The 144,179-nt window shown below is 41.9% G+C and overlaps 2 protein-coding genes across 3 annotated transcripts; one reads left to right on the top strand and one right to left on the bottom strand.

Moving 5' to 3' along the window:
• Positions 1-46,373: 46,373 nt before the first annotated feature.
• On the bottom strand, positions 46,374-86,689 carry ACX4 (acyl-CoA oxidase 4). 2 transcript variants are annotated; one of them, XM_087396102.1, is made up of 15 exons: positions 86,497-86,689; positions 86,312-86,389; positions 86,132-86,209; positions 85,923-86,021; positions 84,322-84,428; positions 84,113-84,190; positions 83,743-83,866; positions 83,412-83,485; positions 83,267-83,326; positions 70,863-70,972; positions 70,529-70,688; positions 70,272-70,348; positions 61,906-62,077; positions 52,581-52,673; positions 46,374-46,817 (listed from the first exon to the last, which is right to left on the bottom strand). In XM_087396102.1, the coding sequence occupies exons 2-15, from the start codon at positions 86,385-86,387 to the stop codon at positions 46,689-46,691; spliced, it is 1,437 nt and encodes a 478-aa protein (XP_087252228.1). In that variant the 5' UTR covers positions 86,388-86,389; positions 86,497-86,689; the 3' UTR covers positions 46,374-46,688. The 2 variants fall into 2 exon arrangements, with proteins under 2 accessions (XP_087252228.1, XP_087252227.1); XM_087396101.1 differs by having other exon boundaries at positions 46,376-46,817; positions 86,132-86,212.
• A 17,625-nt stretch (positions 86,690-104,314) lies between these two features.
• LOC147885677 (beta-amylase 3, chloroplastic-like) lies at positions 104,315-107,752 on the top strand. Its single transcript, XM_087396103.1, has 4 exons — positions 104,315-105,743; positions 105,860-106,070; positions 106,207-106,317; positions 106,447-107,752. The coding sequence occupies exons 1-4, from the start codon at positions 105,031-105,033 to the stop codon at positions 107,260-107,262; spliced, it is 1,851 nt and encodes a 616-aa protein (XP_087252229.1). The 5' UTR covers positions 104,315-105,030; the 3' UTR covers positions 107,263-107,752.
• Positions 107,753-144,179: the final 36,427 nt, after the last annotated feature.

Below are 144,179 nucleotides of genomic sequence, written 5' to 3'. Positions count from 1 at the left end.
TAATGACTATGAAGACTCGCAGCGCAAAGACCTCTAGCTTCTTCTACAACGAAATCTCTAACATTCCGTCGAATCTCATAAGATTCCGGCAGACCACGAGGCAACACGTGGCAAGGTCTTATACTCAGGGTAAGGTTTGGTCATCAAGGTGCCACATCACCTTATCTGGTTAAGGTAACCCACGTACCGTAACTCAGGTTACCAAGCAAATAGGGTTGGTCTGTGTATTGACACGTGGCAGATAGGCCCTGACCAGGGTTAGGTCAATTGACCCTGTGTTTATTCATTGGTTATATTTCTACCACATGGCACCCTTATCATCTGTGCCACGTCATCAGCCACGTCATTTGCCACATCATCAGTGACACATCATCAGCCACGTCATCAGGGACACGTCATCAGTGCCACATCACCTGTGCCACATCATCAGTGCCACATCACCTGTGCCATGTCATCAGTGCCACGTCAGTAGCGCCATGTCACCCTGCTGACATCATCTGTGCCACCTCAGCAGTCCAGTCAGCACTGACCCTCTGCAGGCACAGTCCCTTGCCAGGCACACTGCATGTGCACACTCCTGCCACCTCAGCACAGAGCTTCACTGGCACACCTCTTGCTAAGCACAGTGCCACATCATCATTGCATGTGACTCACAGTGACACATCATCATTGAGCACCATTTGCACTCCTTTTGCCCCTCCACCTAGATCAAGTCATATCTCTTGATCCAAGAAGAATTTGAGGGTGCTCCAAAAAGGGAAAGTCGCTCGGTTTTTCGTGCTCTACACGCTCGTTACATCACGTGCACATTTTGGCACAAGTTACACTCACATTTGAGCCTCGCCGACAAAACCACTTCCTTCATGCACATTTGCCTCGACATCGACGCATCTGACCCAGCACTTAAAAAGAACAAAAGAAAATGAATTATTTGCTGCTCTTTCATCGATCGACGGTTGGCTTAGATCTAGATTAGAGTAGACTAGATCGCCATAGAGGGGACGCTTTGAATTCCCCAAGTTGCCAATCTAAGCCATGCCCGAAATTCTCGACTAGTACCTACTCGGAGTCAGTCCATACGCTCACATCCGATTTCACATCATTACATTACCTGAAACCTTACATTCATCAGTTCAGTGAGCAGACTTCAGAGTTCAAAGGCATTGCAGATTGGTTCAGTGGGCAGATAGCACTTGATTTCACACACACATGCCACCATTGTAAAGCCTATTTGGCTATCTCACGGCATCGTGCACATCATTTTTCAGCCTTGTAAAGCCTCTTGGCTATTCCCGGCATCATTGCCACAAGCCTTGTAACACAGATCAGATCTTATATACTGCAGTTCTATCTTCACCGACGGTACAGAGATTTCACTTGGCATCTTCAGTGTATTTGCAGTTGATTCATACAGAGTTTTTCAGGACACTTTTGAGTACATTGTTTGCACCATGTTGACTAGCAACCTCAATCTGGAGGCATCTGCTAAGTTAGACAACTCCAATTATGGTACATGGAAATACCGAATGGAGACCATTCTTGTGCTTCAGGACAAATGGGAGTATGTCGATGGATCCATACCTAGACCATTGGCCGATCCAGCCACCAGTAGCTCTACTCCATCTGTTGTCACAGCACCAGCAACAGGATCTACATCGGGATCTACATCTACACAAACAGTTTCCACACCAGTAGCAGATCCTGCCATTGCCCGAGCAGAATGGGATAAGAAAGACAAGTATGCCTATCACCTGATCAAGCAGAATGTGCAAGATGTCATGCTAGGACAGCTCAACACAGTCAAGACATCAAAAGAAGCATGGGATATGTTCGCAGCTCTCTACGAGTCCAAGAACACATCCAGGATTCTCACCTTGAGAAACCAGATCAACCAGAGTTTTCGCAATAGCAATGAAACCGGTCATGCTTATGTACTCCGCATCAAAGACTACAACAATCAACTTGCAGCAGCAGGAGAGACTATGAATCCCTCAGAAATGGTTCAAGTAATCCTGAATGGACTAGGAGAAGGATATGAGAATCTAGTCCAGAGTATTGCCATCCAACGGCAAATTCCAACACTGGAAGAACTTCAGTCAGTTCTACTTGGTGAAGAACTCAGGACTCAAGCCATTCAAGCACGTAAGGGTCATTCTAATGATCAGGCATTCACAGCTTCAGACAGAAGCAGAGGCAAAGGTAGAAACAGAGGTAGATCATATCAGAAAAGTGGTCATCATCAACAAAATCAAAGTCAGCATCAGCATCATCCTCAGCAACATCAGAATCAGCAAAGAGGAAATCATTCCAACCGAGGAAGATTTCAAGGACGAGGGAATGCATCCACCAATGTGTCAAACATTCAATGCAACTATTGTCACAAGTTTGGACACTATGAAAGAGATTGCCGCAAGAAGCAGTACGACCAAGGCGGTCAATCCAGCAGTAATCGAGGGACTTCCCGAGGAAGAGGAAATCATCGTGGTGGACATTCTAGTCACAGTCATTTTGCAAATGAACATGGAAATATGTTTCTTGCAAGTGAGGAATTGCATCAGACTGATACAATGCACATAGACACACTGATTTCAATCCCAAAGAGGATTTCAGCTATCAAGTCGACCAAGTGGAACAGGATCCTTGGTACATCGACAGCGGTGCATCATCTCATATGACAAATCATCAGGAATGGTTCACAGAAATGAAGCCATTAGAAGGTCAAAAGAATGTCATCTACACAGCAGACAATACACCGAATCCAGTTCAAGGGACAGGTGTTATCCCTATGAACAATTTCACTGGTACAAAAGGATTAGTCAAAGATGTGCTCTATGTTCCGAAGCTCAACAAGAACCTTTTGTCAGTAGGTCAAATGACGGAACACAACTACAAAGTCATCTTCGACGGTGATGAATGCACTATCAGAGACAAATCCAAAAGAGGTCAGCTAGTAGCAAAAGGTGTCAAGGAAGGACGCTTATACAGGATGCTAGCTACAGTACCAGATAAGCATGCCTTGTCAGCTCAAATGCAACAGATGCCACTATCTGCAAAATGGCACAAGAGATATGGTCATGTCAACTTCAAGTACTTGTTAGATCTAAGGAATCAGAATATGGCAATTGGGATTCTGAAGCTACAGTTTCTTGGAAAAGTTTGTGAAGCATGCTGCTTCGGCAAACAAAAGCGAACCAACTTTGTCAGAAGTACCTCTCGTGCACGAGGTATTCTTGATTTGATTCATACAGATGTATGGGGTTATGCCCAGACCCGCAGCATAAATGGTTCACTTTATTACTTGACCTTCATCGATGACTACAGCAGATATTGTTGGGTCTACTTTCTGAAAGAGAAATCTGAAGTGTTTGCCAGATTTCAAGAATTCAAAGCCATGGTAGAAAACCAAACAGGCAGAAAGATCAAGGTCATGAGATCAGACAGAGGAGGTGAATACATGTCTTCAGCCTTCATGAACTTTTGCAAAAATCATGGCATTCGAAGACAATTCACATGTGCAGATACTCCTCAGCAAAATGCAAGAGCTGAAAGGAAGAATGGGACTTTAGCAGACAGTGCTAGAGCAATGCTTAGTGAAAAGCATCTTCCGAATCAGTATTGGGTAGAAGCATAGCTACAGCTAACTACTTGCTTAATCGGCTTCCTACCGAACCGATACAAGGTATGACTCCTTATGAAGCATTCACTGGACACAAGCCACGCATTGGGCATCTCCGCATATTTGGTTGCATAGCATATGCTCACATACATGATGATCATCGCAGGAAATTGGATGCGAAGTCACGCAAACGCATCATGGTCGGCTACAGTGAAGAAAGCAAAGCATACAAATTGTATGATCCCATCAACCGCAAAGTCATTATCTCCAGAGATGTAATCTTTGATGAGGAATCAGAATGGAAAACCTCACCTACACAGGAGATAGAAGCATCGACTTCACAGTCATCTACAGAACAGGTTGATGAAGAAGAGCAAGAATTGCCAGCAACACCCCAAGCAGTGCCACAGCAGCTCAGACGGTCTACTAGGGAAAGCAGACCACCAGCCAGATTGACATATGCTCAGAAAGGCAAAGCAATTCAGGTGGAAACCACCAACTATGCTCTTATGACTACCATCATGGCTACAGAAGAGCCAGTGTACTTCGAAGACGTAGTAGATAAGCCAGAATGGCAAACTGCTATGAATGAAGAAATGGATGCTTTGTATAAAAATAACACTTGGGAATTATGCGACCTTCCACCAGGAAAGAAGGCCATAGCCAACAAATGGGTATACAAAGTGAAGTACAATCCAGATGGCAGTATTCAGAGATATAAAGCCAGATTAGTTGCAAAAGGATTTGCACAACAATATGGTCAAGATTATGATGAGACTTATGCTCCAGTAGCAAAGATGGATTCCATACGGTTCTTGATATCACTAGCAACACTCAGTAAATGGAATGTGTATCAGCTCGATGTCAAGAATGCATTTCTCAATGGTTATCTAGACGAGGAAGTCTACATGCAACAACCAGCCGGTTATGTTGAACCAGGAAAAGAGAACAAGGTTTGCCATCTCAAGAAAAGTCTCTATGGCTTAAAGCAAGCACCCAGAAGTTGGTACAGCAGAATTGACAAGTATTTTGCTGATCTGGGATACATGAAGTCCAATGCCGATCATACTCTCTACTACAAAGTTCAAGGGGAAGATATTACTATTGCACTTTTGTACGTAGATGATCTAATTGTGACAGGAACCAAGGATAGCTTCATCAGAAAACTAAAACAAGACTTATCTGCAGAGTTCGACATGAAAGATCTTGGACTTATGCACTATTGTCTTGGAATTGAGTTCTGGAGAGATTCAGATAGCACATTCATGAGTCAGCTCAAGTATGTTGACAGTCTCCTGAAGAAGTTTCATATGGCAGATTGCAAGATTGCAGCCACTCCCATGGAACAGAGTTTGAAACTTACTAAAGATTCAGAAAAGCCTACAGTTAATGAAAGATACTACAGGCAACTCATTGGATCTCTTATATATCTGACAATCACACGGCCAGATATTTGTTATGCAGTAAGCTCACTACCACAGTTTATGGCAAATCCAAAACAGTCTCACTGGAATGCAACCAAAAGAGTCTTGAGATACATCAGAGGTACAAGACAATTTGGGATAGAATACAGAGGAAGTCATCCACGGTTGCATGGATACTATGACAGTGACTATGCTGGAGATCATGAGACCAGGAGATCGACACAGGGATATGCATTTTTCCTTGGTCAAGGTGCTATATCATGGTTGTCAAACAAACAGCCAACTGTTTCTTTGTCTTCGACTGAAGCAGAATATAGAGCACTCACTACAGGTGCATGTGAGGCTATATGGCTCAGAAGACTATTGTCAGAAACAAATTACTTTGATGAGTCAAAGCCAACAACAATATACTGTGATAATCAATCGGCTCAAGCATTGGCCAAAAATCCAGTATATCACTCCAGAACAAAGCACATTGATGTCAGAGAGCACTTCATCAGAGAAAGAGTGTTACTTGGTGACATCACACTGCAGCATTGTGATAGCAAAGAAAATGTTGCAGACATCTTTACCAAATCACTCGGTAAAGAGCTATTCGAGAAACACCGACTAGCTCTTGGTTTGATGCAGAGGAAGGACATTCCCATTAAAGGGGTGTGATGGAATGAATGTAATGCTCAGTCCTTCGATGATTCCCCAGGAATCATCATCTTGAGGGAAGGCCTACTTCATGATGTTGATCTTGAGGGAAGGTGTTGAGAGTTCACGCTCAACATCATGTGATCATGTGTGCATAGCACCATCACGTGATCATATGTGCATAGCACTAACCTTATAGAGTGCTATAAAGGAAAGGGTTAGATCCCCTAACCCTAATCCTAAAAGGGTTTGTATATATTCTATTTTTTCAACTAATTCTAGTGTACAGTTAGTCATTTATGGTGTGCTCTCTAGCTGTGCCCTCTCTCCTCATCTCCACTCTTCTCCTCTCCCCTCTTCATATTTTGTCAAAGAATGCGTGTGTATGTGTTGCGTTAATCACTTAACTCACTTTGGCAAGTCAGATTCATCTCATGCCAAGTGATGTGTTTTAGGTAATAATATGATCATAGCTAAGTGATGCCTTACTTCAATCAGACCGGATTCACCTTGCTTTGGTGGTCGAGTATCATATACTTATATATATAATATATAGGTGTTAGTAGAGTTGATTGTTATCCGGGTGATGGCTTGCTTTCGCCGACTAGACTCATCTCGATGATGACATTCCCAAAGAAATTTGATTGCAAATGTTCATTTAGATCATCTTGGCTCTTGATGCTGTTATATGTTTTCTATTTGATGTTTTATGACTATCTCCCTAAGATAGGGTACATTTTGACAAGTTACAACTTTAAATGTATGTACGTTTTGTATGCTTGATTCAGTGTCATTTGTCTATAGAGTCTACACTATTGTTTTAGAGTTTAGATTATAAGTAGCTATTAGGAATTTCATGTCTACTGGTGTGTGCATTCATTTTAAATATTTTTCTTTACAATAACGTTGTGTTGTTTTGTACATATAGTGTAATTCGTGTCATCATTCATAGCATGGTAGCTTGAGTGCTTATGTAATGATTGCCATGTGGATTAGATCATGTGGATGAGTGGATTATGTAATGAATACTTATGTGAAAATAAAATAATCAATTCGAATGCCTATGCACCTGGTTCATGTCTCAATCTTGTTGGCTTGATCTTGTCAAAATTTCTTCAGGTAGGAAACCTTTTTTCTTGAGAGTTTCACTAGCTAGACCATGTTATTTAAATATATGTTGATGATTCTCATAGTTCTCTTCCATAAGCATTGGAAATTCCCTAACTCATGTCTAGATTCAAAAAACAGGAACTAATTCAGCTTCTTTGAATTCAAAATCTAGGGCCTATTTGTCATGGCAACATTTTTGTTGTTTTTCCCTTGATATACCATTTCAATAGGCCCTTCCTTTGTGCTCATCTAATGAGGAGATTTGGAAAATCCTTTTTCCATTTTCCTTTGGTTCTCCCAAATTATGTTCTAGTGTTGTTCAAAGCATTGGGATATAATTTTCAATGGATAATACGCATTTCATGCCATACACCTAGTCCAAATATGGAGTATAACTTGTGCCTTTTTTATACATCAAATTGTATGCCCGCACTACTTGCAAGATTTTTTGGTCCCAATCTCAGTGCCTAGTGTTAACTTCTTTCTGGAAATGACACCGAAGACCTTATTGGTACTCTTGATCTAGCCATTGTCCTTTGGATTGTATGGTATGACTAGCCGAAGCACAATTGTTCGGATGCTCAACAATTCCCTCAATCGATTCCTTCATAAAATGTGCTCCATGATCAATGACTATTTCTTTGGGTGCACCAAACAAGCTACTATTCGATTGATAAGAACTTGTCCACTATTAGCTACATTGTTCTTAGTATTGCCATTCCACTTCTTCTACCCATTTTGTGAGATAGTCAATCACTACTAGGACATACCACTATCCTAATGAAAAGGCAAGCATAATCTCAGGTAATGGGCTCCATAGAATCTATTTCTCAATTCTCAAGAAGTTCAATATAGGGGTAAAGTGGTTGACTTTGATTACCAGTGGCCCTCATAGCTCTTTGAGATGTATTGCATGCCTTCACATGCTCATGAAAGGATTTTACCAATCTGGGCCACCAATCTCAAGCTAGAAGGATAATTTAAATTGTCATTTACCTAGCAAAGTGTCCTCCACAAGATGCCCCATGAGTTTGTGTATGTTTTGTTTTCTTGTTGCACAATGTCGTTACACACCCTCAAAGATCCTCCCATAAACTCTGATCCCTACATGATATTGAACCACTATTTGTATCCCCTTGGGATCTCTCCATTTCAAGGATACTGAGTTTTGGTTGAATATGAATTATAATATGTATTGATCCTAACTAGATCTTCACTACTAGGACAACCCTTTTCTTCACTACTTGTTTGGGTTGAGCCCTCTAGGCCCTCATATCCATCGAGTACTAGATAATCACCAATTATCCAACATTCTAATATTGATTGTAAGATTGGTCATTGCTTAGGGTGGTTTTACCCACAGTACTTATACATCTCACTTCAAATGAATGTTTCTCACCAAACAAATATACACAGAATCAAAAATGTATCTGACAGAAGTCGGATCATAATGTTAATCAATTGCATCAAGGATACATAGGATATGAATCAAAAAGCATCTTCTTCTATTCATGATTTATCAGATCAGAACATAACATCAGTATGGATAGAGTAACATTGCAAATCTAATTGGCTTTTGAGTCTCATCTGACGAGATATCCATACACATTTATATAGAAGTTACATGCATATACTGGCGTTAGAAAGGTGATCTATGTGAGTCTAGCCTATGGGCTAGGCAGGGTAGGTAAATTGGTAGCACAATGCGGCACATTGTCTTGATTGTGTAGGAGCCCCTTGGTCTGGGGTCTAGCTAGCCCCCCTGGTGGGGGTTTGGGGGCGAGAGCCCCTGAGGCGACAGTATAGGGAATATTCCTTTAATATTGCATGGATGACTGGCCAGTTCCACTGACTAGGTTGACTGGTCAGCTCCACTGACTATGTTGACTGGTCGGTGGAGCTGACCAGTTGTCCATGGAATATTCAGGGATTCACATCCAAAGTAGATTTCCCAGCAATAAGCATGTCATCAACATATAAAATCAAAATAATAAGGCCTCCATCTTGTCTTCTTCATGTAGAGGCAATGATCTGTCTCACTCCGTGTGTACCCTTAGGATCGCATAAATGCATCAAACTTATGGTACCACTCCTTAGGAACCTACTTCAGCCCATAAATACTTTTTTAAAGCTTGCATACCATCTGTTCTTTGCCTTGCACAATAAACCCCTTTGGCTACTGTTGTCACAAACCATTCTTTCACAATCACAATCAAAATTGTAGCAAGATAATAATCATGAATGAATAAGAAGAGAGATTCTAGTATGAATCAAACTGATGAGTCTTTACAATAATTTTGGCAAAGAATCACTCTGTGAAGGAGCTCAATACCACCCGTCCACCCCCGAGCTATCTCACTCTCACTCTCACTCGCACTCGCATGAAGATGTTCAAATCAGGTGATCAAATGATCAAATCTCAATCACACTCTCACTCTCACTCTCACTCTCACTCTCAAAATATCATGATCTTATCTTCTTCTTGTGCTGCCTCGATTCGCGTGTGCTATTTTCACCTTCGCAGCACCTCGATATGCATGCCTTCTCTTCGCTCGCGCAACCTTGAGATGCATGCCTTCTCTTCTCTTTCGCACAGCCTCGATATGTGTGCATTGGATTGTGTGTTCTCCTTCTCATGATCTCCTCTTCTTTTATACCCTTTCACGACTCCCAAAAAGCAGCCAAAAGCCCCCAAAATCGGCCAAAAATAGCTTTTCTTGAAAAGCGTGCGTGTGCTTTTCATCATCTTTTAGCGTGCGCTTTTGATAGCAAATGTGTACGGAATCTCGACATCTCTCTTTTTTTTTTTCTTTTTTTTTTTTCAAGGCATGAAAACGACCCTATTTGGAGCATCACCACGCCTGCCTCATAGATCTAATGGACAAGCTCAATAGCTCATCTCGAAGATCGGACCCTCTTCTTTCCCTTTGCATGTGACCTTTCATGGCTAACTCTCCCATCTCGACCTCCGTCTAATGCCTGCAACTCTTGACACGGAAATCTAGATGCACTTTTAGCTCAAAACCACTTTGTTAGCAACTTCTGACCTCCATACAGGCATGCAAATGATTGAATCACAAATTTTTCTCTAGGACAAAGTTTTTCTACTCAACAAGATCTAAAACTCTCTCATATAGAGTTTCTTCAAATTATTTCTCTAACCAACTCAAAATCAAGCTGCAAAATCCAGCCGACACCATAATGGACAAAAAACATAAATTTTTCGACCAACACCAAACTTTCCCAAAACCTTCAAAACATCAAAACCATCCTTTTTGAACACTATCTGTGATATATATTCCAAAATATTTCATATACAAAATTTGAGTGTCACAAATACATATAGATGTTCTCCTGAAGATCTCCATGTAGAAAAGTTGTTTTTACATCCATTTGGACAAGCTCCATGTCCTCTCTTGAAACCAATGCAAGCACTGTACTAAGGGTAGTCATCTCCACCATTGGGGAAAAGATCTCATCAAAATTAATACCCTTCTCCTGCTTAAAACCCTTGGCTACCAACCTTGCCTTATACTTAGGTAATGCATCTGCTAGAGACATCTTCAGTTTGTAAACCCATTTGCATGGCAATGCATGCTTTCCTTTGGGCAAATATACCAAATCCCAAGTAGCATTCTTCATCAAAGAATCCATCTCTGACTGCATAGCCTTCTCCCACTTATCCTTGTCATCCCTAGACATAGCATCCTCAAAATATGAAGGCTCACCACAATCTGTCAACATGACATAATCAAGAGATGGAGCATATCTCTGTGGAGGTCGAGAGACTCTACTGGAACATCTCAACAGTTAGTCACCATGAGCATCTTGCTGTGCCAACTGATTTTCCTACAAAAACTGAGGTTGTCCACCTAAAGGTGGCTCTCCCACCTCACGATCGATGGGTTGTCCATGCCATGCATCATGTGGAATAGGCTGTGCATGCCTCTCAAATGGTGGTTGTCCATCCTCCTAAACACCACTCTTTGTATCTCAGTAGTCTTCTCTGGCTTCTTGTGCATCTTGTCCTCATTAAAGATCATATCATGGCTGTGTACTATCTTCCTGGCCTCTAGATCCGACAATTGGTATCCCATCTCGCTTGAATCACCATATCCAAGAAAAATGCACTTCCTTGACTTTGGATCAAGCTTGCTATGTTTTTCCTTAGGGATATGAACATAAGCTTCATAGCCAAATACACAGAGATGCCCATAAGATGATGGTTTGCCTGACCAAACCTCCTCTGACACTTTCCCATCTAATGCCTTGTTAAGTGATCTATTGATAAGTTGCACTGCTGTCTTGATACACTCAGCCCAAAATCCATGAGGTAGACCGGCATTAGAAAGCATACTTATATTCCTTTCTTGAATAGTTCTATTCATCTTCTCAGCAACCCCATTCTGAGGAGGATTATCAGGAGGACTCAACTCCCACATAGCTTACAAAAATTCTTAAATGCATGAGAGGTATACTCTTCTCCATTATCAAAGCTTACAAAAATTCTTGATGCCACATAGCTTACAAAAATTCTTAAATGCATGAGAGGTATACTCTTCTCCATTATCAAAGCGAAAGCATTTGAGCTTCTTGCCGGAGTACTTTTTAGCAAATGCTAAGAACTTTTGAAATGCATCAAAGAAATCACTCTTTTTCCAAAGAGAATGTTAAATTACATGGCATAGCAGAATAGAAACTGAACAAAGAATAGAGAATACACAACAAACTGGAGAGGAACAAAATTTTCCTTCAATACTGATATAGTATAGATGATGGCTCCATCCATCCATGTGCTCCCATAGTGGAGCTTAGATGGTGATCTAGACAGATACTAGGTGAAGAGCTCCTAACTGGAAGATCTTTGCTGGAAGATCTGATCTGGTTTGATACGATACAATGGACTGGGAAGGTTGCCTTTTTATAGCTATGAGGGTAGTAGTTAGATCAATGTAGTTGGTGGACCCGACTAGTCAACATAGTCGATGGAGCTGACCAATCAACCTAGTTGGTGGAACCGACCAGTCATCCATGGAATATTTAAGGAATATTCCCTATACCGTAGCCTCAGGGGCTCTCGCCTTCGAACCCCCTGCAGGGGGGCCAACTGGCCTCGAGACCCCGAGACCCCAACGAGAGCAAGGGGCTCCCACACAATCAATACAATGTGCCTCTTGTGCTACTAGCTTGCCTACCCTACCTAGCCCATAGGCTAGACTCACATAGATCACCTTTCTACCATCAACGGTCTCATTATTGATAGACCTCATCTAACATACAAGTCTAGAATCCATCCAGTGTCCCGAGTTCACACATGGCTTCTCCTCATATGGGGGCCTTACAACTTGAGCACCATGGACCACTGGTGGTTACCAGGAGGGTGGGGCATTGAGAAATCTCACCTTGGCACCATAGGAAAGAGCCTGTGTAGGTTCTTGAACTTTTTCCTTTCGACAATTAGCTTCGGCTAGACAATCCTTGATGAAATGGGCTTCCAGTCCACATAAGAAACAAGAGTTTGGTATTCTTGTAAATTTTTTTTTGGATACGTTTGAGCCGTCACCATCCAAAACGTGGATGGTGTTTGGAGATTCAAGTGCTAAGTCGATTAGGACACAAGCTTGTGTGTTACCTCTTGGATTGATGAACCTTTCTACTTTGAGTTTGAAAAATCGACCTAGAGTTGCACAAAGGGACTTTATTTGAGGAAACAAGGAAAGCAAAAGATCAAGAAACTCCACCCAAATTTGGACTTTGGAGGGAGGAGGTGAGTTAGGATTAAAGGAGAGCTCCCACAGCTGAACAAAAAGCAGTTGGATCCTAATCATCCAAGTTCTTTTTTCAACTACCTCTGTCACCATTTCCAGTTTCTCAAATAGAAAAACATGTATCAGTTCCTAAGGAAGTGAATACTAGTGACACTGCAACCTTTATGGAACCAAAAGTTTCAAACCCATCCTTCTAGAAACATGGCAGGGGGACAAGGTCCATGGATGTAACCGACTACCATGCAAGAACAGAGCCGTTTTGTGATTTTGTTGAGAATACCATTGTGCACTTTAACTATTAGGAGCTTCAGACCACCATTGAATCTAGTGTCTTTCTTAGCAGCTCTAGAACCTCCTGCTTCTTATGAGCTACCATGGGAGGGTTTGTTGAAGATCTTTCTTGCCCATGGGGTGAGTTGCTCCCAAGTCGTCTATTTCGCAACAGGGGGGGCTTTAAATAGGCTTTTGCTACCTCCTTGGAGAGATCCAACATAGGATCCTTGAGGCCTTTCATGCGCATTTTTTCCATTCGCGGTCTAGTGCAGTGTAGTTTGCTTGGGGGCTCCCTTGGTCAGACGATTCATATTTGGAGCTACGAAAGAGATAGCTTTTGTGTTTCGTATTCTACTTGCCTCTTGGTGGTTGAAGACATGAAATGTATCTGGGGAAGCTCTGAACTCTGCCAGAGCTTTCTAAGCACTTCGTATTTTGTTGTACCTTTCTACAAGCTTTTCATGTCCCTTTCCTTCAGGTGGAGGGTGAAGCTACATAAGGGTGCTGCTAGATCCAGTACATCCATCATAGCTCATACAAAATCTTGCATGTTGATATCCCGAATGCCGTTAGTGTTTGTTTCATGATTGGGTCTAAGCCCCAGGGTATCTAATGCTTGAATATTGAGATTGCTACCTTTGGCATAGGTAGAAGCAACCCTATCTCCTAAGTAATTAATTGTCTATCCACTTCTTACCCACTCTTGTTTTTTGTTTTTTGTTTTTGACTTCATGTTTGTGTCTACGTTTATCCAGTCCCCCCAAATTAGACATGGGATCACGTCACACGTCTGACAAGTACAAAAACCCTCATAGGAGGAGACATCATGATCTCTACTCTCTAGATGACTTTGATTCTACTCACGGATGCACGAGGAAAGGACATCATGGCCTTCATGCAGTTTGTAGTTGCCAACAACTTTAGAGATTGTTTTATTCCATATAAAGAGCATCCAAATAGGTTGGCTGATGAGACCATCAATGCTATACGCTCTAGGTATCCCAATCCCCCCAATGTTCAGTTCACAGATAAATGGGCAAAGTCAAAGATTGTTGTTATACTTGCCAATAAAAGATCTTTACTTAAGAGGCATGCACTAGCTGAGATTGCCAGGAGAGAGGGAGGTCAACCACCAAAGGGCCAACCCCACACCGCTCATAAGCATGAGGGCAAGAAATCTGTGACTCTCTTTGAATCGATCTGTTCCATGCAAAAATGGCATCCATATGACCATAATGCATTGTACTTTTTGTACTGCAAAAGAGCATCATTAAAACAATGAAGATGCATCTATTTTATAGCGTATATTGCCACAAATAATTACTTACATGCATCATACATCTAGATGATAACTCTCACTCATGCTTGTTTATTGTCTCTCCATCATGTTTGGCTTTATGTAGAGCTAGTTGTAGCCAATCAAGTGACATGTGAGTGGGGAGAAGGGCGAGATCCTGTGGATATCGTTCTGATCGTCTGTACATTACTCTCAATCTCATCCTTACATTTATTCTTTCTGCTTTGGTGGCTTCATATCTCTCAATCCACTTCTGCATCTCCTTGCTCTATTGAGGATACAAAACTTATTGAATTTCTCCATTTGCTCGTCACTCATCTTTCTTTCAATCCCTTTTCCTTTGGAACCTCACCAATGATGCGATCATCATCCTTGTTATGCCAAGCTTGCGGCATATTGGGATCCCTGGATGCAAGAAACTCCGTGATATATACTAATGACTCTTGCATAAGCCATCCCTCTGCCATGCTTGCTTTTGGTCTTACTCTTTGTCTTACAAATCCCTTCAAAGATTTCATAAACCGCTCGAGAAAAAATATCCACTGACTATGAATGGTACCTGCAATGGCCACCTCATCAACTATGCACACAAGCAAGTGCACTTCAGTTTTCATAATGCTCAAGGGAGAGTGCTTCTCAAGCAAGCATACGGCTTCCATGGATTCCACCCTAGCCTTCTCGATACTCGATATGGAGATCTCTTTTTGAGATATCCACCTATTTCATAGGCCCATGTAAGAAATATTCATAATCAATCTACAGATTATTTAGTTTAAATTGAAGAAAATGCAATCAATGCGATTGATAGTAAGCATACCTCACAATATCACTGATCTTGAATATAGCATTTTTAACATCTTCTTGTAAGCACCCTTTTATTGTAATTGGGAGGGAGTTGGGAGGATGAACTATCAAAGCAACAAAGAAGTCATGTCAATAATATAACATAATCATAATCATAATTACACTAACGCATCACGATTATCCTTACACTAATCTTGCAGCTTAGAATACCTGTAAGACCTTGTGCCAATCATGGGACTTGAGCCCACTAAGCTTATTGTCCTTTGAAAATGCTCCTTTCAAGCAATGCATGTACCTTATGGGTGTTTGATTAGAGGCAATGTCCGCCTTGACCATTGCCTCCTCTCTCGTGAAGAGGATCCATGTTGCTTTCGAGAGGATAACATTTCCTGAAGCATGCACTTGGAGCCACAAATGAGACATCCTATTCACAGCACGCAAGTCTTCTCAAACTCCCCTCAAGTCTTTGGAACCAACCAAGTGTGCCCAAATAGTAGCCCCCACATTCTTGAAGATATGCATGGGATCCAAGAGATGATTGATTTGTAACTGACCGCAATAAGGAAGCTCGTGAAAGATCGATAGCATCTTCATACCACAAGGATGTTCCTCTCCATTGGCCCTCCAAGCATGAATCCAGTCACTTGCCTTCAAATATCATGGTGGTGGATCAAGCTGACCTACACATGCGAGATGGTCTAGCGGAAGGTATCGAGCATGACCTTCATAAACATTTTTCCTCATATGTTTGGAGTATCGTGCAAGCAATTTCGAACCCAGTCCACAAACAAGACAAGTATAGTACCCACTTGTAACAAGTCCTACACGCGTGAATGAATGTGTTAGTATAAGACATGCATGCAAAAGAGAGACATTAAAGCATAATCCTATATTATACATGTAAAGACACAACCACGTACTTGTGCACTCTCCATATCCTGGGGGTAGTCATGCATGGTCCACATCAAGATACCCCTGACCAAAACATCATTGGTATGTCTAGGAGCTCTGGGAATATCAAAGACCCGCTCCCCTCTCCATAAGATCTCTAACTCCTCTATCAAAGGTGCCATGTCACATGCAATGATGATGTGGCACTGTGCCTAGCAAGAGATGTGCCTGTGGAGCCCTATGCTAAGGTGGCAGGAGAGGTGACTATGGAGCATTGTGTGTGCCTGCAGAGAGTCAATGTGCCACCTGATACTGATGATGTGGTAGATGATGTCAGCAAAGGTGAACGTCCATATTTTTGGCCTTGTACTTCCCTCGCACAAGTAGTGCAAGCCTTGACCGTTGCCTCCTCTCTCACAGAGAGGATCCATGTTGCTTTCGAGAGGACAACTTTTCCCAAAGCACGCACTTGGGGCCACGAACGAGACATCCTATTCATAGCATGCAAGTCTTTTCGCACTCCTCTCGAGTCTTTGCAACCAACCAAGTGTGCCCAAATAGTAGCCCCGACATTCTTGAAGATATGCGTGGGATCCAAGACATGATTGATTTGTAACTGACCCCAATAAGGAAGCTCGTGAAAGATCGATAGCCTCTTCATACCACAAGGAGGTTCCTCTCCATTGGCCCTCCAAGCCTGAATGTAGTCACTTGCCTCCAAATATGGTGGTGGTCAATCAAGCTGACCTCCATGCACGAGATGGTCTAGCAGAAGGTATCGAGCATGACCTTCATAAACATTTTTCCTCATGTTTATGGAGTATCGTGCAAGTGATTTCAAACCCAGTCCACAAACAAGACAAGCATGGTACCCACTTGTAACAAGTCTTGCACGCGTGCATGAATGTGTTAGTATAAGAAATGCATGTGAAAGAGAGTCATTAAAGCATAATCCTAGATTATACATGTAAAGACACAACCACATACTTGTGCACTCTCCATATCTTGGGGTAGTCATGCATGGTCCACATCAAGATACCCCTGACCAAAATATCATTGGTATGTCTAGGAGCTCTGGAAATATCAAAGACCCGCACTCCTCTCCATAAGATCTGTAACTCCTCTATCAAAGGTGCCATGTCACATGCAGTGATGATGTGGCACTGTGCCTAGCAAGAGGTGTGCCTGTGGAGCCCTATGCTGAGGTGGCAGGAGTAGTGAATGTGGAGCACTGTGTGTGCGTGCAGAGGGTCAATGTGTCATGTAGCACTGATGATGTGACAGATGATGTCAGCAAATGTGAATGTCCATATTTTTGGCCTTGTACTTCCCTGGCACAAGTAGTGCAAGCCTTGATTTTTGCCTCCTCTCTCATGGAGAGGATCCATGTTGCTTTCGGGAGGACAACTTTTCTCGAAGCACGCACTTGGGGCCACAAACAAGACATGCTATTCATAACACGCAAGTCTTCTCGCACTCCTCTCAAGTCTTTAGAACCAACCAAGTGTGTCCAAATAGTAGCCCCCACATTCTTGAAGATATGCATGGGATCCAAGACATGATTGATTTGTAACTGACCCCAAGAAGGAAGCTCGTGAAAGATCGATAGCCTGTTCATACCATCAGGAGGTTCCTCTCCATTGGCCCTCCAAGCCTGAATCCAGTCACTTGCCTTCAAATATGGTGGTGGTGGATCAAGCTGACCTCCAAGCGTGAGATGGTCTAGCGGAAGGTATCGAGCATGACCTTCATAAACATTTTTCCTCATATGTTTGGAGTATCATGCAAGCGATTTTAGACCCAGTCCACAAATAGGACAAGCATGGTACCCACTTGTAACAATTCCTGCACGCATGCATGAATGTGTTTGTAAGAAAATAATACAACGTTTGTGCTCAATAGATAACAGGATCTCGTACGCAAGAGAGAAAACAAGATAGTATGGAGAATCAAAAATTTGATTACTGTAGAATTGATACAATAGATGGCGCTGCCTCCCAGCTGTGCGCTCTTGTGAAAGAAGCTTCAATGGCATGCTGGAAACAATAGAAGATAGAGGCTGAATTCTAAGGAATCAAGGTTGCTATAGCCAGTGATGAAATGGGCTTCACGGGCTTGCTCTTATATAGTTACCAGGTGTAGTCGGTTAGGCTCAATTGGGTGGCCAACCCAGTCCACCCAAAACGGTCGACTGGGGGTCAGATAGGCCACCGACCATACGATAGAACCGGTGTGCAAAACAGAGCAACTGACCTTCGGCAACCGCTTGGCCCACAGCCATTCGGGATCATCTGAGGCTCCAAACAGGCCTCGCAACCCGAGAGTGGGCTGTCCCAAGAAATGCTCCGTCTACCCTCAGTGCGGTCAGTCAAGGGATGCCTTCTCGCACTTGCATGTAGCCCAGTTGGCAGTGTGCCAACTCTATCTGAAGCCGTCCAGCCATCAGGCCACACATGGCCCCCATCTAGTGTCCAAACAAGGACCTATCTGATAACTGAGCTACTCAAATGCCTTCTCCTCATATGGGGGGCTTACAAGTAGAGTTAGCTGGCTCCCGCGTAGTTACATGAGAGTGGAGCATTGATATTCAACACCCCCCCTCAATGTCCACCCGCAAGTGAACTTACTTTTTTGGCCCAATGCCAAGTCGATATAGATGCCTCTCCAACAGGGCTCTTCCAAGAGCCTTCATGAAGATGTCCACAGCATTCTCAGTAGTCGAATAGTACACCAAGTCGACCTCTCCATCCATGATCAGCTCACATACAAAGTGATATTGAATCTCAATGTGTTTTGTGCAAGCGTGGAACACCGGGTTCTTTGCAATCGCCATGCAACTCTGATTGTCACATGATAACTGCGTAGGCTTGTTCTGAACAGGGGGGGCCTCTTTAGCTGGAGGGGCTGAGGGAGTAGAAAGGAGGGGGGCTCATGGGTGAGGTTGGGGAATCTTTGAGGTGGAGGTTTCTCTCCATTGGCCCTCCAAGCCTGAATCTAGTCACTTGCCTTCAAATATGGACGTGGTGGATCAAGATAACCTCCACGCGTGAGATGGTCCAGTGGAAGGTATCGAGCATGACCTTCATAAACATTTTTTCTCATATGTTTGGAGTATCGTGCAAGCGATTTCAAACCCGATCCACAAACAGGACAAGCATGGTACCCACTTGTAACAAGTCTTGCACACGTGCATGAATGTATTAGTATAAGACATGCATGCAAAAGAGAGTCTTTAAAGCATAATCCTATATTATACATGTAAAGACACAACCATGTACTTGCGCACTCTCCATATCCTGGGGGTACTCATGCATGGTCCACATCAAGATACCGCTTACGAAAATATCATTGGTATGTCTAGGAGCTCTGGAAATATCAAAGACCCGCACTCCTCTCCATAAGATCTCTAACTCATCTATCAAAGGTGCCATGTCACATGCAATGATGATGTGGCACTGTGCCTAGCAAGAGATGTGCCCGTGGAGCCCTATGTTGAGGTGGCAGAAGTGGTGATTGTGGAGGATTGTGTGTGCCTGCAGAGGGTCAATGTGCCGCGTGGCATTGATGATGTGGCAGATGCTGTCAGCAAAGTGAACGTCCATGTATTTGGCCTTATACATCCTTAGCACAAGTAGTGCAAGCCTTGACCGTTGCCTCCTCTCTCATCGAGAGGATCCATGTTGCTTTTAGGAGGACAACTTTTCCCGAAGCATGCACTTGGGGCCACATATGAGACATCCTATTCTTAATACGCAAGTCTTCTCGCACTCCTCTCGAGTCTTTGGAACCAACCAAGTGTGCCCAAATAGTAGCCCCCACATTCTTGAAGATATGCATGGGATCCAAGAGATGATTGATTTGTAAATGACCCCAATAAGGAAGCTCATGAAAGATCGATAGCCTCCTCATACCACGAGGAGGTTCCTCTCCATTGGCCCTCCAAGCCTGAATCCAGTCACTTGCCTTCAAATATGGTGGTGGTGGATCAAGCTGACCTCCATGTGTGAGATGGTCCAGCGGAAGGTATCGAGCATGACCTTCATAAAAATTTTTTCTCATAATTTGGAGTATCATGCAAGCGATTTCAAACCCGGTCCACAAACAGGACAAGCATGGTACCCACTTGTAACAAGTCATGCATGCGTGCATGAATGTGTTAGTATAAGACATGCTGTGAAAGAGAGTCATTAAAGCATAATCCTATATTATACATGTAAAGACACAACCACGTACTTGCGCACTCTCCATATCCTAGGGGTAGTCATGCATGGTCCACATCAAGATACCCCTGACCAAAATATCATTGGTATGTCTAGGAGCTCTGGAAATATCAAAGACCCGCAGTACGCTCCATAAGATCTCTAACTCGTCTATCAAAGGTGCCATGTCACATGCAATGATGATGTGGCACTGTGCCTAGCAAGAGGTGTGCCCATGGAGCCCTCTGTTGAGGTGGCAGGAGTGGTGACTGTGGAGGATTGTGTGTGCCTGCAGAGGGTCAATGTGCCATGTGGCATTGATGATGTGGCAGATGATGTCAGTAAACTGAATGTCCATGTATTTGGCCTTATACATCCCTAGCACAAGTAGTGCAAGCCTTGACCGTTGCCTCCTCTCTCAAAAATGAGGATCCATGTTGCATTCCGGAGGACAACTTTTCCCGAAGCACACACTTGGGGCCACAAACAAGACATCCTATTCAAAGCACACGTGTCTTTTTGCACTCCTCTCGAGTCTTTGGAACCAACCAAGTGTTCCCAAATAGTAGCCCCCACATTCTTGAAGATATGCATGGGATCCTATTCATAGCACACGTGTCTTTTTGCACTCCTCTCGAGTCTTTGGAACCAACCAAGTGTTCCCAAATAGTAGCCCCCACATTCTTGAAGATATGCATGGGATCCAAGAGATGATTAATTTGTAACTGACCCCAATAAGGAAGCTCGTGAAAGATCGATAGCCTCTTCATACCACAAGGAGGTTCCTCTCCATTGGCCCTCCAGTCACTTGCCTTCAAATATGGTGGTGGTGGATCAAGCTAACCTCCACACGTGAGATGGAATGGAAGGTATTGAGCATGACCTTCATAAACATTTCCCTCATATGTTTGGAGTATCGTGCAAGCGATTTCAAACTCGGTCCAAACTCGGTCCACAAAAAGGACAAGCATGATACCCACTTGTAACAAGTCGTGCATGCGTGCATGAATGTATTAGTATAAGACATGTGTGGAAAAGAGAGTCATTAAAGCATAATCCTATATTATACATGTAAAGACACAACCACGTACTTGCGCACTCTCCATATCCTAGGGGTAGTCATGCATGGTCCACATCAAGATAACCCTGACCAAAATATCATTGGTATGTCTAGGAGCCCTGGAAATATCAAAGACCTGCACTCCTCTCCATAAGATCTCTAACTCCTCTATCAAAGGTGCCATGTCACATGCAATGATGATGTGGCACTTTGCCTAGCAAGAGGTGTGCCTGTGGAGCCCTATGCTAAGGTGGCAGGAGTGGTGACTGTGGAGCACTGTGTGTGCCTGTAGAGGGTCAATGTGCCATGTGGCACTGATGATGTGGTAGATGATGTCAGCAAATGTGAACGTCCATATTTTGTTCCTTGTACTTCCCTGGCACAAGTAGTGCAAGCATGAGGTGTCCCTTCTTTATTGTTAGCCATGGTGGGATATTGTAATTCACCAAGACTATGGGCCATGTCGACCAAGATGTTCAACGAAAGAATTCATGCCATCCATGGCGAGCCCAAGATGTAAGTTGCGTGGCTCCCTCGCAAAGTCGGGTAACTGATTGTCTATGTGCTTCCAAGCTACACAATCTGTGGAAATCCTCAATGTGTCATCAGTGGACCAATGAGATGCATGCCAAGTTATCAACTCTACTATCAATTTGCAGTGGAACATGTGCTATATTCTTGATATTGAGCAAGCATTTACAAACTCCTGCATTCTTGGAATTAGAGTGACAAAAGTCTGTATATGGTTGCTGAATGGTAGGCTATTGAAGCTTCACGTGGGGAAAAAGAGAGAAGAAAAGAGAGAAAAGAGAGGAAAAGAGAGGAGAAAAAAGAGATAAAAAGAGAGGAGAAAAATAACAAAAGACAGGAGAAAAAAGACAGAAAAAGAGAGGGGATAAGACAAAAAATGAGAGAAATTGAAAAGAGAAAAAGTGGGGATAAAAGAGAGAAAAAGAGAGGAGATAATGCGGGAGCTAACCTCATTAAGGTCGAGACACTTATATCCGACCACCCATATTTTGCTTGCAGATTCAAGATTGAGAGACAAGCTCATAGTTTAGACATCTTAGCACCCTCATACAACTGTGTTGATTGCAACTCTTGCATATTGACCAGACTCTAACATCACATGTACATGTGATGTAGTGCCCCTAAAAATAGAATCCATCATGTCCACCATTCCCTCGTCATCATCTGGCACATCCGGGAGACTATAGTCTTGCTCAAAGTGTGAAGGTATATGCGCACCCTCGCTACCCTCCTCATCTTGTCTCAAGATTTCAAGTCAATATAAGATCTTGTCTCAAGGTTTCGTGTCATAATGGTATCCAATATTAATCACAAACTCAAATAGCATTGACTTATCGATGATCCATCACCACGTGCAACACCAACGGTGGGTACTGGTTCGGGCTCCTCCCCATACATCCACAAGTGGTGCATGACAATACGACGTTGATGTCGTACTTCTCACTTGCAATGAGTGCAATGACAATACAACCTCTCTGTAAGCCACTCTGTGCTCCTGGGCATTGGTGCATCATCTGATGAACTTCCACTCGTCCCTTCCATCTGCACACTTCCAAAATCACAACATAAGCTGCAAGGAAATCTATTAAGATCCAAAAAATAGCCACCCATGAGCTCCTTTTCTCTCTTTTAACAATAAGCGCCCTGAATCATCTCTATATAGCGACGCTTTGCCTTGTTTCGTTGCTATATAGCGACGCTTTTTGAATATAAACATCATTGTATAGTGACTGACTAGCGTCACTTTATAGCGACACTTGGGGGTTAAACCCGAAACCTTGCACAATGCTATCTTTCACATCTCTATTGCGGGAAAAGTAAAAATCTCTCCTCCCACCTTATATTCGAGGACCTCACTTTCTTCCTGTATATTCCCCACTCCTCACCCCTACCTAGCCCCTCTCCCAACACTTGTGCTCCCTCTCCACCCTTCTCCCTCTCTGCTTGTGTGAAAGGAAGTTTTTCAAGAAGGTGGGTCTCTTTAAGCAATGTAGGTTCATTTTTTGTGAGATTTCATTTTGTGAGTGTTGAAGCATGTTTCTCCTTGTATTGCTAACACCATGTGCTAATTTTCATGCTTGATTTTCAGAGGTTGACAAAAAATGAGATTTGGTGAAATAAAGAAGACTCACCTCTTCTCTTTTTGGTATTTCTCTTCCTCCTCTTTCTATGTGTTAATAGGCTTATGCTTTCTCCTTGTTTGAAGGCTTCTCCAAACTCATCCAATCCCTTTGAAAATTTGCTTCTCTAAACTCCTCCTTCCGCTAACTAGTTATCTGAAAAAATGGTATGTTTTCTCTTTTTTGTAGGGCCAGTCCATGAAACACAGTTCGGGACTTTTCTAGGTAAGAAAGTGCTTCCTCTTTTTCCCTTTTGTTATTTTCGTTATTTGCAAATGCCTGCACCTAATGCCTTAAGCGCTAGCTGCAGTGATGGGCATAGAAAACCTCTCTTTCCCTCTCTTCTCTTAGTCCCTCTTCTTCCCCATTTTTCCTCTTTTTCTCGCTCTTCCCCCCCTCTTTCCCTCATATGCTCATGCATAAGCATAAGCATATGCTTTCTCTCTTTTTCTCTTATGCATATGCTGTTCCTTCTTTCAATAACTTTTTCCCTCTCCCTTCTCTTATTTCCCCTCTTTCAATCTCTTTTTCCCTCTTCCTTCTCTTCTTTCCCCTCTTCTTTTTCCCCTCTTTCAATCTCTTTTTCCCTCTTCCTTCTCTTATTTTCCACTCTCTTTTTTCCTCTCTTTTTCTCCTCTTTTCATAAGCATATGTATTTGCCTATGCTTATGACTATGAATGGTACTTGCAATGGCCACCTCATCAACTACATGCACAAGCAAGTGCACTCGAGTTTTCATAATGCTTGAGGGAAAGTGCTTCTCAAGCAAGCATACGGCTTCGATGGATTCCACCTTAGCCTTCTCAATGCTCGATATGGAGATCTCTTTTTGAGATATCCACCTATTTCACATGCCCATGTAAGATATATTCATAAGCAGTCTAAAGATTATTCAGCTTAAATTGAAGAAAATGCAATCAATGCGATTTGATAATAAGCATACCTCACAATATCACTAATATTGAATATAGCATTTCTAACATCTTCTTGTAAGCACCCTTTTATTGTAATAGGGAGGATGAACTATCAAAGCAACAAAAAAATCATGTCAATAATATAACATAGTCATAATTACACTAACGCATCACGATTATCCTTACACTAATCCTACAGCTTAGAATACTTATAACACCTTGTGCCAATCATGGGACTTGAGCACACTAAGCTTATTGTCCTTTGAAAATCCTCCTTTCAAGCAATGCATGTACCCTATGGGTGTTTGAAAAGAGGCAATGTCCACTTTGACCATTGCCTCCTCTCTCATGGAGAGGATCCATGTGCTTTCGGGAGGACAATTTTTCCCAAAGCACACACTTGGGCCCACAAACGAGACATCCTATTCATAGCACACAAGTCTTCTCGTGCTCCTCTCGAGTCTTTGGAACCAAACAAGTGTGCCCAAATAGTAGCCCCCACATTCTTGAAAATATGCATGGGATCCAAGAGATGATTGATTTTTAATTGACCCCAATAAGGAAGCTCGTGAAAGATCGATAGCCTCTTCATACCATGAGGAGGTTCCTCTCCATTGGCCCTCCAAGCCTGAATCCTGTCACTTGCCTTCAAATATGGTGGTGGTGGATCAAGCTAACCTCCACGTGCGAGATGGTCTAGTGGAAGGTATCGAGCATGACCTTCATAAACATTTTCCTCATATGTTTGGAGTATAATGGAAGTGATTTCAAACCCGGTCCACAAACAGGACAAGCATGGTACCCACTTGTAACAATTCTTGCACGCATGCATGAATGTGTTAGTATAAGACATGCGTGCGAAAGAGAGTCATTAAAGCATAATCCTATATTATATATGTAAAGACACAACCACGTACTTGCGCACTCTCCATATCATGGGGGTAGTCATGCATGGTCCACATCAAGATACCCCTAACCAAAATATCATTGGTATGTCTAGGAGCTCTGGAAATATCAAAGACCTGCACTCCACTCCATAAGATCTCCAACTCCTCTATCAAAGGTGCCATGTCACCTGTAATGATGATGTGGCACTGTGCCCAGCAAGAGGTGTGCCTGTGGAGCCCTATGCTTAGGTGGCAAGAGTGGTGATTGTGGAGCAATGTGTGTGCCTGCAGAGGGTCAATGTGCCATGTGGCACTGATGATGTGTCAGATGATGTCAGCAAATGTTATTCCAACAAGTACTTATCAGATTGGTGCGCCACATTGTATGCAACTCAATGCAACCTAGGTTCATGTGTGTGCAAAGTATCATGCCCATCGGATATTCTTGGCACTCAAAGATTAACATGTCACGAGATGCTTCATATGTTTATTTATTCCTTTACAAGGACTATAGCAAAATTATTTCACATCACTAGATTTTTGTAACCCTATGTGAGGGTTTATCTCGAAACAACCCCCCTTGGAATCTTATTAATAATCTAGTAACAACATACTATACTCATACTATAGGTATTAGAAACCCAAACTAGTGGCTTGGGATACCAAGAGCATGGCTTACTCTCTCTTTAAGGCCCTATATAGGCACAACACATGGGCATTAAATGGATTAGCCATGCTCACAGTGGCTGAACTAAAATTTACCGATATGAAGGCCCCATCCTTTTGATAGTAAGTGATGTTTCAAAAAGCTGACAAGACACACAATACATGAATGTCAAAGAGAAATAACCATAAATCTAGAACAAATTCTTCGAGTAAACTCATCTCTCGCTTCTTTAACCCAAAGTTTACCTCAAGATGTGCTATTGTTGTTGCAAATGTCTTGGTGTGAAATATGGACTAAATTCTTGAGATTTGGCTACACATCAACTCTTAAAAACAAGGTTCTAATTGACTTTTGATTCAGATACTACACTAGAAGGACCCCCTCAATATAGGTAGCAAGTCTTTGGCACCTAATGTTAAAAAGGGTTGCATCAACAAGAATATGACATGCACACACTTATTTTACCCACACAATAAACCCTATGCTAACAACATACTCAACAAAATCTCTCTCTCTCTCTCTCTCTCTCTCTCTCTCTCTCTCTCTCTCTCTCTCCCCCCCTATCTCTCCCCCTCTCTGCCCCCTGTCTCTCCCGCTCTCTCCCTCCCCCCCCCTTGTCTCTCCCCCTATCTCTTCCCCCCTCTCTCCCCCCCCCCCCCCCCCTCTCTCTCTCTCTCTCTCTCTCTCTCTCTCTCTCTCTCTCCCCCTCCTTTTCCCCCCCCCTAAAACTCAACTAAAGATAATAATCAATCCAATTGGTTTTCTTCTCATTGACATACATTCTAAGAATATCTTCTAGAAAATGATTCACTATTTTAGTTTCCCCATCTGTTTGCACGTGAAATGCTATGCTTATTTTAAGTTCAATTCCTATGGATTTAAATGTAGCTTCCCAAAAATTAGATGTGAACTTTGAATCCCTATCAGAAACAATACTCTTAGGCATACCATGCAAGTAAAAGATTTCCCTTGCAAATAATTTGGCTACCTCAATAGCACCATCAGTCTTTTTCATGGGAAAGAAATGGGTCATTTTGGTCAAACAATCACAACAAAAAGAATTGTGTCATACCCCCCCTAGTAGTAGGAAACTTAGTGCTAAAGTCCATTGAAATAGATTCCCACTTTCTAAGAGGAATATCTAGGGGTTCCATTAGACCTGGCATTCTATGTTGTTCAACTTTGACTCGTTGACAATGTAAGCATTCCCTAACATAAAAGTGGACATGATTCTTCAAATTAGGCCACAAGAAAGACCTTCTAACCTTGCTATGTGTTTTGTTATATCCTGCATGTCTAGAGAATGGCGCATCATGACATTCATGCAAAATTTTAGCCTTAAAAGAAGATCGTTTAAGCACACAAAATCTATCATTACAATACAAATTCCCATCTACTAAGTGAAATCTTCCCTCAGCTCTCACAGAAGGATTCTTCGCAAGTTTGTCAAGGATAGTGGCATAAAAAGATTTGCGTTCAACTTTAGCCTTAATGTTTTCCATTAAATTAGAATGAACAATGGTTAGGACATTCATAAGAGGATGTCTACTCAAAGCATAACCCACCTTATTTTCTTTTCCCACAGTGTATTTAATGTCAAAATCAAATTTGAAAAGAAGATCCATCCATGATCTCTGTCTAATATTCAACAAGGGTTGAGTAAGGATATATTTCAAACTTTGATGATCCATTTGAATTTAAAACTTCACACCAAGTAGAAAATGTCTCCAATGTTTCATTGCATGAATAATAGCAAGCAATTCATGCTAATGAGTGTGGTATTTCTCATGTTTTCTAAATTTTCTAGACTCGTACTCTGTGAATACTCTGCCATCTTAAAAAAGAACACACCCAATTTGTGTCCCACTCGCATCACAAGTCACAATAAAGGGTTTTCCCAGCTCAAGTATCTTCAAGATGCAATTTTCTTTCACTTTTGCTTTTAATGTATCAAAAGCTTCTTCACATTTCTCATTGCAAACAACTTTGTTATGTTGATTCGTCAGGTCTATCAAAGGGGATGTTATTTCATAGAAATCCTAGATATGTTTTCTCTCATACTATGCCAAACCAATAAAACTGTAGAGGAGTGTGGGGTAGAAGAGATGCATCATGGCACAAAGAGTGAGAGCACAAGTGAGGCAAAATCCATTGTATTAGAATGAAGGAATGACCTCCATTTTATAGGAAGAGAGGATGGTGTAGGCACCTCCCCTAAATCAGTGGCAATCAACCCCTACCTCAATGGGACTGGCCTAAATCAAAGGAACCTCCCATGTGGGGGCCTTTGGCTTACATCATCACTTAGGTCATGCACTAGACACATCATAGCACTAGATGTGCCTCTACAACACACACACACACACACATGTGACTCCCCTAGATGTACACATACCCCTTAGAGCAAGCCCTTGACCATAGTTATCCCAACATACCCCCGCTCAAGGGTTTGCCTCTTGCAATGTCAAGGATACATCTAGTCTCATAGTTTCTCATGCCATCTCATGGTGGTCACACATGGCCATCTCATGGTGGTCAAGGATAAATCTATGTCTAGGATCTCATGCTAGCAAATCTACCCAAGTGTCAAGGTTTACAAAAATGGGATAAGCCAAACACATATCACATGGCCTACATCATATGGTGACGAGAGGTGATTTACAAAAGAAAAAACATATGATGTTCTTTTTGGAGTACTACTCTAGGCAGAGAACCTCAAAATTTGACCAAGTGATGATAAACAAAAATTCAAAGACAAGTTGCCCAAAAGACAAAGTCCTTGTCTTCTACTACAAAGTTAGATGCTTCTTTTGCTGATGGAGTTCTCTCTTCAACCAGATTTGACATAGTCCTCTTCTTCTCATTGCAAAACTTTTCAGAGTGATTATTCTTTCCACAATATGAGCAAGGGTTGATTCTATAACAATCCTTCTCAAGGTCATTATTTTTCCCACAGTGTTTACAAGCCTTGTACTTGCTCTTTGAAAACCTCACTGCAAGTGCCTCTGTATGCATTTTTCCCATTCTTGAAGTGTTCTTTCTTTCCTCTTCTTGTAAGGCACTAATGATGCCTTCTAATGAGGGTTGAGGAATATTCTTCAAAGTAATAACCACATAGTCAAAATCCTAAGGCATGCTCTTTAAAAGCACTGCCAGAGCATCATCCTCAGTGGCATGGGAATTAATTGAAGCTAGTTGTGTCATAATACTTCTCATAGTGTTGAAATGGGCAACAACATTATCTCCCTCCATTTCAAGTCCAAAGAACTTAGTTTTCAGATATAATTTGGAAGTATGAGAGCTAGCACCAAACAATATGTCTAACTTGTGCCATGCTTCAAATGGGGATTCCAAATCTGAAATGTGGTGTACATAGTCATCCCCCAAAACTAATGCAATGATGGCATAGGCTTTCTCAATTCTCTTTGCATCTACAGGTGTAGAAGTAGAGTCAGTGGCTTTTCCTTTACCTTCTCTTGTAGTTGATTCACCTTCCTGAGAGGTTTGAGTTCCTTCCTTGACTAAGTCCCATAGATTTTCCTTCATAAGCATAAACTTTATCTTCATCTGCCAAGTATGGAATCCTTGCCATTGAACTTGTCAATTTTATAAGTAGCCATGAGAGGGTCTTACCTTGTCAGGCAGTGTCTACTCTCTTACAAAATGACTAATCTTGTGAAATAAAGAAATCTCCCTCACCATACAAATGTAGATTGCTAGAGATAAATTCAAAGAATCCTAATTGTTTAGCATACTCATACCCTATTGGCTTCTCCCAAAGTTTCTTGGCTGGGGTCTTCTTCACTTTGAATTTTGTCCTTCTTGTAGTCTTCTTCAAGTGATTAGCATTTGAAGATCCCTCAGAGCTTGGAATTTTGACAAAATATCAATCTTAACTGAATTTCAAACTAAAAATGCATTCTTTAAACTGTACTTTAGCATTACTTTAACCCTCAAGCATCACTCTAGCATCAAATGTCCAAAAACTATCAAAAACGCATTGCAGTAGACTAGCTCAACATGGAGGGCACAATTCACATAACTAAAGAAGAGTTTGAGAGGGCTTTCTATGCAAAACTAAAGTTTGAATACCGAAGTAACTTCACCACATAGCAAGGCTAAAATAGTGCGCCTTTTTGTATGGGAGAGTTGCGCCTTCTTTGATTGTCTTTTCTCTGATTTCTCCTTGCTCTAGCAAGCATTGGCCTTCAAAATTCATGAAAAGTAGGCTCTAGGCATGGACCACCTTTTGCTAGAAGGGCTCAAGCAATGGTTGAGTTGAAAGGAAAAATTGCACGTTTTGACTTTTCAGATTACTTGGATCAGCTTAAGTGGAATACACCATCTTTGGGAGAATGCTTTGGGCCAGGAGAGTGCCCCATAGTGTAGAAACTCCAACTAGAAGGGCTTGGCAAAAGTCACAAGGAATGGGGAGAACAAAGCTAATTTTGAGAAGGAAGGAGGAAGAAAGCTCAAAAAGAGGTGTTGGAGAAGATGATGAGGTGGCACTACCAAAATGAGTTCTACAAAGCCTACCAGCTCTGATACCAAATGTAGAGGAGTGTGGGGTAGAAGAGGTGCATCATGGCACAAAGAGTGAGAGCACAAGTGAGGTAAAATCCATTGTATTAGAATGAAGGAACGACCTCCATTTTATAGAAAGAGAGGATGGTGTAGGCACCTCCCCTAAATCAGTGGCAATCAACCCCTACATCAGTGGGACTGGCCTAAATCAAAGGAACCTCCCATGTGGTGGCATTTGGCTTACATCATCACGTAGGTCACACACTAGACACACCATAGAGCTAGATGTGCCTCTACAACACACACACACACATGTGACTCCCCTAGATGCACACATGCACCTTAGAGCAAGCCCTTGACCATAGTTATCCCAACAAAAACTCCTAGCATCTCTCACTGTTTTAAGTCTTGCTATCAGAATCTATATGGATGCCTTCTTTGGAAATAACTCACCCCAAATAGATAATTTTATCTTTAGCAAAGAAGCATTTACTCCTTTTTCCATATAATTTATGATCCCTTAATTTTTCAAGTGTTTTCCTAAGATGCATCTCATGTTCTTTCGCATTCTTTGAATAAATCACAATATCCTTTAGGAAGACCAAAATAAAACCATCTAGAAATTCACAAAACACGTCATTCCTCAAACATATAAAAATGGCATGTGCATTGGTGAGTCCAAAGGCAAGATCTATGAATTCATAATGTCGATATCGAGTTCTAAAAGAAGCCTTTGGGATGTCCTCTTTCTTGATACATATCTGGTGATATCCAAATCTTAAATCAATGTTAGAGAAGATAGTACTTCCACTCAATTGAGACAACAACCATCTATGTGAAGTAGAGGATATTTCTTCTTGATGGTATTTAAACCTCTGTAGTCAATGCATAACCGGTATGTTCCATCCTTTTTCTTTTGGAATAAAAACACCCCAAGGAGAAATGCTAGGCTGAGTAAGGAGCCCTATAATAAGGTAGAGTTCCTATTTCTAGTTCTATAGCATGGTCAAGATGTGAGGTGGTGGCACCTAAGGTAGATCATCACGAAAAATGTCAAAAAACTCATCAAGGAGTTTTTGAACATATTAGGCTATTCTTCATTCTATCTGTCCCCCTCAATCTTATGGGTTTTCTTGTCAATCTTTTTAGCAAATACCAAGAATATCTCACAACTTTGTCTCATTCCTCTAATTAGCAATTTCATGGCTAAGATAAGAAAATCTTGACTATCTCTTTCCTCGTGAATAATTTGATTTCTATCATACTCTCCAGAAAAACAAAATGGTTCCCTCTCCACATTCAATTAAGGCTTTGTTCTTAGAAAACCAAGTCCATTCCAATTATGGCATCACACTTCCCTGTGTATATGGCATAAAAATTTTCCTTACACTTCCTATGTGCTAAGGTAAATTCTAAAATGTCAAAAAAACCTTGGGTATCATGTATTTTCCCATTAGCTAATTGGATAGATTTTTGTATCTCATTCATAACTTCTAAGTGTGGTGCCCGTATGGGTTTGGGAGAGATAAAATAATGTGTGCTACGTGAATCAATTAAAAATTTATGTCATGAACTCCAATCCTTTCTTTTAATCTAATCACAGTAGCATGTGCATGAGATGCAAAAGAAACCATGCATTTCATTGTAGGTTCAGATGACTTACCTCCTTTCTTTGCTTTGTCGATGGTCGGATTCATCTCGCCCACCTTCCATCATTGATCCTTTGACGAAATTGAATTTCACTTTCTTTGGAAATTTGAATGTTTGATGCCCTTGTTCTCCACATTTGAAACACAATCCAAGCCTTCGTGCTCGTTCAATAAAAGTAGGGTCATTATTCCAAGAAGCTACTTGTTGACCTCTCTCGTTTCTAGCACCTTTATTAGCTTGATCTTTGTTCTGGCCATGTTTGTTCTAGCCACCTTGCAGACTATAAGGAACAAACCTTCTTTGCTTTCAAAACTTTTTACCATCATGCTTTTCATTATGCCCATGGAATTTATTAGTACTACAAAACTCTTGCCTATGTTGAGCTCCTATAATAGGATGACCTACTGGAATTATATTTGTCTTTGCAACCTTTCTTTTGTTGTATGCATCCAATTGTTTGAAATTTTCTGCCTTGGCCATGGCATCCAAGAAATCCTTGGACCCTGTCCCTTTCATCATGTATAAAATATCCTCCTTAAGGCCTTCTACAAACTTGTGTGTGAGAGTCACCTGTCACTTTGAGTGCATATTTATGCAGGTGGAGGAATTTTTTATTTGTACTCATCCACAAAGAGATAATGCTTACCTGCTTGAACCTATTTGAAATTATAAATTTCCATCTTCTTTTCTATTTAGTAATGAGAGGAACAATACTTATTTTCAAGTGCAACTCGACATTCCGCCCAAGTGATAGGTTCATTTGGTTTTCCTCTAATCTATAGATGAGATTTCCACCATGACTTTATGACTCCATGGAGTTGTAGAGATGCGATCTTTTCTTTTCCTACCGCATCAAATTCTTGCAAGGCAAAGAAATCTTCAAGCTCCTCAAGCCAAGCTTCAAGGTCTTCTCTAGTCTTCTTCTCAACATCAAACTCTAAAAGTTTGGCCTTCTTGAAAAATTGATGAAGAGCTAATTCAGCAACATTCTCTTCAACTCTTGTTCTCTTCCAAGGCCGTGGTTCTACAACATCATTATCATCATCATCATCTTCTTCCTTAGACCTTGTCCTCTTCTACAGCATTGGTCCTGGACCATCATCATCTTGAGGTATTCCCGCATAAATATCATTGTTGAGATCTCCATTCATTTGGTTTCTTTCAGAAGTACCAACCACGTTCAATCGCTTCATCTCTTTAGTAAGTGTTTGAATTAAAAGCTCTTGTTCAGCCGTCCCCCATTGAATCTCATCGCTGCTGTTAGCCATCTCTCTCACACAGTCAAGGATTCAACCTGCTCTAATACAAATTATTATGCTCCATATTTTGAAATCAAGATTGAATTTATATAAAGAAATATAAAATGGAAATACAGTATAAAGAGACTTTGTATTGACTCAAAATCATTTAAAATCAATTCTAGATCTACTCAATATTCCATGTACAAAGCTCCAACTGCCTGACTACCCCCAGCATCAAATTTCCCATTCTCACTCACATCAAGGTGTTGTAAAGAATCTCACTCTCATTCAGGATGATACCTGATAGATGGAAGATGAATCTCTCTCACTTGCACTTTCACTCTCACTCTCACTCTCAATCTGAGAGCTTCTTGGATATGATGCCTTACTCCCTCTGCATATTCTATGTTTTCAAGTTAATAGATCACCAAATTTGATTGTAACCTCTTATGTAAAGTTTTTGATTGCAATCGCATCTCTCTAACAAAAAAAATATCGCCTCAATCTGAGTTCTGGATCAAAAATTATGATAAAAATAGTGACTGTAGTTTTCTATCCTAAGAAGGTGTGACCTGGTTTTCCCCACTTTTAGCTGCTTTTCCCACTTTAACCTGCTTTTCTTGCCCTTCATGCCTATCCTTCCCCATTATTGTATTATTCTAATAATATTAATTCACTTTATCTCCTTTTAAACGAATCACTTCTGCCCAAGGATAATTCCTTCATCTGAGCCCTCCTTTAGAACTTGCAAAGATGGACCTTCCTTTAAAGTTGCAAAGCCTCCACACAACTCACATGCATATATGTATATATTTTCTAAATTCATTAAATATATGAAGCGTCATAGTTGGAGGAGGGTGCGTGGAGCAAAGTAGTAGAAGATGATAGAAAAGTAGACCAATGTCATAAACCTTATATTACTCAAATGTCAAGCCTCCGCGGTGACTAGAGACTCGGAGGGAAAGAGATGAGCATGTTGCCCGGTGTGCCACCAAGTAATCATGATACATTTTAAACCAATGCCTTAATTAATGAAAATTTGAGGAGGGTGCTACCCTGTGGTGCCATCCAAATAATCATGAGCCATTTTTATTGTAGGCCACTACAGTGGTTGGTAATTAACTATCAGCCCAATGGAATCTTAGGTGTCATCCTAGATGCCACCTCGATGGAATCTGAGCTACTACCGATGGCAATGGTAACTCGCCCGGTGGTGGTAACTAGAAAGTGAGTTACTGATAATGCAATCCCAGTGACTGGTAATTAAGTGCACTACAAGATCGATGACTAGTAATTAGGTGCACTACAAGTCCAATGACTGGTAATTAATTACACTCTATTGATCATGCAAGCCCGGTGGTGGTAATCACGTAGCTGAGTTACTCAGCATGCAAGCTCAGTGAGTGGTACTTAACTGTACTTACTTAACTGTACTCTACCGACCATGCAAGCCCAGTGGAGGTAACTAGCCAGGTGGTAGTAACTAGCAGGTGAGTAATTGCATGCCACTGTAGTGGTTGGTAAGTAACTGCCAACCCAATGGAATCTTAGCCGTCGCCACCACATGTGGCTGGTAATTATAAAGGCTGATGCCACCTCAGTGGAATCTTAGTTGCCACCACTGACGAAATGTGGAAGTAATTAGCACAGATGTAAATCATGAAGACTAATCACCTTTAATCACTAATTACCATGCAAGGTAGTACTATCACCTTGAATTCATTGAAATTCGAGCCAACCAATGCGGTAGCTCTCATCTTGACAGTTCTATTCCCTTCACTGTTTCTTCTTATATCCATCTCATTCGTTTCTTTCTCCCTTGTAGCCGGGCTACAAACTTAAGCCTCCACTATTCCATTCCCTTCGGTGTTTTGTCTTCTATCCCTCTCGACTGTTTCTTTATCCCTTGCACTCAGACAACAAATTCAAGCCTCTACTATTACATTTCCTTCATTGTTTTATCTTCTATCCCTCTTGACCTTTCTCCCTTGCACGCTTCCTGCAACTTCTATCCCCTCTCATAAAGGATCCCCCTAGACAAAATGATCTCCAAAACGTGTTTACATAGTTTGAAATCTCCTCACATAGTTTTTCCTCCCCCTTTGCATAGTTTGGGAGCTCCTCATACAATCTTTTCTCCCCTTGGGCAGCATAGTGTAAGAGCCTCTCCTCCCCTGATCTTGAAATCATGACATATGGGATCTCTTCACTTGCTCTTCAAAAGTGTAATTTGGATACTCTCACCAACTTCACAAGGTTGGTACAAGAGGTGAACGTGAAGGAGGGAGACATAGTTTGTCAAGGTCAGAAATTTAACATCACTAAAAGCATGATTGAAAAGGTGCTAGGCCTTCCTAGAGGTGATTTGCAAGCACACTTCTTGGAGAATAAGTGGAAGAGATGATATTCTAGATGTATATCCCAATGCTCAAATTGGTGCAAATGGTATAGTCTAGTTTTCTACCTTGACAATAGACCTCCAGGATGTACTTTCCTAGTACAAAAGGAACCGTGAAGTTCTAGCATGTTCAAGTAGCAGTAGAATAACTCAAAGGACTTGATGTCTCTTTCTCAAGGGTGATCTCCCAAAGTGTGATAACCAACTTGAAGAATTGCGTGGATGGCAAATCCAAATTGTCATCTTAGTCCGCTAGAGTTGCAATGCACCTGATGACATCTACATTCAAAGGGATTTTTTAGCAATACGACAAGAAGATGTCTTAGAGGATGACTTTTCTACAAGAGAAAGACACCGATGTAGCAAAGGCAATGCTACATGAGAAAATACTCAAGGAGGATACAAAAGCCAAGGTAGAGGAGGAAGAATTGAGGGACTTGCATGCATGGAAGCAAGCTAATCAGGCTGCTGAAAAAATTGTTGACATGGAGAGGCATAGAAGAGAAGAAGTAGAGAAGCACATCAAAGAGCTCTGAGATAGGATTGAAGACATTAGAATAGATGGGGATATTGTTGGGCAGGAGCTAGCAATGATGCAAAATCATCTTGAAGATTAGAGAGCTAAAAATGAGGCTCTTGACAAACGGCTCTACAACATGCAGAACACATTAAACATTGAAAAACACAAGATGATGGAGGATTTGAAAAGGGAGAATGGGTGATGTAGGAGCTGTGAGAGGTTTTCAAGGCCACAAAGGATGGGGCAGAGAGAAGCCATAGTGGATAAGACAATGAGGAAGCCCTCTAGGCTAGGAATGATGTAGAGAGCAGCCACATTGGAGCAAGTTGCAATAGCCACAGTGGAACTTGTTATCTAGAATCACTTTTGTAGTTTTGGAAAGATAGGCACAAGACCCTGCAACAAGATTATGATAAGGTTGTGCACGAGCTTGTAGTGGAAAAAAGTAGTTTGTTTGCAACTTTCTTGCATCGGGATTTACATGAGGAAATCTACATGGTACAGCCGGAAGGCATTGAAGAAAAGGGCAAAGAACATTTGGTTTGGAAGCTAAAAAAGAGTCTCTATGGTGTTAAGCAAGCTCCTAGAGAATGGTATCAAAAGTTTGATGATTTCAGATGACTTGTAGGGTGAGTAGATCACGGGTCTTGAGACACTTTCCCATCATTGCTAGAATACAGCACATGTTTCGATTCAAATCCATAGCATAGTTGATGACTTGGCATACTAAACATCAGTCCATTGATGACGCATTGAGGATTCCCACAGATTGTGCAGCTTGGAAGCAAATAGACAATCAGCCACGCAACTTATATCTTGGGATCGCCATAGATGGCATGAACCCTTTCAGGTTACACTCGACATCTTGGTTGACATGGCCCATAGTCTTGGTGAATTACAATATCCCACCATGGCTAACACAATAAAGAAGGGACACCTCATGCTTGCAATTATGTGGATGATATGCTATTGGCTAGCCGCGAACACTTATGAGCTAGATTCATTGAAGGACAAACTGCATGAGGCCTTTGATATGAAGGATTTGGGACCTACAAGTCATATTCTGGGTATGTGTATCACGCAAGACCGAAGTAGGAAACTCCTTTGGCTTTCACAAAAGGAGTATGTTATAAAAGTGTTGCAGTCATCTCAAGTAGTAAGTACTCCATTGCCTCCATATGTGAAATTGAGTTAGGAAAATAGTACCAACTCAAATGAGGAGAGGGATATGATGGCCAAGGTTTCTTATGCATCACTAGTTGGGGGTCTTATGTATGCTATGATAGCTACTAGACCAGACATTACATTTGCAGTGGAAGTTGTTGGCCGATATATGGCTAATCTAGGAAAGAGTCATTGGGAGGCAGTTAAGTGCATCATGAGAGGGTACCAAGTAGATGTGCATCTGCTTCATCGGAGGAGAGGTGCATGTACTTGGGTACATAGATTGAGACTATGCAGGCCATGTGGATAGTAGGAGATCCACTTCTGGTTATGTGTGTGGACGTCTTGCGCACAAAAGTGTGTTGCTTTGTCTACCACAAAGTCCGAGTATGTTGCACCCATAGAGGGTTGCAAGGAGGCTATATGGCTTGATCCACTAATGGGAGATTTTGGGATTCATACAGGTGTACCAATATTGCAAAGTGAGTGCTATTGAGCTAGCACGAAATCTGGTCTTTCATGCAAAGAGAAAGCACAATTAGGTTAGGTACCATTTCATCAATGAGGACAAGCGCATAGAGCTTGTCAAGGTTCATATAGATGATAACCCTGCAGATATGCTAATGAAGAGTCTACCTAGTCAGCAGCTTGAGTATTGTTGTGCATTGATGGGCATTGGATAGTATGCTTGCTGGCTCTTCTTCCTTAAAGGCACATTGGCCTTTAAGTAGGATGCTATGGGAGTTAAAGGCCACTGTGCCTTAACCTCGATTATGTATAATACTCACACACATATACAAAGGAATGAAAAAGAAGATGAGGGTGGTCTACACCCACCAAAACTTATGTGGCTCTCTTCTGGCTCACCCTCTCTCTCACCCTCTTCTGTTCTGCTTCCGTTGAGAGCAATATCAATTCCCTCATATCTTCTTCTTATTATTTTTCAAGTCCGGCCTTTGCAACAAGTATGGATTTGTATCTTTTATAATTACCTTGTACACCCATTTGTTCGAACTAGATTTTTTGTTTGTTGATAAATCACACAAATCCCATGTGTCATTTCTATACAATGCTTCAATTTCTTCATCCATAGCATTTTGTCGCCACTATTTTCTGTTGTACTACATCCTCAATGTAAATTGTCCCTTTGTGTTGCACAATAGTTATTGTCATTAATTGAAAATTGGTAAATTGAATTGTCTTTTGCATACCTAACTAAGGTTGCAAGGCCGAATTAGGAAAAATGGAAAAATCCCACGAAATTGGAACTCTCCAATAAGATGAAAATGTGCTCTTTTTTGTTCAAGTTTTGTAATTTTGAAGAAGCTGCATGAGCATGCATTATTGGGATTGAGACATCGGAGGTAGAGCTAGAGGGTGGCACACCGGTACATCTCTCTTCGTACGGAAAGTGTTTCCTTTGTAAAGGATTGATTTTGGGATACAGAAACTCTACTCTTTTCCAATTTCAAATTGTTATTTTGTAACTGGGAACCTCACGTACAGAAAGAATTGGCAATCGCGCAATGAGGAAAATTCATACTAGCAATAAATGGAACAACAACAAGAACTACTTTTGCTTAGTTAACCATACTTCTCTCCTATGGCATAGTTCACAATAGGAAAGCAAAGCAACCATCAGCAAATCATCCTTGCAGCATCACTTTACATAGACCCGGTTCATCAGCCAATTAATTCTACAATAGCAACTAGATTTCATGCCAACCTATTGTAACAAAACTAAGATTTTAGTGCAGCTTCAAACCCCTCTTCTCTATATACATGTTCTACTTGGAAAGCATCTACATAAAATCCCATACATAGATTGAGGAAAGTGCCTCTTGCCTAGCTAGTATCCACATGGATTTTTTTTCCTCTTTGGTTAAACAAACATAATAATTTAGATAGAGGCGAGACTATTTGAGATAACAATATTGCAAAAAAAAGACCACCAAAAAGTAGCCAAGATTAACTTGGTGTGCTGAACCAATCCATATGAATCCTCAACAAGTCAACATTGATTGTAACAGTGCACAATAAGTTGCTAGAAAGCCAACATTGAATTAAAGTTTCTAAAATGACTATACTCCCGATACTAGCTCTGCATACTACCCCTAGTTTCTTCTAAATTTTGTAGCTTACAATGTCCACTTCATATAACCATACTACCAACGCTTACATCTTTTATTTTTTGCACATAGAAAAATTACATACTAAAAAACCAAATTAATCTACAACTTCAAGATTTAGATTAATTCACATCAAATCACATTGTTGTTACCTTAAGGTACTAATAGTAATACTTCATTAACCTACCCCAGCCTAACTTAAACTAACCCACCATGGTTCATGCACTCTAATACAACTCTAACGTAACGTAATCTAACTCCTAACCTAACCACAAGTAGACCCGTTTAGCACCCATCCCCATAGATCCTCCTCATGCTCCTCCTCTTCCTCTTCCCTCTACCATAGCCTAATCCTCCCTCTCCCATGATGCTAACCTAAACTAAGCCAATCTAAACCTACCCTAAACATAGCATAGGGCTAGCAATAAGCAAGGAAGGCAATCGACCTCGGAGGCACAAGCTGGGCGAGCAAGCATTAGGAGTGTGGGCGAGGAAAACTGAAAGGAGGCAGAAGGGGAGGCAAGAAGTGGAGGGAGGCAAGGCAAGAAGAGGTGGGACGGAGATGAGGGAGAAAAGGAAGGGGAGGGAGGGAGGGAGGGGTGAGGGACAAAGATGAGGGAGGGAAGGGACGGAGAGGGCCAAGACAGGAGGGAGAGGGGCAAAGCAAGCTGGAGGCAAGGAAGGGAGACAGCATGGTAGATGGGAGGGAAGGCGTAAGACTAGTGAGGCAAAGAGGAGGTGGGGACATAAACGTTTAGAGGGGCCATTTAGCTGGTTGGCTTTGGTCCATGCAATCATCATCATCATCAACATCATCCTCATCCTCGAGTCAATCCTCATCCTCGACGCAAAGAGGAGGTGGGGGCATAAACGTTTAGAGGGGCCATTTAGCTGGTTGGCTTTGGTCCATGCAATCATCGTCATCATCAACATCATCACCATCCTCATCCTCATCCTCGAGTCAATCCTCAATAAAGGCATCATCATCAACATCATCGTCATCATCATCATCCTCATCCTCATCCTCGAGTCAATCACCATCAAGGCTGGTTGGCTTTGGTCCATGCAATGCGACCCCCCAAGGGTATATGTGTGTCACGGAGTACTGATGTGTAGCCAGTGATGGAGCGTTGGCGACTATCTATGGGTGATGCCCGTCTCAGTCTCCTGGCAGTGACTACTCTCCCAACCAAGGCTATCGTAACCCCTGTGGGTCGTGTCCCAAGCCTAAACAAGGATGGGAGGTCACTTCATGTGATCTGTAGGCCCACGAGTGTAGCATGCCTCAGGCTCTAGGTCTCTATTGCGCTTGCTATCAGTGGCTGCGAGGCTGTGTGATCTAACTGGAAGAACTCTGTGATCTTTTTCTAAGAAGGGTCAGCCCCTGTGCCTAAGGACTGTCTCTATGTCTTGAGTAAGTGCTCCCTGTGGCGGACTACCTCATGGATGAAGGCAGCGAGGCATCCCTAATCTAGGTATGAGAGAAGTATGGATAATGGCCCAAAACCATCCCTAAAAAGGCAATGGTATCGATCGCGGATCTCGTAGTGCATAGGGTATCTGAATGCGAGGTGCTCCTTTGAGTCCAACTCATGTTGATCACATAACGTACATATGGGTCTCTCCCTGGGTATCCCCTCAGCTCGTCCGCTCTCAATATGAAGTCGTCGTGATGAAACTCGAAATCACCCAATGGAGATCCTCAGTGAGTGCGGCAAATGGATCCGAGTATACTTTGGTGGGACAATGAAGCCCTCCTCAGAGATGTGCAGGCAGTGGTCTCTGTAGAAACTTAGCTTCACTAGAAGCTCCCTCAGCTCCAACCAAGTCCTAAATATGTGTGACTGCAGTAGATTATCTCGAATGATCTGGTTGACCTCATGGTATCCTAGTGGGACAAATGGAGCGTCTAGGCTATATTGGAAGGGCGGCAGTCTGTCTATGTGAAGCCCCAATCTCTTGAACCACCTACGTGTCTGGGCATACCAACCTCTCTCATCCCCACCGTCTGCGAGGTCCATGGATGAAGACAAAGCCATCCATGGCAACCTACATCGCTTCGTTATACTGGACCCGTATTGTCTGACGTGGTGTAGATAGGTAATGGTCTGGAATGCTGCATCTAGCTAGAACGGGGACACGCCGAACTCAGCTTGAATGATGTGATGTGGCACTGGTGGCTTGTCTCGGATCATTTGTGAGAGCAAGAGGATCTACAGTCGCTCTACCCGAGCCCACTCTATGTCTGAGAGATCCGACCCCCAACAAGGGCTACCGTACATGGCTGCTGGTCGAATCAAGGAGTCAAAGACAGGAGCCTTGGTCTAAGGGTTCTACAATTATGAGCGGAAGCACTCTCTCTCCAAGCGATCAAGTGAGGTATACCCCCTGCTCAAATGGACTTGCATCGCTAGTCTCATCATGAAAATCGGGCCAAAGAAGACGACACCCAGGTAGGTATATGAGGAGATGATCTCGACCGACGGTGATCCGTCAAATGTGAACTGCTCTCTACGCATGACGACTCGAGATGTGTTGAAGATCATAACCTTGGCCTTGCCAAGGTTGACCTTTAAATCATGTGACTCACCAAAAACTTGTAGTGCATCCAAATGTCATTGGAGGTCCTCAATAGATGAGGACATCAGAATCACGTCATCTGTGTATAAGAGAACCTGAATCAGTGTGCCAACAAGAGAGCAACCAGCCCACCATAGTGATCCCATCGTCTATGTAGAGGCTAAACAAGGTTGATGACAATGGGCAACCTTGTTTGACCCCAATGACGCTCATAATCTCCTCTATCCATTCGACACCTGTCCGAACTCTACCTGAGACTCTCTCATAGAGTACCATAACAACCCATATCATCTCCTGGTCATACCCCAACATCTGTAGGCATCTGATGAGGCAAGCTCTTGGGACCATGTTAAAGACTTTGTGGGAATCCACAAAGCAACACAAAGCAACAGTACACTCTCTGCTTCCGCGACCTGGACTCCTCTACGAGACCCCTGAGTGCAAGTACGTGATCCATGGTTCAACGATCACGCCGAAATCCTACCTTGCCCTTGGCCCTAAGCAAGTGCATCTCTGTAAACTTGCTGACCTCCATGTCGAGTACTAATGCATAGATCTTGGACATGACATGCCCAATCATAATGTTTCAGTAGTTTTTCGGGCCCATGGGATCTCCTGCCTTGTGAATGGGTGCTTGTGAATGGGTGTGACGGTGCTAAGGGTCCACGTCTGTGGGAAGCCAAGGCAAACTACATCATTGAAGAGCTTTGCGAGAATCGGGGCTAGGATGTCAATCCCATATGCAATAAACTCAGTGCATAGCCCCTCATGATCTTTCGCTCGGCCGTTATGGAGCTTCAATGCCGCATCCTTGACACCGGCACTAGTAAATAGAGTGCAAGTGGTAGGACGAGGTGAGTGTGACGGTTGGCTGGTTAGGAACATCATACAAGCTACGTGCGTAGGTGTGCCAGAATTGAGTGTCAGTGAGGGGTAAGGGTGATTTTCGCTCAAGGTACTTGCGCCAAAAGTCTACAGAGTTGCTTTTGAATAGAGTGTTCAATAGCTCCTCATTTCGGCAGACAAATGCATGTTTCTTCCGGTGTAGTAGACGGCGATACTCTTGTATCGTGTCAGGATCACTTAAAAGGCTATATTTGGCCTCGAGTCAAAGCTGTCGATGAAGAGCCTTACACTCTTCATCGTACCAATTATTGTAGGGCACGGAACTAAGAGGTGGGGGTCTAGTGAAACATGTAGTGTACAAGAAGGCATACAAGGCAGCCTCATGGAGTGAGCGGCTAACCAAGGCAGCACGGGTCTCTAGTAGGGGTATGTGATCGATGTATGTGAGTTGTGTGTATAGCCGTGCAGAGTAGGCAGGTGATAAGTCATGATCAAAGTGTATGTCATGATGTATGTGGTCGACGGCGCGTGGTGCTGTGAGACAAGGGGTGGAGATGAAGAAGACGTTAAGTATGGTCTGCCCTAGGTGGGAGTGATGAAACAGAGAAGTCATTGATGTGTGATGTGAAGGCGGGAGATCCTAATGAGAGAAGATCTGTATAGGACCGCCACTTCTCCAGATCCTGATACTCTGCCTATCTCCCTCGTCTCATCTCTAAATGCTGACTCCCACGTGTATCCGCTGACGATCAGCAGTGGGCACTCTGAGCTCTGATGTGTCTGTGTAAAAGACTATGTCTCGTCCTGCAAAGGATTCCGCAAAGTTACCTAGATGAGACCATAAGGTACCATTACAGTTCCAGATGGTGCATGAAAGGGACTCAGGACCCCGCCTCCCTATGTGGAAGAGCGGGTGGGTGCCTGATGAGGGCCTATTAGAAGTCAGCCGTCTCGAACCATAGCCCACTTCCCCTCCTTGCGGGACACATCCCGCTACTATAAGAGAACATGCCTCTTCTCGACCTGCAAGGGTGTCAGATCCACATCCATGGATATCGCAATGTGGTCACACAGGGCCTGTCTACGTCGAAGCACTGTCAATCGTGCCTGGGTGTCCCGGAAGCGTATGACAAGGGGCTGATCTTAGTTGGGATCTCTCCCTACTTGCTAGGCCCCTCGATCCCATGCTCTGATACCCTCAAGGTGGTGGTCACAAAGGTGATCGTGTCATCCACGGGAATGGTATCTGTACGTGGAATACCACGAACTCTGATGTTGAGGGCCTTACTAGCCCTCTACTGCTGCTCCAAGAGAGTGGCTGAAACAGTTGCCTTGGCAGATTCCCGCCTTGCCACATCTACCCACTCGGTCGTCTCTGCGATGGTAGACTGCATAGTGGCGATCTGAGCTTCTACAGTCGTCGATGCGGTACCTCCAGGAGCTGTCCTCAGGGTGGTCACCTCCTCCCTGATCTGTGTGATGTCTCGCTTGAGCTCTTGGATGAGTGTGGCCTGTTCCTGTATGACCCGGGCTATGCAAGCGCTCATATGCTATATACCTCTATGAGTAGAGATTCCCATGCAACAGGCGGCTCGACCTAGGGTACTCAGGTCCATGTGGGAGCTGGAACTGGAATGTCTGGGGATGTGGCTGAAAAGCAGATGGTCACTGAGTGAGCTGGGTGAGGTGGAGAGAGGTGTGGGGGGATGTCTATGGCAATGGCAAAGACACCCTAGGGAGCTGGAACAAGAAGGGTGGCTGATTGAGAGGGAGAGGCGAGAGCGAAGGGGAAGGTGAGGGGTATTGTGTCCCTCGGTGGGTGGCTGCTGATGGTGGCGGGGCAGGTGTACCAGTGGGGATCAAATCTGCAATGGACAGAGTCGAGCTCGCTGATGTAGGAGTAGATGCGGTAGTTGCTAGAGGTGAGGCAGGTCCCTTGTGTGTCACTGTGCTGTCCACTTGGAGCCCACTGCGATGTGAGCGTTTGTTCACATCATCAATCCTCGTTTGCTTCATGACTCTAGTCTTTCTGGATTTTATCTTTGCCCTTTCCAGTTCCTCCTTTCACCATTGTTTCTCTTCCTGTTTCGGCTTTATTTCTGAAGTGGTTACAATTTATGGAAGGGGGGGAGGCACACAGCCCTTTCTACCTTCCATTAACCAAAAGAGGATGCTTTTCCTTGATAATGGTCTTCATCTTCATCTTCATCTTCTTGCAGGTCGTGATCATCCCGGATAGCAGGAGAAGGTTTTGGAGCAGTCCCGTGGGCTGCTCCCGTGGGCTGCTAGCAGAGGTGGAGAGGTCCAGGGGCCTGCAGGGGGGCCTGGTACACCTGTGCAGGGGCCTGGACAGCAGGTCGGCGCTGCGGGGTGTCTGGAGCTCTAGCAGGAGGGCCTGGAACAGCAACGCAGCCAGGAAGGGGCTGCATAGCGCAGCAAAGGATATCGCCTTAGATCAACGAGAAGTGGCTGAGGGGAGGGGCAAGGAAAGGGGAGAGAGCGCATGAAGGAAGAGGCAAGGAGAGGGGGGCAGGGAAGCTGGCAAGCAAGGGCAATAGAAGTGGAGGGCAGTGACGCAGAGGGCAGATTGATTTAGGGACAGATTAATTGAGCGACCACTTTGCCTAATTTGATTAATCTCTCTAATTCGTGAACACGGGAAGGGAGTAATTAATTGATTTTCAACATCATGGCCAATGAGAGAGCACAATATGGCCAACTACCTAAAAAAACTCAAGTTAACAATCTGTAACACAATACTAGGAGTCCTAGGCAAAAAGGCCAAAACCAGACATATGATATTGTAGTCATATTATATATCTAGATGAATCCAGGAACATGCCCAAACTCATCCTCTAAAAACACAACACATATTGCAATTTCAATCCACGACAGTCACTCATAAGGTTGAAAACCATAAACCGACATCCCCACTAACGTCATCAGTGCCCAACAGTGGGTGTAGACCATAGTATAAACATATGCTCTCACACATAATCTACACACCCACACATACTTGAGCATCCAATTATACAAAGGTCTTGGTAGAGTTTCTGTCGACACTCCCGAGGTGAAGGGCGGACTCAGCCATGACAAAGGCGAGTACTAAAGGAGATGGCTAATCAAATCCACATCCTCTTTCAAGCTACAATTGCTTGTGAAGACTACACGATTTCACTTTAGTCTCTCCCAAACGAGCAACCAAGCAAAAAATGCTTAGACCACCTACCTAATAGGGCAACACACCACTTAAGATAGATAGAATTTATCACAATATCAGCAGGCCGCAACATGGATGAAAACTCCACAAGGGGAAATTTGCATGTCCACCAACACAGCAGAAGCATAGATCTAGATGATTTCAGAAACATGCCTAAACTCATCCTCTAGCAACACAACATATATTGCAGTCTCTATCTCATGATAGACACTCATAAGTTGAAAACTATAAACTCTATCCCGATAGCAGGGACTAGCTACTATGACATCCCCACTGACGTCATCAACACCCAACAGTGGGTGTAGACCATAGTATAAACATATGCTTTCACATATTGTAGTCATATTAGACCCTTATTAAACTCTCCATTTCCCTACCATGATTCTAAAATCACACTAATACTGAATGAATCATGTAGCAGGTCATACAAACATATTGAATCTATAAAGAAATTGTCCTGCAGAGATTTTTGGGCTGGGCCACATTGTAGAGATGCTCACAAGCTTTCAAAAGCCATTTCTAACAGGGAACTATTATCTCTTATATTGCTTTTGTTTCACCGAGAATCCCACATCTGAAAATAAGCATCATTCATTTACATACTTTCCAATGAGTTCCCAAGGGCAGCTATCTGTCTTTGGGCAACAACCTTTCCATCCACACTCCGGATGTTGCCAACTCGACAAGAACCCAACGACGAGTTTAAAGGGATACAATTACATAGAACCCTTTACTTTGACAGGAGCTTTGAAGCTCGCAATGCCAGTAACCTCCCTCCCGGTAACCAGAGAATTCACTTCATAGGTACCCTCATATGTATAAATTGGTTCCAGATCACAAAATGCCTGCAAACAAAGAGCATTTGCACTTGTAAGATGAAGCACTACGTTATATAAGCCTGTCCAACTACCACATCTGCAAAGGTAAAACACATTGCTAAATAAAGAAAGGCCAGTTTTGAAGCAGGATAAAAGAAATCACAATAACAGCACTCCACACTAACCAAACACCATATCCTACATCAATGATTCAGATAGTATCCAACATAAAGCTCCAATTAATACCCCCAGACAACGAGGCAATAGCCAGAAAAGCAAACAGACCTTTTTTAAGCAACAGGCCAACCACTCATGCAGATGCATGAAAATCTGATCACTTGCTTATTGAATGTCGAAAAGAAATACATAAGTTTAGGATGGCGTATTTTGAAGGCATGAGATGATCTAACATCAAATTCCATGTTTGGAGCTAAATTTGGTTTCCTGACATAGGGGTTTCATTTCAACAAGCTCGTGATGGAAAACCCAGAGCATCTAGTACTGAAAAAGATACTACTTTTGTAGTGCTTTAGTAATTAAATAGATTTAATGACCCTCACAGTACAAGCATGATGTCCAAAACAGGTCCTTAAAACTTATATAAGCATATCTGTGGAGGATCAGTCTCTGTGGTTACTACCTTGAATGATCATGAAAACCGTGCATGTTCCAACTCTCAAAGACTTAACTTCATAAGGGCGTCAGGGCCTGCTCCTAGGGAGTAGGATGTTATTCATGAGCTGGTTGAGCATCCTTGTGTCGAAGAGGGAGGGTGTCCACTCAGCTGTTCCAGAGGCCTCAAAGCAGAAGGAATGAAGGGAATGCTGCTGATCCACTCCATGCCCATGTCCACCCAAAGAATTAGTACTAGTGAGTGAGGGTAATTGACCTTCATCCCAAGGTGCTCAAACTCCTACAGTTGCAGTTGTCCTTATGGAGGTGGAGCAACGCCCATAATGGTAATGATTCTGAAATGGCGTTGAAGAGAGATTGACAGGGGTACCTCCCAAGAATGCAATGGAAATGTCACATGGGATGAAGGGAGGGGGAGGAGAGCAAAAGGAGCAGGCGACAAGAGCATAGGGGCGAAGAAAAAGGGATAATGGGAAAGAGAGATCATAATCATCCTAGAAGTAACTAAAAGGCATTTCCACCTACACTTGTGCGAACCCTCATTAAAGAATGGGGCATCTGGCCAATGGGATATCCTGAGTTTTCTGCCTCCTAGGTAGAGGCGGAGACTCTGCAGCGGCAAACAAAGGAGTGATTACACGGCCAGGGGACTGGCCTGGTGGTAACATCCTTCTACGGATGAGATGACAGGTGGCCGATGGGATATCCTGAGTTTTCTGCCTCCTAGGTAGAGGCTGAGACTCTGCAGCGGCAAACAAAGGAGTGGTTACACGGCCAGGGGACTGGCCTGGTGGTAACATCCTTTTACGGCATCCTTTTACGGATGAGATGGCAGGAGGGTAATGACCTTTTATCACGGAGACTTAATCTCTAAAAATAAGCTAGTACTAAAGCGAGAGAAAAATGTAGGTACAATACAAAGAAAGGAAAATTTGCCTCAATCTAACTGTTGTTCTTGAAATATTGGAGTGTGCACCTATGTCTAAGTGAGCAGCTCCATTTATTTAAAGATATGTATCATCCTATGCAAGCTCCGTATAAAGCGTAGACATTGAAGGTTATGATCCTTGCATCATTTGGTGGATGAGAGGGAGAAAGAGGAAGCAAGTTCATGACCGACCCATTCCTACCATTGACATCATTTGGGAATGGTACCCAGCCTTGGAAGGCATTGCCATGTCATTTGCATATTGGTTCGATGTAAATCCAAGGTGTGCGTGTGTGTGTGAGTGCAGTGTGGGTGTGTGTTTGACCACCAGCCAAGGCTCTTTGTGCCTACTGGTCCGGGCAGTCTTCCCTAGTTAGGGGCTAGGTAAGGTTAGAGTGATGGTGAGTTTTTTTTCTTTTTAATAAAGGAGTGGTTGGGGGCAAAGACATGAGGCTAAGGCTGATGCTGAGGCTAGGCACAAAGGGGTGAGGAGAGGGTCGTACAGGCTTAAGCCAAGGGACCCTCTATAGGCTTGGCCTTGCCTAATGGCTTCACAAGCCTCAATATGACCTTGCTCTATGCAAATTGTTGGCAAACTTCTCCTTCTTTTGGTCATTGATCAACATAGATGCTATAACCTGTGCTTGTCCCTAAGATCCTACTATGCTAGGATACATGTGGAGACCTATGTGGGTTGACCTCCATATCCCTTTCCTTCCAGGAAGTGGGCGAACTATAAATAGATATGGCCAAACCTATAGCAAACTAGTTTGTAAGCCCAGCTATGTCATTCTTCTCAAAAATCTTCCCCAATCTAGATCTCCAAATGATTTAATAAGTGAAACACCCCTTACACATTAGCAACAGCTAACCTGAGGAACAGCGCAATCCTCTATCCACAAGCTTCCTGCAAACAACAACAGGAGCTAAAACACAAACCTAGGGACACACATGGTATAGGCTAGTGCATCACCACCTAACCTAGATCCTCGCAAGGATCACCCCTGAGCTAGAGGTTAGGCAAGCCTGGACAGATGATCTACTATGTAAGACTAAGAGTATCATACCACACAGCCCCCTCTGCACACAAATGTCGTTAGGGAACCCTAGGCCTTGACAAGCTCCATCCTAGGTGTTCTCAGAAGGGCCCACCCCCAAGAATAATCTAAATGAGCTGATGCTCACCCTTGTACAAATATAGGGTGTCCTAGGTGTCTCACCCACCCTAAGATCACCCTAACAATACCAAGGATACGTCATGTCCTTATTGTTAGATTACATGACCTAGGTTAACAAGACCTCCATAACACTACCACGTTATGACTAAACATGGACGACTTCTCACTAGGATTGTCTAGCACCCATCCACGATTGCCAAGCGATCAACACCACTTGGGAGGAGCATCTGATCATGGCCCTATGCGCTTCCCTTGCAAGAATGGCCAACCTTTGTTTTCCGCTCAACCAACTCCACTTTTTCCCAATTGTATAGTGCTCTTTGCTAAGGACCTTGAGGACAAGATGTGGATTGAAGCTTGTGTGTGGGGTAGCTCCCGATTCCCCTCCCCACACGCAAGGCACCTCCCTTGTCCCCTTGCCCAACCCTCACTAGTACTGCTCATGGGAATGTGGCCTTTGTACAGTAGACTGTACCATTCACAAGAACCTCATCAAACCATACTCCTGGGAGCTTAATCTTGTTCACGGTTATCTCCCGCCTATTCTAGTTGCAAGCCGACATGCCAACTGTCGTGGGGCGCATCCCTCCCTCTCCGCAACGCCTCCATTCTGCTCTCCCTCTCCACCCTTTGTGCCATTCCCACCAATCTTCCTCGCAAGACCTCTTCTCCTCTACCGAGCCATCGCAAGGCCTAGCCCATCCCTCAAATCAGTGGAGCACACTCGGTGCTTGAGAAGTCCCCAACGACCTTTGGTGTAGTAGACCGTGGAGGGGACCTCCATTTCAAGGCAATAGGAAGGGGCTGACCCCTTGCTCCATAGAGATCCAACCATGGGTGAGCAGCCTTGCCCTTGCCAAAGGCCATAGACTGGAGACAAGGCTTGGTTCGAGGCAAGGGTTGTGAGCATTGATGATCAAACCGGGTAGTGAAGCAGTTCATGAACGAAAGATTCAAGCTGTATTCAAGATGCCATGATGCTACTATCACTGAATTGCTAGGGTGGATTCAAGGGGCAGCTTATGTTTCAACATCAGGGATCACGATCTTGTTGGTGACCTTTTTTTGGTCTAAACAGAGGGGCTCTCATGGTAGCTCCCTCAATCTGCAAGTCATTCAGATCTTCCTTTCCAAAGGACAAGCAATAGGTCCAAATCGCCATTTGTCCCTTCAGAACAGAGCTGTTGTGGGCAGCATGATGGGTCTCATGCCCACTCTAGGTTCAAGATTCATTTCAGGCGAGCTTGCACTGAAGGGTGACCACATCCAAAAAGAGAGGATTCTTCCTCCTCCATCCAAGTTCCCTGTCACTACCCAAGCGTTTGTGGAGTAGAGCCTCATCTTCCTTCGCCCACACTTGGTCTTCTTCATACCTTGGTACGTACCACAATTTTACTATAGACGACATGGAGGCAACACATCATGTGCAATGTTTTCCAATGATATTACACTTCTCGGGCCTTCTCAAAGAATATAGACCCATTTCATCTTCCATCCAATCTTGATTCGTAACCGTGCTGAAGTCCCTGCCCATAGCAGCCTTGGTCCTTGCAAATGATGGGAAATGATGGTGTGCAGCTAGGGTGATTGCAGAGTTCCCAAGTCCTTGCTCAAGGAGGCTTTTCTAGAGATCCTAGATGTTTGCAAGTTCAAACAGAGGGTCAAGGTCTCACACCTCCCAAGAAGTGCCTCAAGTGCAGAAAGATAAGCACCTAGCAAGCAGTGCATGTCGCGCCTCCCCCACCCCCAGTCTTGACCAGAATAGCATCAAGAGAGGTGAGAGGATAGGCCTCCTTGCACAGATAGACAACAGGGGAATCTCAGATCACTTGGGTTGAGCCATCTAAGGGGGGTTGGACTAATATGGACCACAAGAAGGATGACGAGAGAGCCGCAAAGACCGAAAGACAACATGCACATCGATGACAATAGGCGATCTTGAGGCCCCTATCACCCCCCCCCCCCCAAAAAAAGGAGCAGGCAGAGAGATCCCCCTCAAGTTGCCCTACGACACCTGAGGGAGACGTCTTTCATGCTTTCAAGAAATCCTTTCCCCTCAGCAAAGGGTTCTCAGCCAGGTCTATGAACCTTCGAACTTTGACTAAGATTATAAAGAATGATCAGACAAGTCTCAAAAGAGATCCATCGTTACATAAACTCAAATTCATAAGTAAAAAGGTAGAAATGGGAACTAGATGCTACTCCCACTCGAGCTCCCTCCCCACTAGCTGCCATCTCCCCCATAGCCTCCGTTGCACCTCTCTCCTTGCCTCTCCCCTCGCATTTCTTCCCCTTCCCCATGTGCAGCTGCTCCACCCTTTCTCGACCTGGTGTTCCACTTGGCCCACCAGTTTTGCCCTTTTGAAGCTGTTTTTGCCATCACCAGCCTTTGGAGGCTGTTTTCCAGCTCCCGCCTTGGTTTCAGCCTGAGGGTGGGGGTTTTCTATCCCCTTTCCTTGTGGCAGTTCTCAGCTGGGGGCTGTTCCCAAGGTCTCGGACCCTAGCAGTGTTTTTGGGCAGTTTTCTCCTCCATCCTATATTGGTTTCTTTTTTTGGGGGGCTGATATTGTTTATTGCAGCTCCAAGAATGTATGATCCGCTCTCTACTTATGGTGGGAACTTTTACTTTTTATAAATCTTTTTGTAAATATCCTTAGCTTACAAAAAACATTGAGACAAATTTAAGAACTGTAACAAAACACTTCATCTGAAAGGAAAGAGTAATGTGAAGAGACATTTATGTTCTTAAATCGCTATTTTGTACTTCTCACGTAAAGGGGTATTTTTAAGTTTAATTTCCAATGAGACTAAAATTGTCGAACTTCAGCCCTACAATCCACAAGATTACAAACTGAGAATAGCACAAAGTAGCATATCTTCCTCTCTTAAATGTTTAAAACTGTGAGGATTCCTTTTCAAAACACACATATCGACCTTGGACCCTGCCATAAATCAACCAAATTTCCGAATCAAACAAAAATTCCAAGAGCAATCCTGCCAAGAAGGAAAATACAACTGGTGAGGAAAACCAGCAAGCTGGAATATACCAACCTTGGCAACAAGATAATCAGACAAAATACCATTTCCACCTAGCAATTCTCGTGCCAAAGCCACAGTTTCCCTTGCACGTAAAGTGTTCCAAGCCTATGCAACCATATTCACAATTAGAATCTCTCTCTCTCTCTCTCTCTCTCTCTCTCTCTCTCTCAGTTCGCCATTCGTCGCACACGGCTCAGGCAAACAAACCATTCACATTTTCAATCCATTTCCATTTTCATCCTCAGCAAAGGTTATGTCGCAGCAGTTCGTAGCAGCCCCAACAGCATCAGCTCCAGCACAAGGTCTGCTTAGTCCAGGTCATTTTTTCAGCCCTTAACCCTGAGCTGGACTGAACCCCTAACCTAGCATGGGGGTTACTATCAGCCTGGGGTACTTCAGATATGGCCAGCCTTGGGTGAGAGAGTTAAAGATCCAATTCACAGCTGTGACAGCTAAACCCCAGGTTCTTGAAGGACCTGGCAAGCAGGCAATAATAGATGAGGTAGTGAAGACTTGCAAGGCCTCTCCCCCTACCCCTCAGCTAGTCTTTACAGTTAAAGATCCTGTGCACACTCAAGTACAAACAATTTAAAAAGGAAATGACTATGGAGGTTGATACAAAGGCAAGCAAAACTGATATCCAGGACGAGATCAACGTGGCAACACACTAAAGATTAGTGTCGGATATTAGTTGCTCCACCACCACCACCATCATCATCATGATCAACCTTCCATTCAATGTTGGGAATGGCTGCTTTGACATGTGCTAAAGTCTCACTAAAAGAGTCCTCCTATTTGTACCACCCTTCAAGGAGCCTAGAGGACATGCTATCATTCCAATCAAATCATGAGATTTTCTGGTCAAGCTCCTTCACCAATCCTACAAGTTGAAAGGGACTAAGGTATGGATAGCGGAGGAACTCACACGAGCTCAATTGAAGAATAAGCAATGGAATTATCCAAGGTCAAGGCTGCTAGTAAGGAAGGAAAATGGGCACTATATCGTGAAGGCAGAGTAATCATGAAAGAGTTTAAATCCAAACCAAAAGACTCTCAATCTTAAACTGATGTATGGCTGATTATGTAGGTACTCTAAATAACTCGAGCTGCTTTTCTTGCACTCCTTGGAAATTGCCATGTGCCCTCCCTAGGCAGATGTACTATATCATTTTTTGCTGTCCCATAGACTTTGTTGGTCTCCCGTGGGCATTAATAGACTCTTTCTCTCTCTCTCTCTCTCTCTCTCTCTCTCTCTCGTTGAAGAGGCACCCAGAAGGGACCAAAAATATCACGATCAGTAGATTCATCAGAAGCACCAAGATTGATCAGAGGCACCAAGAAGCACCAAGAACATCACGATTAGTAGTTAGATCAGCAAGCGGAGACCCACAAAAGACGGAGGTCATGGAGGAGAGGTTTATGGAGTACCTAGTGGGCTATACCCAAACCTCCTTGAATATCTTCAATCACTACCAGGAGACTCTACTAAGCACCTCCACCAATCTCACCCTCACCATCAAAACATGCTTTAATAGATGAGGTGGTGACGTAGGGATGCATCAAAAGAAGCAAAAAGTCTCTTTATTGCAGTCTTCAAATTTGCAAAAATGCCTTCAACAAGCACCACAAACAGAACCATTGACGTGAGATGGAGATATTATAAAAGCTGGTACAATCTGGTCATATAAACTGCTCTGAGCTGAGTTGGATATCCCATTCTTGAATAAATCAACGGTGAATTTAAAGACAATCTTTAAGAGTGATAGAGAAGGCAAAGCAAGTGCAGTCACTTCTGTCCTACTTTGTTCAATTTATTCATTTGGTGACGTAAGAAACACTGCTTAGAAATAATGGAGGATTGTGACAAGTAATTATGCATTGTTTGTACTTATTTATGCAAGGTGTAGTTTTATTAGCTGAGGATAAAATCAAATTATAAGACATGTTAACTACATTGCATCAATCTAGGCAAAACTTGGGAATGCATATTGACACATCCCAGCACTCCTGAAACCCCTGATCTGCAAAATAACCACACACAACATCAGAACTGAGCAGGCTGCTCACCACCCAACCGTGACATCTACGGGATGTGATCCCGAATCAGAAGATGTCCCCCCGAGCCACGAGCTGAGCTACTGGCACGAACTCCCAATCAGATCCCAACCAGCCTGGTGTCCCATACCACCAGGTGGCGCTGTGAAGCCCTGGATCTGCCACTGGGCCTTGGGCTACGCTAAGATGCAGGCGCGCGTCCGCGACACAATCCAGGATCAGACCTAGCACCTGGGAACGAGACTTGCTCCCAACTGCACACTGAGAACTGAACCCCCTGGGCCTCTTTTATAGACTCGGGCCCCGGCGCCAAAAATAGCGAAGACCTATAAATAGTTCGTACCCTTGCCACTCAACCCGAGAATCAAGCCTGCCTAGCTCTAAGCCTCCCCAGGCTAACCTGAGCTAGTTCTGTGTACCTAGTACACGTCAGATACCGATCCGTGCACATGACATACTCCCCCTCCTCTAAGAACTCACTCCTGAGTTCGCTAAGAAATCGGGAAATGTTCTTTGGAGGTTTTGTAATGTCTCCCATGTTGCATCCTCCTCAACACGATCCTTCCACTTAATCTTGTATTCTGTGATAGTACGATTTCGAATCTGTCTTTCACGGAATTCAAGAATAGATTCAGGTTCGTGAGGAATAAAAGTTAAATCTGTAACTTCTATAATCTCATGAGGAGAAACAATTTGATCATCTGCACCCAATACTTCTTTCAGTCTACTGACATGAAAGACTGGATGTACTTTAACATCAGGAGGCAATTCTAGTCGATATGCAACTGGTCCAATTCTTTTAATGACCTTGAATGGGCCACAGTATCTGGGGGATAATTTCGGAACCAAACCAGTACTTAGGCTCTTGGATTCCTTAGGAATTCTCAAATATACCATCGTTCCTTCAGAGAACTCTCTAGGTGAACGATGTCTATTAGCATAAAATCTGTCCCGATCTTGGGCACTTCTAATAGACTCCTTGGCAAACTGCAACATTTCCTGCATGTCTTGCAAGAAGTTCTTAGCAGCATCATTTTGAATCCCTTGTAATCCTACCATAACTGGTGACTTAGGTTGAAACCCGTACATAAGCATAAAAGGACTATAACCTGTACTAGAATGCTTTGCACTGTTGTAAGCAAATTCAATCATGGGTAGATAATCTTCCCATGAAGACTGTCTCTTAGATACATATGCCCGAAGCATGTCTTCAACCAACTGGTTGACCTTCTCTGTACTGCCATCAGATTGTGCATGATCCGAGGAACTCATACTTAGAGTAGTTTCCAACTTCTCAAATACAAGTGTCCAAAAGTTACTTGTAAACTTTGAGTCCCTGTCACTGACTATGTCAGATGGCAAACCATACAGCTTGAACAAGTGGTCCACAAACTCGTGAGCCAACTGAACAGCTGAAATAGTTGTTCTTGTAGGTAAGAATCTAGCCATTTTTGTCAAACGGTCCACTATGACCCAAATAGAGTCATGACCCTTGCGCGTTCGAGGCAAACCAGTAATAAAATCCATGGAAATACTCTCCCATTTATTACCTGGAATCTGTAATGGCTGTAATAAGCCCGCGCTCCTAAGGCGTTCAGCCTTAGTAACCTGACAAACTCGGCAACCTACTACATAGTTCTCTATAAATGAACGCATCTTAGGCCAATAAAAGGTATGCTTCACAAGAGACAGAGTCCTATGTATACCTGGATGTCCCGCACTAGGAGCATCATGACACTCCCAGAGAATCTTGGATTTAAGGTCCAGAACATCAGGCACACAAATCTTTTCATTCCGGAACAGCAAGCCGTTCCTAATCATCCACTGACCTCCCGCCGCCTGTATCCTAGGTGGCACAATCCCTGAGTCCTGGTCAACCATGGAGCTCCCATCCTGGACTCTCTGCCAATAAGAACTGAAATGACTATCAGTTGCATATAGCCCTCTCAAGGATTGAAATAGGTCTGAGGATATTTCCGTAAATGACAAAGCATTTACAAACTTAACCCGACTTAAGGCATCCACCACACTATTCAACGAACCCTTACGATAACGGATTTCGAAATCAAAATCCTGCATTAACTCTGCCCATCTAGCTTTCCTTCCTCTCAATTCTGATCCATCACACACATACTTAATTGACTGGTGATCAGTCAATACAAGGAACTTTGAACCATACAAGTAATGTCTCCAAACCTTGAGAGCATACACTACTGCATAAAGTTCCTTCTCAAGTGTGGGCCAACGATACTGAGTGTCGTCTAGCTTCTTACTCTCAAAAGCTACAGGTCTACCTTCTTGGAATAGAGCTGCCCCAATCGCATAATCACTCGCATCGGCCTCTAAAACATAAGGCCGGGTAGGATCGGATAATGCAAGAACGGGTGCTTCCTTGATAGATAACTTCAAGGTTTCAAAAGCCTTGTTCATTGCATCATTCCAAGGGATCGGTTGAGTAGACCTGCGTCCACGACCTTTCAATATGTTGGTCAAGGGTACCGTGATTTGTGAATAATCACGGACTGACTTCCGAAGAAATACCGTAAATCCTAGGAAAGAACGAAGTTGTTTCACAGTCTGAGGGATAGGCCATTCTAAAACCTTCTGGATACGATCCAGATCAATGCTAATACCTTCAGAAGAAATCTTGTGTCCTAAGTAAATGATCTCCTTCATAAAGAAGTCACATTTACTCATCTTGGCATAAAGCTTATGCTGTCTTAGAACAAGTAAGACAACTCGAAGGTGTCCTATATGATCCTCAAGCGTTTTACTATATACCAAGATATCATCTAAGAACACTACAACAAATTTGCCCAGATAATCTCTGAACAAATCGTTCATCATCTGCTGAAAAGTAGCAGGAGCATTGGTCAAACCAAAAGGTAATACGAGGAACTCGTAATGACCATACCTAGTCCGGAATGCGGTCCTATCTATGTGTTTAGTATAGATACGGATTTGATGATAACCCGTGCGCAAATCAATCTTAGTGAAATACTTCGCTCCGGCCAAACGGTCTATCAAATCATCAGAACGAGGTAAAGGATAACGATTCTTAATTGTAACTTTATTAAGTCGTTTATAATCTATACACATCCTCCAGGAAGAATCCTTCTTCTTTCTCAAGAGGACAGGTGCACCCCAAGGAGATTTACTTGGGCGGATATAGCCCATATTCAGGTAATCCTGAAGCTGGATAGCTAACTCATCCTCCTCTACCTGGCTCATCCTATAAGGTGGTACACTGATAGGTTGAGCCCCTAGGACTAAATCTATGCGATGATCTACTGCCCTTTCTGGAGGTAACCCTACCGGCAGTTGAGCTGGGAATACGTCCTTAAAATTATCTAACAACTTTCTCAATTCTCGGTGTTCAAACACACTTAATTCATTTTTGTTAATTACCGAAACAATAAATGAAGAAAGTGGAATCAAAACACACTGATAGACATCATAATGAGAAGTGTTCAATATATTCCGAAGCTGCATCGCAGATACAATAGGCCCCTGAGAAGGGATAATCTTATCACACTGAATACAAAATTGGGTGCCTTTGTCTTCAAAAGAAAGGGTATGCTCCGTCCATCCGATCTGGATATTGTGGGTTTTAAACCACTCTATCCCGATCAGCAAGTCTACATGCTCTAAATGCATAACATAACATGTGAGAGCTCCCGTGTAGGCTTGAATCCGGATGGGAAGCGCTTCAACCTTGCGATCCCAAAACTGCTTCCCGGCTGGAAGCTGCACCTCATAGGTGTGGTCGCTAGGTACTGTGGACAGCCCCATCTTCTGCACAAATTTGTAATTAACAAAATTGTGAGAGCTGCCCGGATCAAAGAGAATGTGAACCCGTTGGTCCCTAACTTCTCCATAAACTCGGAAAAGATCATGGGAACCAAACAACGAAGTATTAAAGGTACAATTGCAAGAAAGGAGGCAGGTAATGACATTCACTGAAATACCTGTCATCGTAACCTGGTTGGCTCCCTTGGCTGCGGTACGCGGACCTGCCTGGAGCTTCGGTCCTAGCACCAATCTCTGGTTCTTCCGCTTAGACACTCATTCTTCGTGTGGCCCCGCTCCTCGCAATAAAAACACCGGCCCTCTTTCTTGAGCCTAAGAGTACGAAGGAAACGGGCCTTACCATTCTTCGCAGGAGTTAAGCTTTTCCTGGAGGCGTTGTCCGTAGACTTCGTCTCCCCAATACCAGTTGCATGCTGAAAGAACTTGCGTTTGTTCTTTCCGCTGGTCTCGGTAACTGTGGTTGCCTTGGTTCCGGCCATGGTATCATCATATATGCGTGCATATGTCATGGCCTCCTGCAATGTTGTGCACTTGTTATTCTTAATCTGTAACTTATAGGAGTCTGGCAAACCATCCACGAAAAAACCTAACAAGGTTACAGGATCCATTTTGGTGGCCCTGGTTTGCAGATCCCTAAATCTCTGAAGATAGACTTCAAAAGTTAAGTTCAATTTTGACATATCGAGGGCTTTGAGCTTGCCGACGATATCATAGTCATCTTCCTTCTTCAGGAACTCCTTCCTGAAGATACCCTCAAATTCTGTCCAAGTGTCAGGCTTAGGCTGGAGTTCTTTCCACCAAAGCATGGCTTTACCTGACATAAACCCTGCTGCTAGCTGAATCTTTTTCTCGTCTGGATAGGGGTGAAATTGGAAGTGAACTTGCCACTTGTGCAGCCAAGTGTCAACCACCTCCTTTGTTCTTGATTTCTGGTCACCTGGAAAGGGATCCGGAGTGATATTCGGGCCTAGCACGGAGGCCATGGCATCCACATGCGTGAGTGCCTGAACCGTGCTAGCCAGAAGAGTCAAGGTAGCTTGTATCCCTTGGAGTTGCTGTGTCAACCCCGATTGATTAGCGTTGACCTGCTCAAATTTACCATCCAGAGCAGTCGTGAACTCACTGAAGGCTTTCTTAGTGATCAGGTCGTCATAAAGACCCTGATCATCCTCTCCCACTGGAGTGTAATCTAATTCCTGCTCTCCCATAGTGAACTCGGGGTTCGGAGCATCAGACATGGCTGAATACTAACTCGATTACAGGCTGAGAGAAATAAATAACTGAAACGGAGCACTGAGGGAGATGGAGTAGAAGAAAACCGTCCCAGATAAATCTGACAGAAAGGATGCTGAAATCTGGAAGACCAAGAGCCCGGGTGCCTCCCCGAATCTGCAACCGGATGCGCAGTCAACGATAGAGGCTGTACGGACTGCTGACGTGGCCTGTACGGCTGCTGACGCAGTCCGTACGGTGGCTGCAGGTGCAGGCGCAGCTGCGGTACGGAGCAGCTGCAGGTACAGAAGCAAGCGAATCAGTCCGTACAGGCTGTACGGCTGGCGCTGTGACTGTACGGACTGGTACAGAACCTTGGGAGCTGTGCAGGGCTGACGCAGCCAAGGGCTGCAGCAGAGAAGCTGTCGAAACTGGGCGCAGGCTGAAGGGCGAGGCGGGCTGGCTCAGATCTCAAGGTAAGATCTCGAAACTGGGGCTGCTTGTGGGTTGCCTAGCACCCAGCCCCCACCTATATAGGGTGCAGGGCGGCCTAATTTGGAAGCTAGGCTTCCAAAGAAGGCTGAGCCCCTCCAGCTTTGGAGGGGTGCTTTTACGAAAAAAGCACCTGAGCCCCTCCAACTTTGGAGGGGTGCTTTTTTCGCAAAAAGCACCTTCCTCCTGCCCTTCTTCCTGCGCAGGCTGCACGCAGCCCTAGGCGCAGGCTGTTCGCAGCCTGTTGCGCAGGCTGTCCTGCCCCTACAGCCTCGCCTAACTGCGTCCTTTCTACTCCCCGCATACTCTACTCCCAGGCTGTCGATTTCCTACCCTACTCTCCTTCCTTTCTGCTCTCCTTCTCCTCCCTCAGACTTCTCTCTGTAGCCTTCAGAATTTTCGATTCAATTTCACTCCTCTTCTTCCTCCTTTTCCAGATATTTCCTCACCCCTTCTACCCCAGGTAGACAGCAAAAACGCAGCAGGAAATCTCGAATTTTAGGGCATACCTGGAAGAGAAATCCGTCAAATTTCACGTATCAGAAGTTCCTACCTCAGGAGTTGGCTCTGATACCAACTGACACATCCCAGCACTCCTGAAACCCCTGATCTGCAAAATAACCACACACAACATCAGAACTGAGCAGGCTGCTCACCACCCAACCGTGACATCTACGGGATGTGATCCCGAATCAGAAGATGTCCCCCCGAGCCACGAGCTGAGCTACTGGCACGAACTCCCAATCAGATCCCAACCAGCCTGGTGTCCCATACCACCAGGTGGCGCTGTGAAGCCCTGGATCTGCCACTGGGCCTTGGGCTACGCTAAGATGCAGGCGCGCGTCCGCGACACAATCCAGGATCAGACCTAGCACCTGGGAACGAGACTTGCTCCCAACTGCACACTGAGAACTGAACCCCCTGGGCCTCTTTTATAGACTCGGGCCCCGGCGCCAAAAATAGCGAAGACCTATAAATAGTTTGTACCCTTGCCACTCAACCCGAGAATCAAGCCTGCCTAGCTCTAAGCCTCCCCAGGCTAACCTGAGCTAGTTCTGTGTACCTAGTACACGTCAGATACCGATCCGTGCACATGACACATATACAGATAAGACCAAGGTGAAGCTTTTCGAAAAAGCTTGATAGCATTAAGGTGGCCAGTTGTTCTCTTTGAGAATGTTGAATCAAAATTGCAGCACTTATCTCAAAGATTCTTCGTGATAGAACAGAGGGAGAGAAGAAGGAGACGCAGCACGCGCAACACTGGTGCCCAGAAATAAGGGCTGGCCCCACGAAGATTATATCCCATAATGACTATTGCTTTTCTGTTATCCACATATGTTAGCCGACAGTGTCCAAGAATTTTCTGTCTTGGTTCTTCAATATGAGACTTTTCAGATGTATCAGCAGAAAAGCCTGAACTGTTATTTACATCTCCTAATTGCTAGCTTACAAGCTATGCTTGAAACATATACATGTTGACAATATCAAAGAAACTTCACAGTTCTTCCACAATGAATTCACTACAAGAGGATAACAATCTAATTTCTCTTTCCTTCCCACAAGAACTTAATCATTCTCCAAAATCTGCCTTTCATTTGGAAGCTATTCAGCTAAAGACAAAGGACTTTCCTACACTGGATACCTATGCCATTATTGCAGCATTAAAAATTATCACAATTTCATTCATTTCCTTATACTTCCACTCTCTCAAATGCGTGTACAGCTTGGTAATTCTCAACATTCTGAAGAAAAAAGTTTGCCTGACCTTCGCTAGGCTGGCTTGGCCCGGTGTCATTGTCCCAGCTTCATACAACTTGCAAAGTCGCCAGCCCATAAGTGCCATAGCTTGTATGTTACCCAACATTCGTACAAGCTTTTCTTGAACTATCTGATAAGATGCCAATGGTACTCCGAATTGCTTCCTCTCCTGCAAATATCTGAAGCACTGCAAGTCAATGCAAATTTTAAAAAAACATTTCCTGCTCCCCTCCCATAAGAGATTTCATTCGCTAAAAATTGATTAACCATACAATGGAATGGTATAAATTTATTTCTAATGATGAAGGCTAGCAGTCCCTAGGCGTCCACCATATAGTCTTCATTTCCATTTGAAAAATCTCTCTCTCTCTCTTTCTACAGGAAAATTCGAAATGTATTGTTTGATGCATATGTAGTACAAACAGTATTATATGGAGTGGGAGTATGGGGAGGCAGTATTTCAGCCTCTACATGGAATGATATTGAGAAAATGCAAAAGGCTTTCTTACGGCGACACCTTGGTGTCAAACCCACTACTCCATACTCAGTACTTCTGTTGGAAACGGGAAGGAGGCCGATTGAATTTCATGCACTGATCAAAGTTATGCAATGCCTAATAGAGGTGCAGCAAATGCAACCTGATAGGTTGCCTCATAAAGCATGGAATGCCAGCACAAAGCTTCAAAAGAAGCACAAAAGTAAGATCATCTGTACAAGATGGGCAACCGACATAAGAAAATGGTTCAGCAGATGGAAAGTGGAAGCATATTTGACCATGCCGCCTGAAAAGGTCACCATGCAAGAGTTTCAATTGTCTTTACTAAGCACTTTGCAAACTCACTGGCTGACAAGTGAAAAGAGGGTAAAGCTGGAATATTACCAAGACAACATAAATCCCACATGTTGGCCTATATACATGTCCATAGAGACTCATGCTCAGCCTTATATTAGCACACCTATACCCCTTCTATATCGCAAAAACATAGCCAGGTTTCGTACCAGATCTCATACATTTGCAATTGAGAAGGGAGCTTGAATGCATCAGCCCAGACATACTAGAGTCTGTACCCTTTGTGACATGCAGACAGTTGAGATGGAGGCACATGTGGCTCTACAGTGCCCCCAATATGCACATATCAGCATTGGGATCTTTTATCACTCGTCTTTTTACCTGGCGTCAGAAACTCATAGACTCCTTACTCCTTGAGGAGACTCTATTATACATTGTATTGAGACGGGTCCCATAGGTCATTTTTGGCCCTCCGAGGACATTAATAGACTCTACTTCTACTTCTTCTACTTCTCTCTCTCTCTCTCTCTCTCTCTCTCATTTAAACTTTTATAAATGAAATTTCAACTGCCAATAGGCCGTATGACCCCTAGAAAACCTCCTGATATTGTCAGTATCCATATGCGTGTGTGTGTGTAAAGAGAGAGAGAGAGAGAGAGAGAGAGAGAGAGAGAGAGAGAGAGAGATGTATATGTATAAGAGAGAGAGAGAGTGCGTATACGTATACATATGTATGTATGTATGTGTCTATGTGTGCGCGCGCACGTGTGTACACACACATATATACAAACATATATTTACATGTGTGTGTGTGTGTGTGTGTGTGTGTGTGTGTGTAAAATCACTAGTACAATAAGAGCACTAAATCCAAACAGCTGAGCTGTGCTGTAATGAGGAAGTATTATATAACTGCAAGATAGAGCCATTCGACCATTCAACCTGGCAGCTGAAACTGTGTTTGGAGTACCATGCATATGTCAGGCTGATACTGAAAAATAATAAAATTTATTACATTACTCCCAGCCTGCCTCTTCCCTCGAGCAAAAAAAGATTTCGTATTGCGAGTGATAAAGGGAAAAAGCTACATATGGCATATCCCTCCCTAAAAATGAAAGCATACTTATGTGCATACTTATGGAAAAAATTACTAACCGAGATGTCTAAAATATGATGAAACCAGACATATATACTCCATTGTTACATCAGGCATTTGAGGACTAACTATGCAATTAGGTGAGGATGAGAGCATGCATCCTCACACATGGAAAACTTTTCAAAGAAAAAGTGTTATGAAATTGCTCCTGACAGGAGTAGAGCCTTGGTTGAAAATGTCATTCAGAATTTTGGCATATTAACCACTTCAGTATAACTTGCTATCTACTGCAAATGATACCCCACCTTGAGAGACACTTTTGATTGATAAATTTCAGTTCAAGAAACCATGAAAAAGAGGTTGACTCGTGGGGTATGTCAGCTATGTAGTGTATTTAGCTACTGCAGGCTTGCCAGTAATTTACTTTCGCATCAATGCATAAGGAAAATTTTGGTGATTCCAGTATGCAAACAACTTGTAGAATAACCCTGATAAATTTGATCACTCTCTGTATGTTTGCAGAAAAGAAAGTCCAATGATTCCAGAGTAAATATGGCCAATGCATCATACCTAGGACTTGCTTAGACAATCATAGCATGGAAGGTAAGGTAGGAGCTTCCACAATAAAGAGGCACTCTACCTGGATCTTTGCTAACTCAGGTTTCGTTGAGGACAAGGAAAGTTCAGAGACCACCTTTGAGGGGACCACTGCAGGGTATTCCCTGGCTATTCCAAACAGCATCAGATCAGGCTGGCTGTTTCACCACACAGAGGAAAAAAGGGGGGCATATTGTATACGGAGAGAAGAGAAAGGAGGCTGCCTCCACCGGAAAGGTCCATATGATGAAAAGCAAGATAGGGATAAAAGTAGAAAGAAAGAAAGGAAGAAAGTTTATTAAAGTCTTCGGAAGACCGATGGGTCTACAAGACTATGAGAAACCTGATACAAACAAGCTGAAAGGGTGGAGCTACTAAACGAGCATCAAACTCATACTACATGCTACATGTTACATAGCCAAAAGAATATCAACATAGAGTCATAGCATAGCATCAGTATGACCCTCCCCATCACCACTATCATCATATGTCATCAAACTACAAAGCAGATTCCAGCCCAATGTCATGGCGGACCAAGCGACAGGTGAGGCAGTGGAAGTATAAAGTCATAAATAGAGTGCTGCTGTGGGCACTGCTCAGTGTGATCTCCTAGCAGAGGCTCTACGTTGGACTAGGGATACAGTAACCCCTGTCAGGCATGTCCCAACCCTGAACATGGAGGGGATGTCTCCAAGTATAATCTGCATGTCCGTCCTCTATTGGGTGTGTCAAAATGAGAACACTATGCATACATATGTTTGTATGTATATCTGTATAGATACAAACTTATTTATACCTACATACATATACATATACAAGTTGTTGGTAAACTGAAAGGAAAGAGTAGAGTGGACACAAATTCAGAATACTTGCATTATGGAATGAAGAAGAGTGAGGTCCTTATGTAGGCACCTCTTACATGCTCACTGACATCACTGATGACTTCAGAGCTCCACAATCATCTCCTCAGTCTGCTCCTATATTCTCTCAATCATCCTATGTGGCTTTCCACCACCTAACTGTGCTTATGGGCACCTAACTGTGCCTCTAGCACTCACACATAGAAACCAAGGTGTGCCTGAGGCATACACCTTGATATATCCCAACAAACCCCCCCTCAAGGGAATGCCTCAGGCTATGTCAAGGATACAGCTAGCACAAGGTGTCTCATGCCATCTCATGGTGGTCATGGATCTATCAATGGCTAGGATCTCAAGCTAGCAAGGGTTCCCATGGGTGTAAGGTAAACAAAAGAGATACAAAAAGACCTTTCAATGGTTATCTCCCCTGCATGTACATGCACACAATGTCTGCACGAGGTACCATGGAGCAAAACACATACACATGGCCTACATCATAAGGTGACCAGAGGTGTTTACAAAACACACAAAACACAATAGTTTATTTCATTCATTTTGGAGGACTATCCAGGCGTAAACTTGCCCTTCTGGATTTTTATAGCATAAGCTGTGTCAACAGCTTATGTCATTGCCTTTCCTAAGCTACATGTGCCTTTCTTCTTCTTGGAGAGCAGAGATAATACCTTCAAGATTAGGATTAGGAAGATTTTTTAAAGTGGTAACAATATGATCATAATCTTCAGGCATGCTCTTAAGCAACACTGCCATAGCATCATCTGTAGTGATAGGAGAGTTGATAGAAGCAAGTTGAGTCATAAGACTCCACATGTAATTGACATGGGCTGCCAAAGGAGCGCCACTAACCATCTTCAATTCAAAGAAAGAGATCTTAAGTGATAATTTTGAGATGTGAGAGCTAGCACCAAAAATCATGTCAAGCTTCTGCCAAGCTTCTGAAGGAGACTCTAAGTCAGAGATGTAATGAATATAATCATCTCCTAAAGCAAGAGCAATGATACCATATGCTTTCTCCTCTCTAGCGGGATCCCTTGCCGGGCGTGTCGGAGATGAGGATTCTCCAGCATTGGAGGCTGTAGAAGAAGAAGTTGAAGTCGGTTTGACAAGTCCCCAGAGGTTTTCCCTCATCAATGCAAATTTCACCGCCCTTTCCATTGAACTTATCTATATTCAATATAGTAGCCATGAGAGGGTCTAACCCAGGTATTGGGCAGTGTCTTCTCTCTTACAAGACTAGAATAACAACTGAAAGGCTTCCAAATATAAGCATTTAATGTAGCAAATACTAGTGACCAAAATTCAATCAATGATGCTTTTTCTTACATGCTTCATAGAGGTGGCTAAAAAATGAAAGCTTTCCAATCAAAACCAGGTATAGCAACTCAAAGTAAAGCTGAAGCCACACTTGTACTGATGTTATTGAAAACTTCAAAAACTCAGAAATGCTAGAATAGCATCTTATGTAGCATCACTCTCAAAAAACTTGTCAAAACTGTCAAAATCAAAAGACTAAACTTGGAGGGCTTGAATCTCACTCTCCAAAGCAAAGAAAAAGGGGGTTTCTGACGCAAAAGAAAGCTTGTATACCACAGAAGGTTCACTGAGGAGAAAGGGCGCAAGATCACGTCAGGGCGCCATAGCTTGTCGACTGGTTTTTCTCTGTTTTCAGCTTGAATATGCAGCCATTGCTACTCAGATTTCAGCACAAGATAGCTCTAGGTATGGACAAGCTCCCTCTGAAAGGAATTAGAGAAGCATGGAGCATTCTGAGAGAAAACGCAGGAAGAAGGATCGACGATCTGCGTGAAATGGCGACAAGCAGAGGCAACAATTCGTTGATTCCTTGCAGCCAGGGGTTCACCCCTTCGAGGTGTATCTCCAGCAGGAAGGGCGTGGAGAATGGCAGAGAAACGGAGGAGAACAGGCTTAAGCAAATTTTGGGAAGAAGAGGAAGAGATGGTGAAGAAGAAGATGGAGAAGAAGATGATGATGTGGCAGAAATGGGATCAAGGGGGATCGAATAGCTCTGATACCATGTTGGTAAACTGAAAGGAAAGAGTAGAGTGGACACAAATTAAGAATACTTACATTATGGAATGAAGAAGAGTGAGGTCCTTATGTAGGCACCTCTTACATGCTCACTGACATCACTAATGACTTCAGAGCTCCACAATCATCTCCTCAATCTACTCCTAGATTCTCTCAATCATCCTATGTGGCTTCCCACCACCTAACTGTGCTTATGGGCACCTAACTGTGCCTCTAGCACTCACACATAGAAACCAAGGTGTGCCTGAGGCATACACCTTGATATATCCCAACACAAGTATCTATATAGACTATGTACATACATACAGTCATAATATATAGAAATACATATATACATATGCGTGCATGTGTACTTGCACGTGTGTGTGTGTGTGTGTGTGTGTGTGTTGCTAAATACCAGTTCTTCTTGGCATCTCTACGACAATCATTCTATGATTAATGATTAACTACATGCATGGGATCTAAATTATCCTGCCTTCTTGTCATATAATGACATTTTCTGATCCGTGTAACTGGCTGTCCCTGTCTTTAGGACTGTTTCTTGTAATATAATCATGAATGGATTTCAACAAAAAAAGAGATGTGTGTGTGTGTGTGTGTGTGTGTGTGTGTGTGTGTGTGTGTGTGCATGTGTGTGTGTGTGTGTAAACTCTACATTTTTCATAATGGAACGTTTCTTTTACCCCCAAAAGAATGTGTGTGTGTGTGTGTTTGTGTGTGTGTAAACACAAGGTCCATACATGCATACATATATGTAACCCCTTTTCACACATGCACATGGTTTCACTCGCTTGTGTGTCAGTAGAGAGATGAATGCATGCGCATACATACATATATACATATGTATGTATGAAGGTATGTATGTGTGTAGGTATGAGTCTGCATGAATGTGCATACATAAAAACATAGGATGTGTATGCATCATGTGTGCGCCTGCATGTGCATATGCAAAAGGCCCTAGGTTTGCCTCAGCATTCAAGTTCAAATATCACATACATTCAGACAGTAGTACAAGAGCCGTCTTGCTATCGTGATATGGTAGTGAAAAGGGGACAGTTTAGGAGGTGAACAGGAGTTGCACATAAACATAGCCCCAATTTTAAGAGAGGAGATCTTCTCTAGCTAGGTCTGCCTGATAACAAGGGTCAAGGGCTTGCTTATCTTAAATAAACTAATTAAAAGCCTCAGCCAATAACTGAATCCCCCCAACCAAAAAACCCAAACAAAACATGCACCCATGCTCATGCACACGCACACACACATGGACACGAGCTCTCTCCTGACTTCACCACACTATGTAAGTACTTTGGCAAACAAGGAGAAACATATGCCTTTGTAAGACTAGACTATATCCAATCGTACAAATTTAGATTTTTTGTTGTTCTAAAGTCCAAATTTCTACAAAGAAAATAAAAGAGAAAGCGAAAGAGAAGAAAAATGAGGTAACAAAATTTTTTTTTAAACAAACGGAAGACATACTTAGCAAGCAAAGCAATACCTATGTCGTCATCAGTGCCCAAGCATAAGCAGCTGTACTAGGTGTGTGTCATGTAGGAATGAAAGAAAGAATTTACAGAATGAATAAATTATTTGAAACATTAAAAACTAAATGAGCCTCTTACGCTTATGTGCCGTTTCTTCCAAAGATGCAAAATTACATTCCTAACTTAGAAAGCGCATGCATACTCAATCAAACTCTCTTTTGAAACTAAAAGAAAAACGGGCTGTTCAACTCCCCACTTTTTGTTTTCGACTTATGTTCAATCAACTTTTTGCAAATAAAAACAAAGTTATTGGAGCATTTGTCCATATAAGATATGACAAATTTCCTATGGAATTTTCAAAGAAGAGTTTCATCTTCTTTAGAAAGATGGTTACTTTGCTTTGAGCAATTAACTTAAGGGACTTCTTGTAGTTTCAAAGCAACTTTCTTCAAAATCGAATCCATTACTTCAGAAGACTTCAAACTTGAAGGAGAAGTAAAAATAGAAATCAAGAGTTCCTTATTTAGATAGAGTTCTTTGCTTTGAAAGGAAGCTTTTAGTTTTAAGAAGCGACCAAGCGAAGTTTTAAGTTGTATATAATGGAGCTCATTTAGATTCAAATCCTCAAAAGAGAGTTTTTCCAAGGTTATTAAAGTTTGAAAAGAGCTTTAACATTATAATTTTCAAAAACTTTTTTTGAAAAAAGACCCAGAGACATAAGTCTATCCAGGTAAAGAAGTCTTATTTTATAGTCTCGAGAAGCAAAAACTCTTGGAACTAAGGAAGTTAAATTTAAGAGAAGGAAGATGAATGAGGAAAGCTAATCACGATCAACATGTGAGGTTGTAGGAGACTAGGTTAATCCATAACATAACTTTAGGTTTCCATACAAGGGTAGGTATATAACTATGTTGATTTCTCCACATCAAAGGGTTCTTTTTAGAGGTTCTTTTATTCTTACGATGAGTTGATTTTCCTTCCAAATTAAAACCCCTTGGGAAGAAAGTGTGTAAAGTTCTCATCCAAAACAATTCAGGAGGTCGAGCAACCTTGTAAAAATCCATGGCATTATTAAAATGACTCTCTATAAGCTCAATAGGAAAGCAACGAAAAGATTTGAAACCAGATTTTGCCATTGCCACATATAAGGGTTTCAAGTTCTCCCAAAGAGACAAGACCATCACTTGTTGGTTGGTGGGGTTAGGCGATCCAACATTGGAGAACTTGCTTGCAATCTCCCTGCCCATCCCAAGGCAGTTTCTCCCTTACTATATCCCCCAACTCTAACAGAAGCGAGACTAGTATTTAGGGGGGGCTTGCTTGCACAGTCGTTACTATCATCAGCAATCTGCTTCAAATATTTAGAATGTAAAACAAGACAAATAATGCTGGAATGAACTGTAAAGCCCGCAGCTTTATAGTTATTCATATCATTTGAACAAAAGAGAGAGTATGACCAGTTACAAGTTCTGAAAACTATACCTATGACACATATCATAAACTCCCATTGTTATGCCTATGGGCTGCCAAGCAACTACAACCCTGGACACTGCAAGCACCTACAACATCAATTAAAAATTTGTTAGCATCAGAGTGCAGCTCACATAAGCCCTTACAATCAAAGACCCTTGCATGAAAACAATGTGGGCAATACCATGAACACATCAAACTCAATGGAAAATGATGACTGAAGCTTGAAAATGTTGAATAGCGAGACGGCAAAATTATTATCTAGAAACCTTGCTTGTATCTTTGAAAGAATTTATCCCAACCAAACGATCTTCATCTGGAACAAATACTCCTTTAAGGAGAATATCTCCGTTTTGAACAATTCTCAGTCCAATTTTGTTTTCAATTTTTGTTGCTGAATATCCCGCTGCTCCTTTTTGCACAATAAACCTAAGCAAGTTTATAAGAACAGTCCATTTGACATAACAAAAGGGTAAAATGAGAGACGCCACATACAATCAACACCTGCAAATGAAGTTAAGCTTGCTCACTTGGAACAATACAAATTCACTTATATAGGATTAAAGAAGCAAAGAGAAGTATACTCCAGAATAAAGCACTGACCCATTAATTTGGTTGGTGTCTGTATTGCGAGCAAATACCACAGAAACATCAGCAAACGTACTATTTCCAATCCACCTTTTCTGACCATTTAGAAGCCATCCTCCTTTTACCTGGTTCACATCATTGTAGGTTACACATTAGAAAAAAGGTTTGACATACAGGAAGGGTCACACCGTGCTTGGAAAAGAAGAGCTAAGCAATCAAAACACCTGGACCCTCACCAATTATTAACCCTTCCAGAATCCTCCTGCTACAATTTCTAAGCCCATACGTAGTAGTACCTGTGTAAGTCACCAGCTTATATCTTCTCAAATTTCAATGGAGTTTCAACCTACTTGCTAATGCTCTGCCCAATCCCAACGGAGCAATGTTGTGACACGTCAATGCCAAAAAGCCAACAACTCCAAGTGGCTGAATGGTGTAAGAAACAAAACAAACTCAGAATCTGACCTCCCCCCCCCCCCCCAAGTCACATGTAAGTTATGACACGTAGCTGCGCCAATTGGCCACAATCTCATGCATAACTTTCATCACCAATCTAAATTGGATACCAAAAGAGCTCTTCTATCTATCTCCAGACATAAATTAGGCCCATTTTTCAGGCACATCCGCCATTCTGTGAGGGCTTTTCCTTCCCACCCCTTTGACTTGCCATCATACAATTTGGCCCTCATCATGACTTCAGATTCCTGGCATATCAAGCCTTACCCATGATAGATACATTTTATTCACAATCAACCTTTATAAGCATAAATTGACCATATTGAGGAGTAAATTCTTGGTCCATTAAAAAATTTTAATCATCCTCATTAAGGTCCATTTTTTCCTCACACAAATATAAAAACCCTCAAGGAGAGTTGGGTCTTTATGACTACATACAAAGGGACCAACCTCTATGTTAGAATTATAGATATAATTCAGCAGTGACCAATGGGATTTTGTGATTACACTACAATTTTGCAGTAAAATTTGGGGCTTTTGCAGACAGAGCGCAATTTTTGCAACATTTGGGGCTTTTGTTCAATGTGCCCCTTTCTGGTTGCAATTTCAGGCCTATTTTGGGGCTTTTGTGTTGGGAGAGCAATTTTTGGAGTATTCAGTTCATACTACCTTTCTTGGAGTATTTGAAGCACTTTTGGCAGATTTTGGAGAGTTTTTTATGCTTGGACAAATTTCTGACAGTGCAAGTACAAAAATCTAAGTTGCATTTACAGCCCGTGCTTGGCTGTGTTTTTTGGAAGTTGTGCATTTCATTCCCAGTAAGGAAATTCAGCTTAGTATTTGCTTCAATCTCTTTCTCAGATATGGCCCATCAAAATCAGAATGACTTCCAATTCGGTGGTCTTTCACAGGAAGACAAGTTGGATGGTACCAACTACTCCCTCTCGAGTTTCATGGTACGCAATATTCTGATTTCTCGCAATTTATGGGATTATGTCAATGGGGATGAGATCCGACCAGCAGATATTGCACCTGCTACCCCTCCTCAGCAAGGAGGTGGAAGAGGTCGTGCATAGGGTGCAGCTACAGGACAAGTTGTTGGTGCAGCTACAGTCACTACTCCAGAGCAGAAGAGATGGGATTCACGGGATGCCTTAGCTTTATCATGCATCTCTCTTTCAGTGAAAAGATTTATCATTCCGCATATCCGGTCGTGTAAGACCTCCAGGGCAGCGTGGAATATTTTGGAAAGCATGTATGCAGCTCGGAATGATGCAAGGGTATCTTTCTTGAAAAGAAAGTTGAGTAATACACATATGGAAGAGGGTGACTCCATGTCAGTCCACCTCACAAAGCTACAGGATCTCAGAGAGCAATTGTTAAACATAGATGAAATTATTCCTGATTCAGAGATGATTACAACCACTCTGAATTCTCTTCCTGAGTCTTATCTCAGCTTTCATACCTCGCTGAACTTATCATTGAGGGGGGGTGCAAATCCTCTCACTTTTCATGAGTTGATAGGACTTCTGCTTCAGGAAGAGTAGACCAGGAAAAATTTGGCCTCACGTGCAGGTGAACAAGCCATGCTCTCAAAATTTAAATCAAAAACAAAGGGACAGGCAAAGACATCAGTAAATCAGCCTTCCAGTGGGCCAGGACAGCCTTCACAAAAGGCTAAAAATGATGCAAGTAAACCCAAGAAGAAGGGTTTTTGTCACTACTGCAAAAAGCCAGGTCATCACATAGCAGAATGCAAGAAAAGGCTTGCAAAAGAAAAGGGAAACAGCTCAGGTATGGCTGTTTCAGATTCAGCTCCTCATGCATCTGACAGTGCGGATGCTGCAGCCAACTTCGTTGGACAGGATTATGCCTTTTTATCTTGCATTTCAGATTCTAGGTTGGCTATTCCAGATGCTCGGGATAGTACAGCCACTTGCAGTGATGATACATATGCATTTTTGACTTGCAGTTATGACTCTTCTACAGATGCATCCGCTTTCAGTGTTAATGAAACACTGAACACTTGGTATTTTGACAGCGGTGCATCCAAGCACATCACTTCTAGGAAGTGTCTTTTTACTTCCTTGCATCCACCTCCCGTTGGTAAGAAAGTCACTTGTGCCAACAACTCATCATATTCAGTACGTGGCACAGGAGATGTTGAGCTCACTGCCATTGATGGCTCAATTTTCAGACTTTCAGATGTCTTATATGTGCCTGGCATAACCAAAAATCTCCTTTCAGTGTCCACTCTTAACAGAGGGGGATTTCAGGTCATCTTTGAGGATGACAAATGTGCTGTCCGAGACAGGGAAGATGACTATGCCTTAAGGTTATCTGGTACTCTGCTGCGTGGGCTTTTTCAGCTTGATATTTTTGAGAAAAGAGCAGCCCATGCTCTTGCAGTTTCTACCCCTACAGCTGCCATGCAAAATGCAGAATTATGGCATGCCAGATATGGCCACATGCATTACAACAACTTGATGACACTTCAGAAGTTTTCCATGGTTGATGCATTGCCACCTCTTGAGATACCTCCTCCACATGCCTGTGAAGGGTGCATTTTAGGCAAGATGCATAGATTCCCCTTCAAGAAGGATGGTTCAGTTAAAGCTGTCCGCAAATTACAGCTTATACACAGTGATGTCTGTGGTCCCATGAGGACTGAAACAGAAATCTGAAGTATTCACGGTGTTTAAACACTTTTCAGCCATGGTTGAAAATGAAACCGGACTCAAGATACAAACATTGCGCACAGATAGAGGTGGGGAATACCTATCTGCAGAATTTGATGCTTTTCTGAAAGGCAAGGGTATTGTGCATCAGCTCACAGTCAGGCTGACCCCTCAACAAAATGGCAAAGCTCAGAGGAAAAATAGAACCCTCATGGAGATGGACAGATGTATGCTGAAAAGCAAACACATGCCTCACAAATTCTGGCTAGAGGGTTTAATGTGTGCCAATTACATTCTGAATCGGGCTCCCACTAAGGCTTTAAAAACAAAAACTCCTTATGAGGTCTGGAATGACAGGAAGCCTTCAGTGGATCACTTCCGAGTCTTTGGATGCCTTGCTTATGCTCATGTGCCAGTTGAATTTAGGCACAAGTTGTCAGATAAAGCCATCAAATGCATATTTGTTGGTTACAGTGCAGAAAGCAAGGGGTATCGTCTCTACAATCCTGCTACATGCAAGATCATAGTAAGTAAAGATGTGATATTTTCTGAAAATTCAGCTCACACTCAGGCTGAATTTCAAATGCCTTCGTCTTCAGAGGATGTCTTTGAGGGGTTGCTACCCATTGCCTTGGGTTCCCCTGCTGATTTTTCTGATGCAAATCAGAATTTACAGCAACCTCCAGATGCTTCAGTTCCGCCACAGGATGTCTTGCCCCCTCCACAGGCAGTGGAACAGGTGGTGCAGCAAGAACTTGCAGACATACATGTAGCAAAAACAGTCCCAAACTGGCTGTTACAGACTCTCAGGGAGAGTAAAATTGATGCTCCGTTATTTGGCAGGACTCGCAGTGCAGCAAGGCACATGGAAGGTGCTAATTCACTGGAATCAGCATATGCAGGTACTCTCCTTGATGAGGAGGAGCCTGCCACATTCGAAGAGGCAAAGGATAATGTGCATTGGATGAATGCCATGCACGATGAGTTGCAGTCCATTGCAAAAAATCAGACTTGGGATGTTGTGGACTTACCACAAGGTAAACATGCCATTGGCACACGATGGGTTTTCAAGGTCAAACGGAAGCCAAATGGCTCCATTGACAGATATAAGGCAAGGTTGGTTGCTAAGGCTATGCTCAGAAAAAGGGCATAGATTATGAGGAGACATTCGCTCCTACATCCCGGATGACCACCATCCGATCAGTTATTGCAATGGCTGCACATTTTGAGTGGAATGTTCATCAGTTGGACATAAAAACAGCCTTCTTAAATGGGGACTCGCTGGAAGAGGTGTATGTCAAACAACCTCCGGGCTTTGAAATTACAGCAAATGCACTTCAAGTATGCAAGCTCAACAAAGCTTTATATGGGCTGAAACAGGCCCCTCGTGCATGGTATGCCAAGATCCATGCCTTTTTGGACCAGCAAGAGGCTGCACAATAGTCCTACTGAGAGCACCCTCTACATCAAGATGGATGGGGGGGAAAGTTTAGTCATCCTTCTTTATGTCGATGACTTACTGCTCACAGGGTCCAATGAAGACAAAATTGCAGATTTCAAAGCTGATTTGCAGACCAACTTTGACATGTCGGATTTGGGACTGCTTCACTTTTATTTGGGGATCCAGTTCTCTCATGAGAGACGTGGCACTGTTATGTCTCAGTCCAAGTATGTTCAGAAACTCTTGGACAGATTTAACATGCATGAGTGTAAGCCCATAGCCACTCCCATGGAGCCGGGGCTGAAACTCACAATGCATGATGCAGGAGAATCAGTTGATGCCACACTTTACAGTCAGGCTGTTGGATGCCTCATATATCTCTGCAACACTAGACCTGATATTCAGTTTGCAGTATCTCAGGTGAGCAGGTACATGCACAGCCCAAAAACTATGCATTGGCAGGCAGTTAAGCGCATCTTCCGTTATTTGCACGGCACAAAGTCTTTTGGCTTGCTATTTCCCAGGGGGGGTGACTTGCAGATGCATGCCTACAATGATTCAGATTGGGCTGGTGATTATGACACTAGGCAGTCCACTACTGGCAATTGTTTCTTTTTGGGTAAATCTTGCATTTCCTGGCTGAGCAAGAAACAATCTACAGTGGCTACCTCATCATGTGAAGCTGAGTACAGGGCAGCTTTCACAGCAACACTTGAATGTGTCTGGCTGCGACGTCTATTTGCTGATCTTCATCTGTCTTTGGAGAGTCCTTCTCCAATTCTCACTGATAGTCAGAGTGCCATTGCAGTGGCAAAGAATCCAGTGTTTCATGCTCTCACGAAGCACATTGAGGTTCACTATCATTACGTCAGAGAGAAGTTGCATGCAGGAGAGATCAGTATGATCTTTGTGTCCACACATGACAACGTTGCAGATATTTTCACCAAAGCACTACCACATGAAAAGTTTGAGGCATTTCGCAGTGCCCTGAACTTATATCCGTTTGGTGATTGATCAGCCTTGTACATGACATTGGCACTGCAGGGGGGTGTTAGAATTATAGATATAATTCAGCAGTGACCAATGTAATATAATAAGCTAGTTAGGGGCACTTTTCCCTCTTTAAGAGGTTTTTTCCCCTAACCGCAATTAGTTCACTAACTATGGTTAGTGACTATTAAGGTTTTGTCACTAGGACAAAACCTTATCTTTCTCTCATTGAGTTGTACTCTCACACTCTTCTATTGCAACTCAGCTTTCAGCTTCCAAGCTTCCAGCTCTCACTCTCTCTTGCTCTCTCACTCACCATCTCCTCACACTCTATACAATGGCTTGACTGACTTGTTTCACACACACACTTTTTTTTTTGGCAAAATCCAGTGCAGTGTATTTATATTGTCATAACTTTACAAGAGGGAAAGTCTCCAAAAAATGGAGAGTATCCCACAGATCAGAAGCATAAAAAGAAAAGCTCAATGCAAGATGCATGCAGATCACCCTCATGGCAGGCATCATATAAAGATTGCCGCAATGAGGCTCTAAAATATTCATATGACTTTTGAAACTGGCAGCCCAAGTATGCCAAATTGTGCTCTTCCCAGATTGTCCAAAGCGCCCAATATCTCACCCATGAGAGAAAGAGGGAGTATTGAGATAAAGGCCTTCTAAATCTGCCAAATAGCCAAAAATGTTTCCGAAATATGTGACTCGGAAAACGGAGGCGAAGAAGATCTGAAATTTTCCCAAGGAGATTGCGAGTAGACGAGCAATGCCAAAGCAAATGAGGCACAGTCTCTGAAGGAGCGTGACACCGTAAACAGGTGGGTGGTGCAATGTGACGTTTGGCAAGTGTGATTCCCACTGACAATGTGCCGGTCATGCATCTCCAAAGAAAGAGTCTTTGTTTCAAAGGCATTTTACACCTCCATAATAGTCTGAGATTCTTCCGCCACCATGAAAGGGGCTGCCTGATATGCCATAGAGTATTAGCATATTGATGAATCCAAGGGGCAGGTTGAAGAAGCTTGTAGACTTTGATGGAGGTCAAAACAGGCAGAGGTATAGGACGAGAGCATGTAGCAAAGGGGAACAATTGCCAATCCATTAGCCTGTCTGTGTCAGCCACAGGGGGAATAGGTAGAAATGGATGCAAGAGATCAGCAATTTTCTTCCATATCAATCTATGATGCATTCCCAAAGCATAAAGGGCAGTGGCCTGAGGAAAAGATAAGACATGGCCGTGATCATCTACCACATCATTGATGTATCTAATTCCCAATTTCATGAGATTATATGCCCGAACCGGTTCCTGTAAAGCAAGTGGAATGTCAAAAATGGCACTCCACCAATGAATACTTTCTTTCCTCATTGAGTTTGTCCCCAAATGATTATCAGGAGCCCATTTGACTTTAGAAAGCACTTGTTTCCAATCCAATATCAGAGCAGTAGAAAAAGGGCATCCAGGAATCTTCCCGACAAATCTCCCAATGACAACCTCCCAATGATCAGTAGTCCAATGGCCATAAGCAGTTGTCCTCATGTTGACACACATGGATGCTATCATACAAGTCCATGGCTGCTTTTGACAGAAAAAGGTATGGAGCATAGTCGCCTTCCTTGCAAGTACATGATATCTGATATTTAATACATTAAGTCCTCCATGCATCCTAGGGGAACATACCATTTCCATCTTCAGCAGTCTCAATGCTTTCACTGCAGTTTTTGTCTTCCATAACAACTCCAAAACTTGAGACATAAAAGTTGAGATATCTCTGGAGGACCAATGTAGCAAAGGTAAAAAGAACTGAACATAAGACATAACAATAGACTGGACTATTCTGAGCCTGACATGAAGTGGCCAAGTAGAAATTTTCCAATATTGCAATTTGTGTTGAAGTCTTTGGAATATCCATTTTAGCTGCTGTTTTCTGGTGATATGCCATCCTATAGGATATCCCAAATGCCTGACTACATCTTTGGAATGCACTATCTGACCAGGCCAAAGAATAGAATGCCAGTCACATTGTTTCAGGGGAAGCAATTTGGATTTGTCAAAGTTGACATGCAATCCCGCTGCTAATCCATACAAAGATAATGTGGTCATAAGCATGCTGACTTCCCGAGGAGAATTCTGTGGCATAAAGAAGGAATCATCAGCGTATGCCTGTGCCAAAAAAGATGCAGCCCCAGGGATTTTAAGACCAGTCATCTGTCCTGTGTTTGTAAGATGATCAAGATACATCAATAGGGGATGAGTCGCAATGGCATAGAAAAGAGCACTAAGGGGGCAGCCCTGTCGGACTGATCTACCCAATATCCATGACCGAGATAGATGACTTCCGAGAATGCACTGGGAAGTAGATCCAGAATAAAGCCAATAGATTGCATTTGCTATATCTTGGGACCAAACCCCAGCTTTGTCATGGTTTGAGAGATAAAATCCCATTGTACAGTGTCAAATGCCTTAGTAATATCTACCTGCAATATGAGCGCATCTTGATTCGAGTACTTGGCATATTCAATTGCAGTCAATGCATTGGAGATATTGTCATAGATTTGTCTTCGCGGCACAAACCCACACTGATGAGGATGAAGGCCCGCATTCAGTATCCCATGAAGCCTATACACAATCATTTTGGCAATGAGTTTGTAAACTACAGGCATCAAAGTAATAGGCCTCCAATCTGACATACGATCACAGAGATTTTTTTTGGGCACAGTTTAATTATTCCATGCTTCCAAAGGTGTGGCAATTGATTTTCTTGCCAGGAAACATTGATCATTTGTAAAAGAACATCTTTCAAATCATCCCAAAAAGAAATATAAAATTCCACTGTAAGACCATCCCAGCCCGGGGACTTGTATTTGCCAAGATGGGACAATGCATTATCAAGTTCCGTGTCAGTAAAAGGTCTCTCAAATAAAAGAGCATCATCCATTTCCACTATCCCAGAAACATATTGAAGAAATTCAATCCGCGCATCAGTCATTTGATTTGATGGGGGGCCAGGGGCAGAGAACAGTGTGTGGAAGTAATTTTGGCATTCATCTTGGAGATCAGAGAAGGAGTGCGTCCAAGAGCCATCTAGCTTCCTTACCCTTAGACATGAGTTTTTCTTTCGAGAGGCATGCAGTCCCTTGAAAAAGGCTTTGGATGAACAGCCCTTATCCATAAGACGCTTCATTCTTGCTCTAATCTGCCATTTGTGCAATTTCCGCTGATCATTATCAGTCAGTTTGATCCGGGCTTGTGAGAGGGAATCATTTTCTGATTCAGAAAGAAGCCTTAACTGTGAAAATTCAGTCAACTGTTGTGCTGTCCTTTTTGCCCATTTGACCTCGTTCCTCCATGTAGCCATGTGCCAGTTTCCATACTCCCTAATGACATTCTGTATACGAGAGACAAAGCTGTCCCAAGCATAATTCATGTCCTCCTGAGCATGCAAAAGCAAGGGATGGATTGCAAATCTAATCATTTGCTGGAAATGTTGATGTCGAAGGTAAGCCTGATTAACATGCAATAATCTACTGGAGAAAGTCGGCAAATCATCCAGTGGCATACCAAATTGCAGATTTAACCATAATGGGGCATGATTTGACAAGCCCAAAGAGAAATCAATGTGGAGATGAAGGCTAAAATCTGCATATTGTTGTGGATAGAACAAATACCATCTGTCAAGCCTAGCCCAGTATGTAGTATATGCATTATGATGAAAAGTATATCCGGGCGCTGACCCTTGTAGAAGCAGCCATAGATCTTCAGCCTGCACAGAAAAAAGCATGCTATCCCATTTCTATCTTTCCGATGAAAGCATATGAGATCTTGAAGTGGTGTTATCTCTCAGCAGAGGAGAATTATTAAAATCTCCACAGATAAATGCATTGGATCTCCATGGATATTTGCTTAAAGAATCCCATAGAGAAGCCCTCATGGCAGAGGTCTGGGGGGCATAAACTGATGCAAGCTCAAAAATGTCACCATTGACATTACATTGTATGACTATCCATCGGCCACTGCTGTCATGGAATGCTAGCTGGGGCTCCAGCTCATGTCTGACCATCATGCATACCCCTGAGTAGGTAGTGGTACCAGCATAATATATATCATAGCCGCCAAAGTGATCATTATGACCAGCCTTAGAGTGTTGATTATGCTCTTGCGACATTGCAGAGGCTCTGTACATTGTATGTAAAGCACTTAAGTGTTTGATGCATGAAAGAGATATATACAGGAGAGTATAAGTATAAAACAAGATATCACACACACACACACACACACACACACACACACACACACACACATATATACCTTTGTAAGACTATGTGGAGAAGGGGGTAGGGACAGATTTGGAGAAAGGGGATAGTGGAGCAGAAGGGAGAGAGAGAGAGAGAGAGAGAGAGAGAGAGAGAGAGGGGAAGAGGGAGAGGAAGAGTAGGAGAGAGAGAATGAGGTAGGAAAGAGAGGGAGAGATTGAGAGTGAGCAGGGAAGAGAGAGAGAGAGTGAGTGAGCGTAGGTAGGAAGGAGAAAGGTAGAGTAGATAAGATTAGATGTCACATCAAAAGGTACATAGTAGGGGGTGGATGGAGACTTATATAGTCCCTCCACATTTTCCCCCTAAAGGGCCTCTAACTTGGCCTCTTTTTCCCCTTCATTACAGCCATTCCTTCCCATAGAATTTTGCCCTCAAAATTTCATATGTGGGCTGTTAAATAGGTGCAGCAAACAGCAAATAACGGTGCCATGGTGACTGGCCCTGGAGAGAGGAGCTCGAATGTAGGCAAGGAGAAACGGATAACAAAATGATGTAATGAGCCCTGAGATAGTGTGTGGAAAACACGAAAATGTCGATGGAGAGGCTCAAAAGAAAGGTCGTCGAAGAGGCTTCGAAACAGAGCCAAAATGGCTCCAAATGGGCTCTGAAAGGCCCCTAAAAAGAGGCTGAAAGTGAACTGTCCTTTTTTTTTTTTTGGGGGGGGGGGGGGGGGGGGGGGGGGGGGCCTAAGTCACCTAAGACAATTAGGACTTATAACCTATGACTGGTAAGAGAGTTAGGACTATTAGTTAGTCTAACCTAACAAACCCATGAGGTACTCAACCCTAGTTAGTTTGACCAACCTAACTAAACCTAAACAAGGTAACTCAACCCACTAACTAGCTAGACCTAACCAAACCTAAACTAACCTAACCAACCAACTAACCTAGCCTAACCCAACTAACCCTAGCTAACTGAACCTTAGGAAGCTTAGGGTTTTTTTTTTTTGGCAGGCGTTGCTTGGCAACGGCAAAGCGACGGTGACAAGGCAGGGCAGGGCGGGGCTAGTTGAGAAACAGAGACGACGGAGTAGCAGGGACGTTGGCTAGCTAAGGCAAGCAGGGACGACAAGGGAGTAGGGACGCACGAGCGTAGACGGGCGGCAAGAGGCCGGAAGAATCTGTGTCTTGATGATGACGGCAGTCGATGGGAGATGGCAAGGATGGGCTACTCGTGTTATTCTATTGGCTGCTCAAGGCGAGGGGTGGCAACAAACGGACGGCAGTAGGCGACGACCTTGCTGCTCCATCTCCTAGTCATGTGCAGCAGACATTTCATTGGTTGTTCTGCCATATTGGGTAGCCCTCGTAAGGCGACCTGCTAGTCATCTGTGCCTCAGCCGAAATAGAGCTCCCTAGTAGGCTCGTGTTGCTCGCTGGTCTTCTGGTTGCTCGTATGGCCTGCTCGAGTCAGCTTATAGAGAGCTGATGGCGACACATGTAGGCTTTTTGCATTGTCGCACTGGTCAGCTGGTCGTTGTACGTTATTATGCCCTCATAGTAGTCTGTCGTAGGGATGCTGATGTAGCTCAGAATGAAGGTGAAATAGGGAGCAAAAGTGCCATAATCAGGCTCTGATACCAATCTAGAGAAGGGGGTAGGGACAGATTTGGTGAAAGGGGATAGCAGAGCAGAAGAGGGAGAGAGAGAGAGAGAGAGAGAGGGGGGGGGGGGGGGGAAAGAGGGAGAGGAAGGGTAGGAGAGAGAGAATGAGGTAGGAAAGAGGGAGAGATTGAGAGTGAGTAGGGAAGAGAGAGAGAGAGAGAGAGTGAGTGAGTGTAGGCAGGAAGGAGGAAGGGAGAGTAGATAAGATTAGATGTCACATCAAAAGGTACATAGTAGGGGGTGGATGGAGACTTATATAGTCCCTCCACATTTTCCCCCTAAAGGGCCTCTAACTTGGCGCCTTTTGACCCTTCATTACAGACTAGAATATATCCAATCATACAAATTTAGAATTTTGTTGCCCAAACTCATTATCATTAAAAGTCTCACAACTGCATAACAGGCACACAGAAATGTAGTTCAACGAGTTTATGCCAAAATAAATCAAATGAGTCAAATAAAGGATATGTCCACATAAATTCATAATATCCTTAAGTTTTTTATTAGATTCAACTAAGATTTCAAGCTTCCTTTTGACAATAAAATTCCACCTCAACAAAATCCCAGTGCTTGGATGGATGCCTAAGAATGAACCAAGATATTACATTGTCTAGTGCAAAGGAAAATATACCAGACCAAAGGAGTTAAATCCATTTTAATAATAATTAGCTACAATGTAATAATCATGATCTATTGCTAAAATTCTGCATTGCTTTGCTTCCAACTTAAATGTTAGGCATCTTCCCAACTATAGCGTTATGCATCTCTGAGGTATTAAAAGGTATGCAAGGCCTTGAAGACTTAAAATTCAAAGATGTCACATATCTCCATGGCAAAATTAAAATTTTGGTATTGTGTAAAGTCCAATCCCAACTATAACGAGTCTTCATTTGACTAAACTAAACATGAAATTCAAATGAAAGATACCTTCGTTGCTGTCGTACTTAAAGAGCTCGCATCACTTCCATAATCAGGTTCTGTCAGAGCCTGAAACATATGTAAAAGTGAGCTAAATAAAAGCAGCACATTAACATTAGTAATACAAAGTATGACACATGAACAACCAGCATACCCAGCAAGCGATCTTCTCAAGGCGTGCAAGTGAGGGCAAATATCTCTGTTTCTGCTCTTCACTCCCACACATTGCTGTAAGACAGCAAAACAAGACAACAAATCAAATTCGTGCATGCATAACATGCCTAACTCATTAAAAAAAAGCTATAAAACAAAATATCTGAGACCTAACCGCATCCATTCTCGTGTGCGGAGAACTAGGAAGTGTAGTTAAGGTTATGTTCTCACTGGTGACTCGCAAAACAAAATAAGTTTCCAGGATTGAAAGAATTTAACTATCATAGTGTTGCTCAGCAAGTTTGTATCAACATAAAAGTAAACCTGATTACCAATTGTAAGCATTGCTAAGCATGTGTGCACCATCATGAAGGTTGAGCAGCTTGCATCAACCCGCGCGATTTCTGCCATGGCTATAGCACTACCAACAACCGACAAACCTGGACAACCGTAACCCTGCACGAAAACTTGCATCAGTCCACCTGCTGGTTACATTCTGCAACTTCAACTGTATACTAAGAGGACTCCATTAAATGATGATCCTGTCTAAAACACAATCTTCTAACTTCAAAACCACCACAAAATGAAGACTAATGGTAGCAAGTTTGTTTCGTACCTATAGATTTTCACTCTTCTCTATTTCTGTGCTCCTACCTTCTTATAAGCATTGAAGAGGAACAAAACACATTAATAGAGACAAACCTTCACAGTACCTCCAGACACGTTCAGTTGTGCTAATTTTGGCACAATTTCAAAAGGGAACTCAGCACGCTCCCAATACTGAAGTCAACCAAACAAATAGCTAAAACAAATGTGAAAAACAAAATCAAAACTTTTTTTTTTTTAACAGAGAAAAAATCAAAACATTTACATGCTTGCATGGTATAGATTAAGATGTGACTTAAGCTTGCCTTCGCCATCACAGGTGCGATTTCTCTCTCTGCAACCTCCCTAACTTGTGCTCGAATTGCCTTCTCCTCAGATGTCAAAAGGTCATCCAATTGGTAATAATCAGAAACTGTGACATAATCAAGAAAGACCACCACTAAGTGTCCAGGGTGACACTAAGCAACATGGGAACATCCCCAAAAAAGGACCAGACAGGAACCCCAAAGGGCAGTCAAACAACAGAAGTTGTGATGGAATGTGTGCAACAGCAATAAGTGTATGCTTGCCTCTTTCTCTACATGCATTGTATGCCCGCTTACATTGGATTATGTGCCTGATAAAATAATACCTTGACCTGCTCTAGCTAAACGCAGTTGTACTACTGCCACCTAAACTTGCATTAATGTGAATGGGTGCTACCTAAATTTGTGTGCTAAGTGTATGACTACTACTCAAACTTGCATGCAATAAGGGAATCACGAAAACAAGCAATCAGAAACCCCAAAAACAAAGCTATACAACAGAGAAGAAAAATAATACAGAGAAAAGAGGAATTTCTCACTTCAGAACCACCAGAAAATTCCCTGATAGAGTGGAGAACTGTTTTGGGCCAGGAACTGTAAATGACTGCAAGCTTATGGCCTGCATTGGAATATATGCCTACTAAAAACGGTGTCTCGACCTGCATGCAAGTGTACATCTGCTACCTAAACTTATGTGGAAGTGGATGGCTGTTGCTCAAACTCCATGCAAGTGTATAGCTACTACTTGCCTTTTGTCTTGTGCATCCATGTAATGGGTTCAAATTTGTTTAATATCGCTTTTAGGGAATACATGGTTCTTGTGCTGCTCTTCACAACTGGAGGCCCTTTTATGTGCAATGTATGACAACTTCTTGAAGACACACACACACCCATGGATAACACTACGCGAACTTGCCTTTTGTCTCGTGCATCCATGTAATGGGTTCAAATTTGTTTAATGTCGCTTTTAGGGAATACATGGCTCTTGTGCTGCTCTTCACAACTGGAGGCCCTTTTATGTGCAATGTATGACAACTTCTTGAAGACACACACACCCATGGATAACGCTACGCAAGCTGTTTTACACTTTTCAGGGTTGCGTGATTCACAAATTTTCTGTTATATGACTGGAACACAATCAGTAGCTGCAGATAGCTTTAATCCTCGATATCACCTTAATGATCTTAGTTCCAAGCATCGAATAAATGTACAAGGTGTAGGGTATGAGAAAATTCAACACAGAACTGAGGGGTCAGTTAGAAGCTTTCTAAACTTATCATGTGAAGAAACAAAGCATAGCAAAAGTTAGTATAGTGGCACTGAGGACCTCATTTGTATGCCGTGGACATTGTAAGAAATGGCACATCCTAGCCTCAAAACAGTGTAAGAAAAGGTACATTCTAGCCTTTAAAGCGCCATCAAGGAATGACTGCACGATAGGGCTGCAGAGGATTACGAGTAAGGCCTTCCTTTCTGTCTGAACATCAAGAAGTCATGCGGTAGACACAATTCCAAGCAAAGCTACGTACATCTTGAACAACATCCAATCGTACAGCATTTTCAGAAATAACAAAAAACGCACTGCTGACTTATGGACTCACCACATGGAGGAAACTTTGATGCCGCAGTGGCTTGTGGAAATGCTTGTGATACATCTAGAGCTGGCGGTCCTAGGGCATAAGCAGCTTCAGCATCCCATCCTAAAATCAAGGTCGAGCCAAATTTAAGACATAAAACGGGTCTGAACGGGCAAAAAACCGATATTATCATTGCTCTTTTACGATCAATGTATCTGCTAGACCGAACATACCAGAGGCAGTTGATGTAGTATTGAAGTCCAAAAATGAACCATTAGGATTCAGTGCCTGCTCTGGCTCCACAGCATGCCCTGCTGAAAAATTAAAGCAATACAGATCAAAGGCTGACACAGACTTCGGAGGTCTGGCTGATACCAAGCGCACAGCAAGCAGGTTGTAATCAGAATTCATACATGGGTTCTCCGACGGTTGTGGCTTCAAGTGCTGTCCAATAGTGGCGATCCGCTGCCAGCTTCTTCCCTCAGCCATTCCTTCATCAGCGTTACAAAATCAGATATTAGCACGCAAGCAAATCTGTTCTCATTTCCCGCATCAAAACATACCGTTCTAACAGAATTATGGGACCTGGCAAACAGACCTGCCAGGCAAAAAGCAAAAACAATGGAATTCGCTGAGTTTTAGAGAATTGAGACACCTGAAGCCGGGAAGCTACAATTCCGACGAAGAGAACGATTTGCGGGACGGTATAAATCGATAGAGAGAGGAATTGAGAAACTGGAATCAAGCGTGGTTAGCACAAACGATTCGACAGAATCCGAAACTCCGTGATCCCAAAAAAAAATCGACCAAAATGACTTCGCTAAAGCTGAATTTGTAGCCAGGCGTGATATTGTCCACGTCAGCACACTCTATGACATCACAAGTGACGTAAGCACATCCACCGCTGGTACAAGACAACAAGGTGTACGGCTCTCTTGGCACACCTCTCGCAGGAACGCCCACCCAGACCCCAGTAACAAGGTCTTGCCGCACAAAGGGATGTGAACACCCTCGGCGTCCTCTCGCAGGAACGCCCACCCGGACCCCCAATAACAAGCTCTTGTCGCACAGAACACCCTCGGCGTTGGACAAGGATAGCTCGCTCGTGAGAACCAGTGTTGGAACGAATTGGATTGGCCATCTCTACAAATTTTGCCACCACACCCCTCTGCGCGGAAACAACTCCTAAGAAATGATGGACGGCTTTCAACAAACAATGGACAAATGAATAGTTTAAGCCATTTTCGAGCAATTAGATGCAATGCTAATGTAAATGGCAGTTTTTTGACTTGTCCATAGGTGGGCGGACCTTTGAGTCCAATCGTGATCTTCGCGCAGCGATGGACACGTGGAAAACCAAACAAATCAGCAATCACCCCCTTCACAAACATCGAGGCGGACGTTTGTAAAACTTGCCTAAGAGGGCGGTCACATGCACCACGATTCGGCAAGAAATACCCACCCTATCTATGAACCATAGCTAGGGAGGGCACAACCAGTCTCACAACATTTCCATGAATAGCCCCAACATATCACAAGGAACGAGGAGCGAGGGAGGGCAAGAAGACGACATTTTACCACGGGGCAGTTTCTAGGGACAAAATGACCAACTTCGTCAAAGGGCATTTCACAAAAAGTGGCATTTCCCAAGAAAATGGCTAACCATCAAGGGCCCTGTTTTACATCAAGAGTTATTTCCCTTACTTTTGGCGAAGGAGGCACTGTATCTAGAGACTAGGAGCATGACTGGTTCAAACCACCTGAGAGAAGCCCTTCAAAGTTCACACATGGCCGCCGGGTGCTATGGTTCACACCAATTGGTGTCCATGACTTATGTTGTAAGCTACCATTAAATGTCACAAGTGCTTGATTGGCTCCATGGTTGAGGCAAAATGTGCATAAAAGCTAGTGAGAGTTCGACCATCACTCATTGCACTTCGTGGGAAATTTTTCAAGCACCCACTCCATGGGCGGCCTTCATATGCCGTACACAAATCTTTTGTGTCAATGTCCAAGCCCGTCTCTCCTATTGGGCTAGTTACAATAGTAGCCCTTCACACCACCTTTTGGAGGGTCGGTAAGTGGTGTGAACCCTACCTTAGAATCCGCAACTATTGTGGTACATGTTTTAACTCAGATTCATTGTCTAGGTCATGAGGAGTTGGGGGGGGTGACGAATAGAGATGCAATTCTAAGGGAAGTGCACACTACCCCCACAAATTCTAACTCCTTTTTAGTTACATATGCTAATGCAAGAACTTAAAGTGAAGGTTTGCAACGAATAGGAAGATGAACGGGATTGTTATGAAAATTGAAATCAAGCATGCTCACAATTCAAGATTTACCAAAACCATAGAAACCAAGATTTACCAAAACCATAGAAACCAAAAACAAGGAAACAAGTGGAGGAGAGAAGAGAATGTGAGAGAGCGACATTGCATGGGGTCCAATTTGCCCCCCCTAGATGGTGGCTCTTTCTTCCCATCTAGAGTATTTATAATTGTAATTTCAAAAAGCAAAGAGCCAATAATAGTACATCCAAAAGCATCCCTTGTCCATAATTAGAGGGATTGCTCAACATAGCTCCACGAGCTTAAAATACCACAAGACTTAATATGCACTCATCCACAATTAATAAAATAAATTAGCCCACGGCTTAATATTCATTCCTTTACAATATGGCCGTGGCCATTGGAGCATTCGATACTTCGATCAATCCAAATCACCTTCACCATCTCCGTTTCTCATTATTTAACTCATCGTCTGTACTCAAGCTACCAATTGTGTTAGTTGTTAAAATCAATTGATGTATCATCACACCAACTAATCCCAACACAATTGTGCGCTTGATATACAGACATCAAAATACGCACGTTGCGACCAATTGCAATTAACATTAGTATTAACATGGAATCACCCACAATACTAACTATTTAGCCTGGCAAAACAAAGGTAGTTAGGTGTCCCCAACTAGATCCCACAAAGCATCCACTAGGACCCCCGCTACGTCTGATGTGCTCCTATGGAATACTTTGCCATAGTCACACTTGACTAAAATAAAATAATTTCCATACCAAGAGAATATCGAAAATACAATTAAGTAACAAGAACTCAACCGTGTTTATATTGTCAAAGTGTAAGGGCTAGTGTCTAAGGGCAAATTTGGGCCTATGCATTAATTAAGCTCAAGGGATTCACTACTAAGAAGCACTAGAGAGCACGGGTATTAAGAGGATCACTGTCAACACCCTTGGTTTACATAGAAATTTATTATTATCCATCATAAATAAGGGAATTTACCAGGATCAAACCATTTAAATAGATTAGTTGTTGCCAATTATAGAAAAGCTATACTCAAACAAAAAGGTTTGAGATGACTTTCATAAGATTAAAGGTTTTGTCTGAAGTTTAAAGAACGAAGAGAAAAATGTAAAAATGCATTAATGGGTAGGAGAAAGGGAAGAATTAAGCATAGGGATGGGGGAGAAGAGGAGAGAGGTGAAGAGTAATGGTGAATTAAATCTATGAAGATAAGGGGAGTGTGTAAGAGAGGGAGGGACAATATATGAGGGCACAATTACATCAAGAACGAGGAGATCCCTTCTTCCCTCTTAATATGAACTATACTTGGCCTAAGTGGGAAGCTTGAAAAGGTCAATGGATACACTTCCCCTTTCACATGCTCAGGTGAGTTGATATAAAGCCATGCTGTTTAACTCTACAAGAATAGTGGTATGAAAAGGTCACCCAAAAGGGTGGTTTTTTCGTATGTCACCCTTTTAGACATATAAAGGGCAATGATTTTCAATCTAGGAGATAGGGTAGCTTATGGTCGCCCTTTTGCCCACATGATAAGATAAGGTGAAGAATCGTTCAAAAGGCCTACCCAAATGTAGAGATGGCAAATCCAGGGGAACACCAAGCAGAATCCACACAAGACAATAAAAGTATAGAATCAAATGGATGGCAACCTAGCTCACCGTAGAAGGAAAAGCAAGGGAAACAGCTCCCTACCAGCTTTGACGATACACTGCAAACACGAAAACATTGATGTTGATTCCATGGCTTGCAAGAAGGAAGATGACACAAACATCGGCCTAAACACTCTCAACATTTTCTCACCTCTAATGATCACAATGTCCTAGATGATCAAGCAAACTGGAAGGCTATATTGTCTTTCCTTCTAGCACGGCATGTCATCCATGCTTCACTAAGGCTGCTGACTCTGGCCTATGCCTTGCGTTGGCTATTTTGCTGTATCTACCAATCCTAGGAGTTTGTTGAAAGGGTCTCTTATCTATCACACTCATGGTTATCGAGGTCACTGAAACAAGAGAGCCCTTTAAGCATTTGTGACTATGGGGGTTAAAGGCCACTGTGCCTTAACCCGGGTTATGTACAATACTCAAACACACATATATATGGATGACATAGAAGATTAGGGTGTTTTGCACCCACCAAAACTAGTGTGGCTTTCTTCTAGCTCTCCCTCTCTCTCACCCTCTTCTGTTCCGCTTCTGTTGAGAGCACTCTCAAATGGTATCAGAGCCTGGGTGGTCTATCTGATGCTTGTGGGTGGTCTAACTAAGCCCGTGTGTGTGCTTGGAGCTTGGGGTCTACTACTTCAGCTTTGTGGGAGGACAGAGCTAGCTTGTGGGTGCTTGTTTGAGATGCCCATGTGGTATTAGAACCTTGTAGAAGCCTGCAAGTGGTTTCTAGAAGTATCGGAGTGGTTTTTTGCAACCCTACAAGTGGTTTTGGAGCAAAAAAATGTTTTTTGACGATTCCCCTATTCCTTTTGACGAACTGAGAGTCCAAAATGACTTGCAAAGGCAACCATTGCTTGCTTTTGGTGTCCATTGCACTTCGAGAGTTCAAAACCCCCTTCATTCTTGAATTTGGGATTATTTCATTGGATTTATGATTCACTGTCTCTACTTCAACTTTTTTCTGCCCAATGTGTTGGAACTCAAGTTTGAAGCAATCATTCATAGAGTTGTCAATTTCAGTCGATTTAGGAGGTCCTAAAACTTTTGTGTTGCTAATCATTCACACTCCGGTGGTGTTTCAAACAGATCGGTTTGCTAAAATGTTTTTTGGTCCATGTGTTGGACTCGGTGATTGGGACCATGGTTTCGAAAACCGTCTGTTCCATTGCGTTCTGGAGGCTTGAAAACCCCTACTTGTTACTTCTTGTGCGATCCCGTCGAGATTTGGAGAAGCTTTGTCTCTCTGAGATGTCGAATCATCTCCTTTTTTTTCTCTTTGTCAAAAAATCATTCAAAGGTTCCATTTCAAGTCAAGTGCAAGGGTTGACTAGCTTTTACTCCCTCACCGGATAAGATTTTAGAGTTGCGGCTGAAAGGAGAAATGTGCAGATTGCATCATTAAGTCCGAATATGCACTAGCATTCATATTTTGAGGCATCTCATGATTTATTTTGCAGTGTCAATCATCTCCTTAAGGTCGTGATTTTGGGCATACCTTATGTAGTTTAGCCTGGTTGTAGTCTAAGCCATGTGCACTTATTCATGGTGTGCATTGGGTTGTAGTGGATGCTTTACATGCCATTTGGATGCATTGCATTCCTTGTTGGATGCACTGATAGGCCCAGATTGCCTTGTGGGATGCTCTATTGATGGATGTTTAGCACACAAATGCTATTTTATCTTGAGGGATAGCTTTGACACATTGCAGTTGATGCATTGATAGTGCTATGCTCTCTTGGATGAGATATTATTGATGCTTATGCCCATGGATGGCGTTTATGCTTAAGGCATTTGGCTCTTATTGGCATTGGGTTTGCCATTGTTTTGTCATTGCAGGTTGGCATTTTTTTTTCGGCCAGATTTGCTCATATGGATACATAGTGTATGGACATGAGTCAGATGCATTTTGATGCTTTGATCTTTGAGTTTTATGTGATATTACCCTCCATTGTGACAGACATATTTGGATGCATCTAGTATTTGGTGTGATTCTTTATTGCAAGCACTAGCATTTGGGATTTTGCTTTATTTGCATCATGGCATTCTCTTGCATATTTGAAAATGAGCTTTTTAGCATTAAAAAGTTTGATGGGATAAACTTTTCTCTATGGAAAGAACAAATAAGGGATGTGCTTATTAAAAGAAGCAGATTAAACCCTTGGAAGGGATTACAGCTAAGCCTACAGCTATGTCTGAGGATGGAATGAGTTGGATGCATTAGCAAAGTCTACTGTTGGACTTCATCTTGCAAAGTTAGTTTATTTCACAGTAGTAAATGAGCAGACTATGGAAGATTTGTGGAAGAAATTATGTGCCACTTATGAGAAGGAAACTACCTCTAATAAAGTTTACCTCATGACGAGGTTGTTTGAGCTACAGATGAAGGAAGGGGTCTCCATTGCTTCTCACTTGAGTGAATTCAATATTATTTTCAGCCAGCTTCAGGCTCAAAAGCTGAATTTTGATGCAGAGACTAAGGCAATATTCCTCTTGTGTTCATTGCCATTCTCATGGGATACCTTCCATACAATTGTTATTATTAGTAACTCTTGGTGGAGTACTAAAGTTTGATGTTGTAGGTAGCTTGTTGGCTGAGGAGATTAGATGAAATTCTATGAATGGCAACAAGCAAGATGCAGCCTTAAATGCACAAAGGGCAGATCATAGTTCAAGGGGAAGTCCCAAGAAAGAGGGAAGTCTCGTAGCAAATTTAGGGCACAAAACATTGAGTGTTACCATTGTGGCAAGAAGGGCCACATGAAAAAGGATTGTTACAAGCTGAAAAGAGACCAAAAGGATAAGAAAAAGAATGCAAATTGGGGTCTAAATAAGAAGGAAGAGAGTCCAAGGGAGGAAAAAGGAAAAGTGAAGATTGAGGAGATCAATGTAGTTACTAATGATAGTGACGACATTCTCCTCATGTCTAGGCTACCTGCAGAGTTGCTTACCACTTCAGATGATGCATATTCCTAGGATTGATTTTGGATTTTGGTGCTTCATTCCATGTTACTCCCCATAAGGAATGGTTCTCCACATATGATAGTGTAAAGAAAGTTTGTGTGCATCTTGGAAATAACTATGCATGTGACATAGTGGGAGCAGATAACATAAAGTTTTCTTTTGTAAATGGGTCCACTTTTGTTTTGAAAGATGTGAGACATGTTCCTAAGCTGACCAAGAGTCTCATTTCAACGGGTTAGCTAGATGATTCTAGTTTTCAAACCACCTTTGGCTTTCAGAGTTGGAAAATTTAGAAGGGCTCTATGGTTTTGGCAAGGGGTGCCAAGTGTGGGACATTGTATCCCTTACATGTATCAAGGGTGTCTGATCACGTTGTTGCAATAACCAAACAACCAAGTACTTCTTTGTGTCATTACCAGTTGGGGCACATGAGCCAAAATGGAATGAAACTCTTATGCTGTTTGGGTTATGTACCGCATTTGAGTTTTTTTTATTTTGAATTTTGTGAGCACTGTCCCTATGGAAAGTAGACTAAATCAGCCCATAAAAGAAGGAGAAAGAAAGAGCTTGAAAATATTGATTTGGTTCATTCAGATGTATGTGGTCCCATGCCTACACGGTCATTAAGTGGGGCTAAATACTTTGTGGCATTCATTGATGATGCAACTAGGAAAGTGTGGGCTTATGCTATGGCTCGAAGCTATGGCTTAGAAGAGCGATGTGTTCTAAGTGTTTCAGAAATGGCTGGCTTTGGTTAAAAATCAGTCAGGTAGAATGCTTAAATGCCTATGGACTGACAATGGTGGAGAGTATCTCTCTCATGACTTTCAGCATTTCTGTGATACACATGGGATCAAGAGGGAGTTCACGTCCCCTCATACTCTAGAGCAAAATCCAATTGTTGCAAAAAAGATGAACTGCACCATTCAGGAAAGGTTGCACTGTATGCTTTCCAATTCAAGTCTTTCTGGTGGTTTTTGGGCTGAGGCAATGAAGACTACAGTGCATATGATCAATAGATCACCTAGTAAGAGTTTGGATGGTGATTTCTGAAGAGGCATGGAGTGGCAAGAAGCCCTCTTACTCTCATTTGCATATATTTGGGTGTGAGGCATATGCACATGTGCCAAAAGAGCTTCATAAGAAGCTAGATCCTAAGTCTACGAAATGCATCTTGCTGAGCTATGCTGAAAGTGGAGAGATGGGCTATCGTCTCTGGGATCCAAAAGCAAAGAAGATCATATGAAGCCATGATGTGGTCTTTAATGAGAAGAAGATGCATAAGACACCCATGAGGGATGTGGAAATGAGGAGAATCACTTTCCAAGATGTGAATCCACCTGCATATGTTGACAAACATCACGCTATCCATGTGCCGAATGTGCAAAAAATGGTGCCACTAGGTACTCCCATAGGTACATAATCAAGGGCAGATGATGGATCATCTATTGGTGGAAATAGTGAGCTCGATGAGACTGATATGTAGGCGGGACAGCAAGCTAAAATGCCCTTGAGAAGATCAGCTAGAGTGTCTAGACCACCTAAGAGATTTGTTCTAGAGGCAGACTATGTGATGCTTACTTATTGCAGGGAGCCTTCTTGCTACAAGGAGGCTATGATGTGCGAGGATCAAGGCAAGTGGGAGTATGCTATGCAATTAGAGATGAGTTCACCGATGAAGAATAAGACTTGGGACTTGGTTTCTTTGCCACATGGAAAGAAAACATTGCCATGTAAATGGGTCTATAAGATAAAGGTCATGGGTGATGATGTGTCTAAGTACAAGGCTTGTTTGGTTGCTAAAGGGTTCAAGAGAAGGGTGTGAAATTTGATGAGATCTTCTCTCCAGTTGAGAAGATGACCACACTTAGATGTGTACTTGGACTTGTGGTAGCAAAGGATATGGAGTTTATGCAAATGGATGTTAAGACAATTTTCTTGCATGGGAATCTGCATGAAAACATTTACATGGTACAAGTAGAAGACTTTGAAGAAAAGGGCAAAGAGCATTTGATAGAAAAAGGGTCTCTATGGCCTTAAGCAAGCGCCTAGAGAATGGTATCAAAAGTTTGATGCTTTCATTCGGTCCCAGGGTTTCAGAAGAAGTGAGATTGATCACTGCTTCTACGCTAAAAAAGCTAAGGATAATAGCCAGATACTCCTGGCACTTTATGTGGATGATATGCTATTGGCTAGCAAGAACACTTATGAGCTGGATGCATTGAAGGACAAGTTGCATAAGGCCTTTGACATGAAGGATTTGGGACCTGCAGGTCATATTCTTGGTATATGCATTATGCGTGATCGGAGTAGGAAACTCCTTTGGCTTTCACAGACAGAGTATGCTATCATTTTGACCATATAGCAATTTTGGTGATTTGGTGGTTGCCATATCCTCTGGATAGCCTCCCTAGGTTTAGATTTATGCCACAAATTTATGAAGAATTAACAAGTACATAGAAACCATTAACAAAGAAATAAAAGGAAACTAGGAAGAGAGAAGAAGAGAATGAAGCTAAGTAGCATAGTGTCGAATTTGCCCCCTCTAGATGGTGGCTCTTTCTTCCTCAAGAGTAGTCATACAATTCCATTGATAATAAAAAGAGCCATTAAAAGTACATAAAAAAGCATCCTTTTTCCATAATTAGAGGAATTGCTCAACATAGCTCTACAAGCTCAAAATATTTTCACCTGTAATATGGCCATCCAAAATTAATAGAGCAAATTAGCCCACAACTTAATTTATGGATTATTTTATAATATTGGCCCATGGACGTTATCAACCATTATTTCTTGTGTAATATGCCGATCTAAAATTAATAGAGCAAATTAGCCTATATCTTAGTTTCTATATTATTTTACAATATTGGCGCATGGCCTTTATCAAACCATTCCATCTTTTGCTCAATCCAAATTAACTTCACCATCTCCATTCCTCAATATCCAACTCATTATCTCTACTTAAGTCACCAATTGTATTCGACATCTGGAAAACTACCAGACAAAATGCATATTAGTTTTGATGAATCATCACACCAACTAATCCCAACACAATTACGCTTGATATACAAACATCATCCAATTGCAATAACACTTGTCACACTAGCGACATTAGTATTAGCATGGAATCACCCACAATACCAACCCATCTAGCTTGGCAAAACACGTCTAGTTAGGCAACCCCAAAAAAACCATGAAAAGCATACACTAGAGCCCCCACTACATCTAGTGCAATCCTATGGAATACTTTTCCATTGTCAATGTCACTATAATATAATATCCCTAGCAAGTGATGTAAGAAACATAATTCCTGTGACATCCATCTTGTGTGGATTGCAACTGACCCAAGTTATGTATTTCACTTTATGAGTTAATGAGTATGAGGAGAGATGTGGATATCATTGAGTTGAAAAATACTTTTAAGAGATATTCAAATGGCATACGACATGATGAATTAGAATTTGGGAAAAGATCTCTAAATTATTATGTACTAGTAGGAATTACTATTCAAGATCAATTCATTGATCAGACTAATTTGGAGCAATTCAAAATCACATACAGATTAACTCACTAGAACCAATTAAGCATATCATATGTACAATGATAGAGCTTATTCTCATTAATAATTAACTAATCAAATTGGCTTTTACTCAGATAAACTATGAGCATTTTACAAACTTGTTGTAGGTAGACATTGATGCATCTATAATTGCTTTTTGAATGGCTATTTAAACATTCAAGTTGTCGACTTTAGTTCAACTTGTCATTGCATTATGAGCCCCATGAATCGTGGCTTCCAAGGTGTGTGGATTGATTTGGCTAGCGTGTTTATTGTATGCGAGGTCAGCCGAGTCCCTCTCAAAGCATACCAAGGATCTAATACCATTGTCGCAAAGATGAAAAATCAACCATGCCAAAATTTTTTAAATTAACATACATAGAAACCTTGAACAAAGAAATAAAAGGAAACTAGGAAGAGAGAAGAAGAGAATAAAATGAAGTAGAATGGGGTTCAACCTGCCCCCTCTAGATTGTGGCTCTTTCTTCCCGTCTAGGGTATCTATAATCCCCCATTAGAAACAAAGATCCATTAATAGTATATCCAAAAGCATCCCTTTTCCTACGAGAACAAAATATTTTAAGGCCTAATATGATCTCATCCAAAATTGATAAAACAAACTAGCTCACAACTTAAATTATATATTATTTTACGATATTGGACCATGGCCTTTATCAACCATTCAATATTTTTCTCAATCCAAATGATTAATGAATCATCACACCAACTAATCTCGACACAATTATGCTTAATGTATAAACATCAACATACAAAATTAATCCAATTGCAATAACACCAATCATGGTAGCGGCATTAGTATTTACATGGAATCACCCACAACCATGCAACCTAGCAGATCAAGCTCTAGTTAGGAATCCCCAACCATACCATGCAAAGCATCCATTAGAGCCCTCTCCAAGTCTGGTGCTGTCCTATGAAATACTTTGATGTATATGATATCCCTAGCAATTGTCATAGCAAATATACATTGTGTAACATGTATTATGTTCTCTTTTGTTAATAGCAAAGTTATACTTATTTTTTAGCTCCTTTGGGGTCTCCTTCTTACCACATGAGTGTGTTCTACCTAATCGAACATGGTATCAAAGTCCATGGTGTTTCCAAGGCTTTAAGGATGGAATGATGAGCTTATATAGCCTCCCATTCCACCAATTACAAAAGAAAACTCAAGTTTTGGGGTTGACAATTTTGGCACTTCAAAGGACAAATGCATTATGTCACTTCTCCTTGAGTCTAGCATCAAGCGGAGCCCCCTCCCTCCCCACCTTTCCCCTCTCCCTCCCATACCCACTTTCTTAATCTCCCATACCCACTTTCTTAATCTTATGTTGCTTGTGTCAATCTTGATGTGTAGGAAATAAGCTTTAATCATTTGTAAATGGCAAAATGCGACCACTAGCATACAAGGGTTCCTATGATGATGAGTTGAATGCCACAATAAACATATTGACAACGTACCTAATAAAAACTATTTTTTCCTAATTCATGCACTTAACAAAACCATTCAAGGTAGGGACAACATTGAGTTCCATGTATGAGGGCAAAACACTGGTGACCTATTGTAATGTTGAGACAATTGGCAAACTTGAAGAGAATGGTGCTAGCATCATGAAAGACTCGTTTGTGTAGATGTTTGGCCCCTTCCTTTGAAGGCATCTGCATTATAGTAGTGATTACTAGAGGCATGTAAACAATTTTGATGAATGTGTGGTACGCAATTCAACAACAAGAAGCCCCATAGAAATTCACAACAAATTGGCTACACCTCTAAACTTGGGTTTGAAAAAAGTAAAAAAAAACAATATTGCCGATAGTCAAATGCTAAGAGCAAGATGAAGTGTTATAGTTGTGGCAAGCTAGGCCAAACAAAGGTAATCAAACAATAATTGCCAATAGTCGAATGCAAAGTAGAAGGCACTAGATAAGAGCAAAGTGAATTGCTATAGGTGTGCCAAGATAGGCCAAGTCATAAATCACCTTAGCCCCAAGTTACACATAGAATTGCCTATAGCAAGAGGATTTGACAAAGAAATTTGGAAAGTGGATTTAGGACCATCACAACAATATGCTACATTAAAAACTTGTTCAAGAAAACATTGCCTTGTGTAGTTCTTATTGGGAAAGAAGGACACCAGACTAGTGTGCAAATAACCAGTGCAAATAACCAAGGACCTCATTGATCTTGCCTTGCAGGTCCCAAACAAGGAGAGAAATGGAAAATCTACTGAGAGCTTTGAGAGAAAGTGACTAATGGGCGACTAGTCATGTAGAATGGAATTTGTTTTCATTCTATCCTTGATGATGAAACCCTAAATCACTTTCAATTGACCATCACTTTGCCACCATTAAGGACACTAATGGTGTGTTACACTAGTGAACCTTGCCTAAATTGCAAGGGTAGAAGAAACATGGGTGAATTGGAATTCTGGTAGTACTGATTCATGAAAAGCTTGTGAAGTTCCTTAAAATTCATAAGGATCCAATCGACAATGGAGATCTACTCAAAAGGTTTCTCTATACAAAGTAGGGTGATCTACAAATGATCAAGTAAAATCTAGACTCAACCCAATCTCATGAAAAAGGTCTTTAATCACACTTTCTACAAAATGGAGCCATCATGTATGTATACATACATGCATCGATTAGCCAAGCCACATGGTCAAGGGACCTTGAGTCAACCCATGAGTATGAAAGAACCTTAAACTTTCTATTATTGATATTTTTTAAGGCCACATAAGCATTTAAATTCTACTTGACTCCCTAATTCAACTATTGATGGCCTTTTTTAATAATTTGTGTAGCAAACGAGCCATCTTGCACTCATTTGGCCAAACTAGGTGGGTAAAGTCCCAGGCCGTAAGTCCCTTATGTCTGATGAAATTGAGCTTATGGAAAGGCCACATATGCACTAGATTCCATTATCCCCTCTAGTTCAGCCATGGATGGACTTTTTTCACACTTTCTATAGCAAAGAAGACATGTTTCACTCACTTGGGAAAATCATGGGTACATGTCCTCAAGTTAACCAAAAAATATACAATGCCCTTTAACTTGTAGGATTCAAATTTGTTATGCCCACATTATTATTATTGGATTTCCCTTGCCCCTTTAATTCAACTATGCAAGGTTTTTGCCATAATTTCTATAATGATAGAGCTAAGTTTCACTTGATTCGGACTATCGTAATCATTTTGGTGTTGCCCCTACTTTTCCTGATCCTCTTGTTCATTCGGCTGTCTTTCCCTCTTCACCCGTTCCAACTGTTCCCAGTTAAGTATTTCCGTTTTTTGATGATCAGAGGATTTTTGTATGGAAGTAGACTTCCCTCTCTGAGAAAGTTCTCTAGCTAATAGCTCTCTCCAGATGTATATAATCATTTGATATATTAATGCAAAACCCTCATTTTTTAAGGGGAAAAAAAGTTTCACTTGATGGGCTAAGCTAGGCCCTCAAATTGAGCAATGAGTTTGAAGAGCCCTTACACTTCAAGACCAACTAATCATTGGATTCAAGGTTTGCCTCCACTTCAACGATGAATGTTTTGTTTTCACATGTTCTATACCAAAGATTTGATTTTTCACTTGATTGGCCAAACAGGCTGTGTAAAGCTCCTTCCAATTCAATCCCTAGGGAATTCTGTCTCCATAAAAGGGAGACATCACCTGCGTCCATGAACTTCAAGAAAACCCCCTATATACGGTCCATGTAGGAGGATAAAGCACCCCTATCTAAGCTTATAAGGATACTACCAAAAGTCTACAATGTCCCCCCCTTCTCTTAAATCTACATTACTTCTCAATCATTTAGATTATTCCATAAGAACATCGAAATAACATCCCTTGATATAGATTAGAAGAACTTCAAATATTTGCCAATGGGCTAACATCCACTCTTATTTTCACCCCCTATTATGGCCTAAAACTAGCCATAGTTTAGGCTTGGTTTATTCATACACTTGGTACTTGACAATTACAACTACTCTAATGTGTATGTGTGTGTTCTGTTCATGTGTAGTGTATAAATTTGTAGTGTCCTACCCTCCCCCCCCAAGATGGCATGTCCCCCCTAACTTAGATTTAATATTGGGCAAAAGAAAAAATGCCCCCCACCCGTAATGTATAAGCTTATACCCCATCTCAAAAAACCCCCCTTTTGTACACTCACATAATATCATAAGTTGCCCCTTGTGAATCCCCAAGATTGAATCATGGAAGGTATTTTCTCATAGTTTCTATGATTTTGGTTCATTTACTGAATTTGCCAAAATAATTGGGGGAAAGATCTCCAATTGGGAGTGTGCTTATGGCAAGGCCATTGAGCTTTGGAATCTTTCTACCCCTTCCTAGAGTGAGAGGTGACAAATAGAAGGCAAAACCAAGCAAGGATGTGCAAGGTCAGGGCATCCCTCGTCAATTTTAATGGGGCAAATAGATTTTTTTCTTATTTGGAAAGTTCTCTCCTTTTCTACCTCTTCAAGTGGTGTTATGCCTTCAATGCATTTACTTATTAAAATGATTTTGTTTGTTGATAGATTATTTGGAAAGCTGTCCCCTTTTCTACCTCTTCAAGTGGTGTTATGTCTTTAATGCATTTACTTTTAAGTCTGATTTTGTTTGCTAAAGTGAGGTGTGGCCAGGGCTAAGGAAAGGGGAACCTCCTAATTGATGTAAATACTTGTAGCCATGAATCTCAAGATTTACCTTTCATCACAAGTGCTTAATTCAAATGCATTACTTTGAATTAGTTTTAAGCATGAGATTCAAGGGAATGAGCATCTAGAGAGCCTTAATAGATAAGTGGGGCAAAGGGTGGAAATGATAGTGAGGATGAGGAGGAGAAAGAAGTGAACCAAGAGGATGATGAGGATGACAAGGGTGAAAGCAATGAGTCCTCTTTAGAATAGGCTTCATGTATGTAATATATACTTTCCGTCCTCATGTATATTGCATATATGTGCTTACCCCTGTTATTAACCTATAATAATGGTTTCAAAGTGTATTTAAATATATGATGTGTACACAAGTTAACTTGAAACCATTTGGTAGCTGCCACATTTGGTTGTTTTGCATAATGATGCTAACAGATTGTCCATGTAATTTATTCTCGATGCCACTACATTTTTGAGAGTGGATTATAAATGAGATCCAAGCTCAACTTTATTACACATTGTATTTGTCCTAGCAATCATTCTCATTCAAGTGAAGTTGGGCATTGTTACTCCATGTTTATTGGCCTTTCTTCTCTTTGAAGGTTCATAGACAAGGAAAGTTGTGGGTATACAAGACACCCTAGAGTGAAGTTTCCATACCATTTAGCTCCATTCATTTGCTATTCAAGCATGTGCATATTCTAAGCTTTCCATGCATGCATGGGCTACGATTTCATCTTGATACTTAAGAGGCAATGGATACTCTTAAAAAAAGGTTACTATCATCCTAGTCAATATTCTTTAACATGGTTGCTCAATCTTGTATCATCTAAAAGCTTCTCAAATTGAACTAAAAGCGTACAACACTCTTAGCCAATACTTGTTCTTGATTTATAATTTTTACTTTTAGGAACCCCTATTTAGACCATGCTTGCTCTATGAACCCAATTGCTACAAATACCTTCGTGCATGCACCCATACACATGTTGAGCTATAGAGTGTATAAATCCCCATGGTTGCTCACCAATGTTTGCTTTGTGCAAGTAACCTATCATACAAAAATAGACAATGTGTTATTAGGTTGTTCCCTCTTCCCATTTTTGGTTATGGCTTCTACCATTCTAATACTAACAATTAGTATAGCAATCTTAATGAGTAAGTGCATCTACCTACAAATACGTTGCTTGTAAACATGGGTTAGAGATGATTGTGTCTATAATAATAGTCAAATGCACACAATATGACAACCTTAGCTAGTTATCTGTACAACAAAGGTGCTTGTACACATGGATTTGAGATGACTATTCCTACTACCAAAACTATTGCTTTTACTTGGTGAATGCCCAACATATGGGCATTGAATTTCTTCATATACATAGAAGCATGAAGTACTTTTTTTAGGGGGCAATTTGCGAGGGGGAGGGGGGTCCAGGTAGGTGTTACAAAATTGTGGTCAAATGAAGGGCTCTCTACCCATGTTAGTGCATTAATGTCTAACTCATCCCTCAAAGGGTGCTTATTCATTTTTAGCACATTCTTGTAATTACAACTTGTATTTAGAAAAGGGAAACCACCACAGAGATGTCTGCTAGATTGCAAATATAATGCAAGTAAGCATTTTCCACTTATGCAATAACCATGGACTCTTGTAGGTAGGTGTTACAAAATTGTGGTCAAACAAAGGGCACTCTACCCATGTTAGGGCATTAATGGCTAACTCATCACTCAAAGGCCGCTTATTCATTTTTAGCACATCCTTGTGATTATAAATTGTACGTACAAAAGGAAAACCACCACATAGATGCCTACCAGATTGCAAATATTATGCAAGTAAGCATTTTCCACTCATGTAATAACCATGGAGGGTTTGTCTTTCTTTACGCGTGATAATTGCTTGTGAGGGCACTCTAGTTTATAGGTGGATTGCCGCAAATAAATGGATTCAATAGATGACAATAAGCTTGTGTAGGTGTTATGTTAGCAAACAAGCACACATAATAGTACATTCTAAGAAAGAGCCTCGATGGGAGGAACATGCATGTGCGTGCACGCGTGTGTGTGGGTGGGTGGGGAGAGAGAGAAAAAGAGAGAGATGCGAGTGGGCACATTTGTAAGGCATAAGAGATTCGAATGTAATAAAAGGAAATGCAGATAGCATAAGTGCACACGTATACCTATATGAGCACACGAGAGAGTGGAATGACAATCAAAGGAGATGCGTGCCATTCCTCTGAATTAGTATTTTTCATTGCAACTAAAAGGTGCCTCAATTTAGTATGTAAGAGGTGAAAGGTCTCTAAAATTTAGTAAGTGAAAATAAAGGCTACGAAGTGGTTCCCAACTATGACTAGTAGTGTTACTTTACATCTCATTTGGTTCGCTTAGCAATTATGTATTTAATTTGTTGTCACCATCAAACATGGTTGACTAAATAAGCCTGTGTTTCAAACATGTGTAGGTCCATTTGCATGTAATATATAACCAGAGTGAAACAATGAGACGGTGAGCGTTTGTGGGGTACTCCCTTGATTTGTTGGCGATGATTGAATGCCACCATGTGTGTCCATCAATTCTTGGTGTTTTGACAATGATGGTACATTTTTAGGCGGGTGTTGTGTGTACATGGTCATCAGTTCTTGGTGTACTTGACCAACGAAGATGATGGGAGTGTCAATTCGAGCTTTTGTTGGAGGTTGTGATCCACATTACAAACGTTCCAAAAGTGTCTTTTGGTGGACTTTGGGGGGAGAGGGAAGAGATTTATCATTGGGATTTCATTGGGATGTGAAATCGATTGGGAAATGCATTGGAAACTATAGGGATGTGAAATTATGCCGTGGGCAACCACTTCTCCCAATCACTTTGGGCTCTTTTCAATTACTTTAGCAATGATATCACACAATAAACCAGCAGTCTTCTCCGCAAGGACGTGGCATCGAGGGGTAGAGCTTGGTTTCTGCGCAATGAAGCTACAACAAGTGGCAAGTTGGACTGGGGATCCCCTTTCTTAGGAAAGGGAAGAGGATGAGATGGAAGGTGATTGGAGGAGGGGAAGATTCAAGGGTCAACGATAGATTTTTGTGGGTGAGAGGGAACCAAAAAGATCTGGGGGAAAATGATGAGGCTGAAGATTGGCAACGTCAGTAGTGAGGTAACTTTTGACTCCATCCAATCTAAGCGTGGTATTCCCATTTTAAGATCACAATCCCTTCTTCTGTTCCTTCTTCTCTTTCTTCTGAAAAAGTTCTGATTGCCTTCCCTATATATATTCTGCATTGTTATCGTTCAAAATTCTTAAGCTCCTTCCTCCCATTGCCTTCCACTTTCTTCCTTTTCTTTTCCTCTGTTGTTTTACATCCCTTTCACTTCTTCTAGCTTTAGCCCCTTCCCTTATAGCATGCTCCCTAGTTGCTTGGTCCCTTGAGCTGCTTGCTTCATCTTTTCAATTGCCAAGCAGATCCCCTGTTGACTCTCATCTTGCACTTTGTCCTTTGCTCTTACTCTCAGCTCAGCTGCAAAGCTTCATCCATAGCCACCAGCCCTTGGCCCTCTTGAGCTTTCTCCCTGTGCTGTGTTTTGTCTCATCTCTTGCTTGCTCAAACTTTTGCCTCTTGACTCATCTCTTGCTTCCTGAATGTGCGTAGCCAGAGATTTCTCCTGTGTTTGATACCATCTCTTGCTTCCTGAGCAAAGCTAGCCACCAGCTTCTGTGTTTTATCTCATCTCTTGCTTCCTGTGTGTTGTCTTCAAATCACCAAGGTTATTCCGCCATAGCTTTCTTCTATCCTTACCACGCGCTTTGCCGACATAGTCACCCTCTCCCTACCCAGATATTATCCATCCTCCCTTGTCCTTTACAGCTGGAGCACCTTCTCCCTGTCCACGTTGCTTAGCTTCTGCCCATTCGCCGCTTCTTCCCCTGCTCCATTCCAACTGTCCTCTTCTTCCTTCCTCATGGCTTTCCCTTCCTCTACCCTCTCTGGCTCCCTCTATGGTAGCTCTCCAGAAAGTATCAGAGGTTTCTGGCCTGACGCTCCCCTAGCCGCTGACCCTTCTTCCACCTTCAAATCTGATGGAGCTCGCCTCAAGTTTGCCCCCCAGCGCAAAGTGGTTCATGGCTTCAACACCTCTCTCCACAATCCTGATTCGTCGACACCCCTTTCTGCCTCCCCTCCCTCTACCTCCTCCTTTTCGGATGACTGGTGGAGGAAGCTCTCCGAGAGGCCAGCTTCCCAGTCTGCGGGTTGCTTAGCGGATTCTAGAGGCCCCGGAACTGCCCATTATGCTAGCGAGAAGCTGTTCGATTTTCAGGAGAGTCATTCGCAATCCTCTGCGGAGAAGCAGTACATCTACCAAGACACGCCTACGAGTAGAGGAACCAGCGGAGGGGTTCCTGTGTACGTAATGCTCCCTTTGGACTCTGTCAATCCGAATAGCACATTGAATCGCCCGCGGGCTATGAAGGCCAGTCTGCGTGCTTTGAAAAGTGCTGGGGTGGAGGGCATCATGGTGGACATTTGGTGGGGAATCGTGGAGAAGGAAGGACCTGGGCAGTACAATTGGTCTGGATACAGGGAGCTTATGGATATGGCTAGAAAATCTGGCTTGAAAGTTCAAGCAGTGATGTCGTTCCACCAATGCGGAGGGAACGTTGGAGATAGCTGTTGGTATGTTACTTCGTTTCCGATCATTCGCTTGTAAATCACTCAGTGCATGGTCATATTCAGTCCCTTGATATCGCAATTTTGAGTTGTGCTGTATTGACATACTGTGGATGTTGCAGGATTCCTTTGCCACCTTGGGCGACAGAAGAGATAGACATCAACCCGGATCTTGTCTATACTGACAAGGCAGGCAGAAGGAATTACGAGTATCTTTCTTTGGGCTGTGACACCCTTCCTGTCCTTAAGGGCCGATCGCCTGTTCAAGCCTATTCCGACTTCATGAGAAGTTTTCGGGATGAATTCGAGGATTTTCTCGGAGAAGTTATCGTGGTCAGAATGCTCATTTCTCATTCATCCTAGCAACAAGCAGACTTTGTGATTGTCCTTATTTGTCAAAAGTATATTTCTTGTTGATTAGAGATTAGCTCTGTGCCTGGTTGCTCAATTATTTTTTGGGAATGTACAGGAAATTCAAGTAGGTTTAGGACCTGCTGGTGAGCTGAGATACCCGGCGTATCCAGAAAGCAATAATACTTGGCAATTTCCTGGTAATGGCGAATTCCAGTGTTATGACAAGGTACGACTAAGTATGTGTATCTGCCTCAGAGCTTCTTATTAGTTCGTTTAGTTTTCGAACAAGTAGGACACCATCATGTGCATACATCTGCTTCAAGGTACTTAGTGTCAGTCTGGTATCTTGTTGCAGTACATGGCAGCTAGTTTAAGGGCATGCGCAGAGAGTATAGGGGAGTCTGATTGGGGTAAAGGAGGCCCACACGATGCTGGCCATTACAAACAATTCCCTAATGAAACAGGGTTCTTTCATCGGGAGGGAGCATGGAACACTCCATACGGACAATTCTTCCTGGAGTGGTATTCTGGAAAGCTTCTGGAGCATGGTGAGAGAATCTTATCATCAGCTGAGGGTATTTTTAGGGGCACTGGATCGAAACTCTCAGGGAAGGTGGCTGGAGTACACTGGCATTATGGTACTCGATCACATTCAGCTGAGCTCACTGCAGGTTACTACAATACCAGAACCAGGGATGGCTATCTTCCTATCGCACAAATGTTTGGTAGACATGGAGTGACCGTGAATTTTACTTGCTTTGAGATGAAAGATGAGGAACAGCAGCCATCTTCTGCTCTTTGTAGTCCAGAGGGTCTGTTGAAGCAAGTAACGCTGGCTACAAGGAAGGCTAGCGTACCTCTAGCAGGGGAGAACGCGCTGCCAAGGTTTGATGAAGGTGCACACCATCAAATAGTTAGGAGTTCAAGGTTGACAGATGAGGATAAGGCTCAGGAAGCTGCCTACGAACCTATGTGCTCATTCACATTTCTGAGAATGACAGAGCAGCTTTTTCGAAGTGATAATTGGCCCCGCTTTGTTCAGTTTGTGCGCCAGATGGCAGAAGGAAGAACTTTTCAACCTTGGGAAGAGAAGCACCATGACACTGAGTCACATGTGGATGCCACAAGGCCTTTGATTCAGGAAGCAGAAGCTGCAATGATGTGCAAGTAGTCTGGATGTTATAAACTACAGCACTTGAAATTGTTTCCAGTTGTACATATGTACTGTATACCCGAGTTCTGTACGCATAGCATATGGGTAGCTTTTTACTCATTCTGTGGTTGAAATTTGCTGCGATTGGCATTCATTGTTTCAAAGCTCTTCATGGATTTTAGAGTGAGGTGTTACATGCATTGATTGGCTTTTGATTGGATTACATGCCCCTGGAAGGCTTGTAATGGCAATACTCTGTATGTCTAGCTAGTTATTATTGGAATAGTGCATATTTTTGTGGACTGTGTATGGGGTATACAATCTGTCAATACATGGTAACGAAAGTCCAGATAACTGGTTTGTGCAATTGGTATCAACAGTGTATAGTTGGACTTAACGAGAAGTGCAATCAAAGGTTACAAGCGCACACAGTTTCCAAGTGAATATGTGAGCACATATTGCAATTCCAATGCTTTAAGCTTCATCACATTGTAGTAGACACAATAATTTGGTACCTCCTTTTGGGCATCCCAAGTTGTGATGTCAAGTATTGTTATATAATTTTTGTGGAGTGCTAATATATTCTCTTTTGGGATTGTAGGATGTTGAAGCTTGGGAAGAGGTTTTGTGTATGGTTCGTTCTAGAATATAGTTTGATGTCTTGTAACTATTGGTAAAATTGATTATGCTGTAGAAGTATGAAGAATTTGTAATGTGTGAATTCAAAAATGGTTGGGTGACATCAAAAATGATAATGAATGGGCTTTTAATAACCAAAGCAAGAATGAAAGCTTTGTACAACAAATAAGTGATTAAGCGAAAGAGTTCAAGTACCCACATGACTTGCGAACAAATATCATGAATTTAAATATGATAGTGAAGCCAACTAAAAGTGACCCTATAGTTGGCGGTGTGAAGTTATGAATTTGCAAAAGTAATAAAGACATATGCTTGGGTAAAACCTTTTGATGAAGCTGTTGCATATGAAAGGCATAGTTGTAAAAAATTTTGCATGTTCGAAATAGTTCCCATATAGGATTTGGTAAATTATTGGAAGGACAATGCTTTTCAAAGTGGAGATGTTACACAAATATGGAAACTATGACAAGGGAATTTGTCAAGCTTATATTATGTGATGAAATTGGAATCTCTCTTGTCAATGAAGCAACAAGTTTCATTTCCAAGAATATGGAACATTAGAGCAATGAGCAAGAAGTATGTATCTAACTTTCTAAATTCATAAATTCACAACCATAATGTTGAGAAATCCACAAGGTTGGAAGAAGATTCGCAAAGGCAATAACATGTGTAGCAAGAAGGCAAGAGAGAATATCTAGGAAAATGTGTTAACTCTCACAAGGCAGAGAGTAAACCTTCATATAGAAAAAGAGTAAGAATCAAATTTGGCAAGATTAGTGCATAGAAGGTCTTGTAAGGAATTCAGCCATGAGGAACACTTCAACAAGGCTTGATAGGAGTGAATCATTCTAGACCCTTGCAAGGAAACACAAAAATTTCTCTCACAAAGTAACTCATTCTATCGATTGCAAGGAAATACAAAAATTTCTTTCACAAATTAACTCATGTTGGGTTAGCATACATGAAGTTAGAGAGGTAGATGCATAGAGTAAGACATTTTGGAAAGGCAAAGTGAAATACAATTTCATGAGGGGCACAACTTTTGCTATCCTCCATCTTTATCTATTTCGGACTTTAACATCCTCCTCATCCAAGTTAAATTTCATAAAGTCCCATCCTTTACATCTTTTGCAAGGTTCCCTCAGATCATCAACATCTTTGACCTATGGCTCTTGTAGCTTGTTCTTCATGGTGCCTTCATAATCTTCCTCCATAGATGGTACCCAATGTCCAAAATTGAATGCTTCTTCAATAAATGTCCTCTTTGACATTTGAAAAGAGAACTTAGACCATGATGTCTTGACTTATTGCCCTTCACAAAAAAATTTGTTTCTTCCTCTACTTTCTCTTACCATCTTAAGTGAACTTTGATGTTGTTACCCCATTATTATAGGACAATCAATTTTTGTCCATTGAGAAGAACTTGATTCTTCATTTGAATCAGATTCCTCATGCTATTTATGACCTAGAGATACATTTAAAGTTCTCTTGTTGTTCACTTCCTTTCATATTTTTTAAACTTCATCAAGATTTCCCATGCATGTTATGGGTCATGGCATGTGCTATCCTTTGGCATTTTATTGAAGATGATATCTTGACTATAAAGTATATTTTTTGTTTTTGGATTGTACAGTTGTATGCTTTCTTCTTGTTGGATTGTACAAGGTCAATGCTTTCTTCTTGGCGACATATCATATTAATTTTTGTCCCTCTCTTTTTTATGCAAATATATAGCTTTGAAACCTCTTTTTACCTTTGTTGATAAGAGCATATTTTATTGAACCAAATACTCAAAGATTCCTCATTTGGGTTTATCCCATTCTTCATATGTTGATAAGAGCATATTTTATTGAACCAAATACTCAAAGATTCCTCATTTTGGGTTTATCCCATTCTTCATATGTTGGTGTCATACCTTTTAGAGCATGTGTTGTTTAGTGATTCATCATATAAAATTTTTGCAATGGTGATTATTAGCATCAAAGTAGTATTGTGAGTTGCTTGCACTTTGAAACTCAAATGGATGTCAAGTCCGCTTTGCTTAAAAGAGATTTGTAGCAAGATGTCTACACTCAACAACCACTAGGTCTTGAGGACAAAGGAAAACAATACATTATGTGTGAATTGCAAAATGCACTTAATGGTTTAAAGCAAGGACAAAAATTTGGCATGACAAGATTGGTGCATAATGAAGTCAAAAGCATTTAACAAAAGTAAAGATGATAAAAAGTTTTGCATCTTCCGTCAAGATGGAAGGTTGACGACAATTTATGTGGGATGTTCTAATCCAACAAAGACACGAATAACTCTAAAACTAAATCATGTCTGATCCCCAACATGATCTTAGCAATTTATCTAGAGGAGAAGACCATCATATGATTGAAATATTGGCCATCAAAATTGAGAAGACCATCAGGATGGATAACCAACATGGTGGTCAATACCCTTTGCTTTTCTTTTCTTAGCCGATAGAATAACATTTACTTCTTTTACATGGAAGTATTAGCTGTATATGATGCATCAAATTTTATTTCCTAGTAACCTATGTACGTAAAATATTAAAGGATTAAAATTTGTGCACATTAACTTTTTGGTGCATAACTACAAAAGTTACCCATTGGATGGAAATATTGGCCATTAAGAAAAATATTTTAAACATTAACTCCCTATTAGATGGATTGTTAATGCACAACATCAAATCGACTCTTTGAAAAAAGAAATCTTTAAAGATAAATATACGTGTACTTCTAAAAGCCATGAAAATTGTCATCTTACATTCAACCTATTAATACCTTTGAAGTTAACAATTTATGTGGATTCTTAGTTATTCATGTGCGATTTCACAAACCCTTTTCGATATGGTTTGGACTATGTGAATACACATTGAAGGCCAAAAGCTTGCAAATTGCCCTCATCGCAAGGGCTGTTGGGGTTCATTCCCAACCCAAAAGCTCCAAATGCAATTGCACTCATAGATCACGTCTTCTACTTTATGCTTATGTCCCATTCTCCATAATTGATCTTCTCTTTGTTTTACCATAATAAATTTCCCCTTCTTAAGTTGCAGGTCATCCTTCTCCTTTGGGAACAGAGCCCAAAAAACAAGATAAAAAGAGCAAATCCAAAAAGTAAGATGCCCGCCTGCCTGGATCAAAGACCTGATCGATCAAAATATGACTGTGTGAAGAATGGTGTGTATGGTTGCATGCTGAACATGACAAAGTTGAACATGTCATGTGTCATCGTGGACTATGTAGTTGCTCTATAGAAGAGGCATTTGGATGTGAAGCTAGTCGATGTAGCTATGGAGAAAGAATCTAGTAGGTCCTTTCCCCTCATTGTTCCATTCTCCATCCTTAAACTTCCTATTTTACACTTTGAAAATTGTAGACCTAGTATTTCATTATGTTATTTCATTAAAACCAAATACTAAAGCAATATTGCAATATTGAGGCAACGATGGTCTCAATTCACAAACAATAAGATTTCCTTTTTTACAACTTCTGTAAAATTGAGAATATAAAATATTTTATATTTTATATTTTCAAGTGAGGTTTCACAAAAATTATTATTGCTTTTCTTCTCCAAAACTGTTTAGGCTTAGCATTCAAAAACGAGGAAAACGAGTCTAATGTTCAAATTAAAAACTATAGAAGGCAAGTTCCACAATTGCCTTGCTAGCATTTTACCAACAATCATAAGGTGCAATGCAAGGGAGCATTGAAGTGAAGGGTAGAAATATAGCTTTAGATGGAGCCCTAATAAGCTGAAAGAAGAGAGCTGCAAACAATTGAGAATACATAAGCAAACAACATGATTTGGAATGCGACAAGCAAGGAGTAAGAATGAGGGAACACTTAAAAGAGAAAGATACAATGACGCCCATACCCTGCTAAAAATGAAGGTAAGAATAATAGTGAAAGTAACCCCAATCGATTGGTAGACCTTTAGAAAAGCAGGGGAAAAGGAAAGGGATAGAAAAGTCAGGATTCAAGCAAGCATCTAATGCATCTGTCTAGACGACAGAGGGAACATCTTCATACGAAACTAAAGAAACTAAAATTCACAAACTCTCATACACTAATGAGGATAGGCCAAAGAATGCTCACTCAATAGGTTGCAAACAACCTCGACCCTCCGACCTTACCACGGACGATTGACTAGATATCACAAAACAAAGGAAGGACATGAATCCACAAGACATGCATCATAATGTGAGGTAGATTGAGTTTTGAAATCAAGGTGTAGAAAGGGGGCAGAGAGGGTAACATAATTGTAGTCTTTAAAATGTGGGTCAGCGCGAAAAATTGTGACATGTGAGAGCATCACACTTCCCTCCATTGGCCTTGTTGCCTACGGAACTAGTGCAAGAATAAAGTTCCTCCCTTACCAGTGCATTCGTGGCACATCAATATGAGAAAGAGAGATATGTCGGGCACACGTCTCTATTTTGATTCCATTACATCACTCAAGACATTTCTTGCCGAATGTAAGGGCACATGTCAACTTGCAGCTCACTAGACTTTATCAGAGTTAAAGGCACATGTGAGGATTGAAATTCAAAAGGTGAGAGAAGCATTCCTATTGGATATCCCCTCCTACTAGACCTTGCCTGCCTGTGTAGTCCAATTGCATCCATCAGGCGTCCGATTCCTTTCCGACAGGCATCTAATTACCTTCCCTACTTGAACCATGCCCAAAAAGCTGCATGTGCCGAGAGAGAGAGAGAGAGAGAGAGAGGGAGAGAGAGAGAGAGAGAGAGAGAGAGAGAGAGAGAGAGAGAACATGGGCTTTTCTACTACCATTCTTCGTCTCTTTCACATACTTATGTAAACTCTCAAAGGGATTCTATTGTCAACTAGATTTAGGCTCTAAGTTCCCCTCTAGTTCTATGGATATTGTCACACTCCTCATCTTCTCCACTACATAGGTATACATCTTAGCATGTTGTCATTTGTGCACTGTTCACTTTGCATGTACACACACCTACCACATCATCACTATGTTTCATAGGTATACTCTTCATAACCACACACTGAATGCACACCTAACTTTCACATCACCCTTTTTGACCCCTCTTCTTGTTCAAAGTTTGCCAAGCCATAACTTTTGTTCTGGGAAGAATTTGCAAGTGGATTGAAAAGGAAAAGATATTATTTTTTGTGCTCCATACACTCATCATATCACACATAAGTCTCAACCATTGCATCTTACAATTTTGAGCTTCTACATTAAATCCACTTCTGTTGCATATGGAAGCCTCTTCATTGACACATTCTACCCCATCACTTTTTCATTGTCATAATGGTTCATTCCACAAAGCCAATCAAGCCCTTCCCCAATCACCCAACTAGTTCCTATCAAAGTTAGTCCCTTTACTCACGTGCAGTTTCATACTCATTACATATCACTGTAGCCATCCGTGATGCATTTGCGTGACTTCAGATCCGATTTCCTATGATGATCATCATATATGTGGGCATATGCTATGCAACCAAATATGTGGAGATGCCCAATGTGTGGCTTATGTCTAGTGAATGCTTCATAAGGAGTCATACCCTGTATCGGTTTGGTAGGAAGCCGATTAAGCAAATAGTTTGCAGTGGCTATTACTTCTGCCCAATACTGATTCAAAAAATGCTTCTCCCTAAGCATTGTTCTAGCACTGTCTGCTAAAGTGTGGGGGTTAAAGGTCACTGTGCCTTAACCCCGGTTATGTACAATACTCAAACACATATATAAATGAATGAAAAAGAAGATTAGGGTGGTTTTGCACCCACCAAAACTTGTGTGGCTCTCTGTCTCTCTCTCTCCTTGTTCCGTTCTTGCTTCCGTTGAGAGCACTCTCAACTGGTATCAGAGCCCGGGTGATCTAGCTGAGCGTGCGTGAATGCTTAGAAGCTCAGCAGCTCTGTGGGAGGAAGGAGAAGCTCTGTGGGAAGCTTTGTGGGTAACTTTACTTGCATCCGAGTGTGCAGAGACCTTGGAGAAACCTTTGGAAAAGTCACTTTGGCTTTGCGAAGTGGTTTTGAGAGCCTGTTAAGTGGTTTCAAAGAAAAAGTCGTTTTTTAAGTTTTTTCCTGTTCCGTTCGATGACAGAGACTCCGTATTGACTTGTAGAGGCAACTATTGCTTGCTTTTGGTGTCCACATTACTTCAGAAGCTTGGAAACACCTTCATTCTTGAATCTGGGATCATTTCAGTGGATTTCTGACTCACTATGTCAGTTCCTGCGTTTTTTGCCCGGGTGTTGGAACTCAAGTTTGGAGCAACCATTTGCAGATCTGTCAGTTCCGGTAGACTCAGGAGGTCCTAAAACTTCTATGTTACTCACCATTCGCACTCCGGTGGAGTTTACAAACAGCTCTGTTTCAAAAAACGTTTTTTAGTCCGTGTGTTGGACCCAGTGATTGAGGCCATGGTTTCCAAAACCGTCTCTCCCATTACATTCCGGACGCCCAAAAACCCCTACCTATCAGTTCTTGCATGATTCGGTGGAGGATTTTCAGAGTTATAAATCTCTGTGTATTCGATTTCGTCTCTCTGTTATGCATTTTTCATACTAAGGTTTTGAAACCTTAGATTTATGCCACATGGCAGTGGATAAGTATTGACTCCCATTTCTCACTCATCGGTTGGGATTTTGGAGTTCTGGCAGAAGAGAGATATTTGCAGATTTTCTTGCTGAGTCCGATTATGCAATGGCACCCATGTTTTGAAGCATCTCAGGTTCTATTTTCAGTAGCGCTCATTACCGTGGGACTATGATTTCTTGAGCATACCTTATGCAGATCCCTCTGGTTGCAGTTTGAGCAGTGCGCTCTCATTCGTGGTATGCATTGGGTTGCAATGGATGATTTATAGGCCATTTGGATGCATTGCGGTCCTTGTTGGATGCGCTGATAGGCCCAAATTGCCTTGTGGGATGCTATTTCTTATGGACGCTTTGCACATGGATGCTATTTTATGCTGAGGGACAGCTTTGAAACATTGCAGGTGATGCACTGATAGTGCTATGCTCTCTTGGATGAGATATTATTGATGCACATGCCAGTGGACGGTGTTTATGCTTGAGTGATTTGGCACTTATTGGCATTTTCTTTTGGGCCAGATTTGCTCATATGGATGCATAGTATATGCACATGAGTCAGATGCATCTTTTGATGCTTTGAGCTTTGAGTTTTGGTGATATTTCACTCTATTGTGACATACACATTTGGGTGCACCTGGTATTTGGTGTGATTCTCTCTTGCAGGCACTAGCATTTGGGATTTTGTTTCATTTGTATCATGGCATCCTCTTCCATGTCTGAAAAGGAGTTTTTCAGCATTAAAAAGTTTGATGGGACAAACTTTTCTTTGTGGAAAGAACAAATAAGAGATGTGTTTATTCAAAAGAAGCAGATTAAACCCTTGGCAGGTATTGAAGCTAAGCCTGCGGATATGTCTGAGGATGATTGGAATGAGTTGGATGCATTAGCAAAGTCTACTATTAGACTTCATCTTGCAGAGTCAGTTTATTTCACAGTAGTAAATGAGTAGACTACGGAAGATTTGTGGAAGAAACTGTGTGCCACTTATGAGAAGGAAACTGCCTCTAATAAAGTTTACCTCATGAAGAGGTTGTTTGAGCTGCAGATGAAGGAAGGGGTCTCCATTGCTTCTCATTTGAATGAATTCAATATTATTTTCAGCCAGCTTCAGGCTCAGAAAATGAATTTTGATGCGGAGACTAAGGCAATATTTCTCTTATGTTCATTGCCATCCTCATGGGATACCTTCCGTACAGCTGTCAGTAACTCTGCACCTGGTGGAGTACTGAAATTTGATGATGTTATGGGTAGCTTGTTGGCCGAGGAGATTAGACGGAAGTCTATGGATGGCAACAAGCAGGATGCAGCCTTAAATGTGCAAAGGGGTAGATCACAGTTCAGGGGGAAGTCCCAAGAAAGAGGGAAGTCACGTAGCAAATCCAGGGCACGGAACATTGAGTGTTACCATTGTGGCAAGAAGGGCCATATGAAAAAGGATTGCTACAAGCTGAAAAGAGCGCAAAAGGATAAGAAAAAGAATGCAAATTGGGGTGCAAATCAAAAGGAAGAGAGTCCAAGGGAGGACAAAGGAAAAGTGAAGATCGAGGAGATCAATGCAGTCACACGTGATAGTGACAATGATGTTCTCTTCATGTCTAGTTTATCTGCAGAGTTGCTTACCACTTCAGATGATGCATATTCCCAAGATTGGATTTTGGATTCTGGTGCTTCATTCCATGTTACTCCCCATAGGGAATGGTTCTCCACTTATGACAGTGGAAAGACAGGTTGTGTGCATCTTGGAAATGACTATGCATGTGACATAGTGGGAGTAGGTGACATAAAGTTTTCTTTTGCAAATGGGTCTACATTTGTTTTGAAACATGTGAGACATGTGCCTAAGCTGACCAAGAGTCTTATTTCAGTGGGTTAGCTAGATGATGTTGGTTTTCACACCACTTTTGGCTTTCAGAGTTGGAAAATTCAGAAGGGCTCTATGCTTTTGGCCAGGGGTGCCAAGTGTGGGACTTTGTATCCCTTACATATATCAGGGGTATTTGATCATGTTGTTGCAATAACCGAGCAGCCAAGCACTTCTTTGTGGCATTGCAGGTTGGGGCACATGAGCCAGAATGGAATGAAACTCTTATGCCATTTGGGTTATGTACCGTATTTGAGTTTCTCTGATTTTGAATTTTGTGAGCATTGTCTCTATGGGAAGCATACTAAATCAGCCCATAAAAGAAGGGGAAAGAAAGAGTTTGAAATGCTTGATTTGGTGCATTCAGACGTATGTGGTCCCATGCCTACACGGTCATTAGGCAGGGCTGAATACTATGTGACATTCATTGATGATGCAACTAGGAAAGTGTGGGCTTATGCTATAGCTCGGAAGAGTGATGTGTTCCAGGTATTTCAGAAATGGCTAGCCTTGGTTGAGAATCAGTCAGGTAGAACGCTTAAATGCCTACGAACTGACAATGGTGGAGAGTATCTCTCTCATGACTTTCAGCATTTCTGTGATACACGTGGGATTAAGAGGGAGCTCACATCCCCTCGTAGTCCAGAGCAAAATCCAGTTGCAGAAAAGATGAACCGTACCATTCAAGAAAGGTTGCAATGCATGCTTTCCAATGCAAGTCTTTCTGGTGGTTTTTGGGCTGCGGCAATGAAGACTACAGTGCATGTGATCAATAGATCACCTAGTAAGAGTTTGGATGGTGGTATTCCTGAAGAGGAATGGAGTGGCAAGAAGCCCTCTTACTCTCATTTGCATATATTTGGGTGTGAGGCATATGCACATGTGCCAAAAGAGCTTCGAAAGAAGCTAGATCCTAAGTCTAGGAAATGCATCTTTCTGGGTTATGGTGAAAGTGGAGAGATGGGCTATAGTCTCAAGGATCCAAAAGCAAAGAAGATCATACGCAGCCATGATGTGGTCTTCAATGAGAAGAAGATGCATAAGGCACCCATGAGGGATGTGGAAATGAGGAGAATCACTTTCCAGGATGTGAATCCACCTGCATATGTTGATAGACAGCAAGCTGTCCATGCACCAAATGTGCAAGAAATGGTACAACCAAGTACCCCCATAGGTATACAATCAAGGGTAGATGATGGATCATCTATTGGTGGAAATGATGAGCCAAATATGGCTGATATGCAAATGGGACAACAAGCTGAAATGCCCTTGAGAAGATCATCTAGAGTATCTAGACCGCCTGATAGGTTTGTTCTAGGGGTAGACTATGTGATGCTTACTGATTGCGGGGAGCCTTCTTGCTACAGAGAAGCTATGATGCGTGAGGATCAACGCAAGTGGGAGTATGCTATGCAATCAGAGATGAGTTCACTTATGAAGAATAAGACTTGGGACTTGGTTTCTTTGCCACATGGAAAGAAAGCATTGCCATGTAAATGGGTCTACAAAATGAAGGTCACAGGTGATGATGTGCCTAGGTACAAGGCCCGCTTGGTTGCTAAAGGGTTCAAGCAAGAGAAGGGTGTGGACTTTGATGAGATATTCTCTCCAGTTGTGAAGATGACCACACTTAGATGCATGCTTGGACTAGTGGCATCAGAGGATATGGAGCTTATGCAAATGGATGTCAAGACAGCTTTCTTGCATGGGGATTTGCATGAGGAAATTTACATGGTGCAACCGGAAGGCTTTGAAGAAAAGGGCAAAGAGCATTTAGTTTGCAAGCTGAAGAAGAGTCTCTATGGTCTTAAGCAAGCACCTAGAGAATGGTATCAGAAGTTTGATGCTTTCATTCGGTCCCAGGGTTTTAGAAGGAGTGAAATTGATCACTGCCTCTACACTAAAAGGGCTAAGGATAATAGCCTGATAATCTTGGCACTATATGTGGATGATATGCTATTGGCTAGCAAGAATACTTATGAGCTAGATGCTTTAAAGGCCAAGTTGCATGAGGCCTTTGATATGAAGGATTTGGGACTTGCAGGTCATATTCTTGGTATGCGCATCACGCGTGATCGGAGTAGGAAACTCCTTTGGCTTTCACAAAAAGAGTATGTTACAAAAGTATTGCAGCGTTTCAATATGGAGGGGGGGAAGGCAGTGAGTACTCCATTGCCTCCATATGTGAAACTGAGTCATACAGATAGTCCCAAATCAGATGAGGAGAGGGCCATGATGGCCAAGGTTCCTTATGCATCAGCAGTTGGGAGTCTTATGTATGCTATGATAGCTACTAGACCAGACATTGCATTTGCAGTGGGAGTTGTTAGCCGGTATATGGCTAATCCAGGAAAGAGACATTGGGAGGCAGTTAAGTGCATCATGAGGTACATGACGGGTACCAAGGAGATGTGCATCTGCTTTGGTAAAGGAGACATGCGTGTACTTGGGTACACAGATTCAGACTATGCAGGGCATGTGGATAGTAGGAGATCCACTTCTGGTTATGTGTTCACCTTTGCAGGTGGTGCAGTGTCGTGGATGTCTCGCGCACAGAAGTGCGTTGGTTTGTCTACCAAAGAGGCTGAGTATGTTGCAGCCACAGAGGGTTGCAAGGAGGCTATATGGCTTGATCGGCTAGTGGGAGATTTGGGGATTCATACAGGTGTACCGACATTGCATAGTGATTCCATGAGTGCTATTCAACTAGCACGGAATCCGGTCTTTCATGCAAAGACCAAACACATTGAGATCAGGTACCATTTCATCAGGGAGGTACTTGAGGACAAGCGCATAGAGCTTGTCAAGGTTCATACAGATGATGATAACCCTGCAGATATGCTGACGAAGAGTCTACCTATTCAGCGGTTTGAGTATTGTCGTGTATTGATGGGCATTGGATAGTATGCTCACTAGTTGTTCTCTCTTAAAGGCACATTGTCCTTTAAGTGGGAGGTTGTGGGGGTTAAAGGTCACTGTGCCTTAACCCCGGTTATGTACAATACTCAAACACATATATAAATGAATGAAAAAGAAGATTAGGGTGGTTCTGCACCGACCAAAACTTGTGTGGCTCTCTGTCTCTCTCTCTCCTTCTTCCGTTCTTGCTTCCGTTGAGAGCACTCTCATAAAGTCCCATTCTTCCTTTTAGCTCTTGCATTCTGCTGAGGAGTATCTGCAGTGAATTGTCTTCGAATGCTGTGACTTCTGCAAAAGTTCATGAATGTTGAAGACATGTATTCCCCTCCTCTATCTGATCTCATGTCTTTGATCTTTCTGCCTGTCTCGTTTTCTACCATGGCTTTGAATTCTTGAAATCTAGAAAATGCTTTAGATTTCTCTTTCAGAAAGTAGACCCAACAATATCTACTGTAGTCGTTGATGGAATAATAGCAAGGTGACAATGGAATGAAGCAAATGGAGGAGTTTACTCAAGAGTGGAGAGGCCCTTATAAGGGCAACTAATACAATGCATGTGCCCCAAAGGAGAGCATCTCGAGATCCACAAATCACTCCACTAATTTCTCAATCAGCCCCATGAATCTCTCAATCACACCTAAAAGAACCTTCTACCACCTAGCCTGGTCACAATAACCACCATGTGGTGACACACAAACTCACTCCAAAGTCACACAGAGCTTGTACCCCTTGGTACACCCCATTACATCGATTTGTCCTTCATTCCCCCCCACAAATTGATGACTTTATCCCTTCGCAGTAGTACATGGGATGCTTCATGGCTTGGCAACACACATGGCCCCAACCTGTGACTCACTCCTAGGACTCTTGGTTTATAGCAACAGCTGGTGGAGGATTGGACAATGACTATGTATGGAAATCCCCATGGGTCCAACAAGATAAAACCTTAAACAAAGGACTAACAATCATTTAAGGATGGACTATCCATGGCAGAGAACCATTATTGACCACACACACAAAAATTCTAAGTTGAAGATGTGGGGAAATTTCCCCCCTTGATGGCAATCTTTTTTTGGCATCATTTCCAAGCCACCATTATATCAAACTCATAAACTTGCTTGTCCATTGCAATGTACTTGGTGTCGATGAAGTAAAGCTTTCCTTCTTTGTGTATCTTCTTGGGATGTTCAATCTTCATCATGGTGGATAAGAGGGTCTTACCACTTGTCATGCAAGGGCAGTGTCTACTCTTGTATAAGAGGAGGTCATGATTATATGGCAAAGTATAGTCAATCAAATACAAGTTCATTTCGTACATCATGAAAGATGTTGAGACCATAACTATGGGATCTTCAAAATAAGCAACATAATGGTTGTAGTTGAAACCTTTGTTCCAATCATATCCATTGGAAACTATCATGCAAGTCATGATATACTCTTTCTTCATGTAAGCTCTTGTCATAGTCAAAACAATGCTCTCCAAAGGCAAAGAGCACGATGGGAACAAAAGCCCTCAATAAATTTTGATGTTTGACTTGGTCAACACAATCAAACATGCCAAAAATTGTCAAGCTTCATACAATGATCTTGGAGGCCAAAATTCAAGGGTTTTCACATAAAATGAAAGCTTGAATACCAGAGAAGATTCACATGAGAAGAATCGTGCAATCATGCATCACGTCGCCCAGCATTACACAGTGAATTCTGACTGTAAAATTGATGAGTGTGGCCCAAATACTTCACCAACAGAGACAAAATTCCATCAGTAGGTACCCCTTGGGGTCACCCAGCCTCCTGTAAGAGGAATTTGAGAATGGTTTAGGTATGTAGTCAACATTGCAGAAATCCCGCCATGAAGAAGAGGAAGCAGCACACAAACTCGGCAACGATTTGGGGAGATCTCTTTGGTCAGAAAAGTCAGGCAGACATGAGCAATATCCAGCTTGAAGGATTTCTCAATCCATCGATCGGCTGCTGAGTATTTGCTCTTGCAAAATCATGGGCAAAGGGGAAGACTACATGGAAGAGAGAAAGAAGCTTGGTAGGGAAGATGACGACGTGGCTCAAGGAGGCTCAAGGAGGGAAGTATGGCTCTGATACCACATGACAAAATAACAGCAAGGAGACAATGGAATGAAGCAAATGGAGGAGTTTATTCAAGAGTGGAGAGGCCCTTACAAGGGCAACTGATACAATGCATGTGCCCCAAAGGAGAGCATCTCTAGATCCACAAATCACTCCATTGATTTCTCAATCAACCCCATGAACCTCTCAATCACACCTAATAGAACCTTCTACCACCTAACCTCATCACACTAACCACCATGAGGTGACACAAAAACTCACACAAACCTTGTACCCCTTGGTACACCCCATTACATCAATTTGTCCTTCAGTCTCATCGATGAAAGTCAAGTAGTAAAGTGAACCATTGATGCTATGCATCTAGGCATAACCCCATACATTTATATGTATCAAATCAAGAATACCTCGTGCGCGAGAGGTACTTCTACCAAAGTTGGTTCGCTTTTATTTGTCGAACCAGCATGCTTCACAAACTTTTCCAAGAGATTGTATCTTTGGAATCCCAATTGCCATATTCTGATTCTTGAGATCTAACAAGTACTTGAAATTGACATGACCATATCTCTTGTGCCATTTTGCAGATAGTGGCATCTGTTGCAGTTGAGCTAACATGGCATGCTTCTCTGGTACTGTAGCTAGCATTATGTACAAGCGTCCTTCCTTGACAGCTTTTGCTACTAGTTGACATCTTCTGGATTTGTCTCTGATAGTGCATTCATCTCTGTCGAAGATGACTCAGTAGTTGTGTTATGTCATTTGACCTATACTGACAAGAGGTTCTTGCTGAGCTTTGGAACATAGAGTACATCTTTCACTAATCCTTTGGTATTAGTGAAATTATTCATAGGGATAACACCTATCCCTTGAACTGGATTGGGTGTATTGTCTGCTGTGTAGATGACATTTTTTTGACCTTCTAATGGTTTCATCTCTATGAACCATTCCTGATGATTTGTCATGTGAGATGATGCACCATTGTCGATATACCAAGGATCTTGTTCTGCTTGGTCGACTTGATAGAGCTGAAATCCTCTTTTGGATTGTAATCAGTGTCTAGGTACATTATTGTATCAGTTTGCTGCATTTCCTCATTTGCAAGAAACATATTCCCTTGTTCATTTGCAAAATGATTGTGACTAGAATGTCCACCACAATGATTTCCTCTGCCGTGGAAATTCTCTCGATTATTGCTAGATTAACCATCTTGGTCGTATTGCATCTTGCAGCAATCTCTTTCATAGTGTCCAAACTTGTGACAATAGTTGCACTGAATGTTTGACACATTAGTGGATGCATTCCCTCCTCCTTGGAATCTTCCTCGATTGGAATGATTTCCTCTTTGTTGATTCTGATGTTGCCAAGGATGATGCTAATGCTAATGCTGACTTTGCTGATGATGACCACTTTTTTGGAATGATCTACCTCTACCTCTGCTTCTATTTGAAGATGTGAATGCCTGATCATTAGAATGACCTTTACATGCATGTATGGCCTGAGTCTTGAGTTCTTCACCAAGTAGGACTAACTGAAGTTCTTCTAGTGTCGAAATTTGCCATTGTATGGCAATACTCTAGACTAGATTCTCGTATCCTTCTCCTAGTCCATTCAGGATGACTTGAACCATTTCCATGGGGTTCATGGTCTCTCCTACTACTACAAGTTGATTATTGTAATCTTTTATCCAGAGTACATAAGGATGATTGGTTGTGCTGCTGTTGCGGAAACTCTAGTTGATTTGGTTTCTCAGTGTGAGAATCCTGAATTGGATTGGGTGTATTGTCTGCTGTGTAGATGACATTTTTCTGACCTTCTAATGGTTTCATCTCTATGAACCATTCCTGATGATTTGTCATGCGAGATGATGCACCGTTGTCGATATACCAAATATCTTGTTCTGCTTGGTCGACTTGATAGAGGTGAAATCCTCTTTTGGATTGTAATCAGTGTCTAGGTACACTACACTGTATCAGTTTGTTGCATTTCCTCGTTTGCAAGAAACATATTCCCTTGTTCATTTGCAAAATGATTGTGACTAGAATGTCCACCACAATGGTTTCCTCTGCCATGGAAATTCTCTCGATTACTACTGGATTGACCACCTTGGTCGTATTGCTTCTTGCAACAATCTCTTTCATAGTGTCCAAACTTGTGACAATAGTTGCACTGAATGTTTGACACGTTAGTGGATGCGTTCCCTCCTCTTTGGAATCTTCCTCGATTGGAATGATTTTCTCTTTGTTGATTCTGACATTGCTAAGGATGATGTTGACTTTGCTGATTATGACCACTTTTTTGGAATGATCTACCTCTGCCTCTGCTTCTATTTGAAGGTGTGAATGCCTGATCATTAGAATGACCTTTGCGTGAATGTATGGCCTGGGTCTTGACTTCTTCTCTAAGTAGGACTGACTGAATTTCTTCTAGTGTCCAAATTTGCCATTGTATGGCAATACTCTAGACTAGATTCTCATATCCTTCTCCTAGTCCATTTAGGATGACTTGAACCATTTCTATGGGGTTCATGGTCTCTCCTACTACTGCGAGTTGATTGTTGTAATCTTTTATCTAGAGTACATCTGTTGTGAAAACTCTGGTTGATTTGGTTTCTCTGTGTGAGAATCCTAGAAGTGTTCTTTGACTCATAGAGAGTTACAAACATATCCCATGCTTCTTTGGATGTCTTGACGGTGTCGAGTTGTCGTAGCATGACATCTTGCACATTCTACTTTATCAGATGATATGCATACTTATCTTTCTTATCCCATTCTGCCAGAGCTTGGGCAATTGCAAGATCTACTACAGGTGTGGAAGCTATTTATGTAGCTGTAGATCCTACTGCTGGTGATGTGACAATAGGTGGAGTAGAGCTACCATTGGCTGGATCGTCATACTCCCAGGCTAGAGTAGAGCTACTGTTGGTGTAGATCCATAGACATTCTCCCATTTGTCCTGAAATACAAGAATGGTCTCCATTTGGTATTTCCATGTGTCGTAATTGGAATTGTCTAGCTTAGCAGATGCCTTAGATTGAGGTTGCTAGTCATAGACAGTGCAAGAAATGTACTCAAAGTGCTGTGATAATCACTATCTGAATCAACTGCAAAACACTGACTGTAGCAAGTGAAATTTGAACTATCAGTGAAGATAGAATTGCAATATATAAAATTCGATCTGTGTTACAAGGCTCGTGGCAAATGATGCTTGGAATAGCCAAGAGGCTTTACAAGGCACAATGCCGTGAAAATAGCTGAATAGGCTTTACAATGATGGCATGTGTGTGTGAAATCAAATAATATGCTATCTTCATAGCCGAATATGCTTTACAATGATGGCATGTGTGTGTGAAATCAAATAATATGCTATCTGCCTACTGAATAATTGGAATGCCTCTAAAAACTCTAAAGTCTATTCACTGAACTAATGAACATCAAGTTTCAGGTAATGTGATGATGTGAAACCGTATGTGAGCATATGGACCTGACTTCGAGTAGGTACTAGTTAGGAATTTCGGGCATGGATTAGATTGGCAACTTGGGGAGATTCAAAGTGTCCCCTCTATGGCGATCTAGTCTACTCTGATCTAGATCTATACCAACTGTCGATCAATGAAAGAACAACAAATAATTTCTTTTCTTTTATTCTTTTTAAGTGTTGGGTCAGATGCATCGATGTAGAGGCAGATATGCATGTAGGAAGTGGATTTGTCGGTGAAGCTCAAAAGTGAGTGATACTTGCATCGAAATGTGAACATGATGTGACGAGCGTGTAGAGCACGAAAAATTGATTGTTTTTCCTTTTTGGAGTGCCCTCAAATCCTTCCTGGTTTGGATGATGTCAATCGTATGGGAGCTAGCCAATCTATCCTTATCCAATTGTAAAAGCTGCTCCAACCTTGCATTGATGGAGTCTTATGGGGAAAGTTTGTTGTCAATTGCCACCCTGAGACTTCCTGTAACAAATTCCATGGGTACTACTGCTTCACAACCATACACTAGCTTGAAAGGTGTCAATCCTATGGCAACCTTGTGTGCTATCCTAAGTGCCCAAAGCACTAAGTCTAAATGCTAATCCCAATCCTCTAGGTGATTAGCAATTGTTCTTCTGTAAACCTTTATCCATGAGTTTATTGGAGCTTTCAGCCAATCCATTGGCTTGTGGGTAATATGATGTGGATTTTTTGTGCAGCATCATGTGCATCTTGGTCATTTTTCTGATGGTTTTGTTAATAAAATATGTCCCTCTGTCAAATACAATCTCAATGGGAACACCAAATCTGGTTACAATATTGTGATACAAAAAATGTGCAAGTGTTCTAGCTTTGCATGTCTTCAATGCTACAGCCTCAACCCATTTAGTGCAATAGTCAGTAGCACCAAGAATATATTGATTACCTGAGAATTTGGATGTAGGTTTGATTGGTCCAATAAAGTCCAATCCCCACTTTTGAAAAGGTCCCAATGGAAGAATGGGCTGATGTGGAATTCTATCTCACTATCCATTGGTTTGTCATCCCTTTGACATGACAAGCATGATTTGGCATAATTGTGTGCATCTTTTGATACTGTGGGCCACCATAATCTAGCTTGCAAGATTTTCTTGCCTGTGATATCACCTAAGAAGTGGCCTCCTACTAGCCCTCCATGTGCCTCTGCTAACACAGCTTTTTGCTCATGGTCTTGGACATACCTTCTTATGACTTGGTCAATACCTCTTCTATACAACACTCCAGCAATGATAAGGAAAGGTCTACTTTGCAATACTAACTTTTTTCTTTGATCCCTATTCAATGCTTCTGGGATTAGTCCATCAGTAAGGAAAAATAACATCTTATCATACCAGTTTGGTGGTTCTTCTATCCTTACCATAAATATACTTGCATTAGGGAGTTCATCTGGGATGCCAGTTGGAGCTTCTTGTGATTGGAGTCTACTCAAATAATCTGCTATGGCATGCTATTTTCCTAGTCTAACTTAATCTCAATCTCTCAATCTCAATCTTGCTCACACGAGAATTTCAATGCCTCAACGGAAATAAAGGGAGCTCTGATACCATGAACAAATATGGGAAGAGGAGAGTAGAAGAGTGGAGATGAGGAGAGAGGGAACATCTAGAGAGCACACCACAAAATGACTAACTGTACACTAGTATTAGTTGAAAAATATGAATATATACAAAACCCTTTAGGGTTAGGGTTAGGGTTTCTAACCCTTTTCTTTATAGTACTCTTTTGGGTTAGTGCTATGCACATATCGAACATGATGTTGAGATGAATCCTCAACACACCTTTTGTTCACTGCCCAAACGTTCTAGAGGCAAAAAGCAACCCGTTTTACACAAAAAATGGGTAATCTCACCTAGTTCCATAACGTTTCACTTTTTGAAGTCTTCTAACAAAACATCACACATTCTTTTGTGCACAAAATAATATGGTTTGATAAAAAATCAAAGGTATATAACTCCTACTTTCATGCAGTTTCCATAGGTCATAGGCTTGTGTCCCCCTTTTTAACGTGAAGATAGTATCATATTAAATCCCTAATATCTCACTCATTTGACATCAAATGGTAATGAAAATTTATAGGAAGGCACATCACATAGTGTGGAGCTTAACTTATTTATTGATAATTTTTTGAAAGGCTTATGTAATTACAATTATTTTTTTATATGTAATAATAGCTAAAAATACACATTTTATAGGAAACCAAGCCTTTAGAGGCTTAATTTGAATTATTTTTGACATTTGATTTGATAGGGAGAGTACACATAAGGGTATGTTAACCAAGTGTTAAATCTAAAATCTAATGGCTAGATTTTGTGGGATTTACTTTTGATATTTACTTCAAATCCTTAGAGGATTACTAAAGGAAATTCAAAATTAATAAAGTAATTTCTAAACAGATCTAAGTATGTGTTAAATCACAAGGTGGTTAGTCCTTCATGTGGAGAAGCTATGCAAAAAAAATTGGCAATTTTTGAGTAAGGAAAGGGTCAATTTTGGCCTCTCCCATGTGAAATTCCCTTCACATAGGGACAAAGGGCCACCCTAGCCAAATACCAAGGCTAGAGAGGCTTTGTATTAGGCTTGGAAAGCTAGGTTCAAAGAACCACCAAGCCCACTGGTGTATGGAAGGCTGAGTCGCTTAACACCTCATATAACTTGCCACCTCAGCACGCCAAGTGAGCCATGTTGACCTCATTGACTTGCCACATCACCCCATTCCACCTCCTAAATTCTTGCCACATCACATTGCCACCTCATAGGAGTGATGTGGCATTAATAACACATCATCAAGTCTCTTGATGCCACATCTTAGCTTGCCACATCATCCTACCATCTTGCCACCTCATATTACCACCTCATACTTGCCACATCATGCCTAGGGGGCTTCTTTTCCAAAAAATTTAGTGTACCACATGCATTCAAAAGGAATGGTATTTTAATCCCACTTTCAAATAAAATTTAATAGGATTACAATAACAAGAGGGGTTTGAAATTCAATTTTAGGGAGAATTCTATTAGTTCATGAGTAAAGAGGGGTGGTTTTATTGAGGAAAAAATTTAGTTGAGCGGCTTTTTAATTATCCCTTGAATGCACATGATATCTAGGATTTGTTTTTAGTGCAACCCTTGAGCATCATGCTACCACCTCATAGAAGTGACACACCTTGCATGACACAACATCATCTGAAGGGGTGCCACATCATGAGCACACTTGGTGCCAAGTCAGCCACCACCACAACTTGCCACATCATCATCTCCACCTTCCAGGCATATGTGCCATATCATACAATCAAGGGTAGATGATGGATCATCTATCGGTGGAAATGATGAGCCAAATGTGGTTGATATGCAGTCGGTGTGCTCTATCTCATAGATGAATCTTGCATCGAAGAGATTTTCTAGTTCATCATACACCATAGTGTCATATTTGGGATTTGTTTGGTATGGTCCACAAACCTTAGGGTGGGAACCTTCCCTAATAGGTATGGTGTGTATGGCCACTTGTGTTGATATTCCTTTCATCTCTTTGTATAACCATGCTAGGCAGTCTCGATATTCCATTAGGAGGGCCTTGAGTTTTGTTTCTTCTTCTTGGGTCAATTGTTTCCCAATGAGCACTAATTTTTCTTCCTTCTAATCAAGGGCAAGGTTGACTATTCTAGTTTTGTTTGGTCCCTCATATATTGGAGTCTCACCCCAATGCTATCACAATCTTGTATTTTTGAGTCCCTTAGTGGTCTTGGAATTTCTATGGGTGTGCTACCACTTGTATAAATCTTGAAGTAATCTGGTACTTCATGGGTATCCACCTCTAATTGTTTTGAACTGGTTAACCATGGGGTATCATCATTAGGGGCCTTATTATCACCATCCATGCACACACACACCATTAATGCATTGGGTCATTTCTTTTGTTGTAGGGTCAGAATCAGTATCCATTCTCACATGCACTTTGAATTTCCACAATTTTTTACATTGGGAATTGTGGGATAATGTTTCCATTGGAAAAGCATTCCCAAGTAATGTTTCATCTATTGTGCATGCTCCTTCAAGACCTTATGGGTCCCATTCAAGTCTAGGAGACTCATTGTCAGTGGTACTAGCTTGGTGAGGTACAACTCCACAACCTTTATTGCACTCTTTCAAACTCATTGTAATTCTCAACCTTGGCTTTGATTCATTTCCCACCTTCAACTTTCTTTCAAGATCTCCGGATATTATGTAACTTTGGAGATCTGACTTTGGGAAACTCTATAGCCATGAGGGCATGTAGAATGGCTAAATCATTTTCAATGACATGATCTTCCAATCGAGCATTTTAAACCTCTGTCTCAAGGTCCCATGTCCATTAGACCCATTAGTAAGACAACTCTTCTAGCAGATCACTATCCCGATCAAGGTTGGCCATAAACATTGGAACTGTAGGATCAGTTGAACTTTCATGCATGAGGGGAGATCCTACTTGTATGACTTTTGCATCCATTTTTTGGGAGGATTGGACTTAGTGCATGGCAATTGTTGATTGTCACCAGTGCTTGGATCCAATTGTTGATATTACTTTGTGTGTCACCTACCAAGACATTTTGTTATGGAGGTGCTGATTTGCTCAATGCCGTGGTAGAGTAGGTATCATCCAATGGTCTCAGAACAATGGGTTTGATTGCTCTTGTCCCCCCATTGATTCTTACCACCACCATGTCACGATTTTGTATTGTGAGTCGATCAATACCCTAATCATGGAGCACTCATGCTTCTCGTACCCAAGCAAATCCAAGTAAGACTTGAGAGGAAGTCTTAGAGAGATCCAAGACTGTGAAATGTAGGGAAAAGTGTAGCTTAGTTCCCTTTGTGGGTACCCCATCCACTATGCACAAGGGTTTTGTGCATGAATCATCTGCAAGGTAGATGTTAAAATGAGCCTTCTTCATCAGTGGTAGACCCCATGCATCATAGAGATCCTTTGATAGAACATTCACACCAATGCCACCATCCACAATGGCTTGGACCACATCATGTTCTTTATGGGTCAAAGGCAAGGTGATATTTCTTATGTAATCTCGCTCACCTAACTGGATTGGGATGTCTTTTGTTTCTTCCACAGGTGGAGGGAGATTTGTTGATTTAACCCTTTCCTTAAAACTCATCCATAGGTTGGGACAATTTCGTAAGAGGATTCCAATGAGAATGGAGATAGGGCAACTCATGATGCTTGAGAGGGTTGCACTTTCTAATTGATGTCGTGGAGTATTGTGTTGTGGCCTTGGTTGATGGAATAGAGGCTCAATTATAGTGTCAAGACTTGGTGGAGCCAAGTCAAGGATTGGATGTTGTGCTTGTTTATTAGCTTCAAATTGGGCTTGTTCCTTCTTTGCCCATAATTTGTTGGAGTTCTTGAAATCAAGCTATCTCTAATTTAGCACCAAGGTACGGAGCATTTTTGGCAAGTGGATCTAAATTAGAGGTTTAAGTGCTTGGCACTTCTTTACTTGGAAAAGGAATTGGTGCTTGTGCTTTCTTTTGGAGTAGTTTTTTTGCTTAGATAGGAGCTAATTGCTTGACTGACTCTTTTTGTTGCCACATGATGACATTTATTAGTGGTGACAGTGTGCTTTTAGGTCCAATACTTTGTTGATCAACCCCAATGATGCCTATTGAAACATCAGTATTAGCCTCATTTTGTTGTGGGGGTTTGGACTTGAGGGGACAATCCATGCAACCATGGCCAATGCCACAATCTTTATAGAGTGGTTTAAAAGTAGCAGGGCTACCATGATGGGGGCACTCGGCAATTTGTAGATTCTCTCCACAACCATAGCACTTGATTGGTGCTCAAAATGTGTTTGGCCAAACTTGATTTGAAAATACTGGTATCAATCCTTCTGCTCCTTCCACATAGTACATTGGGTACTCAGCCTCATATTCAAATTGTGGATCCACATCCTCAGCTTGAAGTTGTTGTATGGAATTGTTGGAGGAGGGGGATTTGGTGCTCTTGTCTATTGCTATGGATTTCTGAGTAGTTGCAAAGCTTGGGTTCAGATTGGAATAGTATTCAGTCTTGGAGTTTGTTGAGAGTTGTGGTGCCATGAGCACATGTAGAGCAAAGGTATGAGTAAAGGGCAAGTTGCCACATGGCATGGAGGAGATATCCCACATGTGAGTAAGCATATGGATCTAAGTACCCTCACCTTAAAAATGAGAGAGATGAACAACTTGACCAAGATATCATCCATTCAAAGCTATAAGCATCAAGGACGTCATTACTAAAAGGACTTCTTTTACAAAGACAACAAACCCATGCTAGTAGCTACACCGATGTCTAATGCACCAGTGCCATTGTGCTATGGGTGTGGAGTGGACCATATTTTTAAGCATTGCCTGATGCAAAGGGTATCTAACTCCACAAACCTTAACTTGCTAAGAATTGAGAGAGGCCAAGTGTCACCAGTATCCTTGAACACAATCATAAGGTTGTAGGGAAAATCCCTTAATTAAAAGCTTTGGAAATAGGCCGAACAGGATAAAGCTAGCATGTCATAGCTTGAGGAGGAAACTAAAATGGTACAAGTAAGTACCAAGGGTGTATGAAGATCTGGAAGGGACACAATAAGGTCATCATCCAAGATGGGCTAGATGAAAATATGGCCACCCTAGCCACCTTATCTTCCTCTAGTGGAAACCTTCTAGTTGGCAGCCCAAGAGATTGATGCCTTGAGACATTTGGCAAAATGGTAAAGGCCCAAGGCCAAGCCACAAAAGGGAGGTTCATTTGAAGTAATATCAATCAAGCACTTTGCACTATCTCAAGATTCTCGTTATGAGTCCAAGCTAATCTATCTTGGAACCTAATTAACTTGAGGTATATGTCATGAGCACTCTCTTCATCATGTCTTCACATAGGTTCCATCCACCTTAGAGTGATCCATAGATCTTGAGGCAGAGGCAGTCAATAGAGCGAGCGAGAAAAAGCGAGCGAGCCCAAAAAGCGAGCAACAATTAGTTGAAGTGGTTGGAAAATCAAGCAAGCAAAGAAAGAATCTAAGTTTTCATAAAATAATTGCTTGAAGTACAAAGTATTCAAAAAGGTGGTTATGTGTCACAAAATTATATTCTGATGCACATAAGTTTTTTAGATGGTGCAAAAAGGCATAATATTCATTTAAATCATGCCTTGTGTTTTGATTTGATATGTAACATTATGCCATTTATATTTGATAATCAAAAGATGCAAGGATGTTAAAAACTCATCTTTTGGGTCAAAACAATCAAATGTTGACATCTTGCCAAAATATAGGGATGTGAAAATGTCCTCTTTTGGGCCAAAACAAGAAGCGCATTAACGTGCTCCCTATTTTGGCCCAAATTAACACGCTCCCTGTTTTGGCCCAAAAGAGGACATTTTCACATCCCTATATCTTTTGATTTACAAGTCCAAATGGGTCATGTTACATATCAAATCAAATGGCAAGGCGTATTTTAGATGATTATCATGTCTTTGTGCACCATCTAGTAAAATTTAATGCACCAAAAAATGAATTTGTGGTCAATTTGCTACATTGGTAAGATTAGTGGGAGGTAATAATAAATCATTAGGGAAGGATATTTTGTAGTAACAAAGAAACATGGGTTCTGTTCCAAGAGTGAATAGAGTTAAAAAAGCTAAGCATTTACATATGCATGGAATCTAGACTAATCCATGCAAGGAGTCCTTGGAAAGATGATCTCAATTACTCTAATGGAAAGAGAGAACTTGATTGCAGTAGGGTTTGTCTTTGATACAAACAATGACTTGGAAATTAAACATACAAACTATCTCATGGATGATGTGAAATTAGTGTTAATGGCTTCAAAGTTATATGCATGTTTAACCTTCTGGCATTGAGGGAACATATGCACTTTTGAATAAGTCATTATTTTTTGCTACTAAAATGGGGGATCTATAAATCTTTTATTGTTTTTTATCGCTCGCTTTTTTTGGCTCGCTCGCTTTTTGTCGCTCACTTTTTGGTAATCCTCGGATTGCTTCCGTTCCTAGATTAGTTGTAGGCATGTCTTAGGAGCTCATGTTTTTCTCCTAGGTTAGTTTTAGTTTTAGATTAAGAACAAATTTCCATCCCTTGAGAGAGAAATTTTCCGATTTTCCATCCATCCATTTCATGAGAGATCCATTGTGAGCTTGAGTGTTCCTTATTCTATGAGAGCAAGAGAGTCCCTTGAGTAGTTTCTTTGTGAGGATCCATGTGAGGAGAGATTTGAAAGGTTTGAGAGAGACAGATCTATAGGGAGACTACTCAGAGCCTTGCAGGCGAGGCCATCGACAACCTTGGTTGCACGAAGCTCCAAGGCGACCCCAACACAACAGCTTGCCAAACTTGAAGGTGGCCTTCTCCAGCAACACTCCTACAAGGCCAGCAGCAACAACAAAATGACCTCATGCAATACTGTAAACCTCAACACCTCTTGCAACAGTAGCATCAATGAGAAATCTTCCCCATAGAGTAGCTCCGTGTTGAAGGAAGCTCTCATAGCGCCTACTCCAACAACACTAGTGACGCTTCCATATGCAAAATGAAGCTCCAAAGCTTTAACATAGTCCACTGCCATAGTGCAGTGTAGTGAGCAATGCTACCCAAGCATCTCCAAGAATCGTTCTTCACAAAGGTAGATCCTTCAGTCGACTGCAGCGCCCATAGCTCATATACAACCTTGTCAATGACTCCAAAGCTCCATTGATAGCTACGAGTCCATGCTCCTTCAAGCCTCAATGCAGTCGGGGCCCTTCTACCAATGGCTCTACTAATCGACTACTGCACATAGGTGCAACTGCCATCGGGACTCTAGCAGAAGCAAACTACGCCCATCTTAGACCGTAGAACTACAAGGCAAGGCTTGCAAAAGCCATAGAGTCCTCCAACAACGAGTCTACTTTGGCACCTCACTGCACTTTAGCCTCCCGCAGTGCCATCACTGTTCATCTACAGAGAAGCTTCAAAGCTTCCATTTCTTTTTGCTAAGGTTCACAAAAAATGACACGTGGTAGATAAAACTTGACCCAGGCTAAGTTTTACCTTGGTTAGCCAAAGCAGATAAGGTTGGTCAAATTTACCACTATGGTAAAGTTTCACCATGGTTAGGATTAGGATTGGTTAACTGCCACATCACCAAGTGCTACCTAAGCACATAGCCCCTGCCAAGCATAGTTTGGAATTAAGCATGTGAATCCCTGTGCCACATCATCAAGGCCCCCCTCTTCTTCACAAAAATTTGACAAGTCGTAACTTCTAATCCAGGAAGAATTTGTACACGCTCCAAAAAGGAAAAGTGATCGTCTTTTCAAACTCTACGTGCTTGTCAAGTCAAAATCATTGTATGCAACTAGACACTACTAGATTTGAAAGTATCATCAACTGGTAAGACCTTTGCAATGGCAATCCACACCCCAACTGTTGAGAAGTTCATCGGGGAAGGATTTCACACATGGTCTACACAAATGAGATATCTCCTAATGCACCAAAAGCTTTGGAAGACTGTAAAAGAAGACATACCCACTACACAAAATGATGCTTGGAAGGAAAAAGATGAAGCAGCATATCACTCATTGGATTGCACTTGGGTCCAAACATAATTCATCATATAGACTCTAAGGATCATGCCAAGGATGCATGGGATGAGTTGAACATAGTGTTTGGTGCAAAAGCCAAAAACCAAGAAATCCGTCTTAAGATTGAATTCTATGGTATGCACATGGGCTTCAATGAATCCATGGCACAATTTGTCAACAAAATCAAAAGCATTATGACTCAACTAGAGGGCATAAATGCAAAAGTAGGAGAGAAAGATGCACTTGCAATTCTCCTTAAAAGCATGCCTAGTATAGTGCATTGACAACCACTTTGAAGAATTTGCCAGATCCAAAGTTTGAAGAATGTGTATCCTCTCTTCTTGAAAAAGAAAGAGAGTTGAAGGCATCGACATCGACATCAACACGCAACAGCTATAATGAAGAACAAGCACTATTCAGTAAAACATCAATGAAGTGCTACCATTGCGGAAGGATGGGTCACTATCAAAGTGACTGCAAATTGAAGAACAAACCAAAGTGTCACCATTGCAAGAAGTTGGGACACAAGGAAGAAGATTGCAGATTAAAGAACCAGCAGGTCAACTAAGTGGAGTCATCATCAAGCCATGAGTAGAATGACAGGAACAACATGTATTGAGAAACAAAAACCTTGCCAACCTTGCCTATATTTTGTAAATCAAACCTGACCACCTGAGAGTAGCTATGTAAGCACTCAGGGGAGGATTTGATCTTGTAACTCACATCTGACCACCTTGCAGTAGCCAAAGAATCACGGCACCAAGGGGAGGTATTGAGAGTTGTGGTGCCATGAGCACATGTAGAGCAAAGGTATGAGTAAAGGGCAAGCTGCCACATGGCATGGAGGAGATATCCCACATGTGAGCAAGCATATGGATGTAAGTACCCTCTTCTATAAAAGGGAGGTTCATTTGAAGTAATATCAATCAAGCACTTTGCACTATCTCAAGATTCTCTTTATGAGTCCAAGCTAATCTATCTTGGAACCTAATTGACTTGAGGTACATGTCATGAGCACTCTCTTCATCATGTCTTCACATAGGTTCCATCCACCTTAGAGTGCTCCATAGATCCTAAGGCACACATGTTTTGTCAGAGTTGGCGGTGCTTCGGAAAATGTTGGTTGCTTTATCTTAGAATGCATGCCAGTTGATATTTTTAAGGTCAAGGTGGGTTGTTTGCATGTTGAACATGCAATTGCTCTCATCGTGCCCACCAACTGCACAAATCTAACACCATAGCTTTGGAGGTGGATTTGATTGTGCACCGATCCTAGACCTTAAGATGGGGCATTCATTTGATGTATGGTTTGCCATGCAATGCCGAACACTAGACATTTTCATGCTTTGGATATGTTGGAGGTTATGGTTGAGATACACGAAGCTTTTGCTCCATTGCTTGCATCATTTTGTCCCTTAGCTTCAAGTCATGGTCGAGAAACAACCTGCATTAGATGTTTTTATAGTTTTTTTAGATTTTCCTTTTCTAGAGCATATGTCCTTATCGTCTGTCAAAATCAAAATTCATCATGCCATCTTCAACATCCACCGTTGTAATATAAGAAGTATTGAGCATCTCTTAACTTCTTCTCTTCTTCATCTCTTTGTGAATCTTCTTTTTCAAACTGACAATCAACCAAGCCATCAGGTATTTGTCATTTGGGCCTAGCTTGCATTTGGCAATCAGGTGCTTCAGCTGAGATATGTGTGGAATTCTTATCGATGTCCTTTGTTCAATCTTGCCCAATTGGAAAGCCAGGTCATCTAGAACGTGTTCCATTTGGAATCACCACTTGAATTGGCTTGAAAGGAGGGCCCATGTGGCATGTTCCTCGACCAAAAGGTCTAAGTACCATTTAAAGGCTTCGTCACGATCTATGCCATAGGGAACCAAGAGGCTTTGGTCTCATTGGATTGATCACCTCCCACTCTACATGCAACATTAAAGAGTCGAAGGAACCTCTCTCGGTCACCCCAACCATTGTACGTTGGATGTTCAAGCTTTCGTAGGGGTCGTCTTCCATTGTTATTAAAGTTTGGGAAGTTGAAGTTGTTTCCATCGTTGTCCAATTCAAGGTCATCATCATCACGACAATGATCTACCATGTTGTGGATTGGATGAGAACAAGGTTTTTGATTAATTGGATGAGATGGAGTCGATGAGAAGGGTTGTCGTAGATGCCAGTCGGATCGTAGTTGCATGCACACTTGCCGAGGGTTTGATTATTGAGTCCATTCTTCTTTGGTTTGAAAATTGAGTTTTGTGCATTACGGGGTTAGAGATGCATTAGTAATTTGGGAAATGTTGTGTTAGAGAATGTGCCTAGGATTGTACCCCTTGATAGTGGGAAAGTGCTGGTGCAAATGGATCGTTAATTAGAGTCATGAGTGAAAGTTTACACACCCATGTGGGTGTGTAGACTAGCGACTCCTAGGGATTCCAAAATGGTGTGTAATGGTCTATTAAAATACCCCATAGCGTGACGTTTTCATGTGTGAAATTTGGGTTCAATGTGGGTCCCAAACGAACAAGTTATAGAGGGTTAAATTAATGCCAAAATTATGACTTTTGGGAGACTCCTGGCCTTGAGTTTTGGTGTGAATGTGCTTTAAATGTAAGTGAGCTAACCTAACTTAGTTAGCCTAACTAACTAGTTAGACTAATTGACCAGTTAGTGTAACTAATGTAACTGCTTGGTTAATCTTACTACCTAGTTAATCTAACTAACCAATTAGTCTAACTATTAGTTAGTCCAACTAACCTACCCTAATTATAATTAGTTAACCTAATCTACCCCAGTTATCCTAGCCTACCCCCCATTTTTCTAAGCTACCCTCGGTTAACTTAAGATACCTCTCTAGTGAATCTAGCCTAACCTAACTAACTAACATTAGTTAACTTATCCTAACCTAACCTAATCTATTATAGGTTAAACTAACTTGACTAGGGTTAGTTACTAGGGCTAAGTTAGGTTTAGGGTCTTTTCTCTCTCTCTTTTAAAAAAAATAAGGGGGGGGCTATCGCCGTCGCCGACTAACGGTTGGGTGGGGGGGCTAGGTGGGGGAGGGGAGGGGCTAGGGGGGGTTGCTGTGGAGAGTTATGAGGGGGGTTGGGGGTGAAGACATGGAGAGGGGGTGGCGAGTACGAAGATCATAGGAGGCCGGGAGCAGTGGCAAATGGGGAGAGGCCAACAATATCCAAGACTGCTTGGTGATAATGATCACTCTTGCTCCACCATCTGGAATTCTTTTGCCTTTTCATTTTGGTATCCTAGGGCAAGAATGGCATTTGTATTGTCACTTTCAAACTGGTGGCCAAGCTTGTTGATAGATACTTTTGTTTTGGACACCTACATCAATCTAGGTTTCATATCTAAGGTAGTTTTATGGTCTATGTCATTTGATTCTATCCTCCTCATGCACAAATATCACACTTGCATACAAAGTGATCCACAAGTTCAATGATCCAGGTGTAATGCCATCCAAAATGAATGCAAGATAGAAAGAAATGCCAAATCTCAAGAAGATTTGATGAAGGAGTCTGCAGCCTCAACAACAAGACCCCCACCAAATCTCTTCTCAACTAGATATAGGCTTCCTAGAAATAGAGTCAACATTATATGGTGTAAAGACATATAACATGATCTCCTAGCATGCCATCTATCTCTTCTCAACTAGATATAGGCTTCCTAGAAATAGAGTCAACATTATATGGTGTAAAGACATATAACATGATCTCCTAGCATGCCACAAGTTTCATAACAACTGGGTTACACATATGGCAACCCAAATCCATGATCACAAATAGGCCATAACCCAAGGAGCAACTAATAAGATGAACATGGACTCAAGTAGCATGGAATTTGTGTGTGGAGTAGCAGCAAAGCTCTACTTGTACTTGCATAAGGCTAGGAATAATTGCTCTTAGGAATACAACATGCATGTTCTACATGCAAGTTCAACATAAGATTCCTACATGTAATTCCTACATGTAACTCCTACATGCAGTTCTACATGCATTAGGAAAAAAGGAAGCTCATTTTGGGGCCTTTTAGGGTTTAGAAAAATAGGCTCTCAACCAATCAAAAGAGGGCCAACGTAATGTTGAAAAAATACCAAAAACCATGTAAAAAGATAAAATAAGTCATATTCAATATCTTTTACTTTTATTATGTCTGACATATGTGGTCTTCAAAAGATGATTTTATGTGTAGAATCTAATGATTTTGACATTTCCAGCACGTTCGAAGTGGAACAAAGCCCCTGAATCGACCGTGGAGACACCAAAAATCGATGCTCGGAGGCTCGAAAAAGGATAAAAATGCTCGGAATGGGGGATTTGCACTAAAATGTGATTTGGCCAGTGCCAACTGGCGAAATTGCATTTTAGTGCAAATCCCCCATTCCCTGCACTGGCCAAATCATGTTTTAGTGCGAATCCCCCTTTTCGAGCATTGGCACTGGTGCAAATCTCCCATTCCGGGCATTTTTGCCCTTTTCTGGGCCTCCAAGCATCGATTTTTGATGTCTCCAAGGTCGATTCGGGGGTTTTGGCTTGAGTTGAACACACTAGTGATGTCAAAATCATCAGCAAAATAGTGCTAACTAGCCAAATTGCATTTTGCTACTGCTGTAAATCCCCCATTTCGAGCATTTTTTTCTTTTTCTGGCCTCTCGATGTCGGTTTTCGGTGTCTCCAGGGTCGATTCAGGGGTTTTGGCCCGCTCCGAACGTGTTGGCGATGTCATAATTATCAAATTCTATACAAAAAAATCAAGGATCTTATATATGCATTTAATGGAAAGCGTGAGTACTAGACTGACATTTTTGCAATAAGTATCTGTATTTAATGGCATTGCCCATATTTTGAGTGCAACAAAAATATGTAAATAGTGAATTTCTTAGAGGGCCCCAAAATGAGTTTCCTTCTTTCCTAATGAACTTCTACATGAAAATTCTACATGCAAGTCCTACACCCAACTTCTACATGCATGTTTTATATCATGCAATTCCTATATGCATGTTCTACATGCAGTTCCTACTTGGCAACTCCTATATGCAACTTGTACATGCACAGTTTTACATTACTACATGTAGAGAGAGAAAGTCTTACAGTTCCTACATGCAGAGAGATAAGCTCTCCAACTTGTATAAATATCCCATGATGGAATGAAGCCCACACTCTTTGGGGCATTGTGTTGAGTTTTATTTTGCCGTTTTATGCAATTGTCTCCAAGTTTCCATGCTCCCTTGCACTCCATGTCCAAAGGCATGTCCTAACCTTGCCTCCTACTCCCTTCTCCTCCAACCTTGCAACTCCTCCTCTCCCTCTCCTCCTCCCTTTCCCTCTCTTCTCTACCTTGCAACTCCTCCTCTCCCTTCCCTCCTCCCTTCTCCCCTCTCTCCCCCATCCCCATGCTCTTACACCTTCTTCCTCTCTCACTCCTATGCTTTCCCTAAAACCTTACCTACCCTCTTAGATTAGTTCCTCAACCTTTGACCTCCATGATCTATGAGGGAGACAAGTCTTCCATGGTCATGTACTCTAGTCTAAAGTGTGGATCCTCCTTCTAACCTTGAACCTCCTTTTCAATGTTGGAATGTCTTCTAAACTCTGGAACCTCCTTCTAAACCTTGAACCTCCTTCTGAATCCTAGAACCTCTTCTAAACCCTAGAACCTCTTTCTGAACCCTGGAACCTCCTTCTGAACCTTGAACCTCCCTCAACCCATTATGGACCTTGAAATTCTTTTTAAACCTTAAAACCCCCAATGGAAGCAACAGCCTTCATTATCCCAACCATGTTGATGAACGTTCCTTATAAGCATGTGCAATATTTGCTTCATACACTTGAGCCTATGTCTCTCATCAGAATATGATGCATCCGAGGTCCTGAGCTACACTTATACTACAAATGATGACACCAATATATCTGTAGGTGACAAAAAGCCTCAAAACCCTACACTATGTTGCTCATCCTAGGAAAGTCGTGGGATAGAGCCTACCTTGAGTCAAACCAAGAGCTTATCAGTGTTTCTCAAAAATCTCTTTCCCAAGTGGTTTGATAAAGATAACTAGATCATCTACATACTAAACTGAAATGGTAAAATCTTTCACTTGAACTTTGTAGTAGAGTGTATGATCTACATTGGAATTGAAAATGCTTGTTGATTCTTTTGTACCACCTTTAGGGTGTTTGCTTTAAGCTATAGAGACTTTCTTAAGATGGCAAACTTGATCCTCTTTGCCCTATGCAAATATGCTAATTGACATTGTATGTATTTTTTTTTGTATGCGTAGCCATTGAGAAAACCATTTTTAATATCTAGCAAGTATACATTTTTTGTATGCTAATAGCATACATGCATATATGCTAATGGACGTTGTATGTATATTTATTTGTATGCGTAGCTGTTGAGAAAACCCTTTTTTATATCTAGCAAGTATACATTCCATTTTTTGAGTATGGCTAGAGATATAAAAACTCTTATGGAATACACCTTTGCTACTCGTTCAAAGGTCTCATCATAACCTTGTCCATACTCTCATGCAAAACATAATTTTGCAACTAGTCTGGCTTTGTATTTTTCAATGATGGCATCTAGATTGTACTTGACTTCATAAACCCACTTCTTTGCATTGACTTATTTCTTGGTGGCGTCACATAAATTTCCAATGTTTGTTTAGTACAATGCATCCGTTTCTTCATTCATTGCAATTTGCCATTTTGGCCTGTCAACTACATCCTCAAAGTATGCTAGGTGGGTTTGTGCATAAACCCAAATGTCTATATGAATCAAATCAAGAGTACCTATTGTTACCAAGGTGCTTCTTCTAAAGTTCATCTTAATTGTTTATTGAAGCAATATGCTTCAAAAACTTTTCCAACAAATTAAAGTTTCAGAATGTTGATAACCATATTTTGATTTCTCAATTACATCAAAATTTTGTATTGATATGTCCATATCTTTTGTGCCATATTGTGGAAATTGGCATTGGCTGATGTTCAACTAACATGGCATGCCAGTCGTGTCCTTTTAACACTTTCCCAACTTATTTCCTCTAGCTTTGTCTCAAATTGTACATTCATCTCCATCAAAGATGAATCTATAGTTATGTTTTGTCATTTTTCCCATTGACAAAATATTCTTATTGAGTTAGGAACATAAAGTACATAATTCATAGATCCTTCTGTTCCAATAAAATTATTCATAAGGACTATCTTTCCCTTGAATAAGATTCAGTGTGTCATCTGTAATGTAGATGGCATTCTTGGATCCTTCTAATAGTTTGATCTCTGAAAACCATTCTTGATGTCCTCGCATAGGACATGCATTGCTATCGATGTAACATGGATCTTGATGTGCATGGTCAACATGATACTTGCATTCCACTTTGGAATCTTTATTAGTCTTCTGTGTTCTCTCAATCACAAGATATATTGTATCATCTTCATTGGCATAATGATTATGTTGATGTCCTTCATGATGATTTGCCCCTCCATAAAAATTTCGTTCCTCATTGTTGTGTTGATCATGTTGCTCTCATGTTGCTTCTTACATCAATGTCTTTCATAATGTCCAAACTTATGGCAATAGTTGCATTCTGTGTTTGAGATGCTTCTGGATGCATTTCCTCTTCTTCAAAAATTTCTTCTATTTGAATGATTTTCTTTTGGACACTAATGCTGATAATTGCCATGATATGATATTGATGTTGATGATGTTGATTTTGGTTCAAATTTCCAATTATTTAAGATGATCTATCTTTGTCCCTACCTCTATTTGAGATTCCAAATGTTTGTTCATTGGATTGGCCTTTTTTGGCTTAAATGGCTTGAGTCATGGGTTCCTGACCAAGTAGCATTGGTTATATTTCTTCAAGTGACGAAACCTCCTTTTGACTAGAAATACTTTAGATGATATTCTCATATTCTTCAACTAGCTTATTGAGAATGACTTGAACCATCTTTACTGGCTTCATAGCTCTCTTGTGCCACAGGTTGCTTGAACATGCCTCTGATTTTGAGTACATAGGCATCACCAAATTCATTGCTATTGCAAAAACTCTAATTGATTTCGTTTTTAAGGGCCAAATTTCTAAAAGTATTATTGGGATACATAAAGGGTTGATACTATCTCCAATTCTTCCATGGAAATACTGGAATATCCTTGTTAGACATAACAATGGATAGCTTTTTAATCCACTCAAAGGTAATTCGACTTAAAATTTAAGAAAGCAATGACTATGTCATACCAAGAACATTCTCCTTGACTCGATGCCTGCATCCCAAAATGGTCAATTTCATGGCATCTTAACAATTGCAATAAGCAGGTCACTGGCCTTTATTAAAAATCATTAATTTAAGAACATTAAATCAAAATAACTAACAAAAAAACTATAAATTAAAATCTTGAATGGAAAGCTTGACATGTTCTTGAAAGACAACCCAAGGGTTGGCTTCAAACTTTAGAGGAAGGAAATCTCTCTCTCTCTCTCTCTCTCTCTCTCTCTCTCTCTCTCTCTCTCTCTCTCTCTCCACACACACACACACACACACACACACACATGCACCACCCCTACCCTCTCTCTCTCACATCCCTCCCTCCCCCCCCCTCGCTCTCTCTCTCTCTCTCTCTCTCTCTCTCTCTCTCCACATCTCCACACACACACACACACACACACACACATACACATGCACCACCCCTATCCTCTCTCCCTCACATCCCTCCCCCCCCCCTCTCTCTCTCTCTCTCTCTCTCTCTCTCTCTCTCTCTCTCTCTCTCTCTCTCTCTCATGAAGGTAGTGTCATGATTCTTCGAATCTGTTTTGAGACCACGTCTCAATTGCTCCTGCATGAGCATGTCTAACATGAGTTGAAATGTTGGAGGTGCATCTCGACTGACTAATGCGGTCACAAACTACCCATAATCTAATCCAAGACCATTGATGGCAAGTTGGACTAGTCTTTCTTCTTTGACCTTGTGTCCTAGTGATGTGAGCTGATCTCACCAAGGTCCTTCAATCTGAGTAAGAAGTTAGGTGCTAATTCATTTGGAAGCATTGGATTGTTGTTCAGCTGATTCTCTAACAAGAGAATACGTGACATGTTGTTGGCATTCTACCTCCTTTCCAAAACTTTCCAAGCAAGTACAATTGAAGTTTGCCCACAAAGAAGAGGGATCATCATATATTTTACAATGAAATTGATGATATTAAAGGCAAGTCGAGCCTTGGTATCCCACTCTTTCTATTTCTTTGTGAGCTCTAGTTTTGCTGATCTACCGTAAGAAGAGTTGCCGAAGTTGGCTCGGGTCTCTTTTCATCTTCGGTGACTATGTCCCACAAGTTCTTCAGTTGAAAAATGTTCAGCATTTTGAACTTCCAATTGCCATAGTTGTTATCATCAAGCTTGCTACTATGATCAAGAAATATGACATCATCATGTGTTTTTGCCATGGTGCACCAAAAATCAAATCCTATATACAAATAGCAACAAAGTGCTGGTGATAGCCAGAGGCTTTAAAGGGTTTGTAGAAGTGGTGCAAACCTGTTGCAAAACCCGAATGCCAAAAAAATCAATTAGTGACTTTACAATGTGGCATGTGCATGCAAAGGTGTAGCTTTCCTGAATTAGGAACCCAAACTGCCAAGTGACTTAACAAGTGTGAATCTGCTCTCTATCAAAGAATGGAATAGGTGTCAGTATGTGTGAGATGAATGCCAATGATAGGTTT

Source organism: Dipteris shenzhenensis, chromosome 25 (assembly GCF_047967505.1).
Source record: "Dipteris shenzhenensis isolate YYH24624 ecotype China chromosome 25, Dip_SZ_1.0, whole genome shotgun sequence".
Classification (NCBI taxonomy): Eukaryota; Viridiplantae; Streptophyta; class Polypodiopsida; order Gleicheniales; family Dipteridaceae; genus Dipteris; species Dipteris shenzhenensis.
Note: the sequence above shows the minus strand (reverse complement) of the source record. Positions and strands in the feature narration are given on the sequence as shown.

What these genes read in the sequence shown, in the direction of transcription:
- LOC147885677 (XM_087396103.1), top strand. Translation starts at nt 105,031, where the DNA reads ATGGCTTTCCCTTCCTCTACCCTCTCTGGCTCCCTCTATGGTAGCTCT. An exon ending in TTCTCGGAGAAGTTATCGTG is followed by an intron (nt 106,071 to 106,206) that starts GTCAGAATGCTC and finishes GGGAATGTACAG; the next exon opens with GAAATTCAAGTAGGTTTAGG. An exon ending in AATTCCAGTGTTATGACAAG is followed by an intron (nt 106,318 to 106,446) that starts GTACGACTAAGT and finishes ATCTTGTTGCAG; the next exon opens with TACATGGCAGCTAGTTTAAG.
- ACX4 (XM_087396101.1), bottom strand. Translation starts at nt 86,387, where the DNA reads ATGGCTGAGGGAAGAAGCTGGCAGCGGATCGCCACTATTGGACAGCAC. An exon ending in ATCAAAGTTTCCTCCATGTG is followed by an intron (nt 84,429 to 85,922) that starts GTGAGTCCATAA and finishes ATTATGTCACAG; the next exon opens with TTTCTGATTATTACCAATTG. An exon ending in TAAGTACGACAGCAACGAAG is followed by an intron (nt 70,973 to 83,266) that starts GTATCTTTCATT and finishes GATGTGAACCAG; the next exon opens with GTAAAAGGAGGATGGCTTCT.